The following is a 144,179-nucleotide window of genomic DNA, read 5'->3' on the forward strand; positions in this document are numbered from 1 at the left end:
AAAAATACTCTAACCTCCAGGGCAGGTAAATGGGGTGCTAGCGGCCACTAGGCAGTAAAATACCGCTGGTTGCACTTCACCAAATAATAACTCAAAATTCAAAACTTAATAACAGGCAGCAGAAAAGGTCTAATAGATACCGTCAAATCGACTTGCAGCTGTTCATCTCACGGTGACCCTCGAGCAGCAACGCACGAGCAAAGGGCATGATCACAAAAATGGAGGTTTCACTACTGGATCAGTGTTCACTCAACTCTACGTGCTGTGTCCAGTGGACAGTGAGGTTGAGGCCCTCGCCAACTACAGACCCTCGTTCCAGCGATGCTGTGTGCCGCCAACAGTCCCTTCATGTCCGCGCACTGCCGGACCTCTCTGCTGCTCCATCACGACCGAACTACCGACACACCCGACCCGGAAAACACTTCACGTCCTTCCAAAGATAGTACGGGTACTAGATACCGATAAAAGCTGCTGCTGCCACTTGTGGACTGACAACGCCAGCAAACGTAGTGGCGCCAGTAAACAGAAGAAGAAAACGAGATGGCACTATCCCTATTACACGATGCCAATTACCAACGGCACCAACTCGAGCCGCACGCGGCTCAGTTTGTCACATTGGCTAGTTCTCGAGTACACTGACGTGGAACATTGTTGATTAATGCATTTAAACAATCTTCATCATACCGCGAAGGTCTTCCTCAACGTGGGACTCACTAACGTCGAAGCGGTCTCCTTAAAACGACAAAGCGATTCCCTTGCGGTGCTCTGTGCATACGTAGCTCAAATATTTCTGGCTGCCTCCGCTACTGTCATGCCTCTACTGAACACAATCAGAAGAATACGTCGGAAACGTTCCGACTTCTCCACTTCTCCATTTTCTAGCGTTCCACAGCTCCACTCACTTTTCCCAAGTGACAAAATGACAATATGTAAACTCAAATGGCAACAGTGAACTACAAATGAAAATGACAATCGATAAATAAACCCATAGCAACCGGAATACGAACATGCAAACAAAAATACTACGAACATATGCAATATGCATTAACCTTACGAATAGAATATAATAAATTAATTTTTTAACAGATGATAGTCTCTGTCTCAATATACTTTATCCCCTTCTGTACTGGTAATTTGTTTTGCTTTTGCTTTTAACTGCTTCCACAACGAAACTCTTTCTAGAAATCTGACAGAAGCCCAGACAGATTCTAGTCGGACATAAGGTGCACCAGTGGCAAGACAGCATAAATACCTCCACTGTGCCATATCAGTTGTAATATTAATGACGACAGTACCACTAAAGTGGAGTTATTAAACAGTTTTCCGAAATTGTTTCACCAAGGGAGACGAAGTAAATACACTCCAGAGTGCGAATCAACAACTACTCTCAACATGAGTAAATTCATACTTGGAATCATACAGTAGCGAAGCAGCTTAAAGGACTTAATGAAGTTTCTTTCGGTCCAGAAAAGTATCGTTTCAGACTAAACAGACACAACAGCCCCTTGCTTAGCAGTCATATACAACTTCTCGCTCGACGAAAGTACGAAAAGATGGAAATACGGCTGTGGTCACATCAGTATTCAAGAAAGAAATAGGGATAATCCAACGAATTACAGACCCATATCACTGATGTAGATTTGCAGTGAAATTCTGGAACATATACTGTGTTGGAAAATTACAAATTACCTCGAAGACATCGATCTATAGACACATAGCAGAGTTTCAGAAAAAATCCTTCCTGTGTAACACAACGGGCTCTTTCTTCGCGGGAAGTCATAAGTGCGATCGACAGGGGATCTCGTATTGATTCCATATTTAAAAGTTTTCAGAAGGCTTTTGACACTGTTCTTCGCAAGAGACTTCTAATAAAATTGGGTGCCTATGGAGTATCGCTTCAGTTGTGCAACTCGATTCGTGGTCTCGTGTCAGAAACGTCACAGTATGTAGTAAACGACGGAAAATCATGGGGTAAAACAGAAATGACATCCGGCGTTCAGCAAGGAAGTGTTGTAGGACCTCTGCTGTTCCTAATACATATAAACGATTTAGGAGAATATGAGAACAATACTCTCGGATTGATTGCAAATTATCTTGTTATTTACCGCCTAGTAAATTCATCATGAGATGAAAACTTTTTGCAAAGTGACTTACACGATACCTGTATTGTGCGAAAATGTTATCTCTGAATAAGAAGAAGTGTGAGGTCATCCACAGAGTTCGGAAAGAAATGCTTTAAATTACTGATACACGATATATCATACTAATTTCAAGACTGTCATTTCAACTAAATACATATGTATTACAATTACAAACAAATTAAATTGTACCGATTGCGATAGTAATGTCGTGTGAAGCAAACCAAAAACTGTGGTTTATTGCCTGGAACTTAGAAGACGGTACAGGTCTACCAAACAGATTGTTTGCACTACGCTTGTTCATCATCTGTTAGTGTTTCTGTGCGGTATGGGATCCTTATCGAAGAGGACTGACGGAGGACATCGAAAAGATGTAAGAAGGGCAGCTTGTTTTGTATTATCGTGAAACAGGAGAGAGACTGTCACGTATATGATAAGTGAGTTGGAATGGCAATCATTAAAACAAAGCCTTTTATCGTTGCGACGAGATCTTTTCGCTAAATCTGAATCATCAACTTTCTCCTCTGAATGTGAAAATATTTTATTGTTGCCGACATACAACGGAAGAAATGATCATCGTAATAAATTAGGGGAGATCAGAGATTGTCACAAAAATTGCAGTGTATTTTTCCCTCGTGCTGTGAAAGACAGGGATGGCAGAGAAAGAGTCTGAAGGTGGTTTGGAAAACATTTTGTCATGCACTATAAGTGTGATCTGCAGAGTGGTGATGAACCACTAGATGTACTTCTTGAGATGCATTTCTTTGAAGTAGTTGTAGCGGTATCTGTGTAACACGGACGTCATTTCGAAAACTATGTTTATTTCATTTTCTCATAGCCTCTTGATCAGGAACGACACAGAACTCCCTCACCACTGAGTTTCTGTTGTTCCTTTATACAGATGTTACAAAATGAAGAGGTTTTCAACAGCAGCGTGCAGGAGATAAACATGTGGAGAACATTAACTAGAAGGAGGAACAAGATGATAGGTCACATATTAAGAAGAACGAATGTCTTCCGTGGTATTTGAGGTAGCTGTAGAGGTTAAAAACTGTAGAGGAAGACAGAGATTGGAATACATCCGCCAAATTGTCCAAGGCGATGGGTAGAAATGCGACTCTAAAATTAAATTAATTTTATCTGGAACTCCATAGATGATTATTCTTAGTGTTAATGAAAGAAAGCAACAGAATTACTAATACATATTTGTTATGTCAAAACCGGCTACGTTCGAAAGATCGTCATCATTACACTACCACCAGTCTTCATAAGCAGTCCGAACACTGGTGAAAATCTTGGAACCCAGGTGAGTAGTTCGTATCGAATTGCACTAAACCACTCAGGACTGACGACTCGAGAAGCAATGACTCATCCAACATGTCCTCTAACAAAATTTACTTTCGTGGTGGCATCGATCTGTCTGCATTGCTGTTATTTGTAATGAGAATGAAGCACTTTCTGATGCCATGCTAATTTTATGCCATTAATGTGTACACAATTAAACAGTTTTTCTATCACTTTGTGTACAGCTCGCAGTACAGCAGAATATTTTATTTCTGTGGTTAATTAACGCTCTTATGTTTGCTTACATTTACGCTCGTTTCCATGTTTACATGTTTCGATCTCTGTTTGACGCGGAAATTCCTGGTGCTAAATAATGCAAGTAGAGAATTAATTGGATTCTATTCTTATACGTTTTTGATCGAATCGTAGTGTAACGCTTCAAAATGACGTTTCAATGATCAAACTAGATTGTCATCATTTTTAGCAACATCCACACATAATACATCTTTGGTAAGATGGTAGCCGTGCGTCGAGCGTAATTACGCCGTTCATCAAAACATAATACATTTTCGTAATTTCCATTACAATTTTCCCTTTTTTGGCTTTTTTGTATTTTGAATACATTTTGGAGTATACGAGCATTTAGTGTTAGTTTGATTAAAAATTTACCTGTGTACTGAATTTCTGACAGTCTACTCACATCTAACTTTTGTTTAAACTGAACTCAACGGAAGTTACTTTACACATACCTGCGTATTTTTTATACACATATTTTGCTATTAACAACGGCATTGCTGTAATTTCTGCTGTCACAAATGTGAGTATTTGGCATCTATGTAATACGTTTAGAAAATATCTTGTGTTGTTTTGAATTTACGATTGTTGCAACTTCTGCCTAGCGTTTGATTTTGTACGTCAGATGTTAATGAGCTCTTGGAAACAAGTAGTCAACGCATAACCGGAGGTTATGTTTTTGCACTGAAATAGGTGTAAAACAGCTTAAAAATATACTCTTAGTTTTAGATATCTTAAGTTCCTCTCATTTGCTACAGAAATTTTATTTCACTATGTTGTAGGAAACTAACTAATGGGATGCATTGCGAGATCTGTAATAAATAGTTTCAGTGGGAGGAATGTAGTGGGGGGAGGGCGGGGAGGGGATTGGGGGGAGAGAAGTCTGCAGAGGTCTCTGACGTCTTGTCTGGGAACTGCCTAATATACAACAGGATTAATAGAGGAACAGGAGAAGAAGATATGTGGCCTTCAGGCAGTTTTTGATGAACACAGATACAAGTTAGTGAGGATGATGGAAGAAGTGGTGAGACGGTATGGTTTAAAATTTTTCATTGGCAGGAACGCCAGCAAGAGGAGGGAGGACGCGGTCTGATAAGTTTACAGCGCCAACTAGTAACAGATTCCAGCTGCTAGGATTGAGAGGAGAGGAGTGGAAGGATATGTGCAGCAGGCTCTGCCAGTGAGGCGGAAGAATAGGAAAATAGCAAACGGGAAAAAAAAGTACTGGCTCTAAGTACCTTTCATGGTAGATGTACATACCCTCATTATGGGAAAAGGTAGGGAAGAAGTATCACGAAAACCGCATTTCAAGCCGAGTGTTTTGCAGAATCGGTTGACTAAGGGGTTATGGGGTTTGTGTAAGGATCTTTTGAAAAATGACACATTGTGATAGTGGCTGGGTCAGGAAGCAGTTTGGATAGGAAATGGCATACAGTATGTGATGACCTGAGTAATATAGGTTCCCTAATTGGTGGCATACATGTGAGCGTGGCTGAGCCTTTTCGGTATCATGCTTGGCCAAGTTTGGGCAATGATGTAGAGCGAGTCAGTGCAGAGCTGAAGATGGTACCGATGACGGCTGAATGTCTGGGAAAATGAGGTTTGTGGAGTTAATTAATGAGGATGTAGCACGAAAGTTCATATACCTGCCATCATGAGTAGGAGGACTAGAATTTCTTCAGGATAGACAATAGCAACAGGCTAGTAAGAGAGCGGCGAGCATTCTGGCAAGAAAATCACTGATCTCAGAACATTTTTCAGGTAGCAGTAGGAATCAGATTGTAGCTGATGCAATTGTAGTTGTTATATTTAAGATCGCCCATCCCCTGCCCACCCTTCCCCCAAGGGCCTTCCCGTGCTCTGGGCCAAAAGGCGTCATATGAGGTTTATATTCTGTGTGAGGAAATGCAGATGTAACTGAAAGGTGTAGGTAGTTAGCTTCCTGACATTAATACAATATATTCCAACTCCTACTCTTGAACATTTGCGTGCGTCTAGTGATTGTACTCTACATGGCATAAATTTTAAGTTGACAAACCAGGGTAACTTGAAAAGTAAGCTTCACATGAAAAAATGTGTAGAATCCAAAGTGGATTATTTTGGAGGGGGACATCTGCTGGTGTTAGAATCAGCCCTCCTGGGGGTGGCGCGGTGGATAACTTTAAAATTTCAAAAGTGAATCCCCATTTTTATTGCAGAATCAGATTCTACATACAAAACTACGTACTCTTTGTCCTAAACATTTATTTTGATTCTTGGTAGTTGGCGCTGTAGTTCAAGAGAATCCATGTTCTCATTTTTGCGTGGAAAGTGGTTACAGAAAATTTACAATACTTATTTACTCCGCAAATTTTGATTAGCTAAAACTAAACTTCTCCCTCTCACCCCATAGGGTGGGGCTTGAGTGAGTTCACTTAGAGTTTTACAAATGTTGACCCAAATACGGTATTAATTATTTCCGCTGATTCGGAAAAGTTTTGTTTATTAAGTGGTCATGAGGCCACACAACTTTTAATTATCAAAGAAATCATCTGACTAGCTAACTAAGTAACCAAACATACTTCTCACTAACGAGTGAACTCATTAACTAACAGTGTAAACAATGTGAAAGACTAACTGAGGAAAAGACTAACCCACTCGCTAACTGAAGATGAAAAGGTTCCCGTTTAAGATTTCGTGGTCCAGGAAAGGAACGATTGGTTTCGTGTTATTGTTGATTATTTGCAAGTACTTGCAAGTAAACGAATTTGGGGGCGCTTGTTTCCAGTGAGCCCCTTGGCTCTCACTTTCGGCCTGCTTGTTATCCGTAAATCCCTTGCATCTTACCGTTTTATGAAATCAAATGTTCAAAGTGATGACCTCCAACTTCAATAAATTTATTGACTCGTGCTGTAAATTCTTGCCAACATGTCTGGTGTAATTGTAGCACAAGAATCTCCTATTCTTTACATCATGTTTTCGCTATTGGTAGACTTTTCCTGACAAACGATATCTTTAAGATAATCCCATAAGGAAAAATCTGGCGACGTAAGGTTAGGCGATCTGGCTGGCGAATTCACGGGACCTGCCCTGCCGATCCAGCCACCATGATAAAGTCGGTCTACTACATCGCGCGCTACTAATGAATAATGCGCTGGACAGCCATCATGTTGCCACATGTTTCGTCGAAGTTCGATGCTCAGGTCTTCAAGTAAATCAGGCAGTTCATTTTCAAGTAGGTTTCGATATTTGTTGCCATTCAGATTATCGTCGATAAAATATGGACGAATCAGTTTATCGCCAATTATAGCATACCAAATATTAACTGAACGAGGTCGCTGATGGTTGACTTCTCGAATCCAGTGTGGATTCTGTTCACTCCAGTACTGCGATTAACTTCACCGTGGTTTGTGAATGTTGCCACATCGGACAAAAGTACTCTGGCAAAAATGTTTTGGCTTGTTTGCATCCGCTGAAATAACCAGTGACAAAATGTTAGACGGTTTTGAAAGGCATCGCCATGTTGTTCCTGATGCATAGATATACGGTATGGATGGAATTTCTGGAGCTTCATGATTTTCCAAACACTCATGTGTGAAATTCCTGAGTGCCTTGTTATGTATCTTGTGCTCGCATGTGGATTATGAGCCACAGCAGCTAGGACTGCCACTTGATTGTTTTGCCGGCCGAGGTGGCCGAGCGGTTCTAGGCGCTACAGTCTGGAAGCGCGCGACCGCTACGGTCGCAGGTTCGAATCCTGCCTCGGGCATGGATGTGTGTGATGTCCTTAGGTTAGTTAGGTTTAAGTAGTTCTAAGTTCTAGGGACTGATGACCTCAGCAGTTAAGTCCCATAGTGCTCAGAGCCATTTTTGAACTGATTGTTTTCTCCACAAACAGTAGCTGCACGCATTCTTTTTTTCTGGTTCACACTACCTTCGGCAGTAAATCGTTTAATAACTCGAACAAAAGAAGACCGTTATCGTACTTGGCCAGGAAAACGCTGCGTATGTGGCGCGACTGCATCGCCCAAATTTCTCCCACTTTCTCCATAAATGCGCACCACCTCAAAATAAAGGTGTGAAAAATGTGATTTAAATCGATAAATTTTTGAATGTCGTTTTCTACGTTTTACCACCCGAAGATGAAAGACTCAAAGTGAGAAAGAACCCCAGTTGTGAGACTTCTCGACAAACAAGAGTGATTACTCCGAATATAATAAAAAATTAGGTTCGTGAGTTTGTTAGTTTCTTATTTAATGAGTTCACTTGTTAGTAAGTAGGATGTTTGGTTAGTTAGTTAGCTAGTCAGATCTTTTGTTTGGTAATTAAAAGTTGTGTGGCATCATGACCATGAAACAAACAAAACTTATCCGAATCTGCGAAAAAAATTAATACAGTATTTTGGGCAACATTTTTAAAACTCGAATTCCTCTCTCTCAAACCCCACTCCATGGGGCGAGAGAGAGAGAGAGAGGGAGAGTTTTAGTTTTAGCGAATCAAAATTTACGCAGTAAATAAGTATTTTTTATTTATCCGTAACCTTTTTCCACGCAAAAATGAGAACATTGATTTTCTTGAATTACAGCGCCAACTACCAAGAATCAAAACAAATGTGTAGGACACAGCATTCAACGAAACATAATCGATATGGAGTTTTTGAGTCGATGGCCCATTCGTGTACCCTTGATGATTCACTGGCTCGCTACTGACTGTCAGTAGCGAGCCAGGGGGTGTGTTGGACCTTCCATCGAGCTACAGACCAGCTTGAAGATGTCCCCAGCAGACGGGGACGAAACGTTGGGAATTGACACAGAATTCATCAATTGACCACAGCATAACAGCCCGGATAATTGTAATGGACATATTCAAATTTATTCAAATAGACAGGTGTGAAACACAGACGTAATTATCTTTGTACAGGAAGATTTGATACAGCAGCACATAAGAAACGTAGCTGAAATTGTAGACCTCGTTTCATGACGCCCGTTATGTTTCAAACCATGAAGAATAATGATGCTCACTTTATATTATGAACTTATGTGGCTTTGTGGTAGTCACGAATATAATAAACTCAGACAATGTCTCTGTGATTGCAGCGAACAATTAAAAAACGTTTTCTTATTAATATGCAACTGATGAATCTGTTTTATTGGGGGAACACAATTTAGAAGATCAGTTGGATTTTTATTTGAAAACAACGTCTTGTTCTTACCCGATGTATTTCAAAACATATTCACAACCATTCTTGATACGTATAAACGAGATCCGAAGCAATATGTGACCTCACCTGGCTTGGCATGGGGTGCACTATTGAAAACTACTAATGCAAAATTGCAACTTATTATGGATAAAGAACAGTCACAGTTTGCTAAATATTGTGTCATATTATTTATCATTGCTTACATCGATATGCATTTGCAAACAATTGGTCAGTCGTTGAGTATGATAAAATAAAAATAGGTCTCATATGTCTCGATTTTAACAGTATTTCTCTCTTTGATATAAATAAGGCAAGCGGTGCGTCTTATTTCTTACTATTCTGGTGCCAAAACCCGGGATGAACCGACATGTAGCGACAAATTTACGAACAACACTTCCACTCATGCTAATAAGGAAGAGCAGTTTGATGTACCACGTGTAGTTCTCGCTTTTATGTTTTCTTTTTCTTCAAAAGCAAAGAGAAAAGATGAAGCGGTATCCAACATAGAGCCTGCGCCAACTGTCAAGTGTTTTTGATTTTCAAGTGTTAAAAAACATAAGGTGCTTCTCCCGTTCCTCGGTAAGAGGAAGGACTCGCTCTCTGTTAAAGAACGAAGGTAGACGCACGTTATTTTAGAGAGAAATCGGCGCTAGCCCTTTTATTTGTGAGAATGGCTCTGAGCACTATGGGACTTAACTGCTGCGGTCATCAGACCCCTAGAACTTAGAACTACTTAAACCTAACTAAACTAAAGGCATCACACACATCCATGTCCGAGGCAGGATTCGAACCTGCGACCGTAGCGGACGCGCGGTTCCAGACTGTAGCGCCTAGAACCGCTCGGCCACTCTGGCCAGCACGAACCAGCTGCTCGGCCACCATTGACCAGACGTTTTCAATTGGCGAGAGATCTGGAGAATGTGCTGGCCAGGCAGCAGTCGAACATTTTCTGGATCCTGGAAGGCCCGTACTGGACCTGAAACATGCGGTCGTGCATTATCCTGCTGAAATGTAGGGTCTCGCAGGGATCGAATGAAGGGTAGAGCCACGGGTCGTAACACATCTGAAATGTTACATCCACTGTTCAAAGTGCCGTCAACGCGAACAAGAGGTGACCGAGATGTGTAACCAGTGGCACCCCATACCATCACGCCGGGTGATACGCCAGTATGGCGATGACGAATACACGCTTCCAATGTGCGTCCACCGTGATGTCGCCAAACACGGATGCGAACATCATGATGCTGTAAACAGAACCTGAATTGATCCGAAAAAATAACGTTTTGCCATTAGTGCACCCAGGTTCGTCGTTGAGTACACCATCGCAGGCGCTCCTGTCTGTGATGCAGTGTCAAGGTAACCGCAGCCATGGTCTCCGAGCTGACAGTCCATGCTGCTGAAAAGTCGTCTAACTGTTCGTGCAGATGGTTGTTGTCTTGCAAATGTCATCTGTTGAGTCAGGGATCGAGACGTGGCTGCACGATCCGTTACTGCCCTGCCGATAAGATGCCTGTCATCTCGACTGCTAGTGATACGAGGCCGTTGGGATCCAGCACGGCGTTCCGTATTACTCTCCTGAACCCACCGATTCCATATTCTGATAACAATCATTGGATCTCGACCAACGCGAGCAGCAATGTCGCGATACGATAAACCGCAACCGCGATAGGCTGCAATCCAACCTTTATCAAAGTCGGAAACGTGATGGTACGCATTTCTCTTCCTTACAGGAGGCATCACAACAACGATTCACCAGGCAACGCCGGTCGACTGCTGTTTGTGTATTAGAAATCAGTTGGAAACTTTCCTCATGTCAGCACGTTGTAGGTGTCGCCACGGGCGCCAAGCTTGTGTGAATGCTCTGAAAAGCTAATCATTTGCACATCACAGCATCTTCTTCCCGTCGGTTATATTTCGCATCTGTAGCACGTCATCCTCGTTATGTAGCAATTTTAATGGCCAGTAGTGTAGTTAACTAACAACGCACGATAATGTCGTCGGAGGCGGTAAGCGGAGCTATAAACAGCCGTCCCCCGGTGAGAGAAATCAGTGGAACCCACGCAGCGCGAGCGCATGCCGACGCGCGACTCGAGCAAAGGGCCAATTTTTTTTTTTTTTTTTTTTTTTATTTTTTTAAAAGACTTATATGTCATCATCGCATGTCAGTCCTGTTACGTCCTGCTGGACAGCATTGTTAGAGGACGAGACTTTAGTAAACCACCGACAGTTTCCTGTATTTTAAAATGAAACAAAGCGAACGCACCCGGTAGTGTTTGTCCGAGCCTTTAGGAATGTACTGCCTAGGACTTAGACAGAAGCTCAAAAGATCAAATATGTGTTAGGGCACACAGAATGCTTGCAAATGGTAGGGAAAAAATAGTAACCATCCCCGAATATGATCTCGATTATTTTCTCTCATTGCTCGACTCAATAGATCTAATTCATAAGGATGGGCAAGCCATGCGTAGTTATCGTAACGCTAATGAACACAGCCGAAATAGGAGGAACAACTATGGTAACGGCAATGGCTTTGGAAATTATAATGGGCGTGTGCGTATGAATGGTTCAAAATGGTTCAAATGGCTCTGAGCACTATGGGACTTATCATCTGAGGTCATCAGTCCCCTAGACATTAGAACTACTTAAACCTAACTAACCTAAGGACATCACACACATCCATGCCCGAGGCAGGATTCAAACCTGCGACCGTAGCAGTCTCGTGGTTCCGGACTGAAACGCCTAGAACCGCACGGCCGCCGCGGGCGGCTGCGTATGAATGAGTGGCATTTTTATGCACCGCCGTGCCACAACGGAAACCACAACAATCGGTTTACCTATAAGCCATAGGGCGATCGAAGGTACGAAAATAAATATCAGCCGCATTGGTTCAGCAGTGGCTGAGATAGGAGAAATTCGAGAGAAGACTTTGATACTAGGTGACAAAGAAATGCAAATTACCGTGATCGGAATGTGGAACACAGGGATAAAAGAGGGAACCGGCAGCCCGTACAGTCAAACCGAAACAGGGACACGACCTGGAGCGCATGCGAACATACGATGAACACGGTGGAAGTGACGGCAGAAAATGTAACAATACTTTTACCACTTCCAGGAAATGGCAATAATCGGGCATGACTAGAGGAAGAAGCTGATGACCTGCCAGTGTGTCACAATAATAATATTAGCGACATAAACACTAACATAAACTGAAATAGGAAAGAGGAAGTAGACACATAAACAAGCTTACACGTATAGAATATCCGGAATCTAATTTTAAGGTATGATAAGGGAGCAGAAATGAAAGAAGATTTGTTCACTGAAGAGAAAGAAACAACACGCAAGGTCAGTGAAATAATTCAAACAACAATAAAGGTAAAGGTGGAATGATAGATATACCAGATATTTTGGATACTGGTGCGTCAACAAGCCTAATGTCAACCAACTTGTTTAAAGAAATAGGGCGGGAAGTAAATCAACCCACGCTACCTGTAGAGAACTGTAAGACCGTAACGCCGATGGGGAAGTAAATGTAAGGTTATAAAATTACAGGCCAGTATACCCATTTGTGTATGTGGTGTAATTTTGCAGTATACTTTCTCGTTGATAGACAAACTTACATAGAACTGTGTTCTTGGTATGGATGTGTTCAGATGATATGGGGTAAAAATAGACATCGCAGCGGGGCATGTCAGTTTCACGTAGGAGAGCGCATACTCTCAGTACAGTTAATAAGAACTACAATGACAAATCAGAGTAGGCAGACATCTAACATTAATGTTAAACTTATCTACCCTCAAGTGTTAATGGTAAATGAAATGGAACATGGTGTTGTTGGCGGGGAGTTCCTCGATGTGCAAACAATAGACATCAAAATAAGTAAATCCATTGGTCTTAACATTGAACAACGAAATGAATTGATAAAATTGCTCTTTAAGTTTCATAATATTTGTCGTAAACAACCCAGTGTTATTAAGGGATATCAATACAAAACGGAAGTGTACCCGCATGAAACTTATTGTGGAACGTCATATGGCATTCCTTGGGCAAAGAAAGAGGCAGTAAGACAAGAAATAATGCATGTGATTAGATGGAAGGTTATTGAAACATCGTACTCACCTTATTACAATCCGATTCTCGCTGTTGGTAAAACTAACGGAAAGGTGTGGTTGGTGTTACACGCGAGAGAAATAACCAAAATCTACGTTCCTTTAAGAACAAGGCAAGAGAATTTAGAACAGCAGCTATTAAAAGTTCATGGCGTTAGGTACTTAACATCCTTTGATTTGATGGCCTCGTACTGGCAAATTTTATAACATGAAGCGTGTAGAAATTATACAGCTTTCATAAATGCCGGATGGTTCTACGCGTTTAGGGTGCTGCGTTTCGGATTAAACGTGAGCGTTGATGTATTTCATGAAGCATTAGACAGAGTACTTGGACCGGAACTTCTTAGCCAGGCTACACTCAACATTGATGATTTATTAATTGCGACCCAAAACATGGAACGAACATGTAGGGGTTTTGGAAAATGTTTTTAAAAATTTGATGAATACGATGTCGCAGTTAACTTTAAAAAGTCTGAATTCTGAAAATACAAGGTAAAATTCTTAGGGCATATTATATCACCGGTAGGAATTGTACCTGATGCGATGCGCAATTTTCCGACACCCTACACAAAGAAACAATTAAAAGGTTTTGTGAGACTAGCCTCGTTTTTTAGGAAATTACTGCCACAACAATTGTCGAATAGTAGTTGACTATTAAGCTTACTGCGTAAAAACCACTCTTGGTTGTGGACTAAGAAATTCTAAAATGATTTTCAGAAGATTAAGCAGGCGCTAAGTAAAGCACCTATTCTTAAACATCCAGATATGGAGTTGACCTCCTGTTGAAACACCGGTGCTTGTTATCAGGGGCTAGGTGTGTGTCTGTTTCAGATAATAACAAAGGATTGTAAAGGAGAGGTCAATATAATCAGTTTTACTCTTAGAAGCCTCACAGAAAGTGAAAGATTTTATTCTGTAACTAAGTTAGAAGCGTTAGCGGTAGTTTGGGCGTTCCGCTAATTTCAATATTGCTTTTGGGGAAAGCATACTAAAGTTTACTGTGATCATCAAGTTTTGTCGTTTCTTCTTACGTGTAAGTTGTTACATGAGAGAATAGCGAGGTGGTGTATGTTAGTTCAAGACTTTGATTTTGAAGTATAGTACATAAAAGGGGAACAGAATGTTTTGGGGGATGCACTACCACGGTTACTCCAAGGCCTTACCGATTTCCACGAGTTAGAAAAACGAACATTAGATTTCAGGATACTTTAAATAAATGTTGGACTTTTAAGCCATATTATATCAAAATGTGCAAAAACATGCAACGCTTGTCGGGAGAAGACCCGAGATGGAGAAAGGTACTAAAAATTTGCAGACTAGAACACACGAACATTTGGAGCAGTATTACATTATACATAATGGCGTACTGTCATAGAAGACATCGACGAATGGATAAGTGGTGTGTGTACATAACTCAGGAAAATGTGGACAACTTAATTCAACACATGCACAGTACATGGGGACACTATGGCGTGCTAAAGTGTGCTGCCAAAATTTCTACATATTGATATTTCCTTAATGTGAAGCGACGTATAGAGCAAGTTGTCAGTCTCTGTTTTTCAAAAGGTCAAGCATCAGAATAGGATACGTCTTGACGTACTGCACCCAATAATACTAAAGCAACCAAGGGATCTTGTATCTATTGACGACGCAGGACATTATCCCCAAGCCCGCGACGGGGTTGTATACATCGTAGCCCGTATGACGTTTTTAGTAAGTAGCTCCAGCCATAAGCAGTCAAAACACTTAGGTCTGGACCAATTATAACGCGCTTTCAGGAAGACTACAAACCACGCGTTGGGAAACACCGCGAATTACTAATTCATAACGCATCAAATTTTACAAGTGACCAATGGAAATCATTTTTGGAATCACAAAACATACGTCATATTTTAGTATCCAAGGTGCACCCGGAAGCAAGTCCCGTAGAACGATGCTTTCGTGAATTTAGTAGATTTATCCGCACATATATACCACAGATCCAAAACAAAAATGGATAAAATATGTGGGTCTGTTTCAGCATAAAGTAAATCACCTACCACAAACATCAACAGGGTACACACCGGCCGAACGTATGTCTGAAAAAGTGGAACTAGATGAACGGGCTAAACCGATACCTAAATTAGGGCACAAAGATGTAGCCTTAGATGAGAAAGTACGACGAGCGCAAACAACACTGGAAGAGCAAGCTGAAAGAAGGAAAGGAATTTACGATAGGCAATTGAAAAGCGTAATAGAATTCCAGATTGGAGAGGAGGTACTACTAAGAACTCATCCGAAATCATGAAAGTTGAAAGCACTGAATCGAAAAATGGCAATTGTTATATGTTGGTCCATATATCAAGGTTTACAAGCCACACGCTGGGTGCTACTTGATAGGAAATATAAAAAAGGGTAAAATAAAAGGCATGTATCCACATAAAGATTTTCGGAAATTTATGAAATTAAAATTCAAGTCTCGTTCTTTCCCTGTCTGTTGTACCATTAACACACGTGAAGCAAGGAGAGATTTGTGGCCCTTTGACGAATAAACCGACTGGTCTCGGTTATTCTCCACCTAGGGGGTACAACACTTATATTTCCTGTACCCTCTCCCTCTTCTACTATCCTATTTAGCCACTAAGGGATGGTCAGTTTTCTTCTGCTGTCTAACATGCAAAGAATGACATGGAACCTAGTCAATAGAAATGTTCCTTCTATTTTGATATTGTACTTTCTTAACACTTAAACAGCTGTAGAAGCAAAGGAAACCTTTTGATGACGGATTATACAAAAAGAACTAAAACAACTATACATAATACTGAACAAGTGAAAAGCATTAGATGACGCAATCATACTGCACCGTGCGAAAAAACTTGAATAAGAGTGATGGAAAAGGAAAGAATTCACTGCGCGCGAGATTTCAGCGAGAGCAACGAGCAGTCAAATGTATTGAGATGCGCAACCGCGCTTAAAGCTGAGCTTACAGTAACAACTGTATGCGAAGCGGCTAATAACTGATCATAGGGGTAGAGTAGGAAAAATGCACAGTCAAGGTCAGTTTCCCCTTTAAGAACAGCCGGCTACAGCCGAGATGTGTAAAGACACACTGCGCACAGGGACGGAAACCATTTTAGAATTTAAGCGAATATGAATCCACGGCGCGCAGGCAACTGGACAAAACAGAAGCGATACGAAATGGAGTACCTATCAGCTGATTGCTATAATGTAAATCAGCTACGCATAAAAACGACTAGAGACATTTATTCCAAAGCCGGAGACTCTATTGTAAAGAACACTAGTTTTAAGAGTATATCATTAGGTTAAGCGTATGTAGTTTTAAGAAAAGAAGCGCATCGACAGCAATAAACTATGAGAAGGATAGAATACGCCAAATTTGCGAACTTAATATGGGCAATTGAATGTCTATACTTAGAAATAATTATAAAGATTCAAAGTAGAAAAGAATATACACAGGAAATTACCTATCCGACTACATACAATAGGATTAAGACAATTTAGAAAGAGAAGTAATAACATGTACACTTGAAAGAAAGCGATTACCACAGAACTTAAGGACGAATATACATCACGTAAGTAAGGGACGATGAGAAAGGTAGAATGAAATACACACATAGAAAAATGCGTGAAATTGAGACGTAAACTATAAAATAACATATCGTACAAGATTTAGCGGGAGAGGCAGTTGTGCACTTACAGAACTACACATCAAAAGGGAGAATACATACCTAGAAATTTGATATTACAGGACTCACTTATGGTAGTTGCTATTAATGAGATATTACCTTATAGGTAAAACATACGAAGCAAAACAGAAATGGGAACATGAATTGCACAACACGGGAGAGATAAGTTAAGTAAATACGAAAACAAACCCATACACACGCTACGAAATTACATAAAATTTAAAAAATAATTGAGGTAAGTACTGTACGTTTAAAAAGCGATATGGAGAAATAAATGAAATTTCACTGCTGGATAATACTTGGAAGTAGAGAGAGAGAGTGAAAGATTTTAGATTCACTAGGAGGTATTAATTAGTTAATCTACGTTTGTGGTGATATATCATACATGGAGCGAAACTAGGAAGAGTGGTAGAGTAGTGTGATTTTCTTTGTATTTGTAGGAAGAAATAAACAGGGCGGTGGTGCCTGTGTGAGAACCTCATAGGTAATATGTGGGTATAAATGAAGATTTATGTGGAAGATGTTTAATGAATAATTATATGGATATACTTGTATACGGCAATGAATACGAAGATGGATATTACAGCGGTTCCTAGGAAACGACCACGAAGAAGACGTAAAAAAAAGAATAGATTATATAGTTTTAAGTCTTAGAATGAATGACTGTAGGAATGTGGAAAGCGAAGTATGATGATACATGTATGGTAAATAATTGTGATGAAGTACTGAAGAGTAAAGAAGAGACGGTCAATAGTACAAAGGGACACGGTACATTAAACGTACACCATAGCACAGTAATTTGCCACTCATACATCAGAATGAGAAACAACTTAGTGTGAAAACTATTTCCTATACAGATTGAGTAAGTATACGGTGAAAATAAAAGAAAATATGATACACAATTCGTACGAGGGATGAACACAAATAGCAGGGAAACAATATTTCCTACAACGGGTTCCTGAAACACGCAGAAGCGAAAGAAGTACATTTAGCATAAGCACCTTCTTCTTTAGCGGAAATAAACTATGAGTGGAATTACATATGACGAAAATACAGTAAAATAACCGGTCACACGTTTCAAAAGTAAACATGTATATGTCGTCGCACCAATAAAGCAGATATACAGCTTGAAATATGTGTACATGAATGTGAAATATTACGACGATTAACAAGTAGCGATGAAGTGAAGATTGTCAAGGGATAAAACATTCCCCATAGTCGCTCACAAACGAGTACTTGTAAATATTGTACATAGTATGAAGATTTATCAAACGCCAAAGATAGAATAAGTACACTAACGATGCACTACAAGTAGCAATCCTAGAAGTAGCTTGGTCTCTTAAGCAGACCCTAACAAATCCTCTTTTTTGCATGTGGTGAGTAATGCTGTAACGTATTTTCTATGTGTAGTTGTGAAGGCAAAATTGCGCAGGAGGTCGATCCTACACGACAAGAAGTGAAAAATACAAATATTCAGAATAAATGACAGATTTCCTCTAATTTATATATTAGTATGTAAGATGGTGCCTGTCATGAAGTCTATATATGATATGTCAATGTGAATTATACATTTATTGGTCAAATTTATTACTGTCGATGTCTATGTCTACCAAAAATTTTCTAAGTGCAGTTGTGAAGGTAAAAATGCTCAGGAAGTCGGTCCAGCAAGGCAACAGAAGAAAATGCAAATATTCAGAATGAATGCAAGATTACTTGTAATTTACATATTATTGTATAAGATAGTGCATGTCATGTAGTTCATACATGAAATTTGAATGTGAATTGTACATTTATTTGTCAACTTTATCATTGTCAACGTCTATGTCTAGGTAAAACGCATGTACTATTCTCAATTATATGTGAAATTTTATTCTTGAAGAAGAACCATTTATGAATGTATGTGAAGTGCAACGCCACGGACGAGTAAAATAGTCGCACGTGTGAAGTGATACAAAAATAGTAAGAGTGGATAACAGTGAAAATAACGGCTGAGCCGTGATAAGAGTAAACGCTATAGCCTAGAGAAATGAATACAGTACGTGTGATGCGTGTGCGTGGGGAAAGCAGAGGAAATCCTTATAACTACTAATTGATGTGTGAGTACCACCAAACTACAATGCACGACGGAAGACAGTGCCGAATCCTGCACTGGCGGAAAACTTCGCCCGGTTGCTAGACGAGGTGTTGGTGTATATCGGGTTGAGTGTAGGAACTGAATCCGTCGTATCCAGTCTCCGGATTGGAGGGCATACACAACACCGACTTCATAAGCCTGGAGCGACATTACGATGGATTCACGATCAGTGCCACTTCTTACGTGGCACTTGCGTCAATGCGACGGGCGCGTTAAACAATGATGTGCTGCTGGCGATATGTACAGCGAACAATGAGATAGTGCGTACCGAAAGGACACCTTCTCAGAAATGCCAACGAACCGAAAGCAACTGAGAAAAGCAAGTTTAAAAACAGGGTGGAAGGACAATTTGAGAAATTCAAAATTTTTCCCCTGTTCGTGTCATATAGGTTAACAAATGTATGGATAAATAACAAACAAAGGCGGTAGCACAATATGGACGTGCAAATATGTAATATAAATGTTCGTGAATGTGTATGAGTTTGCATTGGACAAAGAAATGTAGTTTTGTTAATAGACTTGTAGTGGCATAAGGGTACTTATTAAAACTCCTGTGACTCGCCCCAAGTGACCAAGCTATGGGCCCCTATGTAAATAAGGCTACTGTATACTATCTCCCCCAATAAAGAGACCTATTTCGGACAGAATACAGTAGGAGGGCATTTATGAAGTACCATTTGCGTTTCTTGCTTCTATATTTTCGTTTCCTTCAAAGGCAAAGAAAAAAGGTGAAGCGATAGCCCAGCGTAGAGCCTGCGCCTAATGTCATGTATTTTTGATTTTCAAATGTTAAAAAACACAAGATGTTTTCCTGTACCTCGGTAAGCGGTAGGACTCACTCCTTGTTAATGAAATAAGGTAGATGCACGTTATTTTAGAGCGAAATCGGCGGTAGCACTTTTACTTGAGAGAATAAGTAAAAAGTCTGTATTTTTATGTGCATTGAAGAAAAGATTATAGTATTACTTTACTAACTGAAAGATTGTATGAGTCAGTATTCCAAGTAGTACTGCAACATATATAAAAGCCCAAGAAACCCACCTGTGTACTTCGGAGTTATCACGAAGATCCGATTACAATATCATGGACAACGTCAAGATTTTGTAGGGGGACAGGGCGATCGGACGTAGCATTGTTAACGGTACGCGTAACTCTGCAAAAAGAGAAAGATTAATCGATTAGTGGAATCGATATGAAAAGGTTTCTTGCCCATTTACTGGCATACATCAGCTTATTGTGCTTGTCCTACACGCCGAAAAATTTATCTGATTATTTCCATACATATAAAGATTTATTATTATCTTTTTTATTATATTATAGCAGGCAAGGAATATTATTAAGGTGGACGAGCAACATCACTCCGTAGCCCACACGCTCGTGGAAAGAGACTGTTTCGCACCTGTTAGATAATCTTTTCGAGTATAATTACAAGAGCTCCAATTATTACTGCTTGTGACTTTATTGCAGGTGTCAGTGTATTGAACATCGGCGAAACTCACAGTTGCTATGTCCTCTGGTTGATCTGCACTCTGCTTTTGTCACCAGTAGCAGTCTCAATTTCTTTAGAATGGAACAGTAATTTTGTATTGTCTTGTAAGAAATTTATAAATTTCGGACGTTGGACAAGTTATCAGAAATACTGCATATAGTCTTAAAAGAAACCGAAGGAATCAGAGATTAAACATTATTCGATTCCTCATTGTGATCGCAGCATTCTCTGCGGAGACGCCGCTCTTCGAATTCAGGCATACAATGTTCGCCTGGAGGTTACAACATTGTTATGCTGCTGAATGACCAATTACACGAACGTCTGCCACAGGAAATTTACAATACTGATCTAATTGTGAGGATTATATTGATAAAGCAAAGCGAGCCGTTCCCATCGTGTCCGGCGATATGAAAAGGAAACTTTGAATGCATGTCAACGTCAAACACAAATGAGGTACTACCTTCGGACTACGCTGTTAAAACGACAGTAACATTACAGTCCATTAAATTAGAACCCTGGCCTAGATTTTAGGAACAATTAGAAAGCAACATTGTTTCTCCACTGTTATTATACATGTCTTCCTTCGAGGCTGTTTCGAAGCTGAAACTAAGATTCTCCTAGATGATATCGCCATAACCGCAAACACTTACCCGAATACCACGAAAATTCTGCGGGAACGCTACGGAGAGAGTAACGGAATCATTCCGGCGCTCCAAGATTAACTGGAAGCGATTGTGCCTTTTCTGTTCGTATCCCAGGAAAACCTCAGTGCAATATTCGTGGAATGTATTTGTGGAATACAGGGATTAAAACCGATAGGGGTAGCGATCAATGCCTAGGACAAAGTCTTAGCTCCGAAGGAATTGTCCACCTTCCCAGAATAAATCTGCGTAAAAAGGCGTAATTTCTCTGAAGGAGACATTTAAAATCATTGGAATTTCCAGAAGAAGAAGTAGACGGAGCGCTCATATCTCAGACAATCCGATAAGACGTATACTCCTACTCAAGCGTGCCACCCTCGCCTTCTGCTCTTAATAAACAGTCCACATAAATTCCTCTAAGCACAATAATAAACTAAAAGCGGAATTGTATTGCGTGTTCCGCGCACAACTCGGTCATTCAGCCCGGACTGCTAAATCGTATTAAAAATACAGGACTGTCTCGAGATATTGAAGTTGTATAACCTCTGTTTCCTGTGCCTCAGACAAGGCCATAATTTTTAAAACTTCTTGAGAAAAGGCAGAGCTTTCTTCTCATACTGTGAATGCCACCAACACAAATACATTTGTGACTTTGTTTATTTTAGAGAAGAAACGAAGTCTAGTTTAGTGAGGAAAGTAAACACAGAATGCCTTGACTGCATGTACCTGTGCGTCAGTTTTACAAGATCCACAGGGGAGAGAAAATTTACTGAAATGAAACTTTTAAATTGCATTCTGGACACTGCCAACCAGTCTGCTTTTGACTGCCAGTCTGAAGTTAGAAATGTTCCATACTCGGATCCTGACGGTCGGAAATTGAGTCCTCACTTACAACATCTGAACCAGGCAGACTAGCCTGCCTCAGTTTAAGAAGTACATGAAATAACGACCACAACAGTATCATTGCCTTTAACAATTCATATTCCTTTACCAAACACGTGATATCACATCTAATCAAAACGAATGTAGTCTGTCAATCGCCTATCTCGTTGACAAACATACGATCGCTTTCATTAATCTACTTACAGGAGCCGACCAGTACTGGTGAGTGTTCATGACCCATCCCCCCTTCGAATATCTCCGCTACGGTCGCAGGTTCGAATCCTGCCTCGGGCATGGATGTGTGTGATGTCCTTAGGTTAGTTAGGTTTAAGTAGTTCTAAGTTCTAGGGGCCTGATGACCTCAGAAGTTTAGTCCCATAGTGCTTAGAGCCATTTGAACCATTTTTGAACTTAGTGGGAGTCGAGCACGTTCAGGAATCCACTCAGCCGTTAATCTTATTAAACGCGCTTCGTAAGAGCCAACGGGTGACAACAGCTGGAGTTTTTGGGAAATTGGAACCGATAGATATTGACTCAGAAGTGGAAACGTCAATGAGCACGAGAGATTCCTCCATTCTGAACAAGTTCCACGAATCATACCTTCTCGGTGTGAAGTAATTCGTCTTACACGTTAGTCCGTATTTGTTCTTCATAATAACTTCCGAAACGCTGAAAGATGTTCTGCTGCATTGATAACGCGACTGCTGAAACACATAAAGCTGAGACACGCTTAACACATTCATACGTTAGAAAACATCACTTAAGACCACATTAACTCCTGTAAAATCGTATACATAAACGTTTTATCTGCCGCATCACTGTCCGAAAATAAACGCAACGAACTATAAAATGGCGCATGATGGAGCTGCTTATGAGAAAGGCGAACCATCGTTTACCACTGAATTAGTAACTGGTCTTAACTTCCTATCAGGAGTAATAGCTCTGATTCCATAATTCCACTTACGATGTTTGCCAGCGTAGCCGATATCAGAAAAACCTTTCCTCTGGACCAGGATGATCGAGATCTCACGAGATTCCTGTGGTACAAGTCCTCCACAGCGAAACCTCACAATCTATTCTGACATGCAGTCCCTTCCTGTTCACGTCAACTCTCAGGGAAAAAGCAACCACTTACAGGTTAAAACTTTCCACTGCTGGAGGTTTCATACTTAAAGAATATGTACATGGATGACGTCGCAGCTGGAACCGAAGCACGGGATGGATTGGTGTGTCTGTACTATGAGCTGATCTCGTTTGGTGCAAGAGATATTTTTTTGGGTCATCAATCTTCTGATTAGTTTCAGGCGGCCCGCCGCGAATTTCTCTCCAGTGCCAACCTCTTCATATTTTCATATTTAAGCAGCACGTGTAACCTACGTACTCAACTATTTGCTGGATGTACTCTGTCTTCCCCTGCAGTTTTTTCCCTCTACAGCTCCATGGAAAACATTCCCCTTTGTCTCACCAGATGTCCTATCTTGTTGTTCCTTCTCCTTGTCAGTATTTTCCACATATTCCTTTTCTTTCCGATTCTGCGCAAAACCTCCTCATACCTTACCCTGTCAGTTCACCTAGTTTTCAACTTTCGTCTGTAGCACCACATCTCAAATGCTTCGATTCTCTTCTGTTTTCCCACGGTACACGTCTCACTAACACACGATTCTGTATTACCAACGTACATGGACACAAATTTTTTCCTCAAATTAAGGCCTATGTTTGATACTACCAGACTGCCCTTGATCATGAATGCCCTTTTATTTTGCTGCCTAGGTAGCAGAATTCCTTAACTCCATCTACTTCTCAACTATCAGTCCTGATATTAAGCTTCTCGCTGTTCTCATTTGTGCTACTTCTCATTAATTTCGTCCGATGTACTTCAGTCCATATTTTGCCTGCCGCTGTGGCCGAGAGGTTCTAGGCACATCAGTGCTGAACCGCTCTGCTGCTACCGTCGTAGGTTCGAATCCTGCCTCTGACATGGACGGGTGTGATATCTTTAGGTTAGTTAGGTTTAAGTAGATCTAAGTCTTGGGGACTGATGACCTCAGATGTTAAGTCCCATTGTGCGTAGAGCCATTTTTTTTAGTCCATATTTTGTACGCATTCAGCAGGTCATGTAATTCTTCTTCACATTCACTCAGGATAGCAATGTCATCAGCGAATCTTATGATTGTTATCCTTTCTCCTTGAATTTTAATTCCACCCCTGAGCATTTCCTTTATTTGCACCAATGCTTCTTCGATGCACAGATTGAACAGTAAGGGCGATGGACTAAATTCTTGTCTTACATCCTTTTTAATCGGAGCACTTCGTTCTTCTTCGTCCACTTTTATTATTTCCTCTTACCTTTTGTACGTATTATATATTACAAGTCTCTCTCTATAGCTTGCTCCTATTTTTCTCAGAGTTTCTACCATCTTCCGACTTTTTCAATTTTTAAATGCTTTTTCCAAGTCGCTTTTGTGAGGTCCTATGAATGTGCCTTGACTTTCTTTAGTCTTGCTTCTATTATCAACCGCAAAGTGAGAATTGCCTGCTTAATGCGAAACTGATCGTCTTCTAATACATCCTGAATTTTCTTTTCCATTCTTCTGTATATTATTATTGTCTAAAACTAGGATGCATGTGCTGTTAAGCGGACTGTCCACTAATTCTAGCACATGTGAGCTCTTGCAGTCTTCGGAATTGTGCGTATGATATTTTTCCGAAAGTTAGATGGTATGTCACCAAACCCATACACTCTACACACCATCGTGAACATCCGTTTTGTTGCTACTTCCTCCAATGACTTTAGAAATTCTGATGGGAATTTATCTATCCCTTCTGCTTGGTTTGATCTTAAGTCCTCTAATCCGATACTGGATCGTCTAGCTCCTAGAAATCGGCTCCTGTTTCTTCTTCTATCACATCAGGCAAATCGTCCTCCTCATAGAGGCCTTCAATAACTCATTCCACCTAACCGCTCTCCCCTCTGTATTTAGCAGTGGAATTCGCGTTGCAGTCTAAATGTTACCAAATTTGCTATTAATTTCAACGAAGGTTATTTTGACTTTTCTATATGCTGAGTGAGTACTTCCGACAACAACTTCTTCTTAGATTTCTGTACATTTTTCTTGCAGCCATTTTGTCTTAGCTTCCCTGCACTTCGTATTTATTTCATTCTTCAGCCACTTGCATTTCTGCATTCCTGAATTTTCTTGAACATTTTGTACTTCCTTCTTTCATCAACTAACTGAAGAATTTCTTCTGTTAATCATGGTTTCTTCGCTGTTACCTTCTTTGTATCTTCGTTTTTCTTTCCAGCTTCTGTGGTTCCCCTTTTTGAGATGTTCATCCTATTCAAATATACTGCCTACTGAGCTATCCCTTACTGCTATATCTAGAGCCTTAGAGAACATCAAGCGCATCTCATCATTTCTTATTACTTCTGTTTGTACTCTTGCAATTAGTAACGTTGTCAATACGTTGCAACTGTCAGCCCTGATCAAAACACTACCCTTTTTGTTATGTAATATCGTAGGTAAACGAACTCGAACGTGTTCGTATGGAGTGATCTTCTGCCAACACAGTAAGCGAAATGTCTGGTATTTCAAGAGGCACCGTTCGGAAGATTTATAAGGCATACCGGGAAAGCGGAGAAACATCATCCGCCAAGTCACCCGCGACGAAAGTGTTTGTTGAGTGACCGTGACAGATGATCATTGAAGAGGCATGCGACGAAAAATAAGAGGTCAACAACGGCCAAAGTGCAGTTCTGAATGTCGCACTCGCGAACCATGTCATCACCAGAAAAATACGAAGGGAGCTCTGTTAGCGGGGAATAGCGGGGCGAGATGGCATTCCAAAACCATTCATCACTGACACAAATGCCCGTAACAGTTTAACGTGGTACTGAAGCCTAACAAACTCGTCTTTGGGGCAAAGAAGCAAAGTAATTTGGACGGATGAGTCTTGGTTCACATTGTTTCCCACTTATGGCCAGGTTTAAGTCCCAAGAATGAAACAAGGCACGGAATCTGTGATCATTTGGACAGCTATATCTTGGTATTCAGTGGCACCTAAGAGTACTCTGTCAGGTCACAATACTATCAATGGTTGTGTGAACATTTGGCCTGATGAGCTTCATCACACGGTGAAATGTTTATTCGCAAATGGTGATGCCGTTTTCGGAGACGATTGGGCCTTTGCTCATACATCTCCCATCATGCAGGACTGGTTTTACAAGAAAGGGGATGAACTGTCGCATCTTCCCTTGGCCATCACAGTCACCAGATCTCAATATTATTAATTCGGAGAATATTATTAATTCGAGGAATCATCGTTAATTAAACTTGCCACTACTTCCCAACAAGAATGGTACAAAGTTATCTTGGAGAGCAAACTGGATCTATATATCTTTTTTCATTCCGAGACGATAGAAAGCTGTAATGAAAAAATTTTTCAAATCTGTATTGGCCACTGCCCAAAACCATTTGTAAATTTTTTTCTGGGGAGCATGGGGACTATGTAAGTAGGCTGTGTAGGTTTTTATATTGGTAACGCCAGTAGCGCTTTGTATGAAAATCACTGACTGTGCTGTGTGCAGTCTGTGGCAGGTTTGCATTGTTGTTGGCTATTGTAGTGTTGGGCAGCTGCATGTTAACAGCGCGTAGCGTTGCGCAGTTGGAGATGAGCCGCCAGCAGTGGTGGATGTGAGGAAGTGAGACGGCGGATTTTTGAGAGCGGATGATCTGGACGTGTGTCCATCAGAAACAGTACATTTGTAAGAATGGATGTCAGGAACTGCTATATATATTATGACTTTTGAACACAATGTACACTCCTGGAAATTGAAATAAGAACACCGTGAATTCATTGTCCCAGGAAGGGGAAACTTTATTGACACATTCCTGGGATCAGATACGTCACATGATCACACTGACAGAACCACAGGCACATAGACACAGGCAACAGAGCATGCACAATGTCGGCACTAGTACAGTGTATATCCACCTTTCGCAGCAATGCAGGCTGCTATTCTCCCATGGAGACGATCGTAGAGATGCTGGATGTAGTCCTGTGGAACGGCTTGCCATGCCATTTCCACCTGGCGCCTCAGTTGGACCAGCGTTCGTGCTGGACGTGCAGACCGCGTGAGACGACGCTTCATCCAGTCCCAAACATGCTCAATGGGGGACAGATCCGGAGATCTTGCTGGCCAGGGTAGTTTACTTACACCTTCTGGAGCACGTTGGGTGGCACGGGATACATGCGGACGTGCATTGTCCTGTTGGAACAGCAAGTTCCCTTTCCGGTCTAGGAATGGTAGGACGATGGGTTCGATGACGGTTTGGATGTACCGTGCACTATTCAGTGTCCCCTCGACGATCACCAGTGGTGTACGGCCAGTGTAGGAGATCGCTCCCCACACCATGATGCCGGGTGTTGGCCCTGTGTGCCTCGGTCGTATGCAGTCCTGATTGTGGCGCTCACCTGCACGGTGCCAAACACGCATACGACCATCATTGGCGCCAAGGCAGAAGCGACTCTCATCGCTGAAGACGACACGTCTCCATTCGTCCCTCCATTCACGCCTGTCGCGACACTACTGGAGGCGGGCTGCACGATGTTGGGACGTGAGCGGAAGACGGCCTAACGGTGTGCGGGACCGTAGCCCAGCTTCATGGAGACGGTTGCGAATGGTCCTCGCCGATACCCCAGGAGCAACAGTGTCCCTAATTTGCTGGGAAGTGGCGGTGCGGTCCCCTACGGCACTGCGTAGGATCCTACGGTCTTGGCGTGCATCCGCGCGTCGCTGCGGTCCGGTCCCAGGTCGACGGGCACGTGCACCTTCCGCCGACCACTGGCGACAACATCGATGTACTGTGGAGACCTCACGCCCCACGTGTTGAGCAATTCGGCGGTACGTCCACCCGGCCTCCCGCATGCCCACTATACGCCCTCGCTCAAAGTCCGTCAACTGCACATACGGTTCACGTCCACGCTGTCGCGGCATGCTACCAGTGTTAAAGACTGTGATGGAGCTCCGTATGCCACGGCAAACTGGCTGACACTGACGGCGGCGGTGCACAAATGCTGCGCAGCTAGCGCCTTTCGACGGCCAACACCGCGGTTCCTGGTGTGTCCGCTGTGCCGTGCGTGGTATCATTGCTTGTACAGCCCTCTCGCAGTGTCCGGAGCAAGTATGGTGGGTCTGACACACCGGTGTCAATGTGTTCTTTTTTCCATTTCCAGGAGTGTATTTACCTTAATACATTGTTCTCTATCAAAATCTTTCATTTGCTAACTATGCCTATCAGTAGTTAGTGCCTTCAGTAGTTTGAATCTTTATTTAGCTGGCAGTAGTGGAGCTCGCTGTATTGCAGTAGTTCGAGTAACGAAGATTTTTCTGAGGTCAGTGATTTGTGAAAGGTGTAGGTTATTGTTAGTCAGGGCCATTTTTTGTAGGGATTTTTGAAAGTCGGATTGCGTTGCGCTTAAATTTTGTGTGTCAGTTTAAGCACAGTCATGTATAACATTTCTAAGGGGACGTTTCAGTTTATGATTGTGATTTCCATTTTAGTTTGAAGTATTGTACGAGGCCATCAGCTGTGCGTTAATTTAGTTCTTTTTAAATTTTACATAAAGGCCTTTAGCTGTGTTAAATTAAAATTGGAAGATTGATTTTACTTGAATTTTTTTCTTCGTTAAAATTTGACCTATCTGAAATTGTTTGTAATCCAGGCCCTAAGCCGTTAGTTGTTTGATGTGTTATGTGTGGCCTTCAGCCGAGGATTTACGTGAACCCCTTTTAATAAAGCCTTCAGCGATGTGTATTGCTTATATGAAAATTTTTTGTAAGAAGGAAGGGATTTATTTTAAATTGTTAGTCTGACTTGTTGTTCAGGCCTTCAGCTGTGTTTCAAATTTTTTGTGTCCTTCAACCGTGCAGTAAGTTAATATTTCTTTAATTAGGCTTTTGGTCATTCTGTTGTAAGTTTAAAAAGAAATATTTTGGTTAGCAAAAACATTTATTAATATGTTATACTTGTAGTTGTCCTTCAGAAGTGTGGTGTAGGCCTACAGTCGCTATTTTTTTTCAATATAATGTTTTTTTTTTTTTTTTTTTTTAGTTTTTACCTTGAGCATCTATGAAATAATTGGTCTCAAAATTTACAGCAGCCCGCAATTTTATTCTGTACTTTCCAAATGTCAGTGGAATGTACAGCATGAATGGACACCGTCTCCTGAAAGTACACAGCTGCTAACCAACTGTAATGTAAGGCCCAGGGACATAAGACGAAATGCATGCATCAACGAACGTTTCATACACAGTTCGCGTAGTTTCAGCTTTTAATATAGAAACAGTTGTGTTTACTATCGTGTAAGATTATCACCTAACCAAAGGCACATCAGAATGTAATGAAGTCTTGAATAGCTCATCTTGGCTCAAAAAATAGATAAGTCACACTCAACTGACCAAGATTCACTCAAAGTTTTCCATGTTCTTTGTGTGAGACAGCTATTATTAGAAGATCAAAGAATGGATGCAGTTCTGTATACTGAAGTTCGATTCATCATTCAAGATATGGGTGTATAATTTTACTGTCACTGTCAAAATTATTAGTATGCGTTACTATTACACTCTGCCTGTCATTGTATTAAAGGTCTGAGACAGTCTGCATTTGTCTGTAATTGTTACTTAAAGTGATGTGGAATATGTGCAAATTCACGAATTACATTCCTTGAAGCCTGCTTGCACACAGCAGGTGGTAGTAAGTCATATGTTACAGTATGTGCACACATCTAGATACAAGGGTAGTCGCAAGTGTTATACGAATACCATTAAAATCTTCTTACTTTCACTCTCATCCACTTCATTTACGAATGGCCTGTCTTCCTCTGTCTACATCAGCATCACTGTCACGTTGATTTCCAGAAATTTATTCATTCTCAATATTGCTCTTCAGGAAATCCGCTAAAGCCTGCTTGGGACTGTAACCGCTTTCAAACATATATCATCGTCCATTATGAATAAAGTATAACACCACATCTTCAAGGAAAAGCAATTCTTAACAGTTAATTTGTCACAACAATGCACTTGTATATATTTTCTACTGACTGCTTACAACAATAGGCATAAAAATGTAGGTTTAGAAGGTGAATTGTTTCCAGGTTTTTGTTTTCGTGATACAGTCGAAATTGAAAACCACATATATACTTGGTGTTTTCTCTTACCCCACAGCGGAAATTGTAAATTATTCTACAATGAACGGTGATTTAACCATAAATATTTTACTCAGATATAATGAAAAGACTACAAAAATTACATCTGCAACTTGAGAAGTCCACATCAACGTTAATATTCTTTCTTTGTAGTTAAACGAGCCATAGGGTGTAATAAGAACCCAGACAGCACGTAAAGGTTGAAAGATGGAAGATAACTCCTAAACAGACACAAAATAATGCTGATACAACTCATAAAGTACATTTACTTCAAGAAGAGAAGATCCTATTTGTATTTCAGAGAAGGCGTGAACAATACTTAATTTCAAATTTAAAATTAAGTAATATCAACCAGGAATGAAATAATATAAAGAATGAATTAATTAAAACAGCACCAGAAGCACTTGGCATGAGAAAGAAATGTTGTTCTCAGATGTGTGTGTGATACTGATATAATGAAATACATTGTGTAATTAAAACTATGAAACAAGGCTACCTAGATGTGTTGAATTCCCTAAAAGTTCAAGACCTTAAACTAGATTACGAAACAAAATCATATCTAATAAAAAGGGAAGACAGGAAAGTTGAAAACCAGACATGGGGAAAATATGTCACACACTGAACATTATGTAAGAGTTAGAGAAGAAGAAGCGTACAACACAATAAAATATTTGAAAAGAGGTAAGGACAATAAATAAATAAACACAACATCTGAAAATGATAGTGTGCAATACTGTGAAACACTCTGAACAGTTATGGAAGATACTCAGATGTTTCTAGCTGAAGCTCAGCAGAATGTAGACATCGTCACACTGAAGGAACTAAAGGGTGCAATTACTTTTAGCAGGAACAGAAAGGTTCCAGTAAGTGATACAGTATTCATAAATACACAGAAATCAGAATAGTCCATTTTTGAATATGTGTCCAGGAAAAGTGGATCTACATGTCCAAGCCGTCTAAATCCCTGTTACAAAGTAGCCATTAGAACTTTAACAAAACGACTATCGCCAGTAGCTGAAACTATATAATCAGACAATAAACATGTCTTACATCAAAGAAGATCATGCTTGTATGATAACTTCATTACAACACAACTGCTAGAAAAACAAAATTTTCTTGCTTTCAGTGATTCCAAAGAAGCATACGATCAACAAATTGAAAAAAAAAAAAACTGTAGGAAATTTTAAGAAGAGGGGGATCCCATCTTATCTTATAAGAGCAATACATACTTTAAATATGAATAACAAAATACAAATAAAAATAGTGGGAAGAACTCATAATATTTCTCAAATAAAGCAAGGAGTTTCGCAAGTATGTAACATTTCACCTACTCTCTTTATTATATACATCAAGGATGAAACCAACCCTTGTATACAGAAAATAAAAAAAATCAATTTAACAGTTTCAATGTTAGTACACTGCTTTTTGCTGACGACTAAGTAACTGTTATTGTCCACAGCTCGTCGTCGTGCGGTAGCGCTCTCGCTTCCCACGCCCGGGTTCCCGGGTTCGATTGCTGGCGGGGTCAGGAATTTTCTCTGCCTCGTGATGACTGGGTGTTGTGTGCTGTGCTTAGATTAGTTAGGTTGAAGTAGTTCTAAGTTCTATAGGACTGATGACCATAGATGTTAAGTTCCATAGTGCTCAGAGCCATTTGAACCATTTAACTGTTATTCAGAAGAAAAATGAATTATAAAAATCTCTTTTTAATTTAAGCAAAACAATTAGAGGTTACAATCTGAAATATTCAACAGCATTTAAAAGACATCAGTACATTGCGAGCTGTGAACGAAATTGATGAGCTGCTCACAGAGCAGGTTAATATATTGATGTGTTTATAGTGCAGTATTACACACGCAGACAATAATGAATTACAAAATAAATTTACTATTGTTGTGAAACTACATGTCGTTGTGAAAGAATGTCATGATCTACTGGAATTATGTGCGGATATGGCTGTACCTGCATTGTTCTATTAATGTGAAAACTGGACCATTAGAAACAGAAATGAAAAGGAATAGAAGCATGTGAAATGAATTTTCTTAGATAGATCACTTTAATAGATGTAAACAGAAATTCCTGAATGCAAGCATATAAATATTACATCGCAACTATTGGACCTGACTTTTCATAAAGTGTCGTTTAAAGATGAGACGTCGAAATTAATGGAAGTAATATGTTACAACAAACAATGCTTCAGGTTCAAAATAATTCGGTCTCACGTACACCGTCAAAGTGAAAGCAGGAACACCCATAATGCTAAACCTCAAGAATATCGAAGCACAAAAATGTATGGAAGAAGAAATAAAAAACAAAACAGAATGCAGAAACGCACTCAACCAAAAACTGTAGGTAGCTCACTTAAGAGTAAGTAATAATTTGTAACCGGAAATGTATGATTATGCAATAGGATTTTTAGACAGGTATGTCATGCGCACCTGTCAGCAAATAAGTGAGACACAGAAAAAAAATTTAAAATTAAGTGTAGATCAAATATCATAGACAACAATCTAACCATCAAATTACATCAACTTCCCAGTTCTCTGTATGCATAAAAATCCAGCAAACAAAGAATTTACGAAAGAAGAAACTGACTTACTTAATAATGGCCTAAAATAAAACCTGGAACCACATTTACATAGTATATCAATTAAACAGCTAATAGCAGTAACAAAATTTGCTGTCAGTATGGCTAACCATTTTGTAAGAAATCAAAGTGAACTAAAGACAAAAATGGCGGAAATTATAGAAACAGAATTGCAACACAGAAACCCTTGTAAGAGACAGACAGAACGCCGTTATAATTTTTCATGATGCGAGATCACAGTCATAACATATTTCTTTAAGGTCAGTACCGCCATTAGACTGTTGTTTACGTACAGTGCTACATTTACACTTACACAATCATGATTTCTGCTTCAAAGTGCCCTTATCAAGTGTTTTAAGTGTAATAAATCGCCTAAGATAGCATACTGTCGTATTGAAATACACTATTAGACACATTGTGTAAGAGTCGATATTTCTGACAGATCTTACTGCTTTGTTTCATTACTGAGGACACCATCTGGACTGAATGACAGTTGGCTAAGAGTCAAACTGTCGTAAGATGGTGTACTCATGAGTGAAACAAAGCAGTAGGTTCGGCCAGAAATATTGACTCTTAGACAATGTGTGTAACAGAGTATTATAATACGATAGTATGCCATCTTAGGCAATTTATAACACTTAAAACACTTGATAATGGCACTTTGAAGCCGTAATCATGACTGTGTAAGTGTAAATGTAACACTATAAATAAACAACAGTCTAATGGCGGTACTGACTTGAAAGAGAACGCGGTAGTTTCAACAGAATAAGTTGAAAATCAACAATGAAAATGCAATAGCAGTAAAACCAGATAAACGAAATAATTTAGTTACTATAAGTCAGACTGGCTAACTAAATAAAGTAATGATATTTTTTCATGACAATAACATTCCAAAAATACAACATAACCCCACCAACAAGTTTGTCGCCCACTAATCACCATATATTCAGTTATAAACTAGACAGATACCCCAGCCTGCCACGTAAGTAAAAAAAAATACAGATATTCGGATTTAAGTTATAACGTGTTCGATATGCTTGCCATCATTGGTGATGATGTGGCGCAGACCAGTAGAGAAATTCTGCATGACCCACTGAGGTGTCGAAACATCGATGATGTCCTGAATGGCTGTTCACAGCCCAGCAATGATTTTGGGATTATTGCTGTATGCCTCATTTTTAAAACATCCCCACAATAAGTAGTCGCATGTGTTCCGATCCGGAGGATGTGGTGGCCAATAGAAGCTCATCCCAGTGACCCCTGGGTACCCCATAGCCAGAATGCTGTTCTAAAGTGCTCCTCCAGGACATCAAACAGTCTCCTGCTTCGATGGAGTCGAACTCTGCCTTGCATGAACCTACGTGTCATCATGAAATATTGCACCAATTATTCCGTGACTAGACATTGCACACCCCGCAGTCACCTGTTGAGGGTGAAGATACTTCTCGATCGCGAAATGCGGATTCTCAATCCCACAAATGCCCTAATTTTGCATATTGACGAACCAATCCAAATGAAAGTTAGCTTCGTCGTCAAGCCAAGCCATACATGCGCATACTAATTCCCACCATGTCCGCGGCCAACCGTGCAGTTTGACCGTGCTAACGCAAACCGTTCAGAAGTTACGATGATTTTATTTCGTGTAGTTCAATAAATGTCACCCTATAGAGACACTAAAATTACACTGTAAAAACTCATGAATCTTAGCCCATACCATCAAACACAAAGAAATCCCGAAAACTGTGAAATTAATGTCGTTCGATGTTATAATACTATACAATAATATCACAACTGCGGACGCAATGGATATCACAAAAACATTCTTCAATATAGAGAAACGTGCATCATAGCAAATCACGAATTTACATCTCATAAAGCTTATGCTCCTTCAAAATTATTTTGAATTTAATAAGATATTTCATACAAAAGCAGATGATGTAGCAATGCGCAACTGTATAGCAGGAACGAATGAAGGCATATTCATAAATACATTAGAAGAAAAAATTTTAGTTCTAACAGCCAATTAACTAAAAAAATTATATATTACTAGAGATATGTAGGCGATACACTATTGCTAATAATTGGTAATAATACTGAGAGTCAAGAACAGAACAGAAATTTAACAATTTGCATCCAAAAAGGAAGTTCACTATAGAAACTGGAACCAACAATCGTATAAAGTCTTAGACCTGAAAATAAGTAAAATAAACAATAAGCATACATTCAAAATACGTAGAAAAGCAACCACTACATCCACATCATTAACAAAAACACCTAGTAATCCAAATTCTCATAAATATACGTTTTTCGAATCAATTATCAATCATTTATACCGAACGATGGAAGAAGCAAACCATCGCTGACTCGGACAGACGATAATTCAGTTTACAGAAAGCATCTCAGCGTCTCAACATTCAAACAATTATCACGAAAAATTTCGTATTGTAAAAACTGTATCATTATTATCATACGAGTAAGACGTGACTAAGTTTCATGATATGCAATACCCACAGGTGAACTTGGAAGTGGCTTGGTAAGCCGAAAGAAGCCAGCCTGTTCTGCAAAAATTTCTAAGCACAAACAAATAAAAATCACGTTGCTTGTGCTGGAACTGACTTGTTATAAAACATTGTGAAGGCGTCCATTAATCATATGGGTATTACATGACTGAACTTCCCTTTTGTTGGATATCGATGTGTAATCAACACCTGTATGATCTGTGTTTCCCCGCACCCATAGATAGACTGCTGTATTTGCCGTTTTATAGAAGCAAACAACTTCCGAGAGTCATCTTCGTGAATGTCTTGCCAGATGTGGAGGCGGACTATAATATCAGTGTTGATACTGCAAAGATTACTGACGGTCTGCGTGGTAAGTCAGTGTTTCGTGGTGGTCGTGTTGATTCCGCACTGACTGGTGTTGATGTTCCACCTGACAAAGCGTGGCTTTCTGCGGCTATTTTTCGTATTGATTCTGCATTACTTTCATTAACTTCTAGTCTGGAAAATATCCCTCCCCATGATTTAATCGCGGATGGTGCTTCTATTGTAACACAATCTGAAGTGTCTACGACGATTGATATTTCAGGAGAATTTTTTTACTGATAAACCTATGTGTGTGTGAACTCATTTTATGTATAACTTATCTAAGTATGACAGTGTATCTGATTTTATTAGTGGTTGTGTATTGTCTATGATGTATAATACTGTTGGTGAGGTCATTGTGTATAACAAAGAGTGAAGCGTCAGCTGGGAACACATGATGGAACATTAAGAACCTGTAGATGTTGAAGATGTAACAAACTGTTAAATAAATTACATTTGATCTCGTCAAAAGCCGTGAAGCGATATCTTCTTTTCATGTCTAGCTGCCCTGGGTCTTCATGTTGTGTACGCCTTCATGCACAATGGTGAGGAGAGGTGGACTACAGAGTGGTGCAGCAACTGTTATCTTAGGAAAGCTGGACAGCAGCAGAAATGATTAGCAAACATGTTAACTAGGTAAACAGAAGATTTGCCTTACTTGCATTTCTACACATGTATGGACACTTATTCCAAACAATACAGCAAGAAGTGGAGTGCAATCAATGTCAGCAAGAATGAGGCTCTCTGAACAAAGCACGAACGACAGTGTGATGAGGCTACAAGTGGAAGTGAGGTTAGTGGCAGCTGGCTGCTGTGCTACACTATTGGCCATTAAAATTGCTACGCCAAGTTGAAATGCAGATGATAAACGGGTATTCATTGGACAGATATATTATACTAGAACTGACATGTGATTACATTTTGACGCAATTTGGGTGCATAAATCCCGAGAAATCAATACCAAGAAGCCGTAATAACGGCCTTGGTACGCCTGGGCATTGAGTCAAACAGAGCGTGTACAGGTACAGCTGCCCATGCGATACCACAGTTCATCAATAGTAGTGACTGGCGTAATGTGACGAGCCAGTTGCTCGGCCACCATTGACCAGACGTTTTCAGTTGGTGAGAAATCTGGAGAATGTGCAGCAGTCGAACTTTTCCTGTATCCAGAAAGGCCCGTACAGGACCTGCAACATGCGGTCGTGCATTATCCTGCTATAATGTAGGGTTTCGCAGGGATCGAATGAAGGGTGGAGCCACGGGTCGTAACACATCTGAAATGTAACGACCACTGTTCAAAGTGCCGTCATTGCGAACAAGAGGTGACCGAGACGTGTAACCAAATCCCACCCCATAGCATCACGCAGGGTGATATGCCAGTATGGCAATGACGAATACAAGCTTCCAATGTGCGTTCACCGCGATGTCTCCAAACACGGATGCGATCATCATGATACTGTAAACAGAACCTGGATTCATCCGCAAAAATAACGTTTTGCCATTCGTGCACCCAGATTCGTCGTGAAGTGCACCAACGCAGGCGCTCCTGTCTGTGATGCAGCGTCAAGGGTAACCACAGCCATGGTCTCCGAGCTGATAGTCCATGCTGCTGCAAACGTCGTCGAAATGTTCGTGGAGATGGTTGTTGCCTTGCAAACGTCCCCATCTGTTGACTCAGGAATCGAGACGTGATACGATTCACCACAATCGCGATATGCTTGAATCCGACATTTATCAAAGTCGGAAACGTGGCATTCCTCCTCCTTACACGAGGCATCACAACAACGTTTCACCAGGCAACGACGGTGAACTGCTGTTTGTTTATGAGAAATCGGTTGGAAACTTTCCTCATGTCAGCACGTTGCAGATGTCGCCACCGGCGCCAACCTTCTGTGAATGCTCTGAAAAGCTAATCATTTGCATATCACAGCATCTTCTTCCTGTCGGTTAAATTTGGTGTCTGTAGCACGTCATCTTCGTGGTTTACCATTTTTAATGGACAGTAGTGTATGTTGTGGCGACAGAGGGCGGTCGTGGTACGGAGCCACTGGAGGCGTGGCTCAGCAGGCATACGAAATTGGTCTGCCAGTACCCGCACGACCGCTTTCGGCGTCTGACGGAAACTTGCATTTCTGTTGCCAGGTTAAAGACGCCATTACAGTGTTGTCGACAAGTGATACCACATCTCACAAAGGTGTCCTGTCCTGTTGGTATCTCTGCATTACACATCTGTTGTCAACGGCTTCAAAATATCAAATGTAAACAACTGTGACACCTCTCTTCGCAACTATGTGTGCACAGAACGGGGAGTGCACAAACGTTCCAGACGAAATAACCACACAGTGGATACGATTTTCTAATTAATAATCGTTTTGGAGGCAGACTCGAGGGGCTAAACCGCTGCTGGCTGAAGCAACAATTTTCTGGTACACAGCGCGCTGGAGCGCGGTGCAGACGCCGACCACGGGACGTGAAAACCGGCGGCCGGCTTGTGCTCCACCTAATTCCGTTCCGGAACCGCAGATCCTGCGTCCGATGCCGGCCGCCTCTCTGGCGACCCCGGTATAATTTGTCCCCCGAGCGGGCCGCCGCAAAGCCGCCCTAAGCGCTCAAAGTGGGAGCTCATCGCTCTGGCGCGCCGCGCGGATCCTCCCCTCTCCCCCTCCTCCCGTTGTCTCCCTTTCTTTCTCCTCATCCTCGCCGTCTTTCGCTTCGCTGATACTCAGCAATGTGTTTTCCGAGCTCCTTACAGGGATAAACTCGCCTGTATAATCCGTCTAGCTTTACTTCCGTGCTGTTGTTCGGTGGACTTTGAAGGCCCTCCTGCGTTACCCGCCACAGTGATTTGTTAGGGGATACTCTTGAGGTGCGCACGTCGCTTAGACTGCTACAAAGCGATCCTTTAAATGCAGCGAACGCCAAACTATACGAGGCCCTACCCGAAATTTCCGAGCATATCCCTTTACAAATCGGAAGACTGACTTTAAATTCCCACTGTTACCTTCAGACCTTCAAAGTGGCACATTGTGTTGCTCAGCAACGCTTGAACGATCTCCAATTCTTGGCTGAAGTGCTGCGTCTCCATTGGCTGTATCGTCTTCCTAATAAATTGCGATTCCGCATGAAACTGTTCTATAGATTATGAACTGCGTCCTTTCAACTTAATTTTCGTTTTGTGAAGAGGAAGAAATCTCAAGGCGCTAGATCAGGTGAGTATTGTGGATGGGAGGAAACCGTAATTTTACGATTATTAAAATATTCAAGGTCATTACGCCATGATCGCGTGAATTTATACTGAAATCCAGTTTCAGCGCGATCTTAGGAGGTCATCTTAACGGAGGTTGTAGCTTCGTTGAAGTATCCACTCACACTCTGGGTCTTTATTACTAGTTACCACCCTCCTTGAGGAGTTTCTCCACAGATGATGACGAAACGTTGAGTTTCAGTACTAAATACGAGGGTGGTTTGAAATGTTCTCGGAATCACCATCTACATCTACATCTACATTTATACTCCGCAAGCCACCCAGCGGTGTGTGGCGGAGGGCACTTTACGTGCCACTGTCATTACCTCCCTCTCCTGTTCCAGTCGCGTATGGTTCGCGGGAAGAACGACTGTCTTAAAGCCTCCGTGCACGCTCTAATCTCTACAATTTTACATTCGTGATCTCCTCGCGAGGTATAAGTAGGGGGAAGCAATATATTCGATACCTCATCCAGAAACACACCCTCTCGAAACCTGGCGAGCAAGCTACACCGCGATGCAGAGCGCCTCTCTTGCAGAGTCTGCCACTTGAGTTTGTTAAACATCTCCGTAACGCTATCACGGTTATCAAATAACCTTGTGACAAAACGTGCAGCTCTTCTTTGGATCTTCTCTATCTCCTCCGTGAACCCGATCTGGTACGGATCCCACACTGATGAGCAATACTCAAGTATAGGTCGAACGAGTGTTTTGTAAGCCACCTCCCTTGTTGATGGACTACATTTTCTAAGGACTCTCCCAATGAATCTCAACCAGGTACCCGCCTTTCCAAACAATTAATTTTATATGAACATTCCACTTCAAATCGTTCCGCACGCATACTCCCAGATATTTTACAGAAGTAACTGCTACCAGTGTTTGTTCCGCTATCATATAATCAAACAATAAAGGATCCTTCTTTCTATGTATTCGCAATACATTACATTTGTCTATGTTAAGGGTCAGTTGCCACTCCCTGCACCAAGTGCCTATCTGCTGCTGAACTTCCTGCATTTCGCTACAATTTTCTAATGCTGCAACTTCTCTGTATACTACAGCATCATCCACGAAAAGCCGCATGGAACTTCCGACACTATCTACTAGGTCATTTATATATATTGTGAAAAGCAATGGTCCCATAACACTTCCCTGTGGCACGCCAGAGGTTACTTTAACGTCTGTTGACGTCTCTCCATTGATAACAATATGCTGTGTTCTGTTTGCTAAAATCTCTTCAATCCAGCCACATGGCTGGTCTGATAATCCGTAGGCTCTTACTTTGTTTATCAGGCGACAGTGCGGAACTGTATCGAACGCCTTCCGGAAGTCAAGGAAAATAGCATCTACCTGGGAGCCTGTATCTAATATTTTCTCGGTCTCATGAACAAATAAAGCGAGTTGGGTCTCACACGATCGCTGTTTCCGGAATCCATGTTGATTCCTACATGGTAGATTCTTGGTTTCCGAAAACGTCATGATACTCGAGCAAAAAACATTTTCTAAAATTCTACAACAGATCGACGTCAGAGATATAGGTCTATAGTTTTGCGCATCTGCTCGACGACCCTTCTTGAAGACTGGGACTACCTGTGCTCTTTTCCAATCATTTGGAACCTTCCGTTCCTCTAGAGACTTGCGGTACACGGCTGTTAGAAGGGGGGCAAGTTCTTTCGCGTACTCTGTGTAGAATCGAATTGGTATCCCGTCGGGTCCAGTGGACTTTCCTCTGTTGAGTGATTCCAATTGCTTTTCTATTCCTTGGACACTTATTTCGATGTCAGCCATTTTTTCGTTTGTGCGAGGATTTAGAGAAGGAACTGCAGTGCGATCTTCCTCCGTGAAACAGCTTTGGAAAAAGGTGTTTAGTATTTCAGCTTTACGCGTGTCATCCTCTGTTTCAATGCCATCATCATCCCGGAGTGTCTGGATATGCTGCTTCGAGCCACTTACTGATTTAACGTAAGACCAGAACTTCCTAGGATTTTCTGTCAAGTCGGTACATAGAATTTTACTTTCGAATTCACTGAACGCTTCACGCATAGCCCTCCTTACGCTGACTTTGACATCGTTTAGCTTCTGTTTGTCTGAGAGGTTTTAGCTGCTTTTAAACTTGCAGCGAAGCTCTCTTTGCTTTCGCAGTAGCTTCCCAACTTTGCCGTTGTACCACGGTGGGTTTCTCCCGTCCCTCACAATTTTACTCGGCACGTACCTGTCTAAAACGCATTTCTTTTCCATTAATACTTAACATTGTCAGTGTCGGAACAGAAATTTTCGTTTTTATCTGTTAGGTAGTCTGAAATCTGCCTTCTATTACTCTTGCTAAACAGATAAACCTTCCTCCCTTTTTTTTATATTCATATTAACTTCCATATTCAGGGATGCTGCAACGGCGTTATGATCACTGATTCCCTGTTCTGCACATACAGAGTCGAAAAGTTCGGGTTTGTTTGTTACCAGTAGGTCCAAGATGTTATCTCCACGAGTCGGTTCTCTGTTTAATTGCTCGAGGTAATTTTCGGATAGTGCACTCAGTATATGCAGCCCACACGGTCGCAGAACCGTCTCACCCTCTGATTCAGACCCTCCACTCGGCTCTGTACCAAAGGTCCGCAGTCAGTCCTGTCGACGATGCTACAGATGGTGAGCCCTGCTTTCATGCCGCTAGCGAGACAGGCGGTCTTCACCAAATCAGATAGCCGCCGAGAGCCAGAGAGGATTTCCTCCAATCCATAGCGACACACATCATTGGTGCCGACATGAGCGACCACCTGCAGATGGGTGCACCTTGTACCCTTCATGGCATCCGGGAGGACCCTTTCCACATCTGTAATGACTCCCCCCGGTATGCACACGGAGTGCACATTGGTTTTCTTCCCCTCTCTTGCTGCCATATCCCTAAGGGGCCCCATTACGCGCCTGACGTTGGAGCTCCCAACCACCAGTAAGCCCACCCTCTGCGACCGCCCGGATATTGCAGACTGAGGGGCAACCTCTGGAACAGGACAAGCAGCCATGTCAGGCCGAAGATCAGTATTAGCCTGAGACAGAGCCTGAAACCGGTTCGTCAGACAAACTGGAGAGGCCTTCCGTTCAGCCCTCCGGAGTGTCTTTCGCCCCCTACCACACCTTGAGACGACCTCCCACTCTACCACAGGTGAGGGATCAGCCTCAATGCGGGCAGTATCCCGGGCAACCACAGTCGTAGTCCGATCGGGGGATGCATGGGACATGCTGGCCGTCCCCGACAAACCCCCATCCGGACCCCCACAGTGATGTCCATTGGCAACAGCCTCAAGCTGTGTGACCGAAGCCAACACTGCCTGAAGCTGGCAGCGAAGGGATGCCAACTCAGCCTGCATCCGAACACAGCAGTTGCATTTCCTATCCATGCTAAAAACTGTTGTGCAAAGAACGTCTGAACTAATCTACAGAGAGCGCAAACAAATAGACACAAAATTTAAAGGGTTATTAAAATACAAGATTAACTAGTAAATGCAGTAATGCTGCTACTTGCGCACTGCCTACACACTGCTCGGCGGCGGAAGGAGACTACGCGATTTTACACTATTCAGGTACTAAAACGCGATGCTACAACTCTCAAATACTATAATACGCCCGAAATTTATGAATTAAACAATGCAAGTACCAAAAACACGCAAAGAAATTAAGAATTAAACTATATAACAAATGAGTGTGCTAGGAGTATACGACTTGCTGCTGCAGCTGCGTATCCAACGGCGGCAGAGGTCAGCGCTAGCGCAACGAGTTGTTCACGTGATATTCGTTGGAGTGTTGCCTGCAAACATGTGCCATGTCAGTGCTCTTGGAAGAGAGTGTGGTGGTGACGTGGCTCTGTAGTTGTTCACGCGTAGTGATTTGCGAAGATGGAAAAAAACGAGATTCGAGGAGTGACTAAGTACTTCGTAAAGAAAAGTATGAAAGCAAAGGACAATCATGCCGATTTCCAGAATACACTGGGGGATTCTGCTAATTCATATTGAACTGTTGCATAGTGGAAAAATTAATTTAAATTTGGTCGGGAGAGCTTAGATGATGATCCTCGCAGTGGTCGGCCGAGATGTGTCACTACTCCAGAAATCATTGGAAAAGGAGACACGAACAAGATTTCATGCGCCTGTTTCTGACCACACATGAAACTAGTGCACTACTATACCCCAGAGACAAAACAACAGTCAAAGTAATGGAAACATCCTGATTCTCCGCCACCAAAGAAAGCAAAGACAATTCCTTCGGCGGGAATGGTCAATGCATCAGTGTTCTGCGATGCGAAGGAGATTCTGTTTGTAGATTAATTCAAATGGTTCAAATCGCTCTGGGCACTACGGACTTAACATCAGAGGTCATCAGTCCCCTAGAACTTAGAACTGCTCAAACTTAACTAATCTAAGTACATCACACACATCCATGCCCGAGGAAGGATTCGAACCTGCGACCGTAGCGGTCACGCGACTCCAGCCTGAAACGCCTAGAACCTCTCGGTCACTGCGGCCGGCTGTAGATTAATTGCCCCCTGGACCAACAATTAGTGGGGAACACTATGATAATCTCCTGGACAAATTGCAGCAAAAGATACGAGAAAAAAGGCCAGGTTGAAGAAGGGAGAAAGTCATCTTCCACCAAGACATTGCGCGCCCGCACACATGTGCCGCCGCCATGGCAAACGTTCTCTAACTACGGTATGAATTGTCGCCAGACCCGCCTTATTCGCCTCATACGGCTCCATCAGACTTCCATCTCTTCCCAAAACTGAAAATTTTTCTTGGTGGACGAAGTTTCACTTCAAACGAAGAATTGATATCCGGAGTTAACAACTATTTTGCAGACCTGAAGGAAATTCAAGGCACTGGAACATCGAAACTTCGTGGCAGATTAAAACTGTGTGCTGGACCGAGACTCGAAGTCGGAACCTTTGCCTTTTGCGGGCAAGTGCTCTACCAACTGTGCTACCCACGCCCGACTCACGAACAGCCCTCACAGCTTCAATTCTGCTAGTACCTCGTCTCCTACCTTTCAAACTTCACAGAAGCTCTTCTGCGAACCTTGGAGAACTAGCACTCCGGGAAGAAAGGGTATTGCGGAGACATGGCTTAACTACAGCCCGAGGGATGTTTCCAGAACGAGATTTTCACTCTGCAGTGGAGTGTGCGCTGTTATGAAACTTCCTGGCAGATTAAAATTGTGTACCGGACCGAGATTCGAACTCGGGACCTGTGCCTATCGCGGGCAAGTGCTCCACCATCTGAGCTACCCAACCACGACTCACGACCCGCCCTGCTGTGAGGGCGAGGCCGAGGAAACTGTGGAGAACCACGTGTCACAGACGGCACATAGTTCACTAGATATGACGTCATAAGCCAAGAGATGCCAAAAACAGCCTCATCGAGCATGACGTTTTAATTTATTACATCTTCACTAATAACGCTATTCGCTACACTTCTTGCAGACAGTATCCACAGATGGCGATGAAAATGCACGAAAATGCACGAAAATAATTTCAGGGGATATGGCGTGATAAGCATTGAGCTTCGTGCAAATGAAACTGCTGGGCGAAATTCACTGGATATACAGCTGAAACATATGACAAATACGTCACATATATGTAAAATATGTGTGAACATGCTAACAAAGCCGCGGATAAAAGGTCATTCTAAGTCCATGGGTCTATTTCAACCAAATTTAGTACACATAATACCTGTACTTATATGGAAGGGAATACTGAGGGTGAGATCCAGTAACCTCCTGTTACGGCGGGAGTGATAACGTGGAATATCTGAGAATCTATGGTTGACAGGTAATATCGGCTGACTGAATAATTGTCAATGTCAGTGAAACTCTCCAACAGCCGTGTAACTGAGATTTTATTTTATTTTGAAGGCTTCGAGTTTCGGAATTCCACTACGCTGTCTTCAGGCGCCATATGCATCTATCAAAATAAATGATAAAGTCATATAGTACCATAAATCCCTGGATGTTGTGAATTCAATAGTTTCACTAGCGCTTTGTTCGAAGGCGTTGTTGCTATAAAGTTTTCGAATGAAGCACTACTGAAACGATTGAAGTCGCAACATTCAGGGATTTGTGGCATTATACACTCCTGGAAATTGAAATAAGAACACCGTGAATTCATTGTCCCAGGAAGGGGAAACTTTATTGACATATTCCTGGGGTCAGATACATCACATGATCACACTGACAGAACCACAGGCACATAGACACAGGCAACAGAGCATGCACAATGTCGGCACTAGTACAGTGTATATCCACCTTTCGCAGCAATGCAGGCTGCTATTCTCCCATGGAGACGATCGTAGAGATGCTGGATGTAGTCCTGTGGAACGGCTTGCCATGCCATTTCCACCTGGCGCCTCAGTTGGACCAGCGTTCGTGCTGGACGTGCAGACCGCGTGAGACGACGCTTCATCCAGTCCCAAACATGCTCAATGGGGGACAGATCCGGAGATCTTACTGGCGAGGGTAGTTGACTTACACCTTCTAGAGCACGTTGGGTGGCACGGGATACATGCGGACGTGCATTGTCCTGTTGGAACAGCAAGTTCCCTTGCCGGTCTAGGAATGGTAGAACGATGGGATCCATGACGGTTCGGATGTACCGTGCACTATTCAGTGTCCCCTCGACGATCACCAGTGGTGTACGGCCAGTGTAGGAGATCGCTCCCCACACCATGATGCCAGGTGTTGGCCCTGTGTGCCTGGGTCGTATGCAGTCCTGATTGTGGCGCTCGCCTGCACGGCGCCAAACACGCATACGACCATCATTGGCACCAAGGCAGAAGCGACTCTCATCGCTGAAGACGACACGTCTCCATTCGTCCCTCCATTCACGCCTGTCGCGACACCACTGGAGGCGGGCTGTACGCTGTTGGGCGTGAGCGGAAGACGGCCTAACGGTGTGCGGGACCGCAGCCCAGCTTCATGGAGACGGTTGCGAATGGTCCTCGCCGATATCCCAGGAGCAACAGTGTCCCTAATTTGCTGGGAAGTGGCGGTGCGGTCCCCTACGGCACTGCGTAGGATCCTACGGTCTTGGCGTGCATCCATGCGTCGCTGCGGTCCGGTCCCAGGTCGACGGGCACGTGCACCTTCCGCCGACCACTGGCGACAACGTCGATGTACTGTGGAGACCTCACGCCCCACGTGTTGAGCAATTCGGCGGTACGTCCACCCGGCCTCCCGCATGCCAGTCTGTCAACTGCACATACGGTTCACGTCCACGCTGTCGCGGCATGCTACCAGTGTTAAAGACTGCGATGGAGCTCCGTATGCCACGGCAAACTGGCTGACACTGACGGCGGCGGTGCACAAATGCTGCGCAGCTAGCGCCATTCGACGGCCAACACCGCGGTTCCTGGTGTGTCCGCTGTGCCGTGCGTGTGATCATTGCTTGTACAGCCCTCTCGCAGTGTCCGGAGCAAGTATGGTGGGTCTGACACACCGGTGTCAATGTGTTCTTTTTTCCATTTCCAGGAGTGTATGATATTACCGTTTATTTGGGGAGATTAATATATAACCTGCAGATGTTATAATGGCATACACGGCTGTTGGAGAGGTTCATTGATATTGACAATGATAATGTGGAGACGGAGACTGACAGACCGAGAGGGAGAGAAAGTAGATGGACGCAGGTATGGGGCAGCAGGAAATGGACTGAGAGAGGGGGAGTGGGAAATGGACACAGGAAGTCCACACGCAATACAAAATTGATGTATGAATAACTCACCTCGAAACTATTACCTACTGCATGTGCCCCACGTTTCCCGAAACAAATTTTACAAGTTTTCTTATGGCTATTAAAAATTCACAGTTACAAACTTTCAGAGCTCTCTGTATGGGATAGGTATCTGTATGAATCTAGAAGAAATTATTTTATACCTTTTAGTATGATTTAAAAGTGTGCTACTTTAAAATAATCTATTTTCTTACAAGGCAACAGAGTACCATAATACGTCAAGTTCAAGGGGTAAATTTTTATTTTTTTACGTTATCTCAATGAGCTGTGCCGATTCGTATCAACTGCGGGCTGTAGATCGAAACCCTGATTCGATTCGCTCTCGTTTCCGCACGACGAACTTGTGCCATGTCTTCCGGTTTGAAATGTTTGCGAGGCGTGCGTGTGGTGAACGGAAAATCACGGGGAACGAGGAGGAAGGAAGTCGGTTGGAGAAAACGTGTGTTGTCACTCGCCGTTGGTCGGTGCCTTGCTGATCTGCTCTGAGGAAACCGTTGCGACGGAAGTGACTTGGATTATGATTAGCTGATTCCACTGAGCTGAAAGGGCACCATTTTCTTGTCGTCGAGCCGTGTTGTGTGATCTAGTTTGGCGACTTCAGCATGTTCTATTGTTACTGCGTTGCCTTATATGACTCTTCCCTGAGTTATGAATTTGTGCTTTTCGGGACGTTTGCATCCTCCGTTAGTCAGTTCTGTATCGCTTATAGAAAATGTTTGAGACTGCCCACGACGGTGTTCCCTGAGAGCCCTACGTTTCTTTCCTGAAACTAAACTTACTTGTGGTACTCAAGTGTAATGATTGTGGTGACAGTTTTTGATGTATGGTTTTAGAATACTTCCGGTAGAGAAGTTATTTTCGCCGTGGCGAAACATCTCCCTTGATAGTGCTTTTCTTTGCCAAAATGCCTAACATTATTACTGACACTGTGCAAGCGGTGCGAATGTGGCTGCGTTCGCAGGTACTAGTCGTGCTGTCATGAACACATATGATTAATGTGCTTATTCAATTATGTTTTCGATTCCGTTCGGGCCGGATCTATTAGGATACAGGTTGTGGTGCAGGAGAGCTGTGAAATTTTCTGTTTAGTGTTGCACAGAAAGTCCCTTACCTGATTTTTGCAGCCTGACTGGGTAATTGGGCCGTCTTGTACTGGTATATGACCGTTGTATTATTAATATAGGAAGTAAAGTTAAATAATTATTTAAGATCTACTTAAGCTATCTTTGTAGCTTGGTTATGTTAATACACTCATTCTTGTTTTTCGCCAGTCTTGAAATTGTACTATTCTTGATATTCTTAGTTCAGTCTTTTAATCGCCATTTGACGGCTGTTGTTATAACATTACGGGTTGTTTCTGCAGTCAGTTATTTGCTGAAAGTGTGTTATCGTACTGGTTGACCTTTTGGGTGTTCCCAGGCATCTTCTTGTCGCATAAAGCCTACTTGACGAATGCTCTGCGGTTTCCTGGTGGCTCAGCTACTGTTACTGCAGTCTACGTGTGCAGTTGGCCCTGAATGAGAATGGGGGGGGGGGGGGGGAGGGCACCGACAGCACGATATTACTGGTTGGCATTTCGGATCCGCCGCTGCCTTTACCTTGTCTGAAGCTGCAACACGGCACGGTGATTGCTTTTTAAGCCAGTTCTTCTTCTCACTGGTTCACATGCGCCTAATTCTATTCAGAGTTCGCTTTTGGCTTCGGCCACTTTTGGTGGCGTGCCCATCCTGTATCAAGTTTACCATAGTCATCCATATCACTTGCCGACCTTTGTATTTGCTTCCATTTGTCAGCTCTGTCAAGGGACTGTCGTCAGTATTGGTCCGGCATTTAAAACCATTCTGTTAGCTCAGAGCAATTAAATTTATTTAATCATTTTACCTGTTATTAACTTTGTGCTAGTTGTTGTTACATTTGACCTTGAATAATATTGCCTTAAATTTTTCAGTTCTCTTAAAGGAGCGTGAGGCGAAACAATGCCCCGTCACTGAATAACCATGGCAGGCGACGCTTCTTGTTTGTGACTTTTTCTTGTCCTTTTCTGTATTTCTGTAATCAACTGAACAAAATTTCTATTACATGCAGTTTGAACCATACACGGTACAAATTTCACTACGTACGTGCTCTGCGGACAGTTGCTCAGATGACAAAATTCGTTGCCATAGTCGGATACACACTTGTAGCACATCTGTCGTCATGGTATGACTGTAGATCATTGCTCTTGGGCCGTGTAATGGTGTGTATCTGCAGCTTTCAGTGGGACATACGCTGTCTCCTTCTAAGTATGTACAGGTGTGAAATTTAAAACGATAAGCCGTATTCGGGGGTCTACGATTTATTTATTGACACACCCTCATAGCTGTACCCAGTCGCCTGTTGTGGTGCTTCAATTTTTATTTAAAATCACCGGTTTCGAATTTCCTAGTGTCGTCAGATGGGACAAATTTTTGAAGAAGGTTTGCAGCATTGTGGGGGTCGTGTAGAGTTATTACCATTCAATGGTTTATTCCCGGCGCGTATATTGGTTTTCCACTTCGTTGAATCTACAGCACTGCGGAAAGTTAGTTTACATTAAAAAAACAGATAAACGTGAATTATATTTTCCAAACTAAACGTGTGCGAGGAATAAACCACTTAAGACACTGTATTTGCAAGTGAATTGCTGTAGCACGTGCGAGGCTACACACCAAACAAAATTTATGTTTGAAACACCGAATGTACACATATAACAGGATATGTTTTCCTGTCTCTATTTTAACTATACATTGTCATGATGTATACTGAAAAAAAAATGAAAAACGATATTCCGCCATCGGTAAGTGATTTTATCTTATAATAGTGCAGTTTTCTCAAAAATATGATACACAGCGTATTACGTAAATTATAGCGTTTGTAAATGCATTCCTTCTTCCTTCGGAGGCTAATGTTAAGTACCATTCCTTATTTTCTTGTCACGTTGTGTCATAATTTAAATGAACAGTTTCGCTTTTAAAGTCACAGGATTTACAATGTAGATGCGGGTGCCAGAAAGTGATGTTAACGACAAGGTCATGCAGGTGCTGCGTAACGTTGGCATCTTTCCTTTCCCTTAGGTTGTTTTACACATACACTATTATGTTCTCCTAGTTGTAAAACACTAAAAGGGCTGAATGGAAATGGGTTGCTGAAAAGAAGCAGAAGTGCTGTATTTCTGAATTATCTCTAAGAGTCCCGCAATGGTTGCAAAGTTACGAGCGGGTAGCTGTTAGAGACATAACTTTGCATTAAAACAAATTTACGGAGGCTCTATTTCCATATAAATTGGGACACGAAGATCGAGTGAGGACACGGACCGACATTACGAGCCTCGTCTCCTCTGCCTCGTTTTCTGCAGAGCCACGCAGTTGTTAAGGCTGTAGCTATGAGGCTTACGTCTATTCGAAAGCACAAGTGACATTTCTTCAAAAAACAAATGGTTCAAATGGCTCTGAGCACTATCGGACTTAACATCTCTGGTCATCAGTCCCCTACAACTTAGAACTACTTAAACCTAACTAACCTAAGGACATCTCACAACACCCAGTCATCACGAGGCAGAGAAAATCCCTGACCCCACCCGGAATCGAACCCTGGAACCCGGGCGCGGGAAACGATGACGCTACCGCACGACCACGAGCTGCGGACTGACATTTCTTCGAAAAATCTTTAATTTGTAGTATACTGAAGCTTCTTTTTATGGTATTCGTCATTACTTGTGAAAAAAATTAAGAATATAGCACCAACAAATTGAAAAGCTGTGAGTTGATAATAACTGCGTTAACGACTTAATATTTCCGTAAATGTCCTTATTTTATCTGCAATGCATCTTTCACACATTTGCTTCATTGTATTCCCTAATATATTTCAGACATTTGTTGCTGTAGTTTACCAGGTATTAGCTGAATATGGAGGATATGCCAACAGAGTAACTTAAGTAAAACATATTTTATTTCGGTAACGGTTCAACATACCTAAACTAGGTGTCCTGAAAGTTATACTGAGGACAAGTGATGCTTTGTATGGATAACGCTCCGAGCTCTGGTATCAATTGACATACTGAAACTAATATGTTTTTTATTTTCATGGAACCGTATACTTTTCTTAAATGCATTCAATAGCTTTTGGCAAGACAATTACAGCGCTTGTTGATATTGGCACTGAAATCTTTCCCACGACAATTCCGAGAAATGTACTGAGATTCTAAAACATGTCGGCCAGAGTCGGCTATTGTGATGTAAACGTGGTCAAGCAGGGTTTTCATGCGAGAAGGCTCTCTTATTATATGTAGCGAAACAGCCTACGACACTAACATAAATACTCATTTCCTATACGACGTGGATACAGGGTCACCCATGACTTTTGTATATGCAGTTACTGTATATGCTACCTGTAGGGCATCAGATGTGTCTTAGGACAACTATATCAAATGTGTGTACCTTTCGAGATTTTTGTGGAAACTACTATCACTACACGACATTTTCCATTTCAACCCTCCCTGTTGCTGCTCGCTTGACACAGAGAAAAGAGAAATCTCACTTGATCACGAAAAAAAACCCTGCTATATCAACTTTCTTGGATCTGAAAAAATAGAAAAATACCATGTTTGTCTCTGCCTGAGGACGCCTAACTGCTTCTTCAAGGTAAGACATCTGCTGCCGGACAAATGTGCCTATAGATACTTCTCGAAATTATAACTAGGCGGAATGCATTTGAAATAAAGCAAACATTATATTATGAATGACTGACAACTTGTCACACACAAAATAAATATTTTCTTACCGAAGAGTGATTTTATACATTACTACAACATGTGATGAGATTGCTTGCCGTGAACTACAGGGCACGTTTTCAATCTCCGTTCGAGATACAGAAGAACAGATGAAAGTATGTGGGATGATTCTCTGTTGCATGATTTCTCATAGTTGGGGTTTCATGATAGACTGCGTCTTTCAGTGTCTTACATAAAAAGAGGTCAAGAAGAATGAAATCAGGGATCCTGACAGGCCACTGTGCTGCAGCATTCCGTCGTAACCAATGGTAAATAAACTTTTCATTCGGTGTTTACGTAGCTACATGGGAAGAGAGAACTGGGCAACGTTCTTATTGTCACCACATACGTGGTCCATATCCAATGATACCTCTTCTATAGAGTGGTTGTAAAGTCAGTACCTATTTTAAACTTTGATACTCCTAGAAAGTAGCATTAGCTCTGGTTGGCGTAAAATAACATTGTCTAATGTCAGGTTTGCGATTCATTATTTCAGATGTTGATTGCTTGAAAATGGCTGGTGTATTCACATAGAAAACAGAGCTACGAATGCGGTTAGTTATGAAGTTTGGCGGTTGATGGTGCAAGTTCAGAAATGATGCAGGTAACAGCGACGTAGGAATGCAACGCTTAACCCATACACAATTATAAACTGTCATAAGAGATTACCGGCAATTGGTAGTGTGAATGATGCAAATCGACATAGAAGACATTCAACACCTGAACCGGAAGACAATGTGGATGAGTTTCAGCACATCTTTCAACAAATCCATTAAAATTCAACAAGAGAAGCTGCTATATAAATGGGATCATCGCATCACACGGTTGTCACCATTTTAAAAAGTGAGCTGTGTTTTCGACCTCGGAAACCACTCTTCGATGACGACTGAGACAGGAAAATAGAATGCTGCCAGATTATGCTTCATTGGGGAGATTATACCATTCTGCTCGACAATATCTTGTGGTCCAATGAAGCAGATTTTCACGTTGGAGAGTCTCTGAACAGTCACAATTGTCATTATTGGTCAAATTTGGTGCAAAATGTAACAGATGAGAAAATACAATCAAAATCAAAGGTAACCGTCTGGTTTGTGATGAGGTGTGGCAGTTTCACTGGTCCATACGTGCTGTGGCGCACTATGAATGATGCACGATGCTTGGTGGTTCTTCAAATGTATTTACGACCTATCATTCAAACACGGGGGAGAGGAAGGGAATTGCTCTTCATGCAAGATGCAAGTTGGATCTCCGCCCCACTACATAATTCTAGTGAGAGAATGACTTGAAGACAGTTTACTTGGCAGATGGATTGGCCGCCGGGAACCGACAGAATGACCTTCACGCAGCCCTGATCTAACCCCATGCGACTTCTTCTATTGAGGTTTCTCTCTAAAAAAAAAAAAAAAAAAAAAAAAAAAAAAAAAAAAAAAAAAAAAAAAAGTATAAAAGTTAAGACCACAGAATATTGATAGTCTTGATCAAATATCCGTGAAAGTTTGCAAATGTTGCAGTTGAGATGGTAAGAAAATCCATGATTCCGTTTGTAACATATTCATGATTTAAATGGAAAATGCCGGTTCATATTTTGAAATGGAACTCGTTAACCAAATGGTACACCCTAATAGTGTATTCAGTGGAAAAAAATATAAGAAATAAACTTTTTGAAATATCCGTAGTATCAAATAGGTACCGACTTTACAACCATCCTGCGGAAGAACAGGTATAATGTTCGTAACAAAGTATGAATGTGTATTTCCATATAACACATCTGGAATGAAGTATTGCCCCTCAATGTAACTTCCTATGATGGCGCCCCTTTAGTTTATGTTCCACGGTTGGGATATGAAAAGCAGCAAAAAATGGTATAATGAGAACAGAATTCGTGGCGAATAGGAAGGAAGGTCAGAGATTGAGTTACTGCGAACACATTGTAAGTAAGCTGTTTAGGTTTTTATGTTGGTAACGCCACGTAGCGCTCTGTATGAAAGTCACAGGCTGTGCTGTGTGCAGTTGTTGGAATATTTGTCATTGTAGTGTTGGGCAGTTGGATGTAACAGCTCATAGCGTTGTGCAGTTTGAGGTGAGCTGCCAGCAGTGGTGGATGTCGGGAGAGAGATGGCAGAATTTTGATAGCGGACGATCTGGACGTGTGTCCGTCAGAAAAAGGAAATTTTTAAGACTGGATGTCATGAACTGATAGATATATTATGACTTTTGAACACTATTAAGGTAAATACATCGTTTGTTCTCTATCAAAATCTTTCATTTGCTAACTATGGCTATCAGTAGTTAGTGCCTTCAGTATTGGCAGTATTGGCGCTCGCTGTATTGCAGTAGTTCGATCAACGAAGATTTATGTGAGGTAAGTTTTTCATGAGAGGTGTAGGTTATTGTTAGCCATGGCCATCCTTTTGTAGGGATTATCGAAAGTCAGATTGCGTTGCGTTAAAAATATTGAGTATCAGTTTAGTGATGATCAGAATAAGTAAAGAGAGAAATGTCTGAGTACGTTTAGTTTTGCTCAGCTGTTTGAAAATCAAATAACGTAAGAAGTTTACCAGCACAGTCATTCATAAATTTTTCAAGGGAATGTTTAAACTTCAGTGAAATGGATGTTCTCATCAGAATCGACACCAAATCAACACCGACAACAATGGTTCAGTTACACTTGCCGACGTCGAAAATACAGGTCACTTTGGACTAAAAAAATTGGAAGTGCAGGGAAGCTCAGGGAAAATGTCTGTATGAAATATCTGTAGTAATCGATAAAGAGATGATCGTTGTAAAGACTAGGTTAGCATACTGAAAACACCCTTCGGTGAAAATAAAAGCAAGGATTGTAACGTAAATCAATGGAAACAACTTGTATTGATGTCGGATCATTTGTTTTCTTCCCTCTGGCACAATGCATGTCAAAACAACATCATTTGTCCATGTTTCCATATTGTCATATCGATGTTCAAGCTCGCAACCGGAACAGGTTCTGCGGCAGTGTGTCATCTATGTGGTGGTGATAGCCACTAGACAGTACTATAATCTATTTTCACGCATACATAGATAAACATTTCATATTGCTACTTTCCAGGTGCTACAGGGGAAGTTCAAACAATATTGAATCAACTATATGTGCTGGGTGGTTAGAAACGGTCTGAAAAGCTTGTAAGTCTGTTGCAGGATAGGTTGAGCTGAGAAATAATTTTTAACAAAAAAATTCTCTACGTTGCACCTTTTCCGAGTTCATTAGCATTAAAACTAGCAATTCAGACGTTGTGCCCGAAATTCAAGTAGACTATTAGTGTCACTTGTTCTCATAGCGTAGACGATAGCGCACAAGACTGCAGATATTTGGATGAATTGGAGGACAAGATTCAAGACTGATTAGTATCAAACACACTATCATAAGGTAGTAGGTAATGAATTATACTTTTATATGATATATAGACCATGTACTGATGTGTTATACTGTTTGTAGAGCTACAAGAAACACTTCGACTTCTGAAAGTCTCATTTAATCTCATAACATAACATCTTCTCTAAGAGATTGCATTTTATCGAATTTTTTGAAGGCAAAACTAACCTCCACCATTACGATGGATTTTAGCGAACTAGCCAAATAAACATCACAGCTTAGCATGGCTGCGATAATGGCTTAGTTTATTTCTTTTGCAGTGATGTAGGCTGACAATAAATTTTTCCTCTGTGAGTACCGGTGGACGACTGTTTGGCAGTGTGGCAGATGGAAAGGGAAAGCTACATCTTGGTAGTAAAAGACACTGTGGATTCGGAGGTCAGCCCAAAAAGTGTATCAATGTAGCTTGTGGAAAGTGTTTTAAGAACGACGTTTCACTTGATTTCCACCACCTCAACGGCGTTTCCGTGTTTCTCGCTGGACGGCAGGTCTTCTGAGAATCACCCTCAGTCCAAGGAGGTGAGCACTCTCTCTGACGCGTCAGGAAGCTAAAAGCCCCGGGTGGTAAATCTGCGCTTCTCGAGGCCGAGAAAGCCTTTTGGGACGAAACTCGCAGATGGCAGGTCGCTGTAGCCGCAGTGCGGGATGGAAATGACTTGGCCAGCGTCACCTGCAACAAATTCCTGAACCTCGCAGGTCAAGAGGGCACAGGACACCTCCGGAAGTGTATGTGCTCCTGTGACGGCCGTGATAACCGGTGCGAACGGAAAGTCGCTGTTCAGTGGACTACGAAATACGGGATGTAGATTACTCTGGAAGTTTGAAACACTTTTGGCAGACTCCAAGATGACAGAACTGTTTCTTCATATACATGCGACTGTTTTTGAAATCGTGCAAATATTGTATAATATGCAACTATTCGGTTCAGTCGATGAAAGCTGCTGTTTAGATGTTCAATTTACTTTCAGCTGAGAAATTTATTTCTTTTGCTGAAAATGTGTTTTGACAAGGCGATAAATGAACGAATTTAGTGCTGGACGCATTTGCTGAAAGGATCGTTGAAACGTCTGTACCTCATCGTAATGTGATTCAACGATTCTGTGAGAAATTTCGAGAGTCAGACTCAGTGTTACAAGGCGAACGAACGGCAAGACCACTTAAACTAACCCAACAGAAGCTGTTCAGTATTTCTGACTACTCACAAAGCCCAACAAAATCAATGGGAAAATATGTCGGCCTCACAATCGCGTATAAAGCGGTGGGCGAACACTGAAATTGTTGCCGTTTAAAGTGACAGCAGCGCAAGAACTCAAAACATGCGGATCGCCGTGTTTTAGTTGTTTTATTGAGAGGAATACCGTCGATACTCTTGACGTCACCTTATTACAGACAAGACCTGGTTCCATCTCTGATCATGTTAACGGAAAAAACACATGATTGTGAAGGGTAGAGTATCTTCACGTGGAAGCGGACCTCTACTCATTTTGCGAATGGAACGTGTAGTGCAATATTCCATCCGTGTCGTCTGGCGTGGGGCAGTAATTTACTGTGAATCTCTACGTTCAGGAAAGAAATAACAGTGGCTGTCGGACTAAAGTTTCAAAACAAATGAAGTGCAAGTTCTAAGTATGTCATAATAATACGTAATCAAAACATAACGTCCTTTACTAAAGAATCTAATCCAGACAAGTATATAAGAAATAGCTACTTTTGTATTGTGTACCACAGAGAAGCATTTACTTCATTATTTTAACGTCTAGTCTAACAATTGTAGAACCGTTTCGGACAATCCATTCAGATCTTCCCTAAAACTAATAATGTCTGATGAATGTATCCGCGCAGACAATGCCAAACCAGTACAGTCATCAACTGTTAAGTCTTTTGTGATAGTATAAGACGCACAAAAAGTAGAGAAACTGCAAATGTGATAGCGTCCTGCTAAATCAGCTGCGATACCATTCTGTCTTTCTATTGACTCACCGGCAATTGCATCCAGTCTTTTAGCTAAATCAGAAGCAACTGCATCTTGATTTTCAACCAAATTAGAAGCAACTGCATGTTATAAATAAAATTCGTGTGACTAGGGCCTCCCGTCGGATAGACCTTTCGCCGGGTGCAAGTCTTTCGATTTGACGCCACTTCGTGGACTTGCGCGTCGCTGGCGATGAAATAATAATGATTACGACAACACAACACCCAGTACCTGAGCGGAGAAAATCTCCGACCCAGCCGGGAATCGAACGCGGGCGCTTAGGATTGACATTCTGTCCCGCTGACCACGGAGCCCAGGGTGCGGACAAATCCATGTTGCTATATAGCAGAATCAACATGTTTCCTAAATAAATCTCCTATTTGTTCGAGTTCTCGTAATAAAATAGTAAACTAATCGAATCTCAAACTACACGGTACAGCCTGAGTTTTCATAGCTGGAGTTGTTTTATTCCGTTGTTTCACCCTAGTCTGTATATTTGTCATTTGGTAGCGGATCTTAACCATCACCAAAAATTATTACTAATTTTATAAGTCAGATTTACCTTAACGCTTAATATTGCACTACTGTGTCAAACAGTAATGTCGCTGATGTTACAATTGATATTCCTTGGCAAAAAGCTATCCCGTAACGCTTGTGTTATTCTTGCGTTAAAGTATAAAATTTTTACAATCTTTGACAAAAAACTTACGCTTACTAACGTGAATCACACTATGACCGCAAGATGTTCTATTGCTTGATTAAATTACGTACTCAGATAGAATGTAAATGTAGTTGCCTTAGCTCCATTTGCTCCACCGATGCCAGCCTCCTTGACTCTTGTCGGACTTGGTTCAAATGGCTCTGAGCACTATGGGACTTAACTTCTGATGTCATCAGTACCCTAGAACTTAGAACTACTTAAACCTACCTAACCTAAGGACATCACACACATCCATGCCCGAGGCAGGATTCGAACCTGCGACCGTAGCGGTCGCGCGGCTCTAGACTGTAGCGCCTAGAACCGCTCGACCGTCCCGGCTGGCCGTTGGACTTGTTTCTTCCCAATAATTCCTCAATATTTTATTGCATTAAACAGAAAACGAATTTGTGTTACTGTGTATATATTCGTGGCGTACTCAGGTTTTAAGCGTCATCGAGCGGGCTACAAAGTTAAGTGAACCACTGCTTGTTTGGCGAACGTAACTCGTAGTACAGTATTCCGTGCGTCTCTTCTGATGTGGGGGCAGTAATAGATTGCGATTGTCTATGGTAAATAGAAATAAAAGTAGCAATGAGACTGTCAAAACAAACGAAGTGCAGATTCTAAGTATGTCTCTATTAATTAATCCTAATATGGTAGTTCGTTACTAAGGAGTCTGCAGAAGACAAGAGCGTAAGTAGTAACTACCTTGATATTACGTATCACAGAGAAGCACTTACTTAAGTATTTCACTAACCTGCCTGAGAATTGATGTATTACAAAAATTACTAATTTGTTAATTCAAGCCCAAAGTGGTTCCTAATTTCTACTCGAGTTAAAGCATCAAATAATCAGTATGGTATTTATTATAAAATAAGATTACATCGTACCTTTCAGACCCCATTGCAGAACGAAGTGAATCATTTAATATCTGTCGTGATAAATACTGTACCTCGTACAATTCCAGCATTAACAGAGATTTCAGACACAGACCAAAGTCGTACATTCGATGATAGTCTATGTACGCGGCAAAGATTATTTTGATAGCACACAGCGCGTTGACTTACCATAATATACACTTTGTGAACCAAAGTATCCGGACACCCCCAAAAACGTACGTTTTCTCATACTAGGTGCATTTTGCTGCCACCTACTCCCATGTACTCCATATCAGCGACCTCAGTATTCATTAGACATCGTGAGAGAGCAGAATGGGGACTCCACGGAACGCACTCACTTCGAACGTGGTCAGGTGATTCGGCGTCATACATCTGTACGCGAGATTTTCTCACTCCTTAACGCACTAGGTCCACTGTTTCCGATGTGATAGTGAAGTGGAAAAGAGCAGAGACACTTACAGCAGAAAAGCGTACAGACCGAATTCGCCTGTTGTCTGACAGAGAACGCCGACAGTTGAAGAGGGACGTAATGTATAGTAGACAGACATCTATCCAGACCATCACACAGGAATTCCAAACTGCATCAGGACCTACTGCAAGTACTATGACAGTTACGCGGGAGATGAGAAAACTTGGATTTCATGGTCGAGCGGCTGCTCGTAAGCCACACATCGCGGCGGTATATGCCAAACGACGCCTCGCTTGTAAAGAGCGTAAACATTGGACGATTGAACAGTGGAAAAACGTTGTGTGTGTAGTGACGAATCACTGTGCCCGATCTGGCGATCCGATGGCAGGGTGTGGGTAAGGCGAATGCCCGGCAAACGTCATCTGCCAGTGTGTGTGTAGTGCCAACATCAAAATTCGGAGACGATGGTGTTATGGTGTGGTCGTATTTTTCATGGAGGGGGCTTTCACCCCTTGTTGTTTTGTGTGGCACTATCACAACTCAGGTCTAAATTGATGTTTCAAGCACCTTCTTGCTTCTCGCTGTCTAAATTGGAATGATCATATAAAGTTGATCGTCGGTGAAGCAGATGCCAGGCTGAGATTCATTGGAAGAATCCTAAGGAAATGCAATCCGAAAACAAAGGAAGTAGGCTACAGTACGCTTGTTCGCCCACTGCTCGAATACTGTTCAGCAGTGTGGGATCCGTACCAGATAGGGTTGATAGAAGAGATAGAACAGATCCAACGGAGAGCAGCGCGCTTCGTTACGGGATCATTTAGCAATCGCGAAAGCGTTACGGAGATGATAGATAAACTCTAGTGGAAGACTCTGCAGGAGAGACCGTCCGTAGCTCGGTACGGGCTTTCGTTAAAGTTTCGAGAACATACCTTCACCGAAGGGTCGAGCAGTATATTGCTCCCTCCTACGTATATCTCGCGAAGAGAGAATAGAGCCCACACAGAAGCATACCGGCAATCCTTCTTTACACGAACAATACGAGACTGGAATAGAAGGCAGAACCGATAGAGGTACTCAAGGTATCCTCCGCCACACAACTTCAGGTGGCTTGCGGAGTATGGATGTAGATGTAGATGTTGAAGAGCAATTCGGGGATGGCGGTTGCATCTTTCAACACGATCGAGCACCTGTTCATAATACATGGCCTGTGGCGGAGTGGTTACACGACAATAACATCCCTGTAATGGGCTGGCCTGCACAGTGTCCTGACCTGAATCATATCGAACACCTCTGGGACGTTTTGGAAAGCCGACTTCGTGCCAGGCCTCACCGACAGACATCAATACCTCTCCTCAGTGCTGCACTCCGTGAAAGATAGGCTTTCATTCCCCAAGAAACCTACCGGCACCTATTTGAATGGACCGAGCGGGGTGGCGCAGTGGTTAGACACTGGACTCGCATTCGGGAGGACGACGGTTGAATCCCGCGTCCGGCCATCCTGATTTAGGTTTTCCGTGATTTCCCTAAATCACTCCAGGCAAATGCCGGGATGGTTCCTCTGAAAGGGCACGGCCGACTTCCTTCCCCATCCTTCCCTAATCCGATGAGACCGATGACCACGCTGTCTGGTCTCCTTCCCCAAACCAACCAACCAACCTATTTGAATGCATGGCCACGAGAGTGGAAGCTATCTTCAAGGCTAAGGGTGGGCCAACACCATATACAATTCCAGCGATACCGATGTAAGACATTTTCAGCCGGGTGTCCGGGTACTTTTGATCACATAGTGTACGTAACATCCCCACAATCTCATAAGATGCATTACACTGATGTGATTAAAACGCCATTGATTGGCCTGAGAATTACATTGTGGTTAGTAATATCTAGGGGGCGCATTATTAGAATTTACATTTTTAAGAGACCGTGAACACTAATTTTTATTGTTTAGTGATCCACGATTTCATTTACTTCCTAACAGAAGACAAAATAAATCACTCATGGTTTCCGTATGACGGCGCTACTGCGCACAGAAATTACTACACAGTGACTCTTCTGGAAGAGTCTTCTGTGAAACGTGTCATCTCTAAAAACGTGTTTCCTCCTCGTTTGCCGGACCTTACTACACCAGACTCTCTTCTTTGGAGAGCAGCAGAATCTGTAATACATCGCTATTGCTCACACTTTCACAACGGAGTATGTGAGGAGCATATCACGATCAGACCTGTAGAAAGTATTTCCCAATTTAAGTAAGCGGGTTCGCACTTGCACAACCGATCGTCGATAGCATTTCTAACATACGAAGTATCTGAATAGCAACTTTCGAAATACTTCGTATACGCTGCTGCCCTCTCGATACATAACTTTTGTGTCGGAAGTAGGTGCTACTTATCTGTTTTGTGCAGATTAGTAAACACTGATCATTCTTGCAGAGGTGCTGAAACAATAATTATCAAGTGGTTGTGCTACTGGTTTCGTAGAAAGGAAATCTGCATTTTATGACTTATAAGATAAGAAAACGCAGGAATAAAATCAAATAAAAACATGGGCTGGCACTCCCACAATAGTTGCCCACTATGAAGAAACCACTCATAATTTTTTTTCCTCTTTCTCTTTTTATTATTCGTCTTCTAATCAGACTTCGGCTGTTACAGATCCTGCTATCTCAAAAGAAAACAAACATCAAACTTATATATAATTCATGTGTTTAGTATGATGACTGCCACATCAAGTGCTCATCATGTTGCTCATGGAAGTTGATACATGCTGAACCTCTTCCACACATATTGCACGTCCGGTCCATATTGAACCGGGTTTCATATTTGTAGCAGTCACCTCGTGACTAATTCATGCCCAGACGTGTTGAGCATAGCCATTTTTTATTTCCTGAACGAACCGTCCAAGGATCTTCATATTCCCGTTCAGAAAGTCTGTTATTATTTGTACGGAATGGCTGCGGCATCTGCCACGTTGGTATTACATCGATCGCCCTATGCACAGTAGGGTGCCTTCCACTAATTTCCACTAATATCGAATATAAAGTGCAGACTCTTATGGATGTTAAGATTCCCACTCAAAAAAGGGGCCGTACTTTGAAAAAACCTGGACCCTGCTCACCATCTCTGTCAGCAACCGTAGAGTTTCAGTTGCCTCTTAGCCCATATTGAGAAGATGGATTATCCCATGACTATTCTTCAGTAAATAAAAACTAGCATAGGAACGTCAAGTTACCATTTAGTTTCCTTAAATACCAATCGGAAAGCAGTAATTGATTGTGAAAGCCGTTCATGGAGCTATATGTCTAAAGGAAAAAGTGTGCTGGAATTTGATATTAACAGAAAACGTCTTCGGCTGGTCTCGGCACTTTCGCTGTGTCTACAACTAACATGTGTATCGTACCCTACCGATGATAAAACGCTACTTGCATTTCACTCATAGATTGCTGTTGTTTTTCTATGGTGTTTTCTATTCTCAACGCTTTCTATGTCTTGACATTTTTATTGTGTTTGTAGAGATATATCGTATGTGTCTCACACGATCTGGTTATCTTTCATCATACAACCTCAACATGGTCTAAAATTTCGACAACATTCGGCATAAAGAAAACCATATCCACCATCTTCGAGTGTGGTAGGGATTGTGGAATCCTGAATGACTTGAACATCAAGCTCTCTTATTTGTAAAACAACAGACCACAGAATGATGGTCTTCGCCTCCACAGGAAAGCATACACTATGAACCGCATCTGACGTAAGTTTTTATTGCAGTTGGTACACTAGGATGCACGCGTATTGGACCTTTTCTGCTTACTGCAGGACAGTGTCTCTATTGCAAGTAGTTCCAAACAAGCAGTGTCGTTCGACTCTTCTTCGGAGCGGCTTTCCCACCTAACTAGTGTCAAAACTTACGGACGAAAGCAACGTTTTCATGGTGTGACACTAGCAACTAACATAGCTCTGTGAAGCTAGGGTCGTATATAGAAAGAACTACAGCAGTAGTGCAAGAGGTAACTGAAAGACACACGCAATGAGACGGACAGATATGTCATTTTATTCGAGGTACAACAAATACTGTGAAGTCACCGCCGTTGATGATGGTCCCTCGGACATTACAAACGGCGGGACGTGGTTGTTAATAGGATGTGTGATCACCATGGATGGCTGCGTGTGCTCTACGGCGTGCTTCCATGCTGGCCACGAGGTTGGTAAGATGTTCTTGTGGTAGGGCGTTCAGTTCCTCCACCTACGTGGTTGACAGATAATGGACTGTCGTTGGCGCATGTCTACGCGCAGCAGTAGGTCTTCCCAACACATCCCACCAATCCTCGATGGGACGCAAGTCAGAGAAACGGAAAGGCCAGTCCATTCGCCGAATACCCTCTCGTAAGACCGTGCTACAACATGCCTCCCACATCATAACATGTAGACCACCAAAATCAACATACGTGGGTCACTCCAAAAGAAATACACACTATTTTTGTAAAAATACAGTTTTCATTCTGCATGTGTGAAAGACTTACAGTGCGCAGATACATCCTTCGCGCTTGTTTTCAAACTTAGTTCAACCTGCTTCCGTGAGTGGCGCCGTCATAGCATGTCTTCAAGATGGCTGCTACACTTGACGTTCGTCAGAAGCAACGTGCTGTCATAGAATTCCTGTGCTGTGAAAACGAGACAGTGGGAAACACCCACAAGAGGTTGAAAAAGGTGTATGGAGATTCTGCTGTCGATCGCAGTACAGTTAGTCGGTGGGCAAGCAGGCTACGTGATGAAAGCGGGCACGGCAATATTGAGGATTGTCCTCGCAGCGGCAGGCCTCGAACTTTACACACTCCAGACAATGTGCAGAGAGTTAACGAATTAGTGACTGCTGACAGACGGATCATAGTGAACGAATTGTCACGCTACGCTGGGATAGGGGAAGGAAGTGTTTGCAGAATACTGAAAGTGTTGGCGTTAAAAAAGGATTGTGCCAGGTGGGTTCGCTGGCCGAAGTGGCCGTGCGGTTAAAGGCGCTGCAGTCTGGAACCGCAAGACCGCTACGGTCGCAGGTTCGAATCCTGCCTCGGGCATGGATGTTTGTGATGTCCTTAGGTTAGTTAGGTTTAACTAGTTCTAAGTTCTAGGGGGCTAATGACCTCAGCTGTTGAGTCCCATAGTGCTCAGAGCCATTTGAACCATTTGAACCAGGTGGGTTCCCTGGATGATGACAGTGGCTCACAAAGAAACAAGAAAAACGATATGCAGCCAACTTTTGCAACAGTACGAGAATGGTGGAGATGAATTTCTGGGAAGAATTGTGACAGGTGATGAAACATGGCTCCATCAATTTTCACCAGAGACGAAGACGCAATCAATGGAGTGGCATCATGCAAATTCATCAGAGAAAAAAAAATGATAACCACACCTTCTGCTGGAAAAGTTACGGTGTTTTTCAATTCCGAAAGACTCTTGCTTGTCACAGTCATGCCAAGTGGAACCACCATAAATTCTGATTCATATGTGATGACACTGAAGAAACTTCAAGCTCGAATGAGTCCTGTTCGACCGCATCGGCAGAAGCAGGACGTTTTCCTGTTGCACGACAATGCACGGCCACATGTCAGTCGAAAAACCACGGAAGCGATCACAAAACTCGAATGGACAACACTGAAACACCCGCCTTACAGTCCTGACCTGGCTCTATGTGACTATCATCTCTTTGGGAAACTGGAAGACTCTCTTCGTGGAACAAGGTTTGTGCACGGTGCCAGACAGTGACTCCAACAGGTTGGTCCAGAATTTTACCGTTCGGGTATACAGTCACTGGTTCCAAGATGGCATAAGACACTTGAGAGGGATGGAATTATGTGGAGAAATGAAAGTATTGTTCCTAAAAAACTTTCAAACATGTAGAATAAAGGATGGATTTAAAAAAAAATAGTGTGCATTTCTTTTGGAGTGACCCTCGTATACGACAGTGACCGATGAACCCTGACATGACGAGAGTTCATACAAGTAATGCACGCAGAAACGTTGTCGAACATGGTCGTCTTAACGCTCTAGGTGATACTGCGTGATCAGACATAATGTTGCATGGGTGTACTGACATAATCTTTGAAAGCGGTGAGCTAACTGGTTAACGTTATTGCTGCACTGGGCTACTTAGGCACGTGCGTCTTTTCTGGGGTGCATTTTGGCCAGACTTAATTTTTATGGATGACAATGCACGACTGCATCGAAAAGCGCATGTGAAGGAGCTTTCGGAACTAGAGGATAATCGGCAAATGGACTGCCCTGAGTGTTCCCAACACTTAAATTCCATCTCTCACGTGTTGGATACGTTGGAGAGACCTATTGCAGCATGTTTACACGCATCATCGACCACCCAGCATTTGTCAAGTGTGCTGCTGGAAGAATAGAAAGCCCGACCACGAAAACTCCGTGGCAACCATATGGTCAGCAGAGTAGTACGTTGCAGGGAATCTTTGCCGTCCGTTTTGACCACACACCCATCTATCATGTGTTGGATGCGTTGGGGATATGGGTTGCAGCAAGTTCACTTGCACCAACGACCATCGAGCAATTGTCACCGAGCTGGTGGAGGAACAGAAAGCACTAACATAACAGCTCTTTGGCAGCCACACCATATGGCCTGCAGGGGAGGACGTAGCAGTAAGTCTTCGGTGGCCGTTTAGAAGACACACTCTATTAAGAACCATGTCCCAATTATCAACCATCTAGGAGAGCATCATGAAGCACTATGACTTTAGTATAATTACTGTATTTGAATAAAAGTGTGATATCTATCCGTCTCATTGCGTTTTTCACCGTTACCTTCTTTACTATACTGTAGCAGCTCCTATTACGTGCGGTCAATGTTTTGGACACTGACAATCACGCGAAAGTTAGCTTGAACACAGGAAAATTGTAGGTACAGGAACCATAGGTATAACAGTTGTAAATTGTCGTAGATGTGTTGGAAAGTACCAGAGCTCTAAGCGCTAATAAAGAGCAGTGATGCTCAAACCGTTATAGGCACTGATTGCTCTCTATTGGCAGATATAATTTCAGCCGGTTTTTTCGAAGAGCCTAACGGTGTTGCGAAAAGATAGGCTAAACACAGTTGGCGGTGGCGGAGCAGATAGTTCCTGTGAGCTAGTATGGACAGATATCATTCTTGACAACCGGAATAAAATAATAATAGGATCATTCACCGACCTCCTCACTTAGATGATGCAGCTGCTGAAAGGTTCAAGGAAAACTTGAGTTTAATTTCAAACATGTACCCGACTTATACAATTATAATTGGTGGCGACTTTAATTTCCCCGCCATATGTTGTCAAAAAAACATTTTTAAATCCGGTGGTACGCATGAAACATCATCCGAAATGGTGCTAAACGCATTCTCTGAAAATTATTTCGAGCAGTCATTTTCATGGTTGTGAAAACGCTCTTGACCTCGCAGCAACAATTTATCTTGAACTGATCAGTGATTAGTGAACATAGGGTTGTCGTTGCGAGATAGAATGTTGTAACCCCCCAATCCTCCAAATATAAACGAAAAATATACTTATAATAGCAGATAAAAATTCACTTGCCGCCTCCCTGAGAGACAATCTCCACTCCTTCCGTTCTAACAATGTAAGTGCAGACGAGATGTGGCTTTAATTCCGAGAAAAAGTATCGACGGAGCTGATCCCCCTTGGTACACAAAACGGGTCACAATACTGTTGCAGAAACAACGGAAAAAGCATGCCAAATTCAAACGATCGCAAAATCACCAAGGCTGGCGATCTATTGCAGAAGATCGAAATTTAGCGCCGACATCAGTGATAGATGCTTATAATAGTTTCCACTACAAAACTTTATCCCGGCATCAGGCGGAAATCCCAAAGAGATTCTGGTCGTATTTGAAGTGTCCTAGCGGCAAGGCACAGTCAATACCTTCTCTGCGCTATAGCAATGGAAACAGCATCGGCGACAGTGGTGCGAAAGCAGAGTTACTAAACAACGCTTTCGGAAAAGAAGTAAATATTCCAGAATTCTAACTAAGAACAGCTGCCAACATTAGTAACCTAGAAGTAGCTACCCTCGAAGAAGTGAAGCAACTTCAATCACTTTATAAAAGCAAGTCTTCTAGTCCAAGTCTTCTAGTCCATACTGTATACCAATTAGGTTCCTTCCAGAGTATGCTGATGCAATAACTCCATACTTAAAAATCATAGACATCCACTCGCTCAACGTAGCATCCCTACCCAAAGTCTGGAAACTTGCACAGGTCACACCAATATTCATGAAAGATAGTAGGAGTAATCCACTAAATTACAGAATCACATCATTAACGTCGGTATATAGCAGGATTTTGAAACATATATTCTGTTCGTGCATTAAGAATTACCTCGAAGAAAACGGTCTCTTGACACACAGTCAACGAGGACTTAGAAAACATCGTTTTTGTGAAACACAACTAGCTCTTTACACACACGAAGTGTTGAGTGCTATTGACGAGGGATTCCAAATTGCTTCCGTATTTATGGATTTCCAAATGGCTTTTGACACTGTACATTCAAGTAGCTTGTGGAGAAATTGCATGCTTATGGAATAGCGTCTCAGTTATGTGACTCGATTCGTGATTTGTTGTCAGAGAGTTCATACTTCGTAGTATCTGACGGACAGTAAGCGAGTAAAACAGAAATGATTTCTGGCGTTCCCCAAGGTAGTATTACTGGGCTTCTGCTATTCCTCATCTATATAAATGATTTAGAAGACAATATGAGCAGCCGTCTTAGGTTGTTTGCAGATGATGCTGTCGTTTATTGTCTAGTAAAGTCATAAAAAAAAATTGCAAAACGATTTAAAAAATATCTGAATGGTGTAAAAGTTGTGAATCAACACAAAATAACGAAAAGAGTCTGGTCATCCACAAGAGTGTTAAAAGGAAACGTTTAACTTCGGTTACACACTAAGTCAAACTAATCTAAAGGCCGTAAAGCCAACTAAATACCTATGAATTACAATTGCGGACAATTTAAATTGGAAAGAACATATAGAAAATGTGTGTGGAAAGCAAACCAAACACTGTGTTTTACTGGCAGAACGCTTAGAAAATGTAATAGATCTACTAAAGAGACAGCCTACGCCACGCTTGTCCGTCCTGTTCTGGAGTACGGCTACGGAATCTGGGATCCCTACCAGATAGGATTAACAGAGTATGTCGAGAAGGTTCAAAGAAGAGCAGCACGTTTTGTCATACCGTGAAAGAGGGGAGAGAGTGTCCCGGAAGTGATTCAGAATTTTGATTGGACACTATTAAAACAAAGGCGTTTTTCGTTGCGGCGCAATCTTCTCGCGAAAATTCATTCACCAAATTTCTCCTCCGAAAGCGAAAACATTTTGCTGACGTCGACCTGCATAGCGAGAAAGGAGGAAATTAACGGAAATCAGCTCACACGGAAAGACATAGGTGTTCGTTTCTTCCGCGTGATGTTCGAGAGTAGAATAACAGAGAATTATAGTGAGGGTGGTTCGATGAACCCTCTGCCAGGCACATAAGTGTGATTTGCAGAGTATCTATGTAGGTCGTAGATGAAGATAGTTGCTTTCGTTCTTAAGTTTTGCTCAAGAGTGTATACTCGTACAGCTCCATCCACAGAGCCAAGTTTGTGTCACAATTCGGATCTGTTAAAGTAGGAACGACTTGCGTTCCTCAGAATAAACGCTAAATTTCGTCTTCACTCAGCATTATACATTTATATATTATGTATTTATATTTACATGTATTTATATTCATATATATAATTATATTTAAATATTAGGTGAGAAAGTGAGACAGACAAGGGCCAGAGTCGAGATCCCCAGTCTGTTTTCATTTAAAAAACAGGAAGCAGCGAGGAAAATTGTTTAAAAAGCATTTAATATTGACTTCACAATATTACTCGCCATCTACATTTTACTTGCGGAAAATGTAATTAAGATTTAGCGTAACCATAAATTAATTTCAAAGCCCTATATGACGAGTTTGAAAAATAACTGCTGAAATCGGACCTCCAGTAGGAATTGAGATTAAACAAAACAAAAGGTTATTAACCAGTGGAACCATCACCTACACTTAAAAGTGGAAGTTGATTATAACAATTATAGTATCAGATGTTTCACAGAAGTAATGTGTAAGAAAATGAATTCGCTTAACGACAGAGATAGCAGATACAGGCTATATGTCCTTCTCCGCTACGGCACAATGTACAAGGACCCACAGGAAGCACATAGCACACATGAATCAAAGTTCCTCAACGGAATGCTCTGAAAACTTCCCAATACACACATAGTCCCAGCATCAACATCGTTGAAAGATAAGCGCTCAGTTCAGATTTTCCAGATGAAAACCTATTTTCCTCTCAACTGTGTATTTTCGTAAAATTAATGCTTTAAAATGTGCTCTTTACCATTTCTTGATGATTCTGTCGCTGAACCACGTCCATGGCCGTTGCTGCTTTCGTGTCTTTCGTAGCCATTCCACGCTTGCTGTTCGGCTTTCTTGGCTTTTTCTTAGTTTCTTGCCATTGAGCTTAAGGAGGTGTAGATGGGGTTACCATAGAACTGTAGGCCACTTCTAGACCTTTTTGTAATGGGCTTCATGGGCTTGACTTAGATGTGAAAACCTGAGGATCCCCAAGTATAGCCGATGGAAGAGCAAGACCCGGACCTTCCGGAGACAACTTACGGTTACAGCAAATCATATTCTGTTCGAGTTTCTGAAGACCTCTGATTTCCTGCTTATTGTTTGTTTAGCACAGATTCATAGGCATAGGAATATTTTTCTCTGTTCCCTTTCCGATACAGTCGGTATACCAGAACACTTCTTGTGCAAGGTTTATATGCCTCTTATTTTAACACACAGAATGCTACATTAGCTGTTTGAGAGCTAATATGACCTTTTATCAAAGAGGACCATTACACCTAAAGCACTGACATTACTTTCATTGGGGGGGGGGGGGGGGGGCAAGCGACACGGTGCCCCAATGCAAACGGTTAATGAAAGTCTGAGCGTACGCAGAATAATCACAGGTAGTGTCCATGAAGAACAAAGGTATCGTCAGGGGCACCCCAGGGAAGAGTGATAGGACGGCTCTTATTTCGTGTACACATTAATGACTTACGGTTAGATGAGCAGCAATCTGCGACTGCTTGCTGATGACTCTGTAGCGTATGAGAATGTATCTTCGTTAAGTGACTGTAGAAGGCTATAGGATTACTTTAACAGAATTTCTGTTCGCTGTGGAGAACTGCAATTTACTCTTAATTTATAAAAATGTAAGTTAATGCAGATGAATAGGAGAAACAGTCATGTAATGTGCGAAACCGTATTAGTGGTGTGTTGCTTCGCATAATGTTGCAAAGCCGTATGAAATGGAACGTGAAATAAGGATGGTAGTAGGGAAGTCAAAGGGACGACATCGGTTCATTGGAAGAGTTTTTAGAAAGAGTGAGAAAGATATTAAAGAGTGAGAAAGATATTAATAGTAAGGTATCGGTGCATATCATAAACTTCTTCCCTTGAAAATATCTGTCCTTCATACCTCCTCGGTGTTACCGTAGATGACGTATCACTGATCTCATTTGTACTAAGATTGCAGTGCACGTTGGGTGTCTGTTTGCGTCCACCACCCTGAGTAGAATGCATTGGGTCTAATTAATGCTCACAAACCTGCAGTCTTCTATAGTTGTCGTCTCCTCAGCAGGAAACAGCACGTATCTCGTGAATACGTTATTTTGTGGCTGCAATAAATTCTTAGCGATGAACTGATATTGTATAAATAATTAAATTGGTAATTAGTTCGTTCATACAGGATGCCACTACCTTTTTCTTACTTACGAGAAACTGTACAATTATATTGCACTTTATGAATCTCAAATAATTTAAATTCTTCATATGTTCGTAGAAAATGACAAAACAATGTACAACATATTTGCATAGTTACTAAGAAATTGTTCTAAATTACATGTCCAAGTAACAAGAGATTGCTAATGAAGTTAGTAATCGATATCGTCCAAGGCACACGACAGATCTGTCTTCTGAGACTGCGGAATCAGTTCTGTTCTTACAGCTGAACCACTTCGCTGGCCATTCAAGTTAGGCGCGACCTCAAGAGCTACAGAGAGTTTCGTCTAGGTTTCCGTTTAGCTAGTTTTTATTATTCTACTAATAATTAACACTTTTGACATAATGGAATGATGGCCTGCTATTAAGAGATGCTTTTATATGAAAGGCAAGTAAATTCACTGTTTAATTTTTTCTAGTATTATTAACAGAAGTTTCTGATTTCGGTGCGCTACTTCCGAACGCAGCAGCCAATCGCGTAGGAGGACCACAATTTTGGCCGCCTTTCTCATGATACCCGTGTCAAACAAACCATCCATCACCGGTACCACACAACACGTTACATCTTACCACTAATGCTTTCTCAATTGCTCTATTGAAGAGCTTCTAATAGCCGAATATGATGCCTGCAAAGCCAAGAAACACTACTAGCTTACCTACAAAGGACACCGCCTATGGAACGCCTGTGCTTCTCATTCACGAGTACTGGTCGAATGTTTGGGATACCCACGAGGTCAGATTACAGGAAGACATCAAAATAATTAAGAGGTGTGCTGCTAGATCTTTTACCAGTAGCTAGGATCAAGATGCGACTGTAATGCAGATACTTTGCGATAACCTGGAGGGAAGATGACTCTTTTAGCAAAACAGTATTGATCAGACGGCCGCGGTGGTCTCGCGGTTCTAGGCACTCAGTCCGGAACCGCGCGACTGCTACGGTCGCAGGTTCGAATCCTGCCTCGGGCATGGATATGTGTAATGTCCTTAGGTTAGTTAGGCTTAAGTAGTTCTAAGTTCTAGGGGACTGATGACCGCAGCTGTTAAGTCCCATAGTGCTCATAGCCAGTATTGATCAGATTTAGAGAATATGCACATGCAGGGGAATGCGGAACAATTTCACTGCCACGAATGCACATTTCGCGTAAAGAACGTGAAGAAAAGATTAGAGAAATTAGGGCTTCTACGGAGGCCTAAATTTGCGAGCTGAATAGAAAAAGTAATGAGCAGGAGCGGTACAGGGCATCCTCCGCCGTACACCATACAGAGGCTTGCGTAATATGTACATAGATGTAAATGTAGAATAATCAATGCCTGATTTCCTCGCTGTAGTAAACTGTGAGATAACCCACGAAAGTTTTATCTAAAAGTTGTAGTGTAAGGAGTGAGCTGACAACCACAAAATTGTAAGGCAGTGGTATTTTTCATGATGGTCATATCATTTACGCAAGAGCAACAGCATAGGTTTCCATTTGTAGCATTGACGCACTCAATGAAGTGGCGAAACTATTGAGTGAGGGAAGTGAGTAGCATCCACTCTGAAGGATGTACTGCTAAAACTGTTCCTTGTGAAGGCCATTATACGGCTGTTAATTAAGGGGCAAATTATCACATGAGCATACAGTGACATGATTCAGTACGACAGAATCGTGTTTTTTTCTCTGTGAAGCTGGGTTCCTGGTGTGATTTATTGACAGAAGGCAGTCAGTGAATATCATTAGGCAGGGCAAGCCTACTCAGGAAGATAGAGTTTTTACGGAAGTAAGGGCACGAACCACTTCATGCCTTTTGTTGGGTGGAGCGAGCGGCTATCCTACCTGAGGATAGAGACTTCCATGCCACTACTACCTTCCCTAGCGAATAATTGAGCACCTCCTTTTTGCCTTTTCTGCATGAACAGTGAAGGATGGGACGCTGTGGAACTGCCTGACACATCTGAGATATTTAGCTGCTTTTGTTCCAAATTGTGGGAGTATCCAGTCGAGTTAGTCGCCCCAGCCAACGTGTTTGATGTGAAGAGGCTGCCCAATAGATGGGACGCTGCTCCAGGTCAGCATCGACGCTCTTTATGTTTAAGGTGCATTTTGTACACCAAGAGTGGGATCTTCTGCTGTGTTCCCCTGTTTCTCTCTGAAATGAATGGTATTGTAGTTCCTAACACTGGCAACAGCGTTGAATCGTTACGTTCTCGTCTAATTTTAAAAGTTGGCAGTTGTGGTCTGAACTACTTTTTCTGGGCTATTCATCTCCCACCCGCCGCCTGGTGTTGCTGGTGCGCCCTAGCAGGTTCTGGGAAAATATGTCACCATTGCAGAAGCGCAATCCATACTCAGAGAAGCTTGCAGCGAAGTTGTTCTACCACGGAACTTGCGTCGTCTGTTTGATTATCATATTTAGTGACTTTGTGTCACAATAATTTTGAATTCTCAAGCTGGCCAGATTAGGAAACTTATGGTGTTTTCTCCAAGCAGCCTTCGATATTATATTTGTACCTTCCAAAGTGTTAGAGACATTTTACGAAATTTCAAATGAGATTTTGGAGAACTTTACCCTCTGTCAACTTAAGTGAATTGTATCTGTCGCCATGGATAAATATAAGTCTGTCACCTTCAAAATTGATTTACATTTAAAATCTGGTAATTGTATCACAACTTTCCCATAGTTAGGCGACCCACAAATAATTAATGTAACCGGTTGAATATCTAAGTTCTTGTTCTCCTTGTAACTGTGCTTGTGATTGTGAGATTCAACGATCTGTTGTTCGAAAATTCACACAAGAGGATGAGCATAACACTCGCTCATCTTGTGTTATTCTAGATTTCTTTTTACTGTTCAGAAGGAGTTGTTTCGATTCTCCCTTGGATTGTAAACTGAGATTGTTTTGTTTCATGATTTTATGGCTATCGACGTTAAATCGTAGCCGCAAATTTCAGTACCACCAAATCTTCTGAAGAAACTATGACCTGCTGTCAAGGCGAAGCATCATTGGAAGCTAGCTGAGTAATATACAGGGTGAACATTAATAAAACCTACAAACTGCAGGGACGAATTCCTGACTGGAAATTGAGAAAGAAGGCCCTATGAACATGTGTCCGGAAATGCATCGTTGCCATGGTAGATGGCTTTGACGAATGGAAGTGCATCCGACCGCGTGCCATATTTTACTTGTGTGTTGCAGGCGGAGTGATGGACGCAGCGTATTGGAAGCAGCAAAATTGTTCGATTCTCCTATCGGAAACAAGCCAAGATGGTGTCTCTTTGCGATCAAACAGATAGAAACAGTCGAGAGACAGCAGGGCTGTATGAAAACAAGTACCCTACAGACACCAGCCATATCACAACATTTCAAGCCCTTTTATGGCGTTTGTATGATCATGGGTCCTATCCGACAGACGGCCGCGCAGAGAGGCGGTGGACTGTGCGTATCCCAGATTTGGAGGGTCGGGTACTACCAAGTGCCCCGCCAATATGGTACAAGCCAACGAACGATTATGGGTATGCTGCGTGACAACTGCTACTATCCCCATCACCTGTAACGAGTGCAAGGATGATCAACACCTGATTTCCCTCTACAGGAAGAATTTTGTCGATGGATTTTGCACCAGACTATCACAGTTATATGATATTTGTCGAAATTCCTACCAACGAAGCAACCTTTACTAGAACTGGCATCAACGGTATGCATAATTGTCAGCTGTTGGCTACAGGCACGGTATTGGTCAGAGGAAATTTCATTCGTCAATTCGCCGTGGCGACGGCGCATTTCCGAACATATTTTCATAGGGCTTTTCTTCCTCCAATTCCAGTTAGGAATCCGCCCCAGCACTTTCTCGGTCTTATTAATGTTCACCCAGTGTAGAAAAAAGAAAAGGTGAAAAGAAATAATATTACAACGTAATTTTTTGGAGGTTATAATTAAACTATATGTCTGCCCATCGCACATGTCTACTCCACAACACCCCAGTTAATTACACACTAGACACAAACACTCACATCTGATTATTTGGGCTATCAAATTTTGGGCAGCATTTGAATTTTTATGAGATGATACCCAGTGATTTCTCCTTCACTCATGAAGATACCGTTGCGTTGCAGGCAGTTTTAGAATAAGAACAAGGTTACTATCGACATGGAACAATTCATGAACACTAAAAAAGCAGTCCTGTATAAGGAAGGTATCCGCCAAGTAGTACATCATTGAGAAAATGTCTCCCACTGAAGACTGAACTCGTAGAGTTGCACTGACACTAAGCACCATGCGCGAAGCTTGAGTTTTGCTTCGTGTTCAGTAATCCATGCAAGGGAAAATTTCCGACACAGCAGTGCCAATGGCGAAATGAGGGCACTTAACATCTCATACCCCTAAGTTTCCACACATCTTCATAATGTTAGAGGCTGTGGCGTCTGAGTAGCCGAAATTTACGGGGATGTTCTGATTTCGAAGCTCACATTCCTTACACTCGGCTTGAGCAGCAAGACGCAAATTTTGGTCCCGTGTCCGATGGTTGCGACATAAACCCTTGATAACTCCGAGCGGCGATGAAGATTTCGTTGCGTAGCGGACGATAATTAAACCCAAATCTATATGGCTAGTAAATAAAAATACTGAAGTGACAAAAGTCATGGGATAGCTCCTAATTTCTTGTCGCTTCTCCTTTTATCCGACGTGGACCAGCAATTTGACGTGGCATGGACTCCACAACTCGTTGGAACTCCCCTGCAGAAGTATTGAGCCATGTTGCCTCTACAGCAGTCTACAATTGTTGGTGCAGGATATTGTGCACTCACTGATTTCTATTATGTTCCATAAATGTTCAATGCGATGCATGCCTGGTGAACTGGGAAGCGTCCCGAACACCCTTCAAACCAATCACCAACATTTGTAGCCCGGTGACATGGCGCATCGCCATATATACAAATTCAATCATAGTTTGGGAAAATGAAGTTCATTAATGGCAGCAAATGGTCGCCAAGTAACCGAACACTATCACTTACAGTGATAATCGGTTCACTTCGACCAGAACACCCAATCCATTCCATGTAAACACAGTATACACCATAATGAGATTTTCACTCTGCAGCGGAGTTTGCGCTGATGTGAAACTTCCTGGCAGATTAAAACTGTGTGCCCGACCGAGACTCGAACTCGGGACCTTTGCCTTTCGCGGGCAAGTGCTCTACCAACTGAGCTACCGAAGCACGACTCACGCCCACGACTCACTCAAGCAAGTTTGGAAGGTAGGAGACGAGGTACTGGCAGAAGTAAAGCTATGAGTACCGGGCGTGAGTCGTGCTTCGGTAGCTCAGTTGGTAGAGCACTTGCCCGCGAAAGGCAAAGGTCCCGAGTTCGAGTCTCGGTCGGGCACACAGTTTTAATCTGCCAGGAAGTTTCAGTATACACCATAACTGATAACTTGGGTTCATGGCTTCGTGGGGTCCGTGCCACACTGAAACCTACCATCAGCTTTTGTGACCTGAAATCGAGATTCATCTGAACGGTTTACGGTTTTCCAGTCATCTAGCGTCCAACCCATGTGGTCACGAGCCCAGAAGAGGCGCTGCAGTCGATGCCCTGCTGTCAGCAAAGGCCCTCGCATCGGTCATTTGCTGCTATAACCCATTAACGCAAAATTTCGCAGCATGTCCTAACGGATACGTCCGTCGTACCTTCTACATCGACTTCTGCGGATGTTTAACTTGGTTTCGCTTGTCTGTTAACACTAACAACTCTATATAATAAACGCTCGTCACTCGGGGTCAATAAGTGAAGGCCGTCGGACAACACGTTGTCCGTGTTTAGAGGTAATGGCTGAAATTTAATATTCTCTGTACAGACTTTGCACTATCCATCTCGAACTGCTGACTTTCCTAACGACCACATAAATGGAATTTCCCATGCGTGTAGCTCCAACTACCACTACACGTTCAAAGCCTGTTAATTGCCGTCGTGCGGCCATAATCACGTTGGAAACCTCTTCACATGAATCACCTGGGTACAAATGACAGCTCCGCCGTTTTGTCACCTCAGTGTAATATTTGTTCACATATGTAGTTCGTACAGTTTAATTTATTCAAAACTTTTTTGAAGGCGTGAGCATAGCTCTCGCTTGTCTTACGTCGTTATAGATTTTGTTTCTGTCCAGAGTGAGCTGTTTTGATATCCTCTTGGATTATAACTTGGTTTTATGTTCCATGGTATTATGGCTCTCGATCTTGCAAGAAACTATAGCCGAAGCTTCCAATAGCACCTACATATTCTGACGAAATTGCGGGAGGCTATAAAGACGAAACATCATGTAAAGCTATCTGTGTGATATATAGCAAAAAGAAAAAAAAATGAAAATAAATAATCACGTTACTTCATGTTTCCCAAGTAATAATTAAATGTATACATCTGATTCTGTGCAGGACACAGTCACATATTCTGCTAATCTGGGCTATCAAATTTTGGTCACCCATCTTATTCTTCTGACTTGGTACCCAGTGATTTATCCCTCTTTCCCATAATAAACACTCCACTGCACAGCAGACATTTAAGGAATGACAGCGATGTTATTATCGAGGTAGAACAAATCATGAACAGCAAAAACACCTATTTCTGCAAACAAACTATCTGACATGTTGTCCATCGTCAGGAAAACCACTGAAGCATGAACATGTAGGGGAGCACTGGCACTAAGCACCGTGGTCGCTGTTTCAGTTTTTATACGCCATAAATAAAACATTCTGACCGGTCCTCGTATCTCACTGCAAAATCAGCGCTCCGCCTCGATGGGTTCAAAGGAAAGGAAAACTTCTTATTCAGCAGCGTCTATGGTGAAATGAGGCCGTGTAACATCTCGAACCCTTTATCTTTCCATGTCTCAATAAAGTTACAGAGAATGTGGCCTCTGGGAACTTAACACCCACATTTACGGGGCTAAATCGAGTTCGACTCACATTACTTTCCGCTGGCACTCGGATTGGGCAGCTAGGTCGAAATTTTAATCCTGTGTCCTACGGTTGCGACATAAAGCACTGAAGCGTTACGGTAACTGGTACAGACATGCGTATATGTAAACAGGCAGAATACGGCGCTACAGTCGGCAACGCCTATATAAGACAAGTGTCTGGTGCAGTTGTGAGACCGGTTACTGCTGCTACAGTGGCTGGTTATCAAGATTTAAGTGAGCTTGAACGTGGTGTTACACAGAATCTCCGTGGTAGCGATGAAGCGGGGATTTTCCCTACGACTATTTCACGAGTGTACCGTGAATATCAGGGATCTGATAAAATCAAATCTTCGACATCTCTGCGGTCGGATAAAGATTCTGCAAGAACGGGACCAACGATGACTGAAGACAATTGTTTCATTGTGACAGAAGTGCAACCCTTCCGCAAATTGCTACAAAGTTCAATGCTGGGCCATCAAAAAGTGTCTGCGTGCAAACCATTCAACGAAACATCATCGGTATAGGTCTTCGGAGCTTAAGGCCCACTCTTGTACCCTTGATGACTGCTCTGCACAAAGCGTATGCCTCCCCTGGAACCGAGCGAGGTGGCGCAGTGGTTAGCACACTGGACTCGCATTCGGGAGGACGACGGTTCAATCCCGTCTCCGGCCATCCTGAGTTAGGTTTTCCGTGCTTTCCCTAAATCGCTTCAGGCAAATGCCGGGATGGTTCCTTTGAAAGGGCACGGCCGATTTCCTTCCCCATCCTTCCCTCACCCGAGCTTGCGCTCCGTCTCTAATGGCCTCGTTGTCGACGGGACGTTAAACACTAATCTCCTCCTCCTCCTCCTCCCCCGGACCCACCGACATTGGACTGGTGATGTCTGGAAACATGTTTCCAGTTGCCTGGTTGGACGAGTCTCGTTTCAGATTGTATTGAGTGGATTGACATGTACGGGCATGGCGACAACGTCATGAATCCATGGACCCTGCATGTCAGCACTTGACTGTTCAAGCTGATGGAGACCCTGTAATGGTGCGGACCTGTGCAGTTGGAGTGATATGGGACCCCTGATATGTCTAGATACGACCCTGACAGGTGACACATGCGTAAGAATTCTGTCTGATCACCTACATCCATTCATTTCCTTTGTGCGTTCCGACAGGCTTGGGCAATTCCAGTAGGACAATTCAGCACCCGTCTCCCCCCATCCCCTCACGACGCTAATTGCTACAGAGTGGCTCGAGGAACACTCTTCTAAGTTTAAACACTCCCACTGGCCACCCAACTTCCCAGACATGAACATTGTTGAAAAATCTTGGATGCCTTGCAACGTGCTATTCAGTAAAGATCTCCACCCCCTCGTAATCTTATGCATTTATGGACGGCCATGCAAGATTCATGGTGTAAATTCCCTCCAGCACTGCCTTAGACGTTAGTTGAGTTCATGCCACGTCTTGTTGTCGCATTTCTGTGTGCTCGAGGGTGCCCCTACACTAGATTAGGCAGGTGTACCAGTTTCTTTGGCTCTTCAGTGTAACTACGACGGCGATCTTGTTCTAGCTGCATAAGGATTGACAACTAAGCTTTATCTTCCTTCAGTTAATAAACATAGTGAAATCGTTCCGGACGTATAAATCAAATTTTAATGATGCTAGGTTCAGTTTAGATAATGTGACCTAAATAAAGTTTCCCAATTACGAATAGTTAAACCACAATATAACGCTTGTTGTTCTTCATCACACGTCGTGAATGAAGACACTGTTAAGCGAACTGAAGTTAGTCAGAGCTCCCAATATTGTCGTAAACACACACGTAACTAAAATAACAAAAAGAAATCTCTATTCACTGAAACTGCCCAAGGTCGAATCAACGCTATCACAACAAAATTCGACACTGATGAGCACTCTATGTACAAGCCATGTTCATAAGCATTGAAATCAACAGAGTCCCCCAAGCTCTCTGAGTCAAAGTTAGACTAAGTGCAAGCAATTCCAAGTCGGATCTGCCTTAACTCATATTAAACACACGTTCCTCTGAACTACTCCCAGTGCAAAATCAGTCCTGAGCACTGTAGATGTTTGTAAATGTCGTCGAGGCATAGCAAAAACTTTCTATGTATCGATACCATCGTCTCAGAAAAATATCCAAGTCCTAAAGGCGAGTGACTGCAGAACCGCCAAACCGACATAGGGTTTGCTTCTGCAACTCCATCCAGTGCAAAAGAAAAACAATGTTCGGCACCCTCTTCCCCACAAAATTCCGAGCCTCTTCGACACTCACAGCAATCACCAGCCTTATTTTACATTTCTTTACACAGCAATGCAATATTAAATTATGTGTGTTAAAAATCTGAATCAATTGCACATCATACTCCATTTTACGTACAGTAATTTTTCATTAAATTATAATGGAACAAAAGTAAGTTTTTATTGAAGTGTTCAAATTCAGCTTCTGTTCTCTGTGCCTTGAATAATTATTTGACGGACACGTAAGACAGCTCTTACTTATAGGAACCGACGTATTCTATCCATTGCTGCAATCGGATTCTATGTAGCTCCAAAACAAAAAAGCAAACAATTAATTCAAACTATTAATAACATAAATCTTGGAAAGTAACTGTTGCTGATGATGCGTATATACGTGTTTATCCACATACTGCATTACTGGTGGTGAGACTGTCTAGTTTTATAAAATATGCTGATTTTTTTTCAAATATCTCTCACAGGCTATTTACTCAGATAAATGAATATGTCACTAGCTCAGTCAATGTATATTTATGGGCACCACTGCTTGATAGGTTGGTCTCATCTGTGCATAATACATACAACACTCATTAATTACTTACAAAATATCCGTTAAACGAAATTACCTGTAATTTCTTGCACGCGTTATCTTCATTATATGTGTCCCTTTCTTCTCCCTAAAACGGTTTATAGTGCTTCATCCTAATAACCATAGCATGCACGAAGTCTGCCATACTGAAACTGAATAAACACTCTATCTGAAGCCAAAGGCGAAAGAATACATCTTTATTAAATGTGCGTGTTAGCCCGCTGGGCTTACCTGCGAGCTAATATTTGTTTGATGTTCTGTTAAATTTAGAAATGTATAATGGGCAAAAGTAAGAGAAAAGACCACACATAAAATTACAAGCGGTTCTCATAAAGTGGCTTATAACAGTACATGAAAAAAATGAGATATACGGTTTTCTTGCTGTAAACAGTCAAAGCTCACTAATCTGTACAAAACATTGTATGTAAATGAAAAAAAGCTATATCAACTCCTGGAGTGAGTTTTTTGTTAGAGACCCTTCTTTTGCTTAAAAATTAAAGACGAACTGTTTCCCATTGCGCGTTTTCTTCACTACTGTAAATGATCCCTCTCATTCGAGTCTGAAGAAACTAATTGGCACAGAAAACTGATTTCTGTCGTATCGTATAGTGTCATATAACAGCTCGATGGGTAAGTGTCTGTTTTTTTCGTTATTTGTCATAGTTACTGTGACACCTAATTTCCTACTACTCTTCAGCATAAAATTTGAAAGGTCTTTGCAATGTAAAATTCCACCGACTGCGAGTATCTTGGAGACAGCTATGTTAGGTACAGACACTTGCTGTAACGAAATAATAAACAACCAGTTGCATAAAAGAAATTTAATTTCTTTACCGGTTTCGGGCACTTAGTGCCCTCAATCAGAAGGTTATACCTTTAGCATACAGGAAAACGCCATGATCATGTGGTTCATAGTGTCTGTACAAAATTAACATAAAGAAACATATTTATACTAATTTGTACAGACACTACATTTTGCTGTGTGCATCTTATTGTTGGTGCTCGTAAATAATGCGATAGGTATATTCTTCGGAAGAAGGACACTAAGTTCCTGAAACCGATAAAGAAATTAAATTTCTTTTCTGCAACTGGTTGCTTATTATTTCGCTGTATACGATTACAGTTGCTGAGGATGGATAAGATACTATAGAATACTACTTATTAGTGACATACAACAATTTGTACAAGACCGGTAATCGAACCCAGATTCCCGATTCTCGCTAGCGATCCGTTTAACCACTTCGGCTACATGCGCACGCCAATTTGTATATTTTTCGAATTAATTTCGGTGAGTTGTCAATTGTCATTAATGATTGTTCATCCAGACATGCAAGCAAACGTTACTTTAAGGCTGAAAACATAAATCAAAACTCCAGCATTGATACGAACTCCTGCAGAATCTTCCGTAACAGCTGAATCTCTAGGAAGCCGCACGAAAGAAAAATTAGGAAGTAACATAAAATTTCTGCAAAACAAAGTAACTTCATTGACATCTGGACTAAAAGCAATTGCAGTTCATAGATAATGAACGGTAATTAATTTAAAAGCTTACGTGTTAAGTTTTTAACCAAACAGTTATCACAAATTGTTACATTTGCGTTACCTTTCGTAAAAGTTTCGTAAGAACGTCCATTTAGAGCCTTACTCGGCGAGGAGATTTGACAGTTCCTTATATCGCTAGCAACGCTGCTTCACGGCCAACATTCAATCTGGTGAGGCGTCTGTGTTGCAACTAGATTACGCACCACAGCATGTGCCATTCAACTGCTATGTTCTACCAAAACCAGTCATTTCAGTTGAATTCACAAAATGTCGTATCAGACTTTCTGAAGCCAACATATAAATAAGACAGTTGCTTAAAGCTTGCACAGTTAATCACGTACGATTAAGCAAAGAAATAAGTCACTTTTACATTTAAGAAGTGAAAGATTCGGGAATGAGTTGTAATACAAATTCTGCGACTGTAGAAGAATGTGCAACTACAAAATTTGTAAGAAATAAATGAATGTGAGATATGACCGTAGTCATCAATTTTGAAGGTGTGCAACCATTGAGATTTGGCGTGTAGTAATTTTTCGCAAAGGTCTTGATCGATACTTTATTTATGACTCGTTTCGAGTAATTATCATCAGATAACTGTGCCCAGAATTAATGTGGAAGACAGAATTTCTTGTTATTTCATAGGCGATGGTCTGACACACACACTCATACACACACACACACACACACACACACACACACACACACACATACACATACATACACACACACAAACCCATTGAAAGGAAATTTATTTCTAATTTAACGTAAAAATGAAAGACTGGCAGTTAAAAACGAAAATCTACACACTCTGAAAACACAATGAAGGACGCTGAAATTATTTTAATAAAGACACCGACGCACTACACACTGATTTATAATTTGAAGGCCCGCACTAGGATTACAACTATTGCCGGAGGAAAGTTGCATAACGCTGCAAAGGGTTAAAGGGTGTGGGGAGAAACGTAGGGCTCTGTTAGTTAGGGAAACTATGGAGAGGAGACGTAATTGCTGGACGGTGGGAAATAAAAAGGCGGAAAAGGCAGAGGGTGAGCAATAGTGTGGTGTATGCGCTGGGCAGTGCTTGAAGTAGGAAAGGGATCGACATGGGAGGAGAGGGAGAGCGGAGTATTGATATGGAATGGGATAACTGTAGAACAGTCAAAGTTGTTAGGAGGGACAAATATCTCGGCGGATCTCGTTGTATGGGTGAGGGAGTTGCTTGAAGTTGCATTGGGATAGGATGGAGGGGGTGTAGATGTAGGGAAGGAGGGATATGTTTGTGCTGGCGTAGCAAGATACCAGGGGTTGGTGATCAGAAGGGAGATAATTTCGTGATTGGAATCTAGTTTGAGGACAGTGTAGGAGATGCGAAGCTATTCGATATGGGTGAGGAGATGTGGGCATTGATGAGATGCTAGAGGATCCAAGTGTGCGAAGGTAAATGGATTTGCTTATCAGAGAATCGGCTGGATCATGGTTTTGTAGGTGCAGAGAATAGTGTAATCTTCGAGTTAGGCCTCTTACTAGTATTAGTAGCTTTAGTCTGTTGTGGGTTTCCTACTGGATGGTTAGTTTTGTGTCCCGCCTGGGAGGTAGCGCGTGGGTAAGGAACAGGAGCAGGAAAATGTACTAATCTCTCGGTACTGCAAATACGGATTAAGCATCTTTACCAGTGCATAAACATATGCAAACTCATTACACAACTTGCAAGGTGGTGCGAAGTTGAAGCGAAGTGTCCTGGCTGTCTGCACCTGATGAAATGGCTGAACCTGTAGCGATGCTCATAGAGCTCTCCAGCGCCGGCTAGAGGGCGCTGTCGTTGGCGTCTGACGTAGTGCCAACCTAAGCAGTGGCATCGTAGCTATCGATACCACAGTTAGTCGTGGAGGTTTCCACATTAGTGGGCGGTTGAGGGTTAGTCCATGAGTTCAACGGTTTATTTTCTTGTTTAAAATGAATACTATCAGTCACAACTGCTACAAATTTCGTTTTTATATAAGGTTACCGGATTCGGTCTCGTTTTGACCATTTTGAGATCCACACCATGATGGTAGATGGTGGCATTGGACCGAGCTGGTGCTACACTTCAAAAAAGCTAACTGCTTGAGCAGTGATGGTCTAAACCAGACAAACTGGTAACATTATATAATACAAATTTATTGCGGTAGTGACTGTTCCTATTCATTTTAAATATGTTAGTGTTAATTAACTGTATAGGACGGTAGCAAATGGTAAAGTAGACGTCTTGGAGGTGGAAGGTTGATTACGTCGTCCTATAATTATTGCCTGGGTTTAGGAGGGGTTGATGTTGAGGAGTTATTGGTTACACCAGGAAGTAAACTGATGGAGGTGGGTTTGGAGGGATCGTTGGTATTCCTGGAGTGTGGGGTAGAGGGAGAGGATGGCGGTGTCACCAGCGTACTGAAGCAGATGGGCTGTTGGGTGTGGTTTGGGCATATCAGCAGTGCTGCTGTAGTGTGTGCCTTTGGGTACTCTTGCAGATGTATGGTAGGTACAGCGTTTCGTATTGCTTATCAGCAGTGGATGGTCGTTTGAATAGAAGATATGCAATAGGCGGGCATGTTTGGAGTTTGAGAAGGATAGCAGAGTGGCGTACAAAGTCATATGATTTCTCTAGTTGAGGGACACAAAATAGCAAGCTTATTGAAGTGGGATTGGTAGGATAGCAGATGGGTGAGGTATGGGAGCAGCTCGTCAGAGGAGAAATTAGGACAGAATCCAAACTGGTTTAGTGGAAGAAAGAGGTGCCGGTTCAGGTTTTGATGGACACATTGGGAGAGGATGCATGTTAAGAGCTTGCAGTATAGTGAGGTGAGGTAAATGGGGTGATAGGAGGAGGTATCAGAGGGGGTTTGTGAAGTTGTAGGATGTCGGAGGTTTTCCAGCGTAAAGGTTGGTAACATGTTGAGAGGATAATGGTGTATATGTCGCTATTTAATGCAGTCGTTATCAAGGAACGTGTCGCGTTGCGGAAAACATAATTAGAAAAGCCTGTATATAAATACTTAAAGACCGATGTAACTTCAGGAACGAAACTATACGTTGAGTATAAGTACTTGCAATGTACTTAGGAAAGCTCATGGAAGTCAGCACTACAAGAAAAATATACACTTATATGCAATCGCCGTTAAGCATATTTCCAAAAGATGTCACTCTGAAACGTTTCACACCAGACAGGAAGCAGCAGACTTGAGAACTGTATTACTTCAAGATGGCGCCAGATGGCGTTGATATCAAAGATTGGAAAAGGATAGAACATAGTGTTCACAATGTATAAAACATAGTAAATATACCATACCATATTTCATCTGCTTTTACAATAAGCAATACATCGTTAATGAAAAAATATAACCACATAGTACACATTATGAGTAAGACCTATCATGGGGACCCCCTGCCCACTCCCAGCATTACGAGTGATATTCCTATACTTGCAAAGATTCCTATTTTTAAACATTGTTCATAATCAAAAGATGTGTTAAATCACATTTGATAAAAAATCGTTATTTATTTGGATAGGTGCTACATTTCATAATCTGTTCAAGATGTTTTTGGTCGCTGTATGATTGCCCTCCCCCCCCCCCCCCCCTACACACAACCATATCGTACTTCCACCTTCTCTGCCCCTACCCTGCCCTTAGTGTCCCCACCCCCTCCGCCTAAAACTCCCTAACACGGTTAAAAATATTGTTAATTTTGATGAGGTTTCGTTTGTTATGATGTGGCCCACTGTGGTCTCAATAGTGTGACATTTGCTTGCTCTTGTTTGAAAACTATTAAAAAATGCATATCGTCTTCTTTATAAAGATGGCCTCTTCCTTTATAACTATGGCCTTTACATTGCTGTCTCTTCCTTCGTATCAACCTCTCCAAGACCCAGGCAATCATCATGGGCGATGATTTCTACCTCACCATTTAGGGTCGTCGCGTCCAGCTGACCCCAACTCTGAAATGCCTAGGCCTCACCCTCGACAGTCACCTCATCTGGAGCCATCATCTCCTGACCATCCCTGCCATACTTTCTCGACTCTGCTGCTTCCAGTCTGGCATGCGACGTCTCAAAATAGCGTCCTTTCAAAATACGCATAACGGCAGTGGCACGTCACATCATATTGTACACTTTTTCTTCAGCTGCTCATTTGTGTTAGCTTTCCTAAGCATATCCCAAAAGTGTACTTTCATTCCTGAAGTTACACTGGTGTTGTAGTGTTTGTAACGCATAAGTTACTGTAATTTGGTCTTTTGTGTTAGATTTGGCTACGGTTATAGTCCGATCCACGAACGATGGTGGTTCGTGCACGTCGAGGCACGGACGGGGATTGCATTGTAGACGATTCCGAGCGACAGTTGAGGTAAGTGCATGCCCGTGCTTTCCTTTTGAAAAAGCTTATATCCTGCAAATTATGTCTTTAACTTGCTTATATAGAATTTATCACTCATCACGACCATCACCGATGACAACTCGCAACAAGTGGAAATGAAATTCACTAAACAATTCGCTACGATCACGTCAGATGCAGGCATTAGCTACATCATTCACAGCAGAGCGCTCAGAACACTACTGAGCCCTCATTGGCTATCGAAGAGTACGTGACGTAGGTGCGAAGAAAAAGCCTAAATTCGACCGTCATCGTTCGTGACTCCAACTACAGCTGGTGATGATTACTTGAAACGCGTCATAAAGTTAGTATTTAGCGATCAAGACGTTTCCAAGACTACATGCCATGAATGTAGGAGGATTCTTCATCTACATCGTTTTATGCTCGTAGACATACCCGCGTTACCAAAATTAGTTAAAGAGAAGATGGCCGCACTTGAGCGCTTTTTATGGACTCTCGGGACAGGAATTTTGCGAGGTCACGTGCTCGCCGCAGCACATTCCAACTCGGCCCGCCTCAGCGCCGTTCGCCCATCGCTCCGTCCTTTGAATGACGGCTGCCTGGTGGCGCCCCCGCGGCGCGGCTGTAATTGAATCTGCCTGGCGGAAATTTAAGGCACGCCGCCGTTCGCGGGAATTCCTGAGCCCACCACTGCGAAAATGGATCACGGCGCTCCGTCCCGTTGGACTTAATTTTTCGAGAATAGCTTCTATAAAAGGAAAAAAAAGGGAACATTCCAGCGAGAATTGCTGGCGCTCCTGCTATCCCTATTATGCTTAAGTAGTCTGTGTTGCGCGCGGTGGGACTTTTTTCTTGTGGGTTATTATTAATTTTCCAGTTACCCAGTTAACGCTTATAGATGTGGTGCATTATTTAGTCTTATGTCTATTAAAGCATCGGGCTAAAAATATAGCGTCCCAAATACGCTGCATAGTATACACTCTGAACTAAAACAAGTAATACAGAGGATCGTACTACTCTCTCTCGGTAATTAAACTTTTTACAAGCAGTCAAATTGAAATGGGAAGTTGACGTGTCACATCACCATCGACAGTGGCGTTTGCAGGAGAGGAATTCATGACATTAGTATGACATTTCAAAATGGTAGTTACGTCTCTTGGGTGAGACAGATGTCAGCAGACAGCTTAGTAATAGTCACCAAGAGGAACCTCAACGGAATCTTGAAGACTGGAACAACAAAAAACCGTCAAAGAAGAGCGCGAAGGTTTCATGATATAATGGAAGACTTAAGCACCGAGAAAGGCTTAGCAGGTAGTATGTACGTCCCAAATATTGACAAACTGAGATGCGCACTAACTCCTATATAGTTCAAAAATGCGCAGGAGGACCTACTCTAACACACGTTTTGAGTTGTATCGGGAAGATCATGACCAACAATCGCCAAAATGTTCGCACAACAAGCATGTATTAAACTGAAAGAAAGAAAGAAAGTGCTGCGCTGTACTTTCATAACAGGTGGCTATATTTTCTTCCTAACAGCTAGAGTTAACTATAGTACCTGTTAAAATAAACCATTAGACATATTTCAGAAGGAATTTTCTTTCTGCTCTGGAGTGGGCGCTGATACGAAATTTCCTGGCAACTTAGAGCTCTGTACCGGAGCGAGACTCGAACTCGGGAGCTTTGCGTTTCGCGGGAAAATGCTGAGCCACTCAAGCACGATCCACAACCGGTCCTCAGAACATCCACCAGTACCATAACACCTACCTTCCTAACCATCCAAGGTCACAGAAGTTTTCCTGTGGGACTAGCACTCGCAGAAGAACCGATTTTGCGGAAAATAGCTTAGCGTTTGCCTGGGCGCTGCTTACGGCATGAGTTTTTGGCTCTGCAGCCCAGTGTCCGCTGATATGAAACTTCCTAGCAGATTAAAACTGCTTGCTGGATGTAGACTCAAAGTCGAGACCTTTGCGTGTCCGAGCTACCCAAGCATAGCTCACGACTCACGATTTTTGTGAAGCTTGGAAGGTAGGATTTGAAGTACTGGTGGAAGTACTGCTAGGAGTACAAGTCGTGCGTCGTGATTGGATAAGAAGACCTTTTATTTCCTAAAGGAAGCTTTTAATCCCAAATGTAAGTTAATCGGAGGAAAAAAAATGCTACAGCAGCTATTCGCGAAAGGGAAAAGTCCCGATTTCAAACCCCAGTCTGGCAGAGAGTTTTAATCTGTCACGCTGTTTCTTCGGACATTTATTTGTTCCACCTGTGTTATTACTCACTGCGTATAATTTCAAACAAAACTTGTAAACACAACAATGTGGTTTTAGTTTTATTCATCGTCGTCGGTCTTACAGATAACAAGGAAATTGCAATTATGTCTTATTGTCTTATGATTAGATTATTACTACGGAATCTGAACCACCTGAAACTTTGAAACCCTACCACTTCACAGAGTGAAATTAAGGGAAAAACTGTGATTAAAGCTAGTGTTCTTGCAGATCAAACACCAGGAGAATTATCTATCACGGACCTATATATCAATGATCCCAACCGATTTACCGATTCGTTTTAAGCAACTTCACTTTCCAGTCAAGGTTTCGTTTGCAATAACAACAAACAAAGGTCAAGGTCAGACACAGACGCGAAGAGGAGATGCACGGAGGGACGGGGAAGGCGGAGAATGTGGACAAAGAGTGGAAGGAGGGATAAACTCACTAAGAAATCCGCTAGGTGGGGGCTCTTGATCTTTGTCCAGTTCCCATTCATATTTAGCAATTGCGAAACATTGCCGGGTTTGATAGTCCTGTATAAAGAGGCACTAAATACTACATAAAACAGGAATAAATTAGACTTCCACTTTTAGATTTGAAGAGGAGGCTGAATTAAAGGAGAAAATGAAGAGTTGATTTGGGGTCGCCTGCTTCTTTGCAGACTGGCAGGCAACATGGAGAGAGAACCTATTTGATGTGGGATTTACGTTAGCTCCTACAAAAATTTCGGCTGTTAGTGAAATGTGGTTCCAGATGAACTTTCAGTTATTCTACACCATTTCTCCGTCTCAGCCAGCTGTAGACGCTGGGCCGGCCGAAGTGGCCGTGCGTTTCTAGGCGCTACAGTCTGGAGCCGTGCGACCGCTACGGTCGCAGGTTCGAGTCCTGCCTCGGGCATGAAGGTGTGTGATGTCCTTAGGTTAGTTAGGTTTAATTAGTTCTATGTTCTAGCCGACTGATGACCTCAGAAGTTAAGTCGCATAGTGCTCAGAGCCATTTTTTGTAGACGCTGGCTGGTCTCACTATGAGGCTTTTCTTCGTCTACATGTATGGTTGTAAATACTGTGTTACTAAAACATATAAAGATCAATAATTATAAAGACGAATAACTACAAATTTCGAAAATAAAAACGTGTGATTTTGTGTAATAATAGCGTCTCTGGTAGTGACTGTGGCGCTCCTGACTTGTTGGGTACTGCTGTGTTGCGACTGGAGACCATCGACAATAATCCCGGAATAAATATATACGCAAATACAATGCGGTCATGAGGAGTATGGAGATACTTGTATCTGATTGGATGCGGATGAAAAATAGAGATTAGGCGGATATAGGTTAGTGTGTGTATGATAGAAAATTGTTATTGTACTTGACAAGTTCCAGTAGTGTGGCTATGTAGCACACTATACTCATTATGTTATTGGACATGGTCTTTGGGAGATAGCGGTTGTAGATGCCGGGATAGGTGGTAAGATTTTTTTGTTTATTTCCGTCATGATCTCCGTTGCAGTCCCATCGACCACAATTCTAGTACTCGACAGGCGATAGATGAGTTCACGTGTTTGAGACATCCAAGGATATGGGGTGGGATACTTATGCAGAAGATCTTTGAGGTTACTATGAGTGTTAAGTAATAATAGTGCGTTTAGACAAAATATTTCATTCATTCAGCAGGTGTCACGTCCGGAAAGATAACGTAGAAAGTTCCAGTACACGTTTTGTGAATGTTTGGGGTGTTGTTGTGGTCTTCAGTCCTGAGAGTGGTTTGATGCAGCTCTCCATGCTACCCAATCCTGTACAAGTTTCTTCATCTCCAAGTACCTAATGCAACCTACATCCTTCTGAATCTGCTTAGTGTATTCATCTCTTGGTCTCCCTCTACGATTTTTACCCTCCACGCTGCCCTCCAATGCTAAATTTGTGATCCCTTGATGCCTCAGAACATGTCCTACCAACCGGTCCCTTCTTCTCGTCAAGTTGTGTCACAAACTCCATCTCTCCCCAATTCTATTCAGTTCCTCCTCATTAGTTATGTGATCTACCCATCTAACCTTCAGCATTCTTCTGTAGCACCACATTTTGAAAGCTTCTATTCTCTTCCTGTCCAAACTATTTATTGTCCATGTTTCACTTCCATACATAGCTACACTCCATACAAATACTTTCAGAAAAGACTTCCTGACACTTAAATCTATACTCAATGTTAACAAATTTCTCTTCTTCAGAAACGCATTCCTTGCCATTGCGAGTCTACATTTTATACCTTCTCTACTTCGACCATCATCAGTTATTTTGCTCCCCAAACAGCAAAACTCCTTTACTACTTTAAGTGTCTCCTTTCCTAATCTAATTCCCTCAGCATCACCCGACTTAATTTGACTACAATGTTTAGGGTAGAGTCCATCAATTCAATGACGATGTTTTTAGGGGAAAGCTACCTAAATTCAGATAACACTAAATGATGATTTTTTATGGGTATTTATTGTACATCCCCTTAATTATGCACGTTGGGAAGTCGATTTGGAACTGCTGTTCTGAGATGTCGTGCTGGCACTTGGATAAGAAGGCAAATCTCGTGAAGCTAATACTGGATTTGGCGACCAAATGATCATATGTAGGGTGCTGTTCTCGTTGTTCTTGCTAATGGCTGAATAGTTCATATAGTAATTTTAAATAATTTAGAAGATATTCAAATGAAATTTGTCGTTGTAAACACACATTACTATAAAAGCAGGCAAATACGAGACAAAAACAGATACAGCCCAGAGATCAAACATGTATAGAAATACAATGCATTCTAAATTGATAGAATCTTACCAGCCTCCGTTATGAATCGAAGATACAGTCAGCAAGTGTACATTTCGTAATATAATAAATGATGCTCAACAAACTATACGTTGCGGAATTAAAGTGAAGAGAGACCACAGGGTACATCCAGGAAAAGTAATTCTTATTAAATTAAGAGCAAGTGTGGTAACATTAAGCATTCAATGGGAACTCTTCTTTTAAACGCATTGCAAAGAGTCTGTATGGAATAAGTACACTAAAGGCCAGGACAGGGTGGACTTGTCGCATCACTTGATAGCAGAAGAAACTGGAGTCAATAACGAAGACAGAGGGTTCTTGTATTAGTCAGAATTTAAAAGAGGTCTGGAAGAATTGAGGTCAGATAAGCAGAAGGAATAGATACCATTCAATTACATTTTCTAAAACCATCGTAGCAAACGCCAACCAATCGACTATTTCCGTAGGTATAGAGAATCAATGATACTGGCAACGTACCATGAAACTTTCAGAAAATATCTTCCTCACAATTCCGAAGATAGCAAGGCAGTTGTGTGCGCAATCTACCGCATAGTCAGATTAATATCCCATACATTCAAAATGTTTAAAATACTAATATACAGAGGAACGGGGAAGGAAATTGAGAATCTGTTAGATGAAGATCATTTTGGCTTTAGAAAAGATAAGTGCATCAGAGGGACAGTAGTGACACTTGACTTGATAAAGGATGCAAGCCTGAAGAAAAATGCAGATACTATCATTGGAACTGTCCACCTATGAACAGCTTTCGACAATGTAAAATGGTGCAAGACGATCGAAATTCTGAAAAAAAGAGGTAAGCAGCAGGATAAGACAGGCGACATGTCTACACACCGAAGAATCGATGGTGGTAGAAATTCCTTCTAAACTGAAAGTGTATTTTTAGCTTAACATTAAGAATTCAGGAGTAGGAATGAAATTCAGGGTGAAAAATATTAGAGAAAGATTCATTGACGACATTCTTATCCTCAGTGAAAGTGGAGAAGATTGGAGCAGCTGTTGAATGGATTAAAAAGTGTAAGGAATAAGGGACATGGATTGAGAGTAAACGGAAAAAGACGTTGGTAATGAAATGCAGCAGAAGTGAAAACAGCAAGGAACTTAACTTCAAAGTTGGTGATCAAGAAGTTAAGGAATTGTCTTGCTTTGGAAGCAAAATAACACGTGATGAACGAGCCATGGAGGACACAAGAAGCAGACTAGCACAGGCGAAGGGCAGGTTCCCGGCCGAGAAACGTCTACTGGTATCTGAGGAAGAAATTTCCAAGATTGTACGTTTGGTGCACAGATTTGTATATTAGTGAATTATGGACCGTATGAAAACAGGGGCAGAAGGAAATCTAAACATCTGGGATATGCTGCTACAGAACAATGTTGAGCGTTAGATGGACTGATAAAGTAAGGGATGAGTAGAATCTCCGCGGAGTTTGCGATGAAAGGAAAATATGGTAAATACTAACAAGAAAAGGGGCAGTATGATCCGACAGTGGTTAAGGTGTCAGGGAATAGTCCGTGGTATTGGAGGGAACTATAGAGAGTATCCAGTTAAGGCGAAGACAGAGATTGGAATATTTCCAACAAATGACTGAGGACTTCTGTGCAAGAGCTGTTGTGAAATGGAGAGGTTGGGGCAGAAGCGTAATTCGTGGGGGTTCGCATGAACTGAAACAAGTTAGAATACTGGCGACTCAAAACAATTAATCCACCAATATAAACGGAGATGATTTTGGAAGGCTTCTAAACGCTTTGAGAAAGGAAAAAAACAGTCCCTGTCATTGATAATTATCTTAGTTAGTCTTTTATATCATAAATAGTAGAAGTTTCCAAATTGCAGTCGAACGTGGAGACATCGGGTTAACTATTTGCTAGCCTACCCTACAGCCTCACCCTTCCGCTTGTTTAGCAGACACGATATGTGTTTGATCCTGTTGGTATGGCTGACCTCCATAACATACATCCATACTCTGCAAACCACTATGATTTGCATGACAGTGGGTACATCCGGTGTTACTAAGAATTACGGCTTCCTTCCATAAAAAAATGGCTCTGAGCACTATGGGACTTAACATCTGAGGTCATCAGTCCCCTAGAACTTAGAAATACTTAAGCCTAACCAACCTAAGGACATCACACACATCCATGCCCGGGGAGGGATTCGAACCTGCGACCGTAGTGGTCACGCGGTTCCAAACTGAAGCGCGTAGAACCGCTTGGCCATAGCGGCCGGCCTTCCTTCCATACCATTCTTGTGTAGCGAAGGGCAAATGGCTGCTTAAAAGCATCTATGCACAAGTAGTTTATCTAGTCCCAACTTTGATGTCCCTGCGAGTGCGATGGATAACTAGTTTCAATGTATTCCTAGATTCCCCACTTAATTATGGTTCCTTGAACTTCGTAAGTGGGCTTTCGTTGGGTAGCTGGCGTCTATCTTCATGGATCTGTCAGTTGAAAATTCTACACGTTTCCGTGATTCTCTCTCGTGAGTCTAGCAGAGAGGGCTTCATCTGTGCCCTCCTTTGCATGACGTTATAAAATTTCATGTTAGTTTTAAAGATTCCTACGCAGTAAATATAATATTCTACATCTACATCTACATTTATACTCCGCAAGCCACCCAACGGTGTGTGGCGGAGGGCACTTTACGTGCCACTGTCATTACCTCCCTTTCCTGTTCCAGTCGCGAATGGTTCGCGGGAAGAACGACTGTCTGAAAGCCTCCGTGCGCGCTCTAATCTCTCTAATTTTACATTCGTGATCTCCTCGGGAGGTATAAGTAGGGGGAAGCAATATATTCGATACCTCATCCAGAAACGCACCCTCTCGAAACCTGGCGAGCAATCTACACCGCGATGCAGAGCGCCTCTCTTGCAGAGTCTGCCACTTGAGTTTATTAAACATCTCCGTAACGCTATGACGGTTACCAAATAACCCTGTGACGAAACGCGCCGCTCCTCTTTGGATCTTCTCTAACTCCTCCGTCAAACCGATCTGGTACGGATCCCACACTGATGAGCAATACTCAAGTATAGGTCGAACGAGTGTTTTGTAAGCCACCTCCTTTGTTGATGGACTACATTTTCTAAGCACTCTCCCAATGAATCTCAACCTGGTACCCGCCTTACCAACAATTAATTTTATATGATCGTTCCACTTCAAATCGTACTGTACGTATATTCCCAGATATTTTACACAAGTAACTGCTACCAGAGTTTGTTCCGCTATCATATAATCGTACAATTAAGGATCCTTCTTTCTATGTATTCGCAATACATTACATTTGTCTATGTTAAGGGACAGTTGCCACTCCCTGCACCAAGTGCTTATCCACTGCAGATCTTCCTGCATTTCGCTACAATTTTCTAATGCTGCAACTTCTCTTTATACTACAGCATCATCCGCGAAAAGCCGCATGGAACTTCCGACACTATCTACTAGGACATTTACATATATTTTGAAAAGCAATGGTCCCATAACACTCCCCTGTGGCACGCCAGAGGTTACTTGAACGTCTGTAGACGTCTCTCCATTGATAACAACATGCTGTGTTCTGTTTGCTAAAAACTCTTCAATCCAGCCACACAGCTGGTCTGATATTCCGTAGGCTCTTACTTTGTTTATCAGGCGACAGGGCGGAACTGTATCGAACGCCTTCCGGAAGTCAAGAAAAATAGCATCTACCTGTGAGCCTGTATCTAATATTTTTTGGGTCTCATGAACAAATAGAGCGAGTTGGGTCTCGCACGATCGCTGTTTCCGGAATCCATGTTGATTCCTACATAGCAGATTTTGGGTTTCCAAAAACGACATGATACTCGAGCAAAAAACATGTTCTAAAATTCTACAACAGATCGACGTCGGAGATATAGGTCTATAGTTTTGCGCATCTGCTCGACGACCCTTCTTGAAGACTGGGACTACCTGTGCTCTTTTCCAATCATTTGGAACCCTCCGTTCCTCTAGAGACTTGCGGTACACGGCTGTTAGAAGAGGGGCAAGTTCTTTCGCGTACTCTGTGTAGAATCGAATTAGTATCCCGTCAGGTCTAGTGGACTTTCCTCTATTGAGTGATTCCAGTTGCTTTTCTATTCCTTGGACACTTATTTCGGATTTCCACTGAGATATAATTTAATATACTACTCCCTGCGATTCCTAGCAAGACAATGAGTTACATTCTTTTTCCCCTCTCATCGAGCAGTTGTCTTCCTATCTGCGGAGGCACGAACGTTATCGGAGATCTGTTCAGCATAACTATTCCTAGCGGACTGACGCTTGTTATAATACATTTAGCCGCCATTTTGTGGAGGCATAATACGATAGATTGCTGTTGCTCCTTCTAACGTATTTAGAACGTAACAGCATGGTTTATGAGTGCATGTTGGCAGTCGACAACTTATAGTGCTGTAGAGGAGGAGCAGTCAAAACCAGAAAGGCAAGGAAACCTTTCTACTTACCACTTAACAGTCAGTACTAATCCCATCAAATTTCCATGTTTCTAGGATAAGCTGGTTTACAGTGACGAGGTTGTGGAGAAAACAGATATAGCTTCGTAATTTCAATGATAACGGGAATAATAATAAAGTCTAAGGTCCTTTAAATCTAAAATAGTAGGTAATAATATGTAACCAATTTGAAACTTCCTGGCAGATTAAAACTGTGTGCCGGACCGAGACTCGAACTCGGGACCTTTGCCTTTCGCGGGCAAGCGCTCTACCAACTGAGCTACCCAAGCACGACTCACAGCCTGTCCTAACAGCTTTACTTCTGGCAGTATCTCGCCTCCTACCTTCCAAACTTTGCAGAAGCTCTCCTGTAACAAATTTGTTAAATCATAAATGTTATACTCAACGAGATACAAGAAATGGAGATTGTTACCGGACTTGGGAACTGCATGGCCACCGGACCTGCAGAACAACTTGAAATACTATAATAAATTTAGCTCTTTGCCTTTTACCTACTTAACTGTGGACCAAATAACTAATGTGTGTTTTATAGATTTTTTTGACGTATAACGTAGATCCGGGTAAGGAATCGCAATACAAAAAACAAAAACCTATAAATAATAATCAAATGCAGGCAGCTGTATCATGCATGCAGGTTGACCAATGTTTACAAAACTTCATTAAAAATTCACAGTAGCGAAATTAGCACTGAGTAATTTCATTAGACATTCGTTACATTAATAAATATAAATAATTGTAGAGCGCAGATTGTTTGCCATGTCAGTATTTTACATTTTCATGTGATTTTTAATTAAGTTATTTTGTACACACAACGTTAACTAGCAGAGTTCTCCACAGCACTATGACATTGCTTTTATAATTGATGTTCCACTGTTGTATGCAACTAACGATTGCATCCAGTGCTGTTTCATTTGTCATTACTCAGTATTGTACATACCCTAGAGCATTTAATTTAGTAGTGTCGTGGTTTAATTATTATTTCAACTTTCGTAATGGATTTACGTACCATCTCTGAGTCTACGTCGGATGACATGAATTCACCCACTTTTGACCCTGAAACTGTCCCATAAATCGCTATGTTATGAACCATCGGGCATGAAATGAGTGGCATGATGACAAAGACGTCAATAGTAGGTGTGGTGACCCACGAAAGTATGTATGACAGATTCTATCGCGGTAAAAGTAAGTAAGATAGATTGTATCGCAGACGAACAAACTCGCACTGGAAGTAAAGTAGATACCACACATTCTAGTGTGAAAAAAGTAAATACAACGGATTATATCGCAGAAAAGGTCTGTATGACCGAATGTAAAGTAGGAAAGATCATTATGGAATAGCTGAGAAAGAAAAAGTTAATGCAACTGTTAGGAAGTTATCGCACTGGAGTGGACACTGACACCCTGACGAAAAAGTAAGTAAATATGCTTATTGAATGTAGAAAAAAAGTAATTTTCAGTAGTTAAGCAAAGTAAACAAACCGAGGAAACGATGTGACGGTACGTCACATAATCATAAAATATATAATTATAAAAGTAAAAATGTATAATTATCCCGTGATTAAGGTGGCCACACTCAGACACACACACGCACAGCCACATATACACTTATACCGTGATAACTACTGAAACATTTTCCGTAGTGGAGCAGGTGCATAAAGATAACACTGGGCGGTGGAGTGAATACCTAAGCAAACGAATCAGTACTGAAGTCGGAACGACACTTTGTAAACATTTATATGACATGGAAGTGTGCATTTCCGAGGTCTTGGAAAAGAAGCTATCAAAGCATGACGTGGGCCACGAGTATCGAGTCGGCCAATTAGGTGGAGAAGTTAATCCTTGTACCTAGAAGTCACTGACTTGAAAAATAATCTGAGAGTATTGCAAGCTAATGCGTTTGTGTTTGATGCAGACGACATGTCTACTGCGAACAGCTACGTCACGCTGAATAACTACGATGGCATGAGCGCTGCTAGCAGGCGTAATCAAGCAGAATAAATCCCGGTATATCAGGTTGAGGAAGCAGTCCATGTTTTCTTGCCCATTTCATGCAGTAAGCAGGGCACTTTGCGTGCTTCATAGAGAAATACTTGAATAAAACAACTTATTGGGACAAAGAAATTGCCCTCACAGCTGCTGCAAAGGTTTTGAATTGAAAACTATGCTTTAACAGTCGGGAGTAATTTGTGACCGTCCTGGAACACAACATTGATGAGTTTCTCCAGTCGGCTCGATGGAGGAAGAACGGCGCAGTGATGAAACTAATAGTTGCACGTTGCACGACAGTAACAGTGAGACCGGAAGAACACATAACGGTAGGTGGTAGCGCGATATTCACATGAACAGTAAGGTCCACCACCACAAAAAATAAGGAAATAAAGAAATAAAACAATCACACAGTCACCAAAGAAACTGAAAGAAGCAATATGTGACAAAATAACGGGAGGTAGGGTAATAGGGTCTGCCACCCTGGTTACAATATCCATAGAAACAATGATTAGAACAGAGGTCAAAATGAATCCTCTGATCATTTGGCGAACGAAAATTATGTTTAGACGAATTATCCCCAATGTTCTGATCGAAGAGGATGCGAGGGAAGCAGATGCGGAAGCTAGAATATTAAGATATAACAACAGAATTGATATGAGCTGTGAGTTGTAGCTCATCGATGAAAAGTGCTAGCGAAAGAAAAGCCATCGGCCATCACACTAGAAACTGAAGGATTCAAAACTGGGGTAGTTATTGACTCACGAACAGCGACGTCACTAATCTCCATCGGATTATTTAAGCAAATTTCAGAGCGCAAAGTGGTGCCAACCCTACCTGCTAAGCCCTATGGAATCCTTGGTGCCATAGGTACGTATCGTAAGGCACTTAAGCTGCAAGCTCACAGAGTGAGAGGAACAGGTAATGTTTCACACCTTCCTCACTGTCGACGGCCTTCTTGCGAATGGCATCCTTGGCGTAGATTTCCTTCATTGACTTCTCCGAAGGAATCTATGTTTTGCATTTATCAGCCGAATGTTAATTTGCTTGCTTTAGCCGAAAACCGCGGCCAATTCTTTACAATGGTATGAGTATTGTTTGTGGGTACCCAACACGGGTACACACACAGCAGAAGTATAAATCCTTCCAGTTCCATGATCACAGTAACCGCCATTGAAGTTAATGAGTCACGTCATATTGAGGTCCAGCATTGAGCCGATTTGCACAGTATTTTAGCCGTATACAGTGATATCTTCAGTGATATCATCGAAGAAAAATCTGACTTGTTCAATTGCTATGCGTGTTGACTAAATGTCGTGTCTCAAGAGCCCTTCAGTTTTTCGTCTAAGTTCATCCCTTGGGCATAAAGACCTGCCCTTTCTATGGAGATCAACGAGATGCTACTCTGAGGCGTCACTGATTTTTCCTTTTTTAAATTCACGTGACTTACAGTGTACTTCATGTTTTCTGTGTATTTGTGTTCGTGTTGATGAGTAAGATGTACTCAATTTCAGAGTAGGAATATAAGGATGTTTGTTCGGTATAATTATGGGCCAATTTAGTATCTGGTTGCACATGGTATGTCGTAGATAACCTGTACTTCGAAAGTGGGATACAGGGGCAAGGTGTTTCCATTCGTAGCAGCTGCTATGTGCGTGCAACGCAGATCAACTGCAGTTGTTGTCCATTTGTAAATGGCTTGCTATCTTCTCCCGACCGGACGTCAATGTACCCTATATTTCTTGCAAAATCTTCGACACTGGACTGAGTGTAGCATTTTCGTGTGAAAGACCGATAGCTTTGCCACAACGAAAGCCTTGCTTGTCAATGTTCAGATTGCTAAAATGTGGGAAGATAGTTAATGGGTTTGCCCGCATCTCGTGGTCGTGCGGTAGCGTTCTCGCTTCCCACGCCCGGGTTCCCGGGTTCGATTCCCGGCGGGGTCAGGGATTTTCTCTGCCTCGTGATGGCTGGGTGTTGTGTGCTGTCCTTAGGTTAGTTAGGTTTAAGTAGTTCTAAGTTCTAGGGGACTTATGACCACAGCAGTTGAGTCCCATAGTGCTCAGAGCCATTTGAACCATTTTTTGAGTTAATGGGTTTTTCTTTTCACAAACAGAATAATTCCTATGCCAGAAAATATTGTCTAAGACTGACTTTATTTCAATTTGTCTTTCCGCCCCAGTTAGGTCTGACATCTACTGTACGTATTTTGTTGCATAAACACGAAACTCTGTACGCTTGCTTTTTGGGACGGAATATCTCTCTGACGTGTGTCGGGTACTGTGATGATTACTCTTACGTGTACTCATCACGCCTCACGTCACTTAGGCGTACACATGATAACTCTCGCCAGCAGAAAGTGAAAGTTAAACTTAACTTACCTGGACGACTTGGCCCGTAATGTTTGATTGTGCTATGAAGATTCCGTCGGTGAACTTGCTTGGCTATGAGATTGCAAACGTTCTTAGGTGCAATGGCTTTACTCAATTGCCGCTTAGTTTCTGGGCATGCGAGCGCGTTCCGTTCAGACAGTTAAAATCTTGCGATATATGCGAAATTGGTATCTGTTGACTGTTCCAGCGGGCTATCTACAGTGATAACCCAATCACTGCTAATATTATTCAGATAATGACTGTGAGAGGCGAACTGCAGTGCAATTGAAAGTGACAGTGACATGTTTTGAACTGTTTGCGTTCCTAGCGACAGTCAAACCTTCAATTAATGTTAAAGTTGCAGAACTACATAACCTGTTCAGTTGGGATAATTTATGTACGCCATGTCGGGAACGTATCCATCCTACGTTGACGCTAGCTGAATGAATCGCATATAATTGGGCTATTCACATTTATTAAGCAATCAGTCCTTTTCATTTGGCTGCCAATTACATATTTGTGAACTGCGACAGACGTGTAACAATGCGTCGCCAAAATATCTGTCCATCTAAACAATTCGTATGATAAGAAGCCGATGTTTTTCTTGTTCAGTCGGTTGCATGTGTATCACAATGAGCTACATGTCGTTTAGCAGACTCACCTTCCTGTTGACAATGTCACCTGCCACGTCATGTTGCTGTTGTTAATCTGTCCTGCACCTATAATGGCAAACTATACGAACAACTAATATGGAATTTGATGATACTACGATGTTGTGTGTTCTGTCGGAGGTTTACGTGCAACAACCGCTATAATGTAGGGGCATGGAAGACACAGTTTCTCTGTAACAAGCTAATCGAGCACTTCAGTAACTAGCAACGTCACAAAGCAGAAAATGATTATTGTAAACTTATTGTGAAACAATTTACATAACAATTGTGAGACTATTGCAACCATACTCAAGCGATATGAAACTATCAGCTATAATACTGACCAGACGAAAAAAAAAGTCGCTGCACCAAGGAGGAGTTGTGCGACATAAATGAAAGTTTGTAGCCATGTTTCTACATCTGAAAGATGAGGACTGTTCAGATTTCAGGCCAGTCGCGTAAGAGAGGCGTTAATAGTGCTACTACCAGGATACAAATCGGGTTCTATTTAAATCCACGCTATTACAGTTGTGAGACACCTCTGAGACTGGACGTGGTGAGCTGATTTAGTCAAGAACGACTTTAAGGTGTCTAAGACGATATCGTCGACAGCTGACTAAGTTTGAACGGCTTCGTGAAACAGGGCTACGAGAAGCTGGACGTCCCTTCTGCGATAATGCAAAAGCACTTAGCAGGAATGTAGTGACTTACGTGTTTGCAGGCAGTGGTGGTCAAAGGGATGTACGGTCGCAAGAAGACCTGGCTCCGGTCGACCACGTGGTACTACCGAGAGGGAAGAGCATTGTGTTCGGCATATGGCTCTGGAGTATTGTACTGCATATGCAGCAACAATCTGAGCAGCAGTTAACACCACAGTGAGATAACGAACTGTTACAAATCGCTTACTGCAAGAAGAGTTCCGAGCCGGACGCCCCGCAGCGTGCATTCCACTGACCACAAACCACTGCAACTTGCGGCTTCAGTGATGTCAAGTTATAGCTCATTGTAGGGCTGCGTGGAGGTCTGTTGTGTTTTCTAATGAAAGCTGGCTCTGCTTCAATATCTGTGATGGCCGTTGTAAAATCCACGACAATATGTTGTATCCACGAGATGTTAAAATGAACTAAGTGTACAAACTTCAAACAATATTATCGATAATACGTATAAAAAGACTGTATCGTATAAAAATCACGATAATTATTTCATTATTTCTGTAATAATTTAATTTCAGAGAACTATATTCATAGTCAACGACAATTATAATCTTTCTTAGTTATCTGTGATAATGGTGGTTCAGTTGTTCTTCCTGTGCTAACCGATGAACTGTTCGAGCGTGAGACGTGTGGAGGTCTGTAAAGAGAAAACCTGTAACTATATATTGTCAACTATTATTTGAAAAATAGAGTCGCTATTGTCTTGATGTGGATTTGTATTTATTTCAATTGTAATCCAATCTAATTAATGTTTTTAAGTGTTAATTTTTATCTCCGCAATTAAGAGCGCAGCCATTATCAAAAAATGGTTCAAATGGCTCTGAGCACTATGGGACTCAACTGCTGTGGTCATAAGTCCCCTAGAGCTTAGAACTACTTAAACCTAACTAACCTAAGTCCAGCACACAACACCCAGCCATCTCGAGGCAGAGAAAATCCCTGACCCCGCCGGGAATCGAACCCGGGAACCCGGGCGTGGGAAGCGAGAACGCTACCGCAGCCATTATCGCTAGTAACTTACAGCGGAGTTTACTAGTAGCTGGTATAAAAAATATGTCAGTATTAATCATTGAAAATGATTTTAAATGTTAAAGAATAGAGATAAAAGGCTTAAAGAGTTTATCTAAATATATTACATTGATAACATAAATCGACAATAACAATAGACAAATTGACTGTCGTCTGTCTGCCGCCATCTTAGCAAAAACATCTCCACGGCAGTTTTGAAGTGAGTATTTTAACAATCATAAATGTTGTTAGAAATAAACGAATGGAAATAAATGTACACCGGTGGTCCCGAATCTACTTTAAAAGACAGAATGCAACTCAGATTGAATCTTTAAAAATAGTGCTGACAGGACGATACGTAATATGAATTTCTTATTTGCTGATATATGAAGCCTAATTATTTCGGACGATTTACATGAAACATTTTAATAGGAGACATACGTCAGTGTTGTGCGCGGGTAGTATTTTGTGACCAAATGTTCCCTTTGCTAGAGAAAAGTGCTTCCATGTTAAGTAACAGTTGTGTAAAATCAGATAAATTATATGCACTTTATTGCCACTCACATGACTTTATAGACAGCATTTCTACACAACGTCAAGTGGAGATATCTTCAGCAGAGTGACAAGTATTAGCCGACATAATCATTTTTGAGATCAAACGAATTGTCAGGCTGACAAGAGGTAACTGGTTTATGTATATATATAACCGGTTCCGCCACACCGTGCTAAACACACTGGACCTACATCTGGTCTGGGGTGCAATTTTGCGCAATAGCAAGACTACTTTTGTGGTCATCCCACTCACCCTGACTGCAAATTAGTACGTCAATCTGGTTATTCGACCTGTTGTACTGACATTTATGAACAGGTTTCCAGGGGGTGTTTTCCAGCAGGATAACGCTCATCTGTATGCCACTGTGTTAACCCGACGTGTTCTACAGAATCGACGTGTTGCCTTGACCTTCTCGATCACCAAATCTGTCTCCAATCGAGAGCATAAGGGACATCATCTGACAACTCCAGCATCTTCCAAAACCAGCATTAACCATCCCTGCTCTGACATACCAAGTACAACAGGCATGGAGCTCCATCCCACAAAGTAACATCCTGCACTTTTACAGCATGATGCATGCACGTTTGCTTTCAATATTCTGCCGGTTACACCGGTTATTGATATACAAGCATGTCACATTTGCAATTGCGTACCTCACGCTTACATTAACCAGTGATCTTCCATTGTTACTCACTTGAAAATGTTACCTGGGCAAATATATTCCCGAAATTTCCTTACTCTACAGTAACTGTTTTTTGGTGTTCCGATTTTTTTTCGTCAGTGTACATATGCATGTGTACGAATCCACTACATGTACGAAATATACTACGTATATTTATGTAATATAAGTATTCTATGCATTATTCTAGAAAACAAAATGTTTATTTACTGCAGTGACTATAACACGACGACGATGGAACTGTTTATAAGTATATTCAAAGATTCTCTTTGCAAGACATTTGATTTCATAATTGACAATGATCATTTAATGTTTTATGACGTACTCTTGACGCTATCTTTACAATAGATGTTAGTGTGGCGATACTTTTCTTCTCAGCACGTATTCATGTACTTTTAATGTGTATAAGAGAATTACTACTCAAAAACTTTTTAACCTTCAACTAAAGAGGACTGAAAATGATTATCAGTGTTTCAAAAATTTTTAAATTGCAAATAGGTCTAGCAGTGTGAAAACACGGTATGCGTTATGCAACGTAGAATGTGAATAAGCTGTCAGAGATATTCTTTGTCAGTGCTTCTTAGCTATGGATGTAGAAAAAGAACGAAGGTGGCGCTACAGACTTACTCTGTAGTTTGTTTCGATGGCAGAGTGGTCTGGGCCTGCCTCCACTGAAAGTAGCCCAAAAAATTAGCAGACTATTGTTTACGAGTTCTTTCAATGTTTCTGTAGTGTGAGAGCAACAACTGTTTTAAATACTAAAAATTATAGATATTACATGCATAAAATAGTGTCAGGGAGGCAGTTTCGAACGTTTTATGTTCTTGAATGCGTATTTTACCTAGTAATAAGACACAGTCAGAGTGACGTCGGCACGAGGAAGTGTTACCGCAGTGAACCAAGGAGGTATCAATGCGGTGAACCTAATGTTCTGGCTTAGTTAAGATGGCGGACAACAGCTTCGAGTTTGTGAAGTAATGCTACCTCCATTCTTTTCTTACCTACATGTTTTTAGCACTTTGCTGATTCTGTGAAAAATAGTTTCAACAACGTTGACTAATGAAACTTTTATCCGAACCTAGGTCAAAATGATATATTTAAGCATAATTCCCTCACACAGTGGGGGTGATATAACATCCCATGATTATTGTAAAGATTCCAATCTAGGAAATGTAAGTGTATTGTGATATGATTTAATATGCTGCGTTCTTCGATCCTTAGCAACGAAGCAAAGAACATTCTCATTACTCTCTGATTGGCTTCCTCTATATGAAGGCGCGGGAAGTGTCAAAGATTAGTTCTCGATAATTATTCGTAGGAGATTTCTTGTAATAAGCCCAGCCGCCATTTTGAGGAAGCATGACATGATTAGTAGCTACTACAGCCACTAACGTATTTTGCACATAAAGGTGTATTAGTGCATGCTGGTAATCGACGATTTGTAGTGCTCGAAAGACAAGCAATCGAAACCAAAAAGGTAAAGAAATCTCTGTCCTTAACATTTAATAGTCGCTACTAATTCCGTCAGACATCCATGTTCGCAGAACAAGCTGCTCGACAGTGACAAGATTGTTGCAAATCGTTCTCTTATCTCTTAATTTCAGAAGTTACGATTGGAATATCATTCGTTTATTAAACCATAAAAGCTATCTTCTATGAAACAGGGAGGCAGACATCTTCATGGATCAGTTGAGATTTCTATGCATTTCTGTGACGTTGTGCCTTGCGTCTAGCAAGTCTGGCAGTATTTGTGGTGTCCTCCTATTCATACGTTCAGTAACCCTTGCTACTAGCCCTCCCGGGTAGCCGCGCTGTCTAGCGAGCTGCTTCCCGAGCAGAAAGGGGTGCCGGTCCCCAGGACGAGTTCACCCGGCAGATTAATGTTGAGGTACGGTGTGTCTGCCAGCCTGTGGATGGTTCTTAAGCCGGTTTTGCATCTACCTCGGCGAATGCCGGCTGGTTCCCCTTGTTCCGCCTCAGTTACACTGTGTCGGCGATTGCTGCGCAAGCACTGTCTCCATGTACGCATACACCATAATTACTCTACCAAGCAAACATTTGGGTTTACACTTGCCTGGTATGAGACGTTCTCAGGGGTTGGGGGAGTCCACAGGGGGCCAAATCCAACAGTAAACCAGGGTTCGATGTGGGGCGGCGGTTGGGTGGGTGGCCTGTTGTGGGGGATTGTGAACCACTGAGGGCTATGGCGATACGAAAACTCTCCGTCGTTTCTAGGTCCCCGGTTTAATACACACAAAACAATAAACAATTCCTGGTACTCCTATTTTGTATGGGTCCCACATATATACTCTAGTAAAAAACACACGATAATTTTCTAAGTACTGGTACTCTGCTTTGTAAATTGTTGCCTTCTTTCCATTAGCCTATCAGAGAACAAGTCTTATAGCTGCTTACATTTCTGAACTTATGTCGTAATTCCACCTCAAGCCCCTGTAATTGTTACAGTTATGTCTTTGTATGTGTTAAGTGATTCCACTGTTGATTCACTGATACTGCGACCATGAAATACTAAGTTTCTGAGCATGTGAAGTGCACAATTTTACATTTCTTAACATTTAATGCAGCACACCAGCCTGCTCCGCTCACACCACAGGAGGACAGAAGATTCACCATAGCGGCCGTCGATATGTTGAAACGTGAGGATGTAACGATCGCTACACCTCATCGCAATATAGCGTACTGTCATAGAGGATTCTAAAGATGGTGAAAACTGACAGCGAAATTCAGTCAGATGAAATAAATCATGTAAATACTGCTGCAAGTGTCACCCCTACAACACAGAGACGCCTCTGAAAGCAGACCTGAGGAAACTGGGTCTCCACACTAACCAAGAACAGCAACGCGCCAAGAGGAGGAACAAAAGGACGGATAGTGCTACAATATGGGACAAATGGTGAGGAAGAAGAATAAAAGCTCTGGTTTATTGAAATCAACTGAAATTAGACTAACCAACATAATTAATGGGATTTTTGAAATCCCGTAATTGTCTCCGACTACGGCGCAGTTTTGAAACTTGACTCAAGAATGCTTACAACCTTCCCTGTAAAGGTACAAAAGCGACCTCACCCCCGAGCTCGGTGACGCCTCGAACTGTAAGATGTCAACACACGCAGAAAAGGGCCAGAGCTTGTAACTTACTGTGAGGTGTAAGATGGGTTAATGAGGTCACGTAGACACTAAATTCCACAATAATTCTTCTCAATGCCACCTTGGACGCGTCACACGATGGGACGTACTTCACATCTTTTCCTACCCACATTTCAAACCTTCTTTCGACGTGTCTGCGGTGGAGGTGAGTACCGCGATATCCAGCGTCGAAATCATGCGGTTTTCTAAAGGTTGGTGGAGTAAATCATTTCAGAATACCGCCATTGAGGTTCGACACAATAATGCTTTAGTGGGTGGCATAAATTGGGTCAGTGAAACGATTTCTTTCCTTGAGCCGTTAATTCCCAGACCTTTCGCTCTCGAATGTGACATTTCGCAGTGCGATGAACAACAGCATGACGTTCTTCAGAACCTTTGATCCTTCTTTGAGGACATCGTGGGCATGGTACCCCAATGAATATCATCGTAATATTTTCTCTGTTGTCCAGCGTGTAATCACTAGTGACCGTTCAAAACCATTCGATGAAATTTGAACGTAATCAGAAACAACAAGGGGTGTATGCCTTTTTTCAGCTCACAGGTTCTCGGCTTCTTATAGCGTGATCACGGGGAGGAGGGGGGGAGATGGTAAGGGGAGGCGGGGAAACTGTGACATTGACACTTCCAACAATAAGACGGCAAATGCCCCATCTAGAATCCCCTCAGTTGGGCAACACCCTCTGCGGTACCGCACGTCTTTGTCGAGCACTTTAAATATATTCCTGTACGTAGACAGTGAATCAGTGATTACTAGGCGTCTGTCTGAGGGGCATCCATGAGTTGAATGTCGCTATGCCGCTGGCGTAGCGCCATCTGCTAGGTCCATGCGAAATCTAAGGTGTGTCGAAAGGAATGCCTTTCACGCTGGCAACAATAACCACTCACTGGGTATGTGTAAATAGGACCATTTTTAAAGTACAGAGGTGGCACTGAGGTTGTTGCCGAAATTGGGGCTATTGGACACTTTAACATTTTTTTGACGCATGTATGAGTGTCGCAGCCCCCTGATCACGCAACAGGAGGCCCAAACAGATGGGCCGAACAAGCATGAATGAACTATGGGTGAAGCCCGATCAACAGAAACATGCATTGATTAAAAATGATAGTGCATTGAGAAAGGCTAGTTTCTAGCTGAAATCTAGATCTGCCAATAAAATTTAATAAGGACGACTCATAGCTGAAATCTTTTACTTACAACTCAATACAACAGTCGCTGCGTGCAACAGCCTTCTGAATGGAAGGTAACCTTCCGAAGCAAAAACACACTTTGTGGCTTCGGATCGCGTTCAAATTTCGCCCGGTGGCTTTGAACGGTAAATAGTGAATCCACCCTGTACACACTGTCGCGCTATAATCCAAACTGGTGCTATGTACACAAATAGGTTTGAAGGCCTGTGATGTTGTTAGACAAGAGTGAATCGTCAGTGTCAAACATTCTGTAGAACAACGTCCTGTTGCTCGTCGCACTGCGAACTATCGCTATCGACTGCGAAACTTGTGAGAACCAACACTTCAAGGAAAGGATTGGATTCATTGGCGCCCTTTACGCTACCTTCTGAGGCCTTTTTGTGTCGATTAGGGGGCACCCATAAGAAAACCGCTTAATCAACACTTGGCTTCACGGTTCTGTCCTTTATCAGTAGGCGTCTAGGTGAAATGTGGTTAACAACTTCCCACCGTGTCACACAGCCACTGTGCCGTTGAGCAGGTTTATGGTGAAATTTGACCGCAATGCACCTTACATGAAAATCTGAAATCTACAATTTTCTTTGCATGTGTCGATACTTTTCCGTCTGAAGCGTCGACGAACAAAGGGTGAGATCGCTTTTCACCACGCTTTCGCATCGCTACAGAGGAAGGTTATATGCAACTTTGAGCATAGTTTCTAACTTCTTCTACATCTACATACATACTCCGCAATCCACCATACGGTGCGTGATGGAGGGTACCTCATACCACAACTAGAATCTTCACTCCCTGTTCCACTCCCAAACAGAAGGAGGAAAAAATGACTGCTTATATGCCTCTGTACGAGCCCTAATCTCTCTTATCTTATCTTTGTGGTCTTTCCGCGTTATATAAGTTGACGGCAGTAAAATTGTACTAAAGTCAGCCTCAAATGCTGGTTCTCTGAATTTCCTCAGTAGCGATTCACGAGAAGAACGCCTCCTTTCCTCCAGAGATTCCCACCCGAGTTCCTGAAGCGTTTCCGTAACACTCGGGTGATTATCAAACCTACCAGTAACAAATCTAGCAGCCCGCCTCTGAATTGCTTCTATGTCCTCCCTCAATCCGACCTGATAGGGATTCCAAACGTTCGAGCAGTACTCAAGAATAGGTCGTATTAGTGTTTTATAAGGGGTCTCACTTACAGATGAACCACATCTTCCCAAAAGTCTAACAATGAACCCCACAACTGCCATTACATGCTTGCCCCAATTCATATCACTCTGCAATGTTACCCCCAAATATTTAATCGACGTGACTGTGTCGAGCGATACACTACCAATGGAGTATTCAAACATTACGGGATTCTTTTTCCTTTTCATCTGCATTAATTTACATTTATCTATATTTAGAGTTAGCTGCCATTCTTTACACCAATCACTAATCCTGTGCAACTTCTTCATCGCTTTGTGAGACAATTACGAGATTCCGAAGAAAAGACCCTTTAATAGAGTTATGGAGTGTAATTTTCCCACCAAAGCATTCGTTTTAACTCATTCTAATATTCATTGTTTCGTTTATTTGATACGTAGAACGCAGCGTGGTTTATAATGCATGTCGTCGTTCCTGACTACTATGTGATATCTCACACCGCAGTGGGTGTACCGCGGGAGGATTGTCGCCGCGAAGCACTGTGCCCCTTTGTGGGCGGGCGAGCGACTGTTACGTGTCGCGAGCACGGCCGCGGGTGAAGCTCTCCAGCTGGAGAGCTCTGAGCGCGGAGCACTGAGCACGTCCCTCTGGAGCCGCCAGCTGTCAGCGCCTCATACACCTGCCGCCGAGGCACGCACGCTGCCGAGGCGGACTCGGCGGTTGCCGCTGCTCCTGAATAATGAAGAGTCTGTTTAATGCTGCCGCAGATTAATTTTAGCCCGCACCGGAGAGGTGTGCTTCCGAGTTAATCCTCGCTCCGGCGGCTGCAGCCGTCGCGGACGGACGCCACTCTCTCTAGTGGTGTTCCGCATTCAGCTCGAACAACTGCGCCGCCGTAATCTTGGCGGCAGATTACTCACTCGGTAGTGAATAGTGCACCTTCTAACACCTACGAAGACCGTCGCTCGTGCGAGTGAGCTGACTAGCAATGAATGTGTCTGGCTAAGAGGCGTCACAGAGGTACCATCGTCTGAGATTATGCAGAGTATCTAAGACTTGCTTCCACTCGAACGATTCTCCCACCTTCCACTATCCCCTATACTCCTGCCACTGTAATAGCATACATCGATCCATTAAAAACAAAGATATGAGATAGATAATATGCAAAACACACTGCGAGTGTAAAACATCTGGTCCTAGGAAAATAACGGTGAGCTGGACACGCCTTTAAGACGCAAATTAGCAGCATTAATGATCCAATTTTAATGGATAACTCGATTTCCAAGGTCCTAACTTTATATCCTTAAGTGGAGAGCTACACAAAACGTTATTCAATTTTGAAGGAAAGGCGTTAAACAGGAGCAATATTTTAGTGAACACTGTAGTTTAGGCGATAAAACATAGTAAAGAAACTAGCATGTTATTCAAGAAACCAGTGGGTACAACTACAGCTAATAGTTTTGGAATAACCTAACGGTTATCTGTTACCAAAAGGTGTTCTCTAACGAGCAGTCCATACGACTAAGCCAGCTGGGACTGTAGCTGATGTTGGGCGCACTTTAGGTAGTTGGGTTATGCGCAGTTCTGTTTAAAAAGAATAGCTCGATGTAGTCCCTGGTTCGAGACGCCACGACTGCTTTCATGCCCAGCAGCAAATAATAGTCTGTAGCTGTGATCCTGCAGTCACATTGTCTGTGCATTGCATTAGATAGAATTGAAAATCAAAAAAGTACACAGAAACGTAAAAGAAAATAAAAATGAATAATTTAATAAAAAGTGTTCTAGTCTTACGCCTGTAATTGATGTAGACGACAGAGAAATATATAAAGTAACGTTCATTCAAGAAAGTGAAGCTTAGGTAAACGGACAGAAATACTCTTCTAAAATGCAACTGCGGACCAGCATCTCCCTATCACGCCGGTACTCACTATAATTAGAAATTATGTAAGATAACTGTTTACAGCTGACATATATCTGATGAAATTCATTTCCCAGCCATTAGCTTTATAAATACACCTTTATTCTCTACCGGTTTCGATTAAATAACCTTCCTCAAAGGAGAAAAATGATGGTTCACAAAAGCGTCATCTCCAGTCACTTGTTCATGCAATATATCATATTAGTGACTCATCGTTGTACAGCTTTCCCTCCTGTGAAGGAAACTGGTAGAGAATAAATGGATATTTATAAATCTGACGTGCATTTCTTCGCACCATAACTGTTAGTCTCGTGCAGCTGTGCTAGTCGCCACGGAAGCGCATAGAGGAGATGAGCATGGGTCCGTGGTTCCAAATCTGAACCCCGGTCGCCCACTAAGATGCGCTCTCCGGACCGCGACTTCACCGTCCCGACTACGCGCGCCGCGTCCAGTGCCAACTCTCACCACTACCGCTGTAGTTTCTAGCGGCTTCTTATGGCCCGGCAATATTTTCTCACCAAGTCATATATGTCCTCCAATAGCGAAAGTGCATGCACGATGGCCTAATGGCAAGGATTCCCTCCAGCAAATAGAATACCACCAAGACAGTGTGGCACGATACGAAACCAGCCATATAGCAAAATCGCCTTCCCATTTCTAAAAAACAGTCATTTCGGCTCCATCTCCATGACTAATTTACGAATGGAACTATTCACGCGCTGCAATAGCCTCGCATCAGAGGTCATCTGAAATTAAAGACCCGTATACCAAGCTAGACTCATTATTTCAGCACTCCGTCTTTCATTGGGAAAGAGAGCGATAGCTGTTTAGCTGTTTAAACAGGCTCTTTCCAAAATATAGGAAAGCGCTGCATTCTCGCTGTTTGCGTGTCGACTCGGACACATTTCCGCCACTAGGCAGGCCCGGATTTTATAATACACAATAGCTGCTTGGCGGTGAGCTGGCGACCCTCCACCCGTGAAACTGGACACCTGATTCCGCAACAGCAAAGACGCACTCTTTTTTCGTACCAACCTGCCCATCCTGTCCCGAAACCGAGACGCTGTGCTTCCCTACACTCACAGGAGTCATACAGACAACGGGCCAGTCCAGCACCAAGTTAAAATGAAATGAAATGAGGCTAGAAAGAGCTCAGTATGATCAGTGCCTGGGATTCGATGTACGTTACTGGAACTTGCTCACGTAATGCGCACCGCTATCTTTCTCTCCTCCCCTAATCGACTTCATGTATCTTGAAAAAGGCATGCAAAATAGCTTCCCGAGTTTCAGATAGATCTGGTGAGTACTGGGAGTGTGACAGATCTTCGGCAAGTAACCCAGGGAAGGATTGATGGTCTGATTCTGGGAAATGTGGAAGGGGATGGAGTCACAGTTTATTACTGTCCCTTATAGCCTGCTATCACCAAGGTTTTTAATGTCCCACAGGTAGGTACGATGTTAACAAAAGTAAAATGCATAATATTTTTGAAAGTTAATGGTTTAATAAACATAAATGTATAAAATATTTCTCTTGCAATCGTTTGTTTAAATCAGTAGGAAAGAGTGTATACCTTGAGACACTTCTCAGACTTTCGTCTCTAGCCACGTGTGCAACAGAAATTTAATGTACCTTATCATTAAAATATTAAATGACATTCACTTCTTTTGCGTTATAGCCTTTTTATCGAATTAGATACATTACTTTCGAAAATGGATTTTTTTTTTCAAGTGTGAAAACATGTTCAAAGATACAAAGTAGTCATGTACCTAGGAACAAATATTACGTTGCCATTTAAAGTGTTCCAGTAGAGAAAATCCTGTCAGTAAACATTTATTTGTCTGTCTGTTACATTACCACTCTACTACACACCAATAATCAGTGAAATCTAATCAGTCACAAGTGTCATCAAGTTAAAAGCGAACTATATTTTTAAACTGAAGTTACTGGAAACCAGGACAAATCTCCAATATCAAGACAAGTAAAATTGTTAATAAAATAAAGAAGCTCAGTTAATCTGTAAATATCCCATGTTCCACGTGAAAGGCTACCTTCTGTTCCAAGGTACAAGATGGTGTACGATTGAATAAGTATGTCTTAACAGTCCGTACATTATATAACTAGCTTTAAAATTACATAGAATTTTACTGGCCGTAAAACTCTGCAACTGAGAGTACATTCCAAGTACAGTTAATACATTACACAGCACTTAAATGTGTAGACCACGTATTTAGAAATAGTGCACACCATCATAACCTCATGTCTTGCATCAACACAAACCACATAAAATACCATGAAATACCTATGACATTCGGACCAAAAGTGACCTCATGTTTTCTTACGTACAAAAATCTCGTCCTTCTTCCCCGCTTGCTTTAGCACTATGTGCAATAAACTGAATTTCAGCAGTTACCAATAATGCAGTTAACCAATAACGTTATCACCTATGAAAACCATGCAATAGAAATTTCGTTGAATGTCTTTCAATTCATTTGTAAACTTTAATAGCAACAAAATGCCGCAACAACGATAAAGCCATCTTTTACACGATATGAAATTGAGGTGCGCACTCATCATTATCAATATTTCACGTAGCACTGCGATTGTGGATACCGGTCTTTAAACCTTGTTTATGAGAGACTGTAAATAAAGAAAATGCTGCTTCTTTCAATCATTTCCGGGTACAGTAGAGATATCAAGTTATCTGGTTTGTGTTCCTTAATGGCGGCTCTTCAATATTCTTTATTGCATTGCTCCGATTCTTATCGCTTGCCAGATCTACTTTGAATGAACGAACCGTGTGAATTTGTTGTTCACAGCAGACAGTTAAGTCTGAGGATATACACTTCTCTTCAATATTCTTTATTGCATTGCTCCGATTCTTATCGCTTGCCAGATCTACTTTGAATGAACGAACCGTGTGAATTTGTTGTTCACAGCAGACAGTTAAGTCTGAGGATATACACTTCTACCTGGTTGGAATCTTACGGGTCAAGCCGCAAGCCCATCCATATGGGCACGTCCTCACAAAGCCAATCGAATAGTATCTTGTGTGGTAGTGCTACTTTGTAAGGACTAGAATTAATTTCATTTTCGAGACGTTTACCTTTCGTGCTCCGTTATTTTTAGAAAGTTAGGTGTGGAATTTGGGTATTGTAACGTAAAATACTTTTGCTGCTACCAAATTTTTTTAGAGGTATCATAGCCACTATCATTCCTTTTGGATCCGTGCATGAAAATGGTCCTACAGTATTGAAACAAAAATCGTACTAGAAAAAGAAAAGACAACTTACGAAAAGGCTGCCTCAGAAACCCCTTTCGCTCAGTTGATAATCTCGCAATTTTTATTAGTAACATGTTTCACTAATGATGTCATCTCTTTACAGTTAGAGAATATGTATCATTTTAACGCTTCTCTGCACAAAGCGAGTACCATAGCAGGGCGCCTAAATGAGAATCCGATATGACCCGCTCAAAGCCTCGATAGGAACAGCCTGGGGCATTTTCAGAATGATCTAGAGTTTCATCTGTCTACCACAATGAAATGCTGGCAATTCCACCGTTCATGCACCATTTCTTGTTCAAAAGACTTCTCCGCAAATTAAAATTATGAAAAGCTAACGCCTTCAGATCACAAAGAAAAGAGAATCTTGTAAATTTTTGCAGTAAATACGTATTTAATCAGTGAATTCACAGTAAATATCATTTTAATCTACAGAAAGAAGCAATCTACTATGATATTTTTACTTGGCATGTATACTGTGTATCCGACGTGTTGTTCCACAACTCGTCTGGTATTATAATAGCCAAAGCATTCTGTGTTATATCCATACGTAATATGAAAATGGATATACATATGTATTTATGTATGTATGTTCCACATCTCCTCCTAAACCACTGGACCGATTTCAACCAAAATTGGTAACAAACCACTTACTGTCTGGAATGAGATCCAGGTGTAGCTGCAGTGGTTTAATAGAAGATGTGGAACATACATACATACATACATAGGCATCTGTACATGCATACCCATAGAAAGGTACATTCATTTTTATTACATGAGTGGATTCCCTTACGTTTGGTCTCGAAAATGGCAACTATCCGTTTCAGCTGAGAAAAATTAACGGGTTTTGAAAGCGTACCTGCCGAGGTGCCCACACTGTCAGATGTATCGATATTATTTATTACCAGTGTTTAGCAAAAAACTTGTTTTCTGTTATTATTTATTAACAGTGTTTAGCAAAAAAATTTGTTTTCTGTGAGGTCATTAATGTTTTAATACATTGCGGCTTACAAAGTAAATGTAGAACATTTATTGGTGGAGAAATACGATAACATCGTGATGACAAGTCTTCATTTGCAGAAAAGATGGCAGACGTAGTAGTTCATCAATATACGACAGTCTTTCTGCGTCCGGTCTCAATTTATATGGTAATCAGTATTTTAAATTCTTGGCGAGCATGTGTAATAATAAGTTTCTCTTTTATAACTTTGCGTTAAATAGTAATCTGGAAACTTTTCTTATGACCTAATGTGACTATCGTATTCTTCAGACGATGAATTTAATAGGAATTATATTTTCTTCTCCTACGGAAATTTGATACTACACTCCTGGAAATGGAAAAAAGAACACATTGACACCGGTGTGTCAGACCCACCATACTTGCTCCGGACACTGCGAGAGGGCTGTACAAGCAATGATCACACGCAAGGCACAGCGGACACACCAGGAACCGCGGTGTTGGCCGTCGAATGGCGCTAGCTGCGCAGCATTTGTGCACCGCCGCCGTCAGTGTCAGCCAGTTTGCCGTGGCATACGGAGCTCCATCGCAGTCTTTAACACTGGTAGCATGCCGCGACAGCGTGGACGTGAACCGTATGTGCAGTTGACGGACTTTGAGCGAGGGCGTATAGTGGGCATGCGGGAGGCCGGGTGGACGTACCGCCGAATTGCTCAACACGTGGGGCGTGAGGTCTCCACAGTACATCGATGTTGTCGCCAGTGGTCGGCGGAAGGTGCACGTGCCCGTCGACCTGGGACCGGACCGCAGCGACGCACGGATGCACGCCAAGACCGTAGGATCCTACGCAGTGCCGTAGGGGACCGCACCGCCACTTCCCAGCAAATTAGGGACACTGTTGCTCCTGGGGTATCGGCGAGGACCATTCGCAACCGTCTCCATGAAGCTGGGCTACGGTCCCGCACACCGTTAGGCCGTCTTCCGCTCACGCCCCAACATCGTGCAGCCCGCCTCCAGTGGTGTCGCGACAGGCGTGAATGGAGGGACGAATGGAGACGTGTCGTCTTGAGCGATGAGAGTCGCTTCTGCCTTGGTGCCAATGATGGTCGTATGCGTGTTTGGCGCCGTGCAGGTGAGCGCCACAATCAGGACTGCATACGACCGAGGCACACAGGGCCAACACCCGGCATCATGGTGTGGGGAGCGATCTCCTACACTGGCCGTACACCACTGGTGATCGTCGAGGGGACACTGAATAGTGCACGGTACATCCAAACCGTCATCGAACCCATCGTTCTACCATTCCTAGACCGACAAGGGAACTTGCTGATCCAGCAGGACAATGCACGTCCGCATGTATCCCGTGCCACCCAACGTGCTCTAGAAGGTGTAAGTCAACTACCCTGGCCAGCAAGATCTCCGGATCTGTCCCCCATTGAGCATGTTTGGGACTGGATGAAGCGTCGTCTCACGCGGTCTGCACGTCCAGCACGAACGCTGGTCCAACTGAGGCGCCAGGTGGAAATGGCATGGCAAGCCGTTCCACAGGACTACATCCAGCATCTCTACGATCGTCTCCATGGGAGAATAGCAGCCTGGATTGCTGCGAAAGGTGGATATACACTGAACTAGTGCCGACATTGTGCATGCTCTGTTGCCTGTGTCTATGTGCCTGTGGTTCTGTCAGTGTGATCATGTGATGTATCTGACCCCAGGAATGTGTCAATAAAGTTTCCCCTTCCTGGGACAATGAATTCACGGTGTTCTTATTTCAATTTCCAGGAGTGTACATCCCTAATTACGACCTCAGTAACATTATCTTGTTGTGGGTTCCGATGCGAACCTTTTCATCTCTGCATAACAATCGCAACATTCACCCACTTAAACCTAGTTTCTGTATTCAAGACTTGATCTCCCTCTACAATTTCCCCCTGCCTCCTCCCCAAATAATCTTCTTTCACAAATTTATTTTCTTCACAATGCATTCAGTGTTTTCTGATTAGCTATTCGTCATACCCATATTATTTTGGACATCCTTCCGTAGAACCACATTTCGTAAGTGTCTATTCCTTTCTTGTCCTATCTGCCCATCGTCCACGTTTCATTCTCGCACAAATGCTTTCAGAAAAGATACACATACACACCTTTTGAATATCGACAAATTTTGTTTTCGGTTGTTATTGCTTGTCTGCAATGAGTATCCTTTCTACTTCAGACCTCATCAGTTCTTTTGCTGTCCAATAAGAAAACTCATCTACTACTTTTAGTCAGTCATTTCCTAGCAGAATGCCCTGAAAATCGCGGTTCAACTACACTAATCCTCTTCTCTCTAACAGAATAATAGTGGATCGATAAAAAGTAAAGTTTTTATTTCTTCTCCCCAAACTTTACTACTCTTTCTCAATGTCTCCTTGATTTCATTTACTTCCTGCTTCTTGATCGTAAATACTGAATGATATCGGAGAGACGATCTCGTCTCAAATTCTTCTCAACTACTGTTTTGTTTGCTTACTGTTCATGCCCTTTAGTCTTAAACCATCAGTCTGGTTTGTATGCTAGTTGTGAGAAAGCTTTTATCCCGTTGCCTTCAGAACTGCAAAGTTTATATTTCTGACAACGTTGTCAAAAACATTCTCTAACGAAACTCTACAGAACTTATAAACGTATGTCTGCCTTTATCCATTCGATCTTCTAAGATCGTCTGGTATGTCCTCGCGTTTTCCTACTATCCTTGGAAACCAAAGTTTCCTTCCCCAAGGTTGGTTTCAACCAATTTTTCCAGTCTTCCCTAAGGAAGCTGCGTGTCAGTGCTTGAAACTACCAGTGCTGAATTCATAAAATGTCTCCCTTGCGTTGTTTCATCAGTGAGACCTATTGCAAATGTCGTAATCCTGTTAATTGTTTAGGGGACTGTCGATTAAAACGAAGGCGTTACAAAACGTCTGTAATCCAACTCTCTAGTGGATTCAGTAAAGTTCTGTCCAGAAATTTCCTCGATACAACTTTTGCAGCCAAATGATATTACCCATTAAGCGATGTTTATTGATACTGGAAGAGGGTTGCAGAATATTATTAATAGAAGTAAATTTTTTCGCTTGTTACTACATGTGATATACATTTTGATGAAATATTTATGGCACTATATGTTAACGAGCGTCCGTAATGGTTTGAAAATGAGGTCCTCACATAACTCCTGAATGCATTTTTAGTTCTGATTAATATTTATGATACGCACAATCTATTAATTCAGGTAGAGTTGAACACTTTTTTTTCTACCGTAATATTTCTGCGACGGATCTTCCAATAAACAATTCTGGAATGTCATTTGGTGAATTAACCGTTAGAATACATTAATATCCGATGTGCATATAACGCGGCATATCACTGCTCATTATAGATAAAACTTTGCAGTTGCAACAGGCAACTGGCTTTTATTGTTCTGAAGCGAAACTGATTCTCAAAAGGAAATCAGTATTTTTCTGAAACTAAGTTTTCTTAAACCTTCCAAGGATTGCAAAATTATATGGGAAAAGCACTAAGCATGCAAAAACTATATGAGATTATATATATTAGTCGACACTAAGCGATGAGCAGACAGTAGCAGTTTAAGCGATAATTCGTGTAGGTTAGTTCTTCTCTCGGAAAGCACTAATTGTACAACATGTAAAATGTACTCAATGGAATGCTATTTTTCAGATAAGAAATTTTTGTGCGAAATCAATTTTATGTTATGTTGCGCGCTCCAGTGTAACAGTACCTGCTTTTCAGTGAAAATCCTTGCAGGCAGGTCAAAGTCTCTACTAGTTGCACGTTACTCCGTCGGTGTAGGTCAAGAGTTAGATACAAACAACTACATCAAGAGCAACACATATAATTGCGGCCGTTAGGACATGTAAGTTAAGTTAGTCTGCAGGTTTACGATTGCTGGACCAATATATATTTTCTGCACATGACATTAATAAAAAAAACAGTTCATCACAATATTAAAATTTCTGGCATAAATATGTTACGAGTGAACCTAAGCAAATACAGCGTTCTTAAGATGTGTGAGATGACTACAGAGAATGTTCCATCATTATATTAACTTTCACTCCACTCCTTTTATTACTATTTCCGTGCTGGTTTCTGGATTGCTTAAAACATTACAAATCTCTACAGGAGCTTAAGGAGCAAACTCATGATAAAGCATGTTATGTTCTGTGAACGATGAAAGAACCTCCGTAATGCCATGCACAAAATAGATCACACACGTTCATAAAGGAATATCAACCACAGAAACGTCGAACATTCTTAACCTTTCTTTATTATCTCCGTAGCTTACTACCCTATGTAGGAATTGGTGGAGGGAGAAAATTTTTTTAATACATTTACTGGTCAAATTCTGCAACTGTGAGAGAATACACAAGATGAACATAAGTGGTCAAATTACCAAAATGAAAAATATAATATGTAACTCAACACAGCACGGAGTAAAATCCTTTAAAATTTCGTCCTACCACAAATAATAACGCTAAAACAACAGTAAAAGAACACTCATCAAAATCTGATACCAGAAACTAATACTAAACAAGCAGTCAGCAAGACAATACAACGTTAATAGTAACCTGAACAGCCAGAACATTATGAATACCAATCTTCTATCGATATGAAACCGTCCAGGCGATAGAAGTGTCACCTATCGAGGAATTGCTGCTAATCAGACACACGCACGAGGCGTGTAGTATCAGTGAGCGTGATGTCCGTGTTTGCAGTAGGTATGACGCGTAATCTATCTGTGACCGAGGGCACATTGTGAGGACCCGAGGGGTTGGCACGAACATTTCGGAAACAGCACGACTTACCGGGTGCTCGTAGAGTACTGTGGTGAATATCTACACACCTGGTGAAAGGAAGGTGAAAACAGGTCCAGACATTGTGGGGTTGGACAGCCATCACTCGTTCAGATGTCGGACATCATAGGCTGGGCAGAATGGCAAAAGACAGCAGGCAGCGAACTAACATCAGACTTTAATTCTGGACGGACTAAAAATGTGTCTGAACACACAGTGCACCGAACACTCTTAACGAAGGGCCTCTGCAGCCGACGACCCACGAATGTGCCAACGTTAACAGCACGACATTGGCAAGTACAACTGTAATGAGCACATCACTATCGGCACTGGACATTGGTGCTGAGGCAGAGCGTTGCATGGTCTGATGAATCCAGATACCTTCTCTATCATGTCGATGGGAGGGCACGAATCTATCGTTCTCCAGGGGAACAGCAGCTAGACGCGTATACCGCCTAACAGAGACAAGCAGGCGGCGGCTCCACGATGCTCCGGGGAACATTCACGTGGGAACCCATTGTTCCAGAGCACGGTCTAGGAGTAGCGTACACTGGTTGCAAACCATGAACACCCCGTCATGACGATTATGTTTCCCGATGGCAGTGGCATTTTTCAACACGAAAATTGCGGCGTGTTATAAGGCCAGGAGCGTGAGGGAGTTGTTAGACGACCACAGCGGTGACTTCCAATTGATGTGCTGGCCTATCAACGCGCCACATTTGAACCCTATCGAACACTTCGGGGTGTGTTTGAACATCTTTTCCGCACAGGATTAGCCGAGCTGTCTATGGCGCTGCAGTCATGGACTGCGCGGCTGGTCCCGACTGAGGTTCGAGTCCACCCTCGGGCACGGGTGTGTGTATTTTTCCTTAGGATAATTTAGAGTAAGTAGTGTGTAAGCTTGGGTACTGAAGACCTTAGCAGTTAACTGTCATGAGATTTCACACACATTTCAACATTTATTCTTGAACATGTTGTCAGAGCTCATCGTCCCCTCCCCCCCCCCCCCCGCCCTCCCTCTTGAAATTACGGGAATTAGGTGACTTGTTTGTGTAGATGTGGCGCCTCCAGTGACCACCCATAGAGGCACTGCTTCCATGCCAGGGTGGTCGCCGATTCTATCCGTGCCAAAGGTGAACATATTGGTTATTAGGTAGGTGTACAATACGCCACTCCGGTTTTTCCACTGATGATCCTAGTCACGGTAAATGAGAACAGTAAATCAGTGAACTCCAGCAGTAAGGATAGATCAAAAATCCACTGATCACAATAAATATTTAAAATAAGACCCTCAAGGCTTCATGCAGTAGGCCCTATAGTGACCTCGCGTTAGTTGCAGTATGGCTGCTTGCACAAATAAAACTGACTAAGCTAGGCACATTCGGCTGTAGTTTGAAGATTTTAGCTGATTACAACTGGCATACTCTCGTTTAACCATCGTATCAGAATACATGTGGCAGCTGATAAAGACTTGCGTACAGGGAGCGCCACAGTGCCTAGGTCAACGAAGCCAAGCATCATCCGTTCGACCAGATTGGAAATGATGCACCGGTACTGCCCATTGCTGCTCAACATCCTGTTTCGCCTCGTCCATTCAGCTGCCCACTTAGGAAGTTGCTAGTTGTCTTGCCCTCTTGCTGGTGGTTTTGATACTCAAAGCTCTTCTGAGGCTGCTACAGATACATGGTCTGTTATCCCTGGATACTATTTATTTATTTTATTTCTTTATTCATTGTATTCCACTGCAGCCTGTTAACTGTAATTTAAACACAGGCGGTATTATTCTTACAGAAATTATGTAATATAGATTTATACTTCATTTTACACTACACAGTACTATCCCCCAGCTGCATAACTATTTCTACTACTATTATTATTAAAAATAATTTAAAAAATTCGCCTACTACCAAACCTGTACACCACTGTCTTTTACTTTCCACAATACAGTCCATCAATTCCCGGGCAATAGGCACGTCCTGCCTCTTAATTGGGTGCTTGGAGATCGTTGCATCCATTCTTTCAGCGTCTGTTGCTCCCGTGGTGCAGGGACGAATCCACTGTTCCAAGGGAGCATCGTTATTTCTGGTGACGAGAGAAAACACACCCTAGCCGATGTCACCCCTGTTCCGGCTTCTAAGTTGGCAAGACACAGCAAATGTTAGGGTTTCTTTCTGGTGCTGTGACGATGGCTGCGCAACTGGTGTTGCCAATTTTTCTGCAGCAACTGTTGACCTCAGCTGTCTTCGCTGTTGCTTATCTAATCTTCTCTTGCAACCTCTCGCTGTGCTGTAGACAGAGTTCGTTGATAACTCCCAGAGTCAGCTACGCTGGCACGTAAACAAGAATTGCCACTGAGCCATGCTAGGCTCGACACGTTACATGTAACCTTGTCTGGCTCTTACCACGACCCCAGCCGCCCCTAGTCCCGTACATTATTTGGTAAACAAGAAGGTACGCTCGCCTTCTGCAGCGCTAGAAATGTATGACCAGCTCTGGCGCTACATGTATATCTACATATACATAGTTGCTCTCCAGTTTACATTTAACTGCGTGACATAGGTTTTGTTGAATGACCTTATGCTATTTCTCTATCTTTCCACTCTCGGACAGAGCTCGGGAAAACCGAACACGTGAAAATTTCTGTGCTACGCCTGATTTCTATTTTACACAAATAAAAAAGGAAAGAAAAACAACCATTTGCATCCCCTCATTACCGAGAGTTCCGGAACCTGTGTAGAAAACTGGTATACAGATCAACATAAACATTATTTCCGCACTTTTTGTTGCTCATGAAAACCACACCTTGCATGTTGTACCACCATACAGCGAGACCTTCAGAGGTGCTGGTCCAGGTGATACACACACCGGTACTTCTAATACCCAGCAGCACGTCCCCTTGATCTGACGCATGCCTATATTCGTCGTGGCATACCATCCACAAGTTCACGAAAGCACTTTTGGTCCTGATTGACCCACTCCCTAACGGCGATTCGACGCAACTTCCTCAGAGTGGTTGGTGGAGCACGTCGTCCACAAACAGAACTTTTCAATCTATCTCAGGCATGTCGATAGGGTTCATGTCTGGAGAAAATAGTAGCCGCTCCAGTCGAGCGATATCGTTATCCTGAAGGAAATCAGTCACAACATGGGGACGCGAATTGTCGTCCATGAAGATGATTGCCTCGACAATATGTTGTCGATATGGTTGCACTATCGGTCGAATGATGGCATTCACGTATCGTAGAGCCGTTACGGCACTTTCGATGACCACCAGTGGCGTACGTCTGCCCCACTTAGTGCCACCCCAAAACAGCAGGAAACTCCACGTTGCTGCACTCGCTGGGCAGTGTGTCTGAGGCGTTCATCCTGTTCAGGTTGCCTCTAAACACGTCTCCGTCGATTGTGTGGTTGAAGGCATATGCGGAGAGAACTTGATGCTAATCCTAAGCGGTCCATTCGGCATGTTGTTGGACCCATCTCTAACGCGCTGGATGGTGTCATGGTTGCAAAGGTGGACCTCACCATGGACGTCGTGAGTGAAGTTGCGCATCATGCAGCCTATTGCGCACAGTTTGAGCCTGAATAGGACTTCCTGTGGTGGCTCTATAAGGAGGCTGTTTAGGTTTTTATATTGGTAACGCCATTTGCGCTCTATATGAAAATCACTGACTGTGCTGTGTGCAGCCTGTGGATGGTTTGCATTGTTGTAATTTGCTATTGTAGTGTTTGGCAGTTGGCTGTTAACAGTGCGTAGCATTGCGCAGTTGGAGGTGAGCCGCCAGCAGTGGTGGATGTGGGGAGAGAGATGGTGGAGTTTTGAGAGCGGATGATCTGGACGTGTGTCCATCAGAGACAGTACATATGGAAGACTGGATGCCATAACTGCTATATATATAATGGCTTTTGAATACTATTGAGGTAAGTACATTGTTTGTTCTTTTTCAAAATCATTCATTTGCTAACTATGCCTATCAGTAGTTAGTCACTACAGAAGTTAGACTCTTTTATTTAGCTGGCAGTATTGGCGCTCGCTGCATTGCAGTAGTTTGAGTAACAAAGATTTTTGTGTGGTACGTGATTTGTGAAAGGTATAGGTTCATGTTAGTCAGGGCCATTCTTTTGTAGGGATTATTGAAAGTCAGATTGCGTTGGGCTAAAAAATATTGTGTGTCCCTTTAGTGTTGATCAGAATACGTAAAGAGCGAGACGTCTGAGTACGTTCAGTTCTGCTCGGCTGTTTGAAAATCGAATATCATAAGGGGTTTACCAGCACAATCGTTCATTAATTTTTCTAAGGGGGCGTTTCATATGTCGACCCTTAGCCGAGGATACCTCACTGGAATCTTCTGAATTTTTTCATGTAGTTTCTGTAATTAGTGTAGCTACTGTTTATTGATAGCGCGTAATTGTAGAGAGAATCTTCTTTGTAGTTGTCGTTTTTCATTGTTGTACAGCAAAACAGTGGTGATATGCATGTAGATTTGCACCAAGTATTTTGCAGCTGCGCTTGCAATTAACTAGATATTATTTTCAGTGCTATGTTAATGTGTTTTCTTATTTTACTCTTCCAATTGTGCTTTTCTGTGTTATCGTGTGAAACATTGTGACAAAATTATGGCGCGTGGAAACGTAATACTAGGAATGACAGTGAAGACGACAGCAGTGTATCAGCACCACCGTGTAATGAATTAACTAATGTTCAATATAGTAATTTGGTAACTGTGCATAGGGAAATGGAGCGGGCGGCAAATAATGGAGTAGACAGTGAAACAATTAGTGAACAGGGAAGCACTATCGATCGATCGGTCGGCAACAGTTCGCCTCAGGAATTCGAAATGACAGGACACAATCTTGCAAATACTGTAGATTCAGGTCTTGTGTCCTCACCGTTTTCTCAAATAAGTCAAAATGTGAACGTTTCCTGTGCAAATGCACTGCCGAAAAGCACAAAGGAACAAATTCCAGACAATAATACATTATTATTGCAATTAATGCAACAAATGAAACAAAATCAGAGACAAACACAGCAACAGTTAGACACAATGGAACAAAATCTTCAAAAGTTAGACACAATGGAACAACACCAGAGACAAACACAGCAACAGTTAGACACAATGGAGCAAAATCTTCAAAAGACAGACACTATGGAACAAAATCTTCGAAGGTTAGACACCACGCTTGAACAAACACGTGAAGATTTAACAAATGAGTTAATTAAAATCGAATCTAAATGTCAAAAAGTCTGTAATGACCCAAAAACACAAATTTGTGAGCATTTCCAACCTATTTTTTCGCGCCACGAAAATGTATTACAGTATTACGAAGCAGCCATGAAAGAACTGCAAACTATTGTTCATGAAAATCACGACACCTTGCAAGCTAAAATTAACTCAGTTTCATCTACCGATTCGGTTACGCAACTTGCAAAACTCAGGACTTAAAGGACACAGTAGATACGATTTCATCACAAATGGACACTCTGAAACTTGGTTCAGAAAAACACACTGAGGAAATAAGTTCTCTATCAGAGAAAGTAGCCGAACTTTCGGATCGGTTCACCAAGTTAACCACAAAGGTAGATGATGATATGAATGACACAAGACCCGTAGCCTTCACTGACACAGAAGAGTATGAACAAATTAGAAAATTCAAACAAAATCAAAATCAAATCAATACACAGTACAAAAGAGAAATCCGGGAAGTACAAGATCAGTTGACACAGGTAATACAAGAATTACATATTTCAGGGGAGACTCGCGCTCCAACATGGGAAGAGGACTTAGAAATACCGAAAAGTCACAAAATAAAAACACAAGGCATATCGGAAATTATAAAAGAAATTGGCAAGATGCACTGAATTTTGAGATTGAGCCACGGAAACGCAGTAACAATGACCGATATGCGACTCGCCGACATGATGATTTTGACTATAAGTTGTTCATTACAAATTCAAAACATTTAAGAATTCTGGCAACGACATTCATTCACAAGCATAGCTCCATCAATTCTCTCATTGTTTTCCTCCCAACTGGTCATTGGAGCACAGGTTATAATTTATGCGTGGCTACTTAGAGAATGGACCAGCTGTAAGAATGCGATCGGTCATTCACGATTGTTACAGTGAAGGAGAATTTTATCATTCCTTCCTCTCAAGCTACACAAGACCGAGTAAAACATAGCATCATAATGATGAAACATTTCGAACAATCTCAATTTTCCAGACTTGTGAAATATTTTAAAGACATGATGCACAAGAATCAGTACCTGTTAAACCCATACAGCCCCTCAGAACTCATCCAAATTTGCTTAATCAAATTGCCTGAACTTTTACGACATATTATTTTGGCAGGACGTTGCAAAGACGACATTGAAGCTTTTCAGGGACTGTTACAAGAGTTGGAAATTGACACTGACAATCTCGGAACGCGAAAACAGGAGCACAACAATTACAGGTCACATCGGTCACAATTCCGCGATGACAGAAATAATAACTGGACATGTCAAGGCTATTCTTACAACGTAAATCGTGACCAAAACCGACACCACGCGTATGACAACTGTTGGCAGAGTAGTAATAATTACAGGGAAAGATCACCTCTCCGCGGTAACGGCTATCACAGAGACAATGAGAGAAACAGACAATATGGGAACCAAAATAATAATTATCAAGGGAGACAGAATAACTTCAGACGCAACGGTCCACCGCTCAATTACGATTCCGGGAGAAATTCTCCACCACATGACCGACAAACAAGAAACTATGTAAACTACCGACAAAACGACAGACCTGAATTCCACCAGAACTGGAGGGATTCAAACAGAGAAGGGCCCTCTCGACATGGTGAGTTTGTAGAAGTTAGATCTCCAAATCCCAATAACGACGCCCGCCAACAAAGAGACAGACAATGACTCGTACCGCAGCCAGCCACGTGCGCCAGCTGGGTCAGAGAAAAGTAACATAGACGCAAACTTCGAGAAAAATTCCAGTATTCTTTATCGACGTATGCCGCCTGATAATCGCGTTCATTTGAAACTGTGCACTAGAAAGGGTAAAAGATTTACACCATATTTCACATGTAAAACCGTTCATTGACAGATAATCTGCTTAACTTAGTTTTTGCTATAAAAATTTTACCTCACGTTGCAATTACTCTTTGTCACACTTAGAAACTGTTAACATGCAACTATGTTTTAAAATTAACTATCGAGTCTAGAACCTAGGGAATATATTTAGACAGTAATTACCATTGCATTGTGATAGTGAAAAGAGGACACAGTATTACTGCATGTGTACATTCTTGCTTGTTAGTTGCACGATTATGTAACGACTATAAGGCTTACATACTTCGAACATATACTGCTAATGAGATTTTAATGCAACATTTTGGTTTACATGAAATTACATTATGGATTTAAAGTGCTTTCTGAGAGATGACAGATGACACAGTGGTTAGTTTATTTGACAGCTACATGACTATATCACGACGCTACTAATGTGTGACACAATTTACATTGTTGCTTTTGCTGTGTATCTGTTTTATATCTGCACAGTTTTTCAGAATTCTTCTGGAAAGTAAAATATGTTTTAGTAGTAACCTTTGTAGTATAGCTACAATGAGAGAGCCTTTTTCGTAGCACAACAATACATTACAGTATAGTACTTTCTTGATACGGTAGTGTATGTAATAACTACGATATCTACACGCATAGCATTTCGCTTTTGTTTATTATGAGGTAAGTACATCATTGACTTCTAGAGAACTTTGCTTATGGACGACGATAATTACGACACTTGGCACATTTTTTACCCTTGAGTAATGACAGAGATTGTCTTACAACAAGACGCACAGTTTAGCGCTACAGTAAACTTATTTGAGCGATTAAATTTGTACTTAAAACATTTATGTTTAAAGATTTTTGAAATACAATGATACAAAGGTTTTCCGTGATACATTTCCTTCCATTGCTGTAATCTGTAACACCTGAAGTTATAATTAAATTAATCCTCAGGGGGTACACGCTTACTTTGTGTACCATGTGTGGGGCAAACACAAGGAGCCCTAGCTAATATGGTATTTGCTTATACAACTTTGCACATCGGTACCATATTTCTCTAACACAGAATTACACAGCTATCTGATTATTTGACAGAGAAACAAACATTCTTTTTACTACGTCAGTGACACATGTTTACACAATTACACAGTTGGATAACTTCACACTTATGATATTGTATTATGCCTGTACTTAGTGAACTGTTCATATTTTTTTGGAACAATTGTGATACTATGAGAGCTTTGAATGATATATTTGGTATGGGATCATGATTTTTAAAGTACATTTGAGGTAGATGACACTATTGAAATGAGCAGAGAATTTTTTTTTAGGTTTTGAAAGTATTGCAGAAAGCTACGACGTTTTTGAGATTTGACTGAGGTGTTATGATGTTATTATTACGACAATGATGTGTATTATGCTGTTGAGGTATGTTTATGATCAATCAGCTGATGCTATATGAGGAATTTGATTATGCTATGTACTTATTATGATAAAATATTGAAGAAGTGTCGACGAATATGTATATGTGTAATAAGATAAGGAATAATGAGTAGTGGTTAGGGACTCTGGTTTATGAAAAAGGATGTTGGAAACCAAGAATCGTACTTTAAGAGTTACAAAATGTGTTTAAATGCGTGAATGTGTCACAATGCCGGCGAAAAGATTTTGGACACTGTTATATTTATAGGATTTTGTTTCGACACATTTGTAACGCAAATTCTCCTCCTGTGAAATTTTTTATATGAGACTGTCACTGTAGTGCAAACTGCTGTCGTAAATATTTCGCTAAGAAAGGTAAGTGACCTTAACATAATGCGTTGTGGATGCCCAGCTGAGAGATAGTCGCCTGAAAAAAGAAAGCCATTTGGTGGAGAAAAAAAGAGGCAATTATCCTCGCTATTGACATTTCTTTGTAGGAAGCATCGCAAATACGACACGCTCAAACTTGAAAACATATGATTACACCGTGGAGCTCTCAATTTATAATATTTACTAAAGTGCTATGATGAGAAAGATTTTACATCTATTGTCTTTCTAGTTGAGGGTTTGCTCATTTTGTTTAATATCTAGTTTCTAGCTGCACTGCAGCATTGGTTAAAATAAAATTTAACAGATGTACTAATATAGTTATTTTATGCCTACAGATCCAGTAAATAGTAGCTTTGTGCTTTACTTCCAAAAAAAAAAAAAACGAGGGAACATAAATAGACATTTCCCTTCACAGGAATGCATACATAATTTTTTTTACAATTTGGTAACTTGTCTGCTAGAGTAAGTTCTTGTGATGCATCACTCTAGTGTTAAGATGTGATTACGTATTAAACATGGCCATTTTTACTGTAATATTTTTTCTTCTTGAGCTTTGTCATGTTTAGGTATAAGTTACAGCATTTGCTGCTGTTGTTTGCCTGGCATTGCATTAAGCCAGTTTTACTACTGATTTATTTTTCTTTTTGCTGCACATTGGCTCATATTAGTGATAATGTTGCATTTGCTTTACTAATTTAGATATACTGCTGCTTGCTTTGCCAATTTGCATTCTTTTGTCATTGCTGTTTGTGTTAATTGTTTTGTACTGCTGCATTGCCTCGTCCCTTAGTTTAGCATCTGAGCTCAGTAGACTTAACTTAAAAGGGGGTAGGCTATATAAGAGAATGAGTTGTAATGAATTGGAAGTAATGCATTGACAAAGTGTAAAAAAAGGTGAAGTAAGAGGAAACATCTATGAAATGAAGTTTTGGGTTGGACTGCAGCACCAAATGTCACACTGAAAACAAACCCTGTCCTTCCCTTTTGTGTTATTCCACTATGTGTTTGTGTACTTTGTGTATTTGTGTTCTTCCTGTCGTTATGTGTTTATCTGATAAAGCTTATATTGTAGAATTTTTCTAATGCTCAACTACATTCTCTATGATGAGGAATACTGTTATCCTCAAATATAATTTGCATTAATACTATGTTATTTACCTTGTAAAGATGTTTTGATATTATTTATTCTGTTCTCTTTTAATGCTCATGTGTGAAATTAATGTATTGAAAACTATTCTCATTATTTTATATATTCACATATGTCTTAATTCCTATAACACTGATGTATATGTTTATTTCTATTCTTTTGTAAAGCCTGTATTACTACAAATGTTATCTGTACTATTATGATCCTTAATGATGTATTTTGTACCTTTGTAATTGTATTCCAATGTTGTAAATTTATAATTGTATAGACTCCAGTTCTTCAAATTAAGTTTCAATTCACTGCACACGTTTTTGTTGGTCATAGTACATGCAGAATATGCGAGAAAAAAAGGGGACTGTTAGTGTTTGCAGGTGTGTTAATAATTCAGCAAGGGAATAGTTAACAGCATAGCTGGTTCTAAGGACAATTCCAAAAACTTTGTGAGTGCACAAGTGGTGATTCATGGACTTGCTATATTATCCGCAAGACTCTTCAATGGTGATTGTGCAGCTGCACAGTCACAAGGGATGGCCGCTAGCCGTCTCTGCAAGGACTGCAGTGGGTCTGCACCTTTGATGGCCCGCCAGTACCATAATTTCTACATGGACTACAGTGGGTCTGCATCTTAGATGACTCACCAATGCAATTATTTATACAAGGACTGCAGTGGGTCTGCACCTCTGGCGGCCCACCAATACCATGATCTCTACCAGGACTCCAGTAGGTCTACTCTCTGATGACCTACCTACCAATATTCTTCAAACCTTCGACTGACTCTGCTGTGGGTTTGCTCTGTTGTGGCCCATTATCTGTCTGCATGTCAAGAGTCACCACTGTCTTTCCGTTGGAAGGACAACACTACTTCTTCATGACTGCATGGAAATCCACTACTTCTGTTTGCATTTTCTTTTACTGCTCAGGCTTAAAAAAAAAAAAACACTGCAATTTTACTGTGATGAATGATCAGGATTATCTTTATAAACTGTGAGAAAATGTTTGCCTTTGACCAACATTGTATCAATAAGTGTGTGCATTTGATATCTTTGTTATTGTAATTATGTAAAATTTTTGCAAATCTCTATTGGCCCCTGCTCAAAACAATTTGTAAATTTTTTTTGTGGGGAGCATGGGGGCTATGTAAGTAGGCTGTTTAGGTTTTTATTTTGGTAACGCCATGTAGCGCTCTACTTGAAAATCACTGACTGTGCTGTGTGGAGCCTGTGGCTGGTTTGCATTGTTGTTATTTGCTATTGTAGTGATAGGCAGTTGGCTGTTAACAGTGCATAGCATTGCGCAGTTGGAGGTTACAGCACGAAAGGTATTATTCAACACGGTGGCGTTGCTGTCAGGGTTCCTCCGAGCCATAATCCGTAGGTAGCGATCATCCACTGCAATAGTAGCCTTGGGTGGCCTGAGCGAGGCTTGTCATCAACTGTTCCTGTCTCTTTGGATTTCCTCCATCTCTTGGGTTCACTCCGAGACGCCTGGACACTTGCCATGTTGAGAGACGTTCCTGACACAAAGTAACAATTCGGACGCGATAGTACCGACCATCTAGGCGTGGTCGAACAACAGACAACATGGGCCGTATGCCTCCTTCCTTGTGGAATGACTGGAACTGATCGGTTGTCTGACCCCCTCCGTCTAATAGGCGCTACTCATGCATGGTTGTTTACATCTTCGGGCGGGTTTAGCGACATCTCTGAACAGTTATAGTGACTGCGTCTGTGATACAATTTCCACGTCACCGTCTATCTTCAAGAGTTCTGGGAACCTGGGCGATGCAAAACTTTTTTTGATGTGCGTGTTATGATGATCATTCTTCCCTATGTAGGTGGGCGCTAACAAAATGTTTTAACACTCTGACGTGATTGGTGGTGATTGAAAGTTTTTGAGAATATCCCTTCGCAATGAAAAATGCATTTGTTTCAATTATTCCCACCCCAATACACGTATTATATCCGTGGCGCTCTCCATCGTATATGACGATGGTAAGAAACTTGCTGCACTTGTCTGATCTATTTCTATGTGCTTTCGTCGATCGTATCTCATGGGAATCCCACACCACACAGCAATACTCCAAAAGAGGGCGTACAATCGTACAAGCGTAACCCTGTTGCATTTTCTCACTGTTCTGCCAGCAAATTGTGGTCTTTGGTTTGATTTACCCACAACACTATCTATGTGTTCGTTCCAACGTCAGTTACTCGTGATAGTAATCTGTAAGTATTTAGTTGAATTAATGACCTTTAAATTTGTGTGACTTTTTGTGTAACCGAAATTTATTGATCCTTTTTGGTACTCGAGTGGATGGCTTCACACTTTTCATTATTTAAAGTCAATTCTCGCTTTTCGCACAGTAGAGATACCTTGTCCAAATCCTTTTGAAATTTGTTTTGATCATTTTATGACTTTGTAGGATCTAAGTACAGCATCTTTTGGAATCAATCTAAAAGCGCAACTCACATTGTCTCCTAAATACGTGATGTATATCAGGAACAGCGGAGGATCTGCAACACTCCCTTGGGGATCGACAGACATTACTTCTGTTCTGCACAATCGCTTTCCGTCAATTACAATGAACTGTGACCTTCCTGACGAGAGCCCAGTCACACAACTGAGACGATCGTCCATAGGCTTGCAATTTGATTAGAAGTCATTTGCGAGGTACAGTTTCAAAAGCCCTCTGGAAATAAAAAAAATATGGAACCAAATCGACATCCCCAGTCCATAGCACTCATTACTTCGTGGGACTAAAGAGCTATTTGTGTTTCGCAAGAAAACAATAACGATATTTTCTCAATCCCTGTCTGCTGTTTGTCAACAATTGGTTTTCTTCGAGATAAGACGCAATGTTCTAATACAGTATATGTTCCACCACCACCACCCTAGTGGAAGTGATATGGGTCTGTAATTCAGAAGGTTACACCTATTTCCTTTCTTGTGTATTGGTGTGACGTTTGCAGCCTTCAAATCTGTAATTACGGATCCGTCAACACCGATCAGTTCTTCACTGACGACCCAAAATATTTTGACCACGTGCTTAATACTTTCCTGGTCCATCTTTGGAACGGTATACGTTGCCATTCTACACTCCTGGAAATTGAAATAAGAACACCGTGAATTCATTGTCCCAGGAAGGGGAAACTTTATTGACACATTCCTGGGGTCAGATACATCACATGATCACACTGACAGAACCACAGGCACATAGACACAGGCAACAGAGCATGCACAATGTCGGCACTAGTACAGTGTATATCCACCTTCCGCAGCAATGCAGGCTGCTATTCTCCCATGGAGACGATCGTAGAGATGCTGGATGTAGTCCTGTGGAACGGCTTGCCATGCCATTTCCACCTGGCGCCTCAGTTGGGCCGGCCGAAGTGGCCGAGCGGTTCTAGGCGCTTCAGTCTGGAACCACGCGACGGCTACGGTCGCAGGTTCGAATCCTGCCTCGGGCATGGATGTGTGTGATGTCCTTAGGTTAGTTAGGTTTAAGTAGTTCTAAGTTCTAGGGGACTGATGACCTCAGATGTTAAGTCCCATAGTGCTCAGAGCCATTTGAACCATTTTGAGCCTCAGTTGGACCAGCGTTCGTGCTGGACGTGCAGACCGCGTGAGACGACGCTTCATCCAGTCCCAAACATGCTCAATGGGGGACAGATCCGGAGATCTTGCTGGCCAGGGTAGTTGACTTACACCTTCTAGAGCACGTTGGGTGGCACGGGATACATGCGGACGTGCATTGTCCTGTTGGAACAGCAAGTTCCCTTACCGGTCTAGGAATGGTAGAACGATGGGTTCGATGACGGTTTGGATGTACCGTGCACTACGATCACCAGTGGTGTACGGCCAGTGTAGGAGATCGCTCCCCACACCATGATGCCGGGTGTTGGCCCTGTGTGCCTCGGTCGTAAGCAGTCCTGATTGTGACGCTCACCTGCACGGCGCCAAACACGCATACGACCATCATTGGCACCAAGGCAGAAGCGACTCTCATCGCTGAGGACGACACGTCTCCATTCGTCCCTCCATTCACGCCTGTCGCGACACCACTGGAGGCGGGCTGCATGATGTTGGGGCGTGAGCGGAAGACGGCCTAACGGTGTGCGGGACCGTAGCCCAGCTTCATGGAGACGGTTGCGAATGGTCCTCGCCGATACCCCAGGAGCAACAGTGTCCCTAATTTGCTGGGAAGTGGCGGTGCGGTCCCCTACGGCACTGCGTAGGATCCTCCGGTCTTGGCGTGCATCCGTGCGTCGCTGCGGTCCGGTCCCAGGTCGACGGGCACGTGCACCTTCCGCCGACCACTGGCGACAACATCGATGTACTGTGGAGACCTCACGCCCCACGTGTTGAGCAATTCGGCGGTACGTCCACCCGGCCTCCCGCATGCCCACTATACGCCCTCGCTCAAAGTCCGTCAACTGCACATACGGTTCACGTCCACGCTGTCGCGGCATGCTACCAGTGTTAAAGACTGCGATGGAGCTCCGTATGCCACGGCAAACTGGCTGACACTGACGGCGGCGGTGCACAAATGCTGCGCAGCTAGCGCCATTCGACGGCTAACACCGCGGTTCCTGGTGTGTCCGCTGTGCCGTGCGTGTGATCATTGCTTGTACAGCCCTCTCGCAGTGTCCGGAGCAAGTATGGTGGGTCTGACACACCGGTGTCAATGTGTTCTTTTTTCCATTTCCAGGAGTGTATATATCGTTGATTCGACAGTTTGATGGTAAGTTTCTGGAAGTATGTCGTATCACATACCAGATGTCCACGTACTAGTCATGTAATTTCCTTAAACAACGGGTTGCTGATTTGTGTAAGTTTTAATGAAGCCTGATAGCGGCAAAAATGTGTTCCATTGGATTAACGTCAGACGAATTTCATGGTCAAGACAAGTACACTATCATGCTCCTCAAACCAGTTTAGTATGGTTCTGGCTTTAAGACACGGACAATTATCCTGCTGGAAGATAACATGCCGGCGAGAACGACAGCATGCATGAACGGGTGTCGGTGGTCCATAGCTGTCAGCGTGTCTTCGATTACTACCTCAGGTCCTATAAGAGCGCAGCAGAGTGTCTGCCATAGCTTAATACAGTTCCAACCAGTCTGCGTCCTTGGCGCGGTTCACATTTCGAACCGCCGTTCGCGTGTATTATGACGTCTGTGGAGATGACTATCAACCTCGTGTAGCAAAAACTTGATTCATCCGACGAGGCGACACGTTTCGACACATTTCCATTACTCCACTGCCCACCCTTGACATCTCCGTGGCCACTGCAATCGTCATTGACGACGTCGTCTGGCCCATACGTCTACACGTTGGGGTCATCTGCTGCGGAATCCCACGTTCAATAACGTACGATGAATTCAATGACATACGTTGTGTGCTCCGAAACACTTACGCGTGCTCCAGCATTGTGACTTTTCGGCAGAGCAGGCAAACCTCCAGGTCCCAAATTCTGTGAGGAGTCGCGCACATCTCGCCAGTTATCGCCCAGTGGCAGTTTCACTGTGTGCTAACACGTTCCGCAGACGCTCACTACAGTAGCACTTGAACTTCAGATCAGCTTCGCCGTTTTCGACATACTCGTTCTCAGTTTCTGAGTAATAACTACGTCATCTTTGTCAAAGTCGCTTATGTACAGAATGAGATTTTCACTCTGCAGCGGAGTGTGCGCTGATATGAAACTTCCTGGCAGATTGTGTGCCGGATCGAGACTCGAACTCGGGACCGTTTCCTTTCGCGCGGGAAAGTGCTCTACCAACTGAGCTACCCAAGTACGACTCACGTCCCGTACCCACAGCTTTACTTCTGCCAGTACCTCGTCTCCTACCTTCCAAACTTTACAGAAGCTCTCCTGCGAACCTTGCAGAACTAGCAGTCCTGAAAGAAAGGATATTGCGGAGACATAGCTTAGCCACAACCTGGGGGATGTTTCCAGAATGAGATTTTCATTCTGCAGCGGAGTGTGCGCTGATATGAAATATCCTGGCAGTCGTGCTTGGGTAGCTCAGTTGGTAGAGCACTTGCCCACGAAAGGCAAAGGTCCCTGGATCAAGTCTTGGTCCGGTACGCAGTTTTAATCTGCCAGGAAGTTTCAAATTTCGCCTACGTCAGTAGATTTCTCCATTTGCGGTCAGTGCCGTCGCTACAACGATTACCCATCCATTCTCGATCCACTTATATACCACGTTTTGTTATAGCAACGCTACCAGGTGACATCCAACCTCGCGGTGGACAGTGGTCTTAATGTTTTGATTTATCGAGTTTAAATGAATGCGAAATATGGAGTTATTCTATTACCAAACTCTGAGAGGAACCTGACTGGGATATCAGAGACGGAGGCCTTGCCTTTATCAAGTAAGCTAACTCCTGACGGCACAGGGCTCAACTGTGTCATGAATAGCTAATTGACAAAACTGTTAGTCATACCCATCGCACAAGAGTTTACGATAATAATGTCAACACCTATAGTCAAAACACAAGTGAATTCATTAATGGAATAAGCAGTTAAATCATGTTAACATAATTCCGAGTAATACATAAATGACAATCTGCAAGTTGGGAAAATTTTTTAATGTGTCTCGAATTTTCCCTTCTTTATTTAGTCAATATTGTTATGACATTCATTGTACTTTAAAACACTGTGCTTGGCTCTCTCTAGTAACAAGCTCCATTGTTTTATGGATGCTTGTCACATGAATAAACAAGTACGTAAATAAACAACAACAGTTAGCACTTTACAAGTTACTGAATATTACGAGGAGTCTTAGATTTACAAAGAAATTGCTGGATATATGCAAGGAGAACTCGCACCCTGAGTGTTCCGCACAGACCTAGTTCAAAATGGTTCAAATGGCTCTGAGCACTATGGGACTTAACATCTGTGGTCATCAGTCCCCTAGAACTTAGAACTACTTAAACCTAACTAACCTAAGGACATCACACAACACCCAGTCATCACGAGGCAGAGAAAATCCCTGACCCCACCGGGAATCGAACCCGGGCGCGGGAAGCGAGAACGCTACCGCACGACCACGAGCTGCGGACACAGACCTAGTTATATGGGCCGTTATAGATAATAATAATAATAATAGTAATAATAATAATGACAATACTTTGTGTGGCTCAGTGGCCTAGTCTTTCTCGTGGACGCTGCTTCGGTGACTTGTGTGTCCCTGAACTACCCCAGTGGAAGTCGTTGCCCATCGCTCCTGCACTTAATGTGTAGTGATTAAACGGCACGAATATGCGTCTTGTTGTTTTTTGTCTTCAGGTCAATAGAGTTGACTTTTCAGTTCGCAACTGATTTTACTATAGTCCTGACTCTTACATCTGACTACTGCTTGGTTCAATAGCAAGGCATGTCTCGCGCATGCGTGGTTCTTGATCCAAACAGCCGACGTCGACAAGTCCATTTAATATGTTTTTCTGAACTGGTCCCATGGGCAAATCTCATTCTTGAAGCATACGATCGAGCAGCTTTCTCAGTATGTAATGGCAGTAATATCTCATTTTCAGCCAAAAGTGAACATATCTGGTTACTGCACAGATGACTTCCTTATGCAATGTAACGAACACAACAAGGAGAAACGCTAGTGCCTGCCACGAAGGCATAGAATAGAACACTGTATCACATTGGGATCATATGGTGTCTTAAAAGGGGACGCATCGGCCTGGCATTGTTAGCTATTGCCATGTCCCTGAGCAGCACAGAGAAAGCAGCACCCTGGCTTGCCTCTAGAGCTCCCTATTGATTTTTCGAGTACGCACTCGCTATTAGCCCATAGCTACAGAACTATGTCTTATCCAGAATATAAACCACATCAAAGCTTTGATCTGTCCCTAAAAGATGATAAGCTAGCTTAATGAACTATTTTTCCAGCGCCCTACCTCTGCACCTGGGGTTGCTAACACCTTCACCTGACTGCTTTCATCTTCCTGTACAATATTTAAGTTCATCCTTATACCTAGGGCTCAGATAGCTGGAAGCATTTCATTTAAAGTCAACTTTACTTTCTCAGCTCTTGCCTGAAGTCCATCTAGTACATCATCGGGTACTGATACTTAGTCTAAAAAGGATGTCATTCAACCAGTTCAAATAATGAGATACGCAGCCTGCACATCTTTCAATTCGCCTTCATAAAACTTGATACACAATTCAGTTTCAATTAAGTCTAACTGTAATGTAGCGAATCCATTACTTATGATCTGCACGTTCACTGATGGTGCCCTCATAGCCTGGCGAAGTCTCTGCATCAGCTCAGGTGGCACCATGCCGCAAGAGCCTGTCCGTAAATGGAAGCTTCAGAGAACTGAACTACTACATTACACAGATGATCCAGCCTCCAATTCTGTGACACGACAGCAAAGAGTACTACGACACAGAAATGTACAAATACCTCACATAGTAACAACACGCCACCACCGACACATAGCCGTGCTCTGCTAGCAAAAGTGACGTAAGAAATGGTGCAGGCGTAAAGTAACTGCAGGGTGCACGGAATTAATTCGTTCAAATATTTAAATACATTTATAAACGAAAATCGGCAACTCTGAGCTCATTTATTAGCTAGACATAAGTGAAGTATTCAGTTTTCATATGGAAAATAAAAGATAAAAACCAAAAGCTGCACAAGTGAAGGTAGGATTAGCACTCTGAAGATTCTAAACAAACTTAATTATGAAAATAGATAATAATAATTCCTTGTAGCTCAGTGGCCTGATGGAATTCTTCCTATTGGAAGCCACTTTGGGTACATGTGTGTCCTTAATCTAGTCCAGTTATCAAACTGGGGAAAGAGGAGATATAGTTCAACATGGAAACCTAATAACCTGTTGTTTCTGGCTACTCGTCATATTGTCGAGAGGTGTAGGCTAAAACGAATATTGAAAAATAGGTAGCCCTGCCGAGAGTCGAGTTCCTCGCAAGTGCTTTACATCTATAGTACCACCCTCGACAAGCATGTAGGTATTTCATCTAACGGTTTTAATGGTTGAGTCTGCTACTGTCAAAATATGTGACATACATGGCTGTATATTTTTATTTCATTGTCATTGAGTTTTAAATTATTTATGACGCCAATGGACCACAGACTTTAGTATTTGACATATATTTGAGCTTTATATCTTTCATGAGGCAAAGAGGTCCTTATAAGACTTCTGTATCATTTCATTACGTTGATACAGAAGCTTACATGTATTTCATTGCCAAGGAACCATAGAAACTTCGTATGTAACGTAAATTTCAATGTGATGCCTCTAACCATTCCTGAGAGAAAGAGTTTTTAACAGTCGCGTACACAGATAGACAACGGAGTTACTGGTCCAGGTATGGAATCCTCAAAATGTAGAACATAATATCTTATGAAATAGAGCACGAGGTATAATCATCTTCACCATAGAATTTATTCAACTTTACGTTAAGAGGCACAAAAGAGTAGAACACAATAATGCAACAGTAAAGGAATTACAAGGAAGACATGTAATGAACAGATCTTAGCTCTGAACCCTATGACCCACAGTATATCCCACCAAAAGCTAACATCCTATCCTAGTACTACGCAACCAGTTAACAAGAGAATTGTAAGTGACAGAACAAGTCAATCGAGTCTGACGTCTCCTGAGCAAACCCACAATATCTAAAAATCTTTGAACTCCAGCAACAAGGAAAGATTTCACAATAAACAATGAAGGGCAGATTTCTAAGGTGTAACGCATTGGTTCGTATAGTAGCCTCGACATAATTACAATGTGACCTGTTGCAAAATTACAAAGCACAAAGGCAAACACTGTCATCTGCACTACGAAGATTTGCACTAAATGCAACTGGCATAAACTCCCTTAGATGTTTTAGCCAAACAAACACTGCATCTAATACCAACTTCTGTACTGGCAGGACCACGTTCAATGGATCCAAACACCATCCACTCGTTCACGCCAAAACCGATTGCCGCTGTTGACATCAAGTCAGTGCAAGTCAAGACCCCATATTCCACAAGCTCGCTTCGTTCCTTTGTTGCACAACTTCTTTGCTTCGCCTTGCCTCGCTGGGGGCCGAGAGCCCTCTAGTTGCTAGTTGTGATGCATTCTTACTGGCCATTTCGATACTGCCATTTGTGTAGAGGCTCCACGTCCTTATGACATGGGCTACCCTCCTGTACAGCAAATGAATAGGTCGCAATCACTGGCCATGCTGGGACATAAACAGGAGCGATCGGCAATATTTATGGCCTTGTGCCATACACAGTGTCTTTCCCGCTGATGACCTTGACCTGTGGCACTCGCTTGCAGTTCACGCTGCCCACTTCACTCAGCCATTATTCACTCTGTGCCGTCACACATCGCCGCTACTAGATTGACGTGGCACTCCATTCAACAGGCTAATAGATACATTTGGTCTCAGTAGCTGCAGGAATGCTTGACCAACTCTGGTGCCAGCTGCTGGGTGAGGTAAGATTTCAGTTGCGCCACGCATTGTTTTCTTGAAGACTTCCTCACTTGCTCAAATGCTGTAGGTCTTACTGAGGGCTCATCGGAGCTATAGACAGTAAGTGTACAGAAAGTTGTGGGAACACGGATCTTCGCTGGAGAGTGTATGTCATCATTGTTGGCGAGTGTGTTTTTCTGTGTTTTGAAATACTGAAATTGAGATCTTCAGCTTTTTTTATATTTAACATATTATGAACTTCATTTACGGTTTGTTTGTACGAAATATTCTTCCTGCAGGGTAACCATTACTTTTCATAGATATGGAATAAGTTGTGCGTTTTTATGACAGTGTGTGGTGATTTCTGATTAAATGTTCTACATATTTCAAGGGGTATATTCACACTTAAGTGCTCTACCGTCAGCTTTCTAAAAAGTCTTCCAGTTATCCCAATTTACAGCTTGTGAGCAACACCATGTGCAATGTGTAAGAGGATGAGTTATGAGCAATGAAATGCTTAAATGTGGTTTAAATGTGATCCATCAATTGGAAAGCTGCAGTCTGTATATCTAGTACATACATAAGGTTACATGGATACGTGGGAGGTACGTAAGTCTATACAATCACATATATTTATAAATAGATAATTTAAAGGAACTGCCAAGATTCACCACAGATAATGCATCAGTAAATGTATGATTATACAGGATGCTCAGTAACAGTTGAGAATCTTGTAGGGGTCTTGCATGATAGGTTGTCCTGAGAAATAATTGCTATAAAAAATTCGACATGTTTCGCCGTTTCTGATTTAATTACAATTTAATTTAGCCAATCAAGCCATTTCGAGCGCAAATTCAACTGGCTGATTGGTTACAGTTAATGTCAGTTCCGCTCATACCGTAGAGGATACTGCTCAGCCATTGGCTCGGGTTAGATCCTCCTGTCCTATTTGTACCGCTCTTTTGTTGGGTTTTAGAGAACAAAATGAAGCACATGTTTGGTCATACCGTCTTTGGCAGGACCCCAAATTTGCGCACCAGATGGCCTGATTGACTAACTTCAATGACAATTAAGTTGGAAATGGCGCAATATATCCAATTCTGTTATGCACAAATATTTCACACTTAAAGACTTATGTCGAACCAAGGCCCTGGGAATAGGCAACATTCCATTAGAACTACTGACAGCCTTTGGAGAGCCAACCCTGATAAAACTCTATTATCTGGTGAGGAAGATGTATGAAACAGGCGGAATACCCTCAGACTTCAAGAACAATATAATAATTCGAATCCCAAAGAAAGCAGGTATTGACACATCTGAAATTTCCCGAACTATCAGATTAATACGTTACGGCTGCAAAATACTAAGGGAATTCCTTACAGTCGAATGGAAAAACTGGTAGAACCCGACCTCGGGGAAGGTGAGTTTGGATTCCGCAGAAATGTTGGAACTTGTGAGGCAATACTAACCCCACGAATTATCTTAGAAAATAGATTAAAGAAAGGCAAACCTACGTTCCTACCATTTGCGGACTTTTTGATAATGCTGACTGGAATGCTCTGTTTCTAATTCTGAACGTGGCAGGAATAAAATACAGGGAGCGAAAGGCTATTTACAATTTGTACAGAAACCAGATGACAGCTATAAGAGTCAAAGGGCATGAAAGGGAAGCAGTGGTTGGGAAGGCAGTGAGACAGGGTTGTAGTGTATCCCCAATGTTATACAGTCTGTATGTTAAGCAAGCAGTAAAGGAAAGAAATGAAAAATTCGGAGTAGTAATTAAAATCCATGGAGAAGAAATAAAAACTTTGAGGTTCGCCGATGACATTGTAATTCTGTCAGAGACAGCAAAAGACTTGAAAGAGCAGTTAAACGGAATGGACAGTGTCTTGAAGGGAAGATACAAGATCAACATCAACAAAACCAAAACGAGGATAATGGATTGTAGTCGATTTAAATTGGGTGACGCTGAGGGAATTAGATTAGGAAATGAGACACTTAAAGTAGTAAATGAGTTTTGCTATTTGCTGAGCAAAATAACTGATGATGGTCGAAGTAGAGAGGATATAAAATGTAGACTGGCAATGGCAAGGAAAACGTTTCTGAAGAAGAGAAATTTGTAAAGTCGTGTATAGTTTCAAGTGTCAGGATGACGTTTCTGAAATTATTTGGAGTGTAGCCATGTATGGAAGTCAAACATGGACGATAAATAGTTTGGACAAGGTGAAAATAGAAGCTTTCGAAATGTGGTGCTACAGAATAGTGCTGAAGATTGGATAAGTAGATCACATAACTAATGAGGAGGTACTGAATAGAATTGGAGAGAAGAGAAATCCATAGCACATCACGACTAGGAGAAGGGATCGGTTGGTAGGACATGTTGTGAGGCATCAAGGGATCAACAATTTAGTATTGTAGGGCAGCGTGGAGAAAAAAAATCGTAGAGGGAGGCCAAGAGACGAATACAATGAGCAGATTCAGAAGGATGTGGGTTGCAGTAGGTACAGAAAGTTGAAGAAGCTTGCACAGGATGGAGTAGCATGTAGAGCTGCATCAAACCACTCTCCGGACTGAAAACCACAACAAAAACAACAAATGCTTTCCAGACTGTTTCTTATCTGTTTCACTATTGACACATTCTTGATAAACAATAATTGATATTTGTGTTCCACAATGGGTCACATCACTGAGACAGTCAGTTAAATGAAAAGTAACTGAGGGAGCTACGTCAACAATTTGAAACTGTGCTGATCACAGTTTAATGTAGTCAGAAAATCAACTTATTTGAGACACATTAGTAGCATTGAGTTCAGCGAGATGATGGCAGGCAGCTCCCTAACTTCTCTGATACCTTTCCTTAAAATTTATAATGATTTGTAATGATTCAGGAAGATAGAAAATCAAAGGTTCAAGTATTTGTTATCAGTCATGTATTATTAGTAAACAATGGTATTATATGTAAATGAAATTGTGGACCACCGTTATAGTACTTAGGTCAGTAAGCACTTGAAGTCACTGAAGTTGTTTCACAAGATGGTATCTGTCTCTTTCTTTATGTAGAGCAGCAAATGGCAGCACCCTTTATTTCCATGACTAGTATCAATCTAATAACTGCAGCATATACGCGCTGAGCCGAATCAGCGCGTAATACTAGGGAGTCTCCAACACAGCCTCTGGGTGCACTGTCTGCAATGGTACTGAGAGCTGGCTGGGATTAGTTGCCACATCCCTTCTCCGTATTGCACTAGTCACATCAAGTTAGCTGCTGCTATCATGTCGTACGTCGATCACACATAGTGCCAGACTTCCACAGCTGACAAAATTATGTTTCTTTCACAAAAGGCCCACTCTTATGCCAGTTCCACTACTCTACTGCAGCCACAGACAAACGTTCTCATTGGAGATCCTTAATTTTTGTTTGTATGATAACATTATAAAACCTTGCGTGGTTCAGATGGACCAAAAGCTTAGTAGCAGGTCAGTTTACTAAAATAAATGATCACACTGCTATTTAGTGATAAATGAGTAGTATAATAGGTC

General features: G+C 42.0%; 1 non-coding gene across 1 annotated transcript; it reads right to left on the reverse strand.

The window, feature by feature from the left end:
- Nucleotides 1–95,944: 95,944 nt before the first annotated feature.
- Trnas-cga lies at nt 95,945–96,019 on the reverse strand. The gene has a single exon. It is a non-coding gene; the product is annotated as a tRNA-Ser (tRNA).
- Nucleotides 96,020–144,179: the final 48,160 nt, after the last annotated feature.

Source organism: Schistocerca americana, chromosome 7, assembly GCF_021461395.2.
Source record: "Schistocerca americana isolate TAMUIC-IGC-003095 chromosome 7, iqSchAmer2.1, whole genome shotgun sequence".
NCBI classification, from domain to species: Eukaryota; Metazoa; Arthropoda; class Insecta; order Orthoptera; family Acrididae; genus Schistocerca; species Schistocerca americana.